Source organism: Aulonocara sp. 'chitande type north' Nkhata Bay, linkage group LG14 (assembly GCF_057382095.1).
Source record: "Aulonocara sp. 'chitande type north' Nkhata Bay isolate Kocher_YH1m ecotype deep benthic linkage group LG14, A_spYH_male_GT1.1, whole genome shotgun sequence".
Classification (NCBI taxonomy): Eukaryota; Metazoa; Chordata; class Actinopteri; order Cichliformes; family Cichlidae; genus Aulonocara; species Aulonocara sp. 'chitande type north' Nkhata Bay.
Genome location: NC_141357.1, coordinates 21,051,985 through 21,196,163, shown reverse-complemented (window position 1 = coordinate 21,196,163; position 144,179 = coordinate 21,051,985). Strand labels below are relative to the sequence as shown.

Genomic DNA, 144,179 nt, shown 5'->3' with positions numbered 1-144,179 from the left:
TCAAAGGAAAAACCACATAAAGTGTCTCAGTAGTAAGGTGTCAGGAAACCACGTGCCACAAGAACTGCTTCAGCGCATCTTCGCATCGACTCTCTTGAATGCTACTGAAGGATGAAACTCCATCCTTCCAAAAAAAATTTTCCTTCATTTGGTTTTATTGATGATCGTGGGTGAGGTCTGTCTAAAACACTGGCCCGAAGTCTCCCAGGGGTGTTCAGTCACTTGATGATCTGGTCATTTGTCAATTTCATATTCATCAAACAATTCTGTGACCTTTGTACCCTAAAGATTGAATCCAAAAGAGATCACTCCCATCAGGGCAGAAACATATTTTATTAGAGGATACAGTCATGTGAAACTTTTCACAAGGCGCCTGTGAAAAGCTAAGTAAGCCCATGATTCATCAGCTTGTAGAACCACCTTTAGCAGCATTATCTTGAAGTAATCATTTTCTGTATGACTATCAGTCTCTCACATCATTACAGGGGAATTTGGGCCCATTCTTCTTTACAACAGTGTTACAGTTCATTGAGGTCTGTTTCAGTCAGGTTGAGGTCTGAACTTTAACTGGGTCATTGCAACACCTCGATTCTTTTTTTTTCAGCTATTCTGTTATAGATTTCCTGCTGCACTTGGGATCATTGTCCCGTCTCGTGACCCAGTTTGGGCCAAGCTTTAGCTGTCGGACACATGGCTTCACATTTCACTCTAGAATACTTTGGTATACAGAGGAGTTTACGGTTGACTCAAAGACTGCAAGGTGTCCAGGTCTTGTGGTTGTAAAACAAGGCCAAATCATCACCCCTGTACCACTGTGCTTGACAGATAGTATGAGGTGTTTGCACTGATATGCTGTGTTTGGTTTTCTCCAAATGTGTTGCTGTTTATTATGGCCAAACATCTCCCCTTTGATCTCATCTGTCCAAAGGACATTGTCCCAGGCATCTCGTGGTTTGTTCAGAGAGAGAACAAAGCCTGGCAACATGTCCAAACAAGCCATACTTGCTCAGTTTTTTTCTCATTGCACTGTCATGAAATCAAACATGCTAACTGAGGCCTGTAGAGTCTGAGATGCAGCTCTTGGGTTTGTTGCAGTTTCTCAGAGGATTGCACACTCTGGAGAAACCGACCTTTGGGTGATTTTGCTGGAACATCCATTCCTGGGAAGATTTTGACATTGTGTTAACACACACCTGCATGCTCCAGACCAGCAAACTGCCAAAACTTCTGCTTTTATAGAGATGCTCCCGCCTGCTGATGATCAGTTAATCAAGTACATTTGATTAGCAGCACCTGGTTCCTATTGAGCCTCTTAATGCCTATGGAAGCAGAGAGGGAACATGTTCTTTTTCACATGACTGTAAATGAGTTGATTCCAAACAATTTGTACTATTTGCAGTGAACCTCTAAGTTTAGAAACTGACCCAAACCAGAACAATGTCCTCGACAGCATAACAGAACTTACACCATCATGGCGTCACAGGATTTGGGGTTTTCTTGAATTTGTCTGTAAGTGTGTAATTCTTAGAACATAATCATAAGGTGTTATTGAACAGCAACCTTGTCCACTAGTTATTCTTCACTGATCAATTTTCTTAATCACTGAGGATCTCTTGAGGTCTGGACTTCTTCCAGCTGTCAGTGAACAGGCTGAACAGGCTGCCTGCCCACCAGTTATCTTAATTGAAAAGCAACATTACAGTTACACAGTTGACCTAATTACATTACATTGCGGTGAGCCGAATTAGTGAATCCATGTCAGACTAGCTCCTGGAGATTGGCTACTGCGCTGAAAAACCATAAATTCTGGACAATTTTTCCTTGTGGAAAAAGCAAAGAGAAATCGCAGCTTGTTAACCCATCAGAGAAGCTGTTACAAAGAACCATTAAGTTCATTGTCTAATTAATAGCAATGGGCTTTGCGTGACCTCTCATCAACCCTCACCAGAGTCCATGTTCAGTCTCAGCTCTTTTGGCAAAAACACCATCCAACTCAGCCCAAAGGAAGAATACCAGACATGAGCTAAAATAGACATTTAGTCTTGTGAATAAATTGAGAAAAACGAAGCTCTCATCCAGAATACACTTGTTTCCCAAACAGAGTAGTCAGCTGGGGTTTTTGGTTTGAAACCAAACATGGAACGAATACCGCCATGCAGAATGCAGGATTAGGTCAGTGTCGTCCTGATGTTTAGATTGTAATTAATGATTTACTTTAATCACAAGAGTTGAGAGCAATTTAAAACTTTCCAGGATCTTGACTGGAATAGACTGTTTTGGACTTGTTCTGTGTCTTTGATGAGTTTACCGAGGACAACACATGTTTTCATTTACTCTTGAAGTCTGACTTGATAGAGTGTATGATAGAGTGATATCCTAAGCATATATAAGTTGCCTTTTGTTATGAGAGGTGATGTGGGGAGCACTCCTTCAGGAAGATGGGCATAAATGGAAATTATTTCTAATTAGCTGAGAAATTGAAGCTGATCCATAACAGCATGACTCAACATCATAATTCAAACCAAAATATATACCTTGCCTTCATTCTGATCGAACCTGTAACAGCTGATATTGTTTGCATGCCTTACCTAACGTCAAGAAAATCAACACGAGGGAATATGAACATTAACGGGTGGCTGTCACTACTATGAAGGATACTGTGTATCTTGGAAGGCAAGACCCATTAGCATGCATGCAACAACCCAGTCTGTCAGGTTTGTGTCTGTGAGAGTAATGGCTTTGGCCGCAGCTCTCGCCAGTAAAAAAGTACCTCTGCTTAACCTCTTCCACTTAAAATCCAAAATATATGTCCCAGAGCAGAAAAAAAGAGATGCACAATGACAGCTTTGTCAGCAGTGAGGTGTTTTGTAAGTAATGGCTCGGCGTGCGGAGCCAAGATCAATCTGCGCACAGGTGTCTGGAGAGGATGTATCACGTTAGTGATCTAACAGTGGTAATGTTGTGTCTATGAAACACTCACAGTGTGACACGGTTAATGAGTGGGGAGGTAACAAAGTTTTTTTAAACTGATTTGTTGGCGTTGTATTTTTTTAAACCATGAGTAGAAAATACAGCGAGCTGTTTATCTGCTATATTTTTCCCCCAAAGTAGTTTTTGTCACCTGCGCATTCAAAGACAAATACATCACCCACGTAAAAGTAATGATTTGTAAGCAAGATTTGTTGAGCTCAGCCGTGCAGGTGTTGCTAAATATGCTTAGGCAGGACTGACTGAGAAGGATTTGGTTTGAAGAAGTGGTGAAGTGTGAAGATGGATGCTCCAAGGGTCAAGTCAGTGAGATCCTTCTATTACAAAAGTGAAAACAGGATCCTATGAAATAAATGAGATAGAACAGTTGCCTCACAGCAAGAAGGTCCAACATAACTCTTCCAAAATTATTGGACACTCAAGCAATGGCACTGGATTCACCACTGACACCAGGTGAACTCCAGGAAGCCCTGATAAGTATGCACAATAATAAGGCTCCAGGTCCAGATGGCTTTCCTGCAGAATTCTACAAAGAATTCTGGTCGATTCTAGCACCAGTTTTCTACAGAACGTTGTTGGAAATTAAAGAAAAGGGCAGACTTCCATCAAATATGAATTCTGCAAACATTAATCTCCTGCTAAAACCAGGCAAAGACCCTGTATATCCCTCAAGCTATCGTCCAATATCCCTTATAAATGTAGACCTTAAAATAATCTGCAAAGCTCTCTCAAAGAGACTGGAGAAAATAACCCCCCTCTTAATTCATCCTGACCAAACTGGTTTCATAAAAGGTAGGCACTCATCAACAAATACACGTAGATTACTTAATTTGATAGACTACTCATACAGTAAAAACCTAGAAACTACAATATTCTCTTTAGACGCAGAAAAAGCATTTGACAGAGTTAACTGGAAATTTCTATTTGCAACTTTACACAAATTTGGTTTTGGATCCTCTTTCATAAACTGGTTAAAAATATTATATAATTCCCCAACAGCTTGTGTTAGAACAAATGACCAGACATCCTCCAGCTTCTGTCTCTTGAGGGACACCAGGCAGGGATGCCCACTCTCCCCTTCACTATTTGCAATTTTTATTGAACCACTAGCAGCAGCAATTAGACAGAATTCAGTAATTAAGGGCATAAAATGCAAGAACGTGGAACATAAAATCAGCCTTTATGCGGATGATGTGTTACTCTTTCTCCAAAATTCACAAACCAATATCTCTGGGGTGATTGAATTGATAAACTCTTTTGCAAGAATATCAGATTACTCAATTAACTGGTCAAAATCTACAGTCCTACTGATTAATTGCTCCTTCCATAATTCCTCTTCTACACCACTGCAATCGGGAAATATAAAATATTTAGGTATTAATGTTTCTCCCAAGCTTGCAGATCTAACTAAATTAAACCATATCCCACTTTTAAAGAAGGTAGAAGATGATCTGGCTAGATGGAAATGTCTACCCATATCACTCATGGGAAGGGTTGCCGCTATAAAAATGATGGTCTTACCAAAAATAAATTATTTATTCTCAATGATCCCAACTAAACCGCCACAAGATTGGTTCAGATCTCTAGATTCATGTATGTCCAAATTCCTTTGGAAAAATAAACCCCCACGTATAAGCTTAAAAACACTACAAAAGACCAAGGATAAAGGAGGACTAGAACTGCCTAACTTTCAGCACTACTTCTTAGCCAACAGGCTTCAGTTTATCTCAGGATGGCTAAAACACACCCTCTTAGATGAACCTTGGCTAGATGTAGAGCAAGCACTCTGCAATAATCTAGAGATCTCAGACCTACCATTTATCAGCTCAAACATCCAACGACATGAATGCTTTAAAAGCATCAACATCAGCTCTTCTCTGACAGCATGGTGGGAGTTTCTAAAATTGACGGCGTCTTCATTAATCCCATGCAAACGTACACCTATCTGGAACAACCCTGACATATTACAAAACAATAATATGATAAACTTTTCAGATTGGAGTGATAAAGGAATCAAATATTTAGAACATATACTAGAAGGAACAGAATTTATTTCATTTGACGGACTAGTTACACAATATGGGATCAACAAGAAAAGATTTTTAGAATATCAACAAATTAAATCCATAGTAAAAAAGAAATTTAAACCGGGTCAAGTTGAACTACAAACACCACCAAGTGTGGTTCAATTTCTTACTCTTAAACCCCCCAAATTACTATCCAAAATATACAGAATGCTTTCTAAAACAGATGAATCAATATCACTTCCTATTGCAAAATGGGAAGCGGATTTATCAATCAGCTTAGACCAAAACTTCTGGTCTCAGATTTGCTTAAAAACCTTTCATCTAATTAGAAATCCCAGTCTTCAATTAATTCAATACAAAATATTACATAGAGTGCACTATACAGGTCATCGGATGTTCAAGATGGGCTTTACGTCTACCAACAACTGCTCACACTGCCAAACCAATTCACCGGACAATTATATCCACGCTCTTTGGTTCTGTCCACCAGTTCAGAAGTTTTGGCGCGAGATATGTGAAGACTTATCGAAGTGTCTGAAATGTAACATTCCAACTTCCCCCTTAGTGTGTTTGTTGGGCAGCTTAGATAATGTCACTTCAGAAAAGAATATCGCCCATATGGTTTTCACTGCCCTATGCATAGCCAAGAAAACAGTCCTCATGAACTGGAAAAATAAAAATAATCTTAATTCTAACCAATATAGAAATTATCTATTAGATTACATTAGTCTTGATACAGCCTCTGCCACCACATCAGATCAATTGCTCTGGGCTCCTTTGATCAGCTCCATCACCTACTGGGGGTGGGGGGTCATAGTTTGGGACAGGCTTACGGCGTCGGGGGGTTCCCCGGAGGCATCTTCCTTGGGGGGCTCAACCCGGGGTAGCGGTCATGTCCGGTTAGGGGCTCTGTTGGCTCTCAGGTGACTGTTTCCTCGCGGCTGCGTGCAGCGGGGCTAGGGGAGGGTCTGTGCTGACGGACGTGGGTTACTGACCTGGTAGCCTGGCTGCCCCTGGGTGGGTCCGGGATGGGCGTGAGGTTCTGGGGGCGCTCCGTCTCTGGGCTGGGACCCGGACCGGGCCTCGGGGGCTTGGGTCCTGGTTGGTGTGTTGCCGGGGTTGTGGGCGGGTGGGTGCATGGGGGCCCAGCCCTGGAGCAGGGTGCCGCCGGTGCGTCGAGCCACCTGGGGGGCTCTTCAACTGGTGGGGGAGATTGTCACATCTTGCAGGAGCTTTCCTCTCCTCAGGAGCTGCCTCTGCAGGAGGGGGAGATACAGGAGAGGTGGAGGAAGATCTCAGCCTGGGTGTTTATTGTCTTATGTAGTCTGGAAGATGAGTGGATGGTGGGGTGGGTGCAGTTTTCTCTGTGGTGGGGTTGGGTGGACTGTCCCGGGCTCTGTGGGGCCGGGCGGCGCTGCTGCACTGGGCCCGGTCTGGATGGGCCTGGGCCCCCTTTCCCTGGCGGGTCGCGGAGTATGGGGGTGCCTACTGGGGTCAGCGGGGGAGCTGGCCCCAGGGAGGGGTCACTTGCCCCTCCCTTCCTTCCCTCCCCATCTCCAGCTGCCTCCCTCTTCCCGCTCCACCACAACCACCCACACATGCAGGGCCTTGGAGTAGGGGTATGTCACCAGGGTGCAGAGGAGGCTACCCCCCCCCCCCCCCCTCTGTCCCCTTCTGGCTGCCTCTGCCTCAATTTTATCTCACAACTTAGACATTCACATTACTCACACTCTCATTACACATACATATAGGATCTTGGGGGTGGGCACGATACACGGAGTCCAAAGTACCATCAGGGTGTACACCCCACCCCTGGCATCGTTGCCCACCTCTCAATTTTAAATACACGTAGACATTGAGGGCTAGCAGGAGGGACCATGCGCTTACCTGCTGCTCTCTGGCAGGTAGCTCCATGCCCTCCTGGGTTTTAAATGCACCTTAGAACACACATGCATCAACATTACAATGAGCGGGTGGAGGGAGGTTCGGAGTCTTCTCTCACCCCCGTTCTCTGCGACCTGCTGGAGCAGGGGGGCTAGGACTAGGAGGAGGAGTTGGCCGTCCGACTGCGGTCTGGAGTGTGGAGCCTTCCTGCTGCTGCGGAGTCGGGGCGGTCTGCCTCCCCCCACCGCAGGGAAAAGGGAAACACCACCTGGGTCTGGGTGCAGTTCCCCCCTCCAGGGGCGGGGGCACCTAGACCCGGTTTGTAGAGTACGCTTGGGGAGTGTGATCGTGTGTACAACGTCTCTTTATGTCTGTCTCCACGTTGGTTGAGTGTGGAGTAAGTGCATATGAGAGCATGAGGGTGGGAATGGATGTTTGTATCTGTGTGTGCCTGTATGTCTGTGTCTATATGTCAGGTTGGGTGTCAGGCGCCACCTCTCTGGGGACATCTCAGGCCCTCCAAGGTTTGGAGGCCTATCTCCCCCTACCACCACTTCCCCTGCCAGTGGCGGACCCCCTCAGACATCGGTGCGTTGGTGGTTCTTTGTGTCCGGGGATGGGCGTCCAGGTACACACCGGCTCACTCCTTGGCGGCCGCTTATCGGGGCCTAGAGCCTGGGGCTCGCTCGGGCCACTTCGGAGGCGGGGTGCCCCCGGCCTCTCGGCCTGGGGCTCGGTCACTCAGGCGCAGCTGGCTGCCGGCGGAGCTCACGGGCGCGTCACTGCAACTCCCCCTGGCTTCTGCTCCGCGGCTGCTGAGTGAGCCCTCATCTGGGACTCTCCTCAGCTCTTTCCGGGACAGTGGCGCGGCTGCCCCTCTGTTGGTCTTCCTTGGTCTCTTGTGTTCTGGGGGCCTCTGGATGTCTGGAGTTTTGATCTCCTCCACACCTGCTTCACGCCCTGGAGGACGGGGCTGTGGCCCCCCCACACCCTCTAGCAGATTATTACATGAAGGAACCTTTTAAAAAAACAAAAAACAAGCGCGTCCATGCTCACAGGTGTACACACGGGTGATCACACCCACAAACTACACCCTTTTTGGCTCCTACCTCAAAGCACACTGTGTTCTGTTGATCTTATGTGCTGCACAATAATGTTTAACATTTAGTATTTACTGTCATATTCCCATATATCATTGTGATGTTGTTTATTCTATTACTCTTGTTCTCTTCTGCTTGCTTGCTTTTTTCTTTCTCAGCAGGTGATCCAGGTGATTGATATATGCATTTTTTTTTCTCTGCCCGTTCTGTTGGTTTTTGTTTTTTGCCCTTCTCCCCCGTCCCTCTTCTCAGCTGTTTCTCTTTCCCTCTTTCTTTCTCCCCTTCTTTCCCCCAGTCAAGTCTGTCCCGTATTCAGTAAGTGAAAATAAAATAAACAATAAAAGGTGAATCAAATGGACCATTACGGCAAGGCTGGGATGGTCAGTTTGGTAAAGTAAATCCGTTGGGCATCTTTCTTTGCCTTTAGACAACAATTCTGATGGCAAAAGAGCCAAACGGGACAGGCCAAAAAAAAAAAAAAAAAAAAAAAAAAAAAAGAAGGTCCTGAGTTCAAGTCCACCATCTGCCCGGGGTCTTTCTGTGTGGAGCTTGCATGTTCTCTCCGTGTTTGCCTGGGTTCTCTCCAGGTACTTCGGCTTCCTGTCACTGTCCAAAGACATGCAGTTAGTGGGGTTAGGTTAATTGGTAACTCTAAATTGCCCGTAGGTGTGAATGTGAGTGGAAATGGTTGTCTGTCTCTATGTGTTAACCCTACGACAGACTGGCGACCTGTCCAGGGTGTACCCTGCCTCTCGCCCTAAGACAGCTGAGATAGGCTTTCACAGGTGGTTTTAAACTTCTTCTTAAATGTATTAACAGTGTAAATCAACCAATGTTAGTTCTACAACACCTTGGAGCCACAACCTCAAAAGCACCATTTCTCAGCCTGGACTGAGGACACTTTGGTCAGTAGACCTCAAAGTCTGGCAAGTTACATAAGGATTATAAAGCTCACTGACACAGAACATTGACTGTGAAGAGTACAGAGAGTCCATCTATCAATCCATTTTCTTCTACTTATCCAATTCAGGGTCACAGGGAGACTGGAGCCTGTCCCCACTGCCATAGGGCGAGAGGCAGGGTGCACCCTGGAGAGGCCATCAGTTGGTCATGGGGCTAAAACAGAGAATCAAATAACCACTCACATCTATGAGCAATTTAGAATCACCAGTTAACCTAACAACACTAACTGCATGTTTTTGAACTATGTGAGAAAGGTTAGTACACAGGGAGAACCCACACAAACATGGGGAAAACATGCAAACTCCTCACAGAAAAGCGCTGGTCACATGGTGGATTCAAACCCAGAACCTTTTTGCTGTGAGAGAACAGTGCTAACCACGGTGCCACCATGCTGAGTTCAGGAAGTGATCACCAAAATCTTGAACTAAGCCTTAAACTTTGTCACATGAGCTAATAAGAAGCCTTGTAGCAGCCTTCTGGACCTTTTGTAGAGTGTAGGGTGATCCTTTTCCTTTTTCACAAAAGATCAAGTTAGTGTTGGATTGGGTGACCCTGTATCCTCCCTTAGTTACACTGCAATAGGCCTAGGCTGCTGGTGGCTTCTCATGATGCACTGAACATTTCTTCTTCTCCTTTTTCTTTTTCTATGCGTTTACACACCACTTTGCAGTTAATCATTAGTTATTATTTATCTCGGGCTCTCTTCCAAAGTGTGTCTTTTCTCCTGTCTTCCCCCCATCCTCTCTAACCAACAGGTGGATCCCCTTTCCTGAGAGTTTCTTCCAGTTAAAAGGGAGTTTTTCCTTCCCACTCTCGCCATTTGCTTGCTCAAATGAAATGGCGAGAGTGGCGAGACAGTCATTGTATGTCTATATAGATCAAACCAAACTGAACTGAATTTGATCCAGGGATGGTTTGCTCAGGCAATAAAATGTTTAAAAATAGGATCGTAGAAGACAACCAACTTATTTAGGTTGAACAGCTGATCAAATGTAAACCGACCAAAGTTATCAGGGGCACAAATAAAAACTTCACTATTTAAGGAGCACAATTACATCAACCCGGAAGCCTGACATTGACTGAGGTCCTCATGAACTTTCTGAGACATCGATTAGCTCCTAAGAAACATCATCCTTGACTTCTTCACACGGTGTCATCTTTGAGTGACGATTCCTGCCTTTTGCATCGCGGGTTGCCGGGCACAGCATGTTTCAGTTTCCCCAGCTGTTTTTTGAACCAGGGACGTTTTTAATATGTGGCTCTTATATTTGGTGGAAAGATGCTGACTCTTGCTGTGTTTCTTTTCACCCTCTATCCTCAGGTTTTTGTGATTGCTTGGTTAAAAGAGTTGCAAGATCGTGGCACTGCAAGTGTTGAAAAGCAACAAGCTGAAAATTAAAGCCACAAAGCGCAGGTAATTATCTGGGTTTGTTGTTTGCTCTTCCTCAGTCTGTAACAAATAAGTATGCTCTGTATCCGTGCAAATGCTTGGCAGTCAATTCAATTCCTTCTGGATGGGGTCTTTCTTGCTCCCTCTCCCTCTCTGTATCTGCCTGTATGTCTCTCGCTCTCTCTCTCTCTCCCTCTCCTTGCTGGCAGGAGCGTCTGTGCTGCTGGCAGGAGTGACCAGAATAAAAACAGCAACACCAGACATAGACGAGGAAATAAAGCAAAGTGATCCACTGAACCAGAGTGTTTGCCCTCTCATAATTACGTTGAGCTTTTCCCTTTTTTCACCCTCCCCCTGCTTCTTTTTTTTTCATCACTCTTTGAGACTTCGGGGCTAGTGGTAATTAGCCAGAAGAGAATAAAACCAGCTGATCGGGAGAGGGGTGGTGCATTTTGGAGCGAGATGGCTAACAGAAACATTCTGTTGCTCTTCTGTGGACTCTTCCTCTTAGCACTGATTCAACCCTCTCTTCAAGGAGGTAAGTGCATAACCGCAGGTGAATGGAGTCATAATTATTGCTGCATCAATCAAAGGTTTAGAACAGGTGCAAAAAAGTTTTGTTCCTAAACTTAAAATCCTCAGTCATCAAAATGTCTGCTGATGCTTATTAGCCACAAGGCAGCAAGAAGTACATATAAAGGCTTTATATAATAACTAAAATTGATATTGTTTGCATCGGATGTTAAACTTTTGCAAAATAAAAATGTTAATTTAAAAAGAGCTCTGCATTATATTGCTTAGTATGCTTGGTTTGCTAATTTATTGATGACTGCTGCTCATTTGATTTTTATTAATTCCCACAATACAATCTATATAGAAAAGAGTTCTTATTTTATGTTTCATGTTCGCAAAAAGTGTGCACGTACATGCTGTCTATGACTTCACACTTCTGTCCCATGCATTTAAATATTAAGTTTTAAATGCCACATATTTATCTTAATGATTGCACTCCCCTATTGCATCATTATTATTGTGCAATCTAAAAGTAAACCATAACAAGACGCCCCTCAAGTCTCCGAACTCGCTTCACATGCATGTGTTTTAGTGCATTTCAAACACTTGAACTGGCTCCTGTGTGCACACCTATCCACATGCGTGCTTATGTTTATATGGCTGCAGATCCAATCCAAAAAATGTAAGAGGAGGCTCCAGCTGGCTCTTCTTTCTACTCAGGAAAAAACACATACTTCTGATTCACTCCTGATGAACTCCTGCGTTGGACAGAGTGAATGTGAGAGTGACTCTAAAAGCTTTCTGCAGCTCTTGTAGCATGTGTGTACAGAACCGAGGAGCTAGTTTCAAGTGCAGTTTGTCGTTGAGACTTATCAGTTTCAGACTGAAAGGGAGAGAGTTTGCCTCCCACTATCATTCAGCTAGTGAGTTTGCTTTCTCTCCTCTGCCTGCATTGCTTTGATTGCTTCTTAGTCTGGGATTTGGCTGAGATTCTGAGTTATTCAGTCCCCAACTGGAAAACATGTCAAGCATCTGGGACTGGGTATGCTGTAGTCCATTTGTTGTTGTATTTATTTGCTTAAAAGTTACAGCTGTTTATATTCCTTATCTCCCAGTGTCCAAGTGTACTTTTAGGTGCATTATGGCTATGCTGCTAGAGTCCTAAAATAAATATTTTGTCCATGTAAAGTCTCACTTTTTCTAGCTGTCTTCATCTGATTGTAGAATTTCTTTATCCGTTCTGCCTCATGGCACATCCATCATGTCTTTTCGGTGCCAGGCGCATTTCTATGGAGATTTTGAGATACTTTCATGAAAAATATATAGCAGGTAAAGGAGCCAGCAAATATCAATATTGGCTTAGCAGCGCAACTTTGATCTCAAGATGAGTGTTGAATCTATCCATTTCAAACATTTCTGTGGTGCTCAAACTAGTTCCATCTGTGTCTGTGCACTCTAACCTGAAAAAACCTTCTGGGCACAGTCCAAGGGTAAATTATCTGTGAGTAACACGAACCTCATTAACACCCAATCCACCCATTTAACGGTTCTGCCCAGAAAATGCCTCTTGTGCCTGACAAATTCACGCTTTGAATTATGGTGGACTGACAACCCTCTCTGAATAACTTCAGTCAACAAATGTAAATGAGAAATGGTACTGGAGGAAACATACAGTTACTATAGTTTGTTTGTTTGGATCTCCCTCATGTGATGAAAGAGGCGGACCAACTTGAAGCTTTTTAAACAATGCGTCCTATAGAACACTAGCTATGGTTTTAAGTATCTCAAGTACCTCAGTCCATATGTTGCATTCACACAGACCATAAAACAATTTAACTGGCCTGTGCCACGTTTTGAGCTTGGCTTCAAGGACAAACAAGGACAGAGTTAATGGCACAACTCTGATTGGCAGGACTTGGCTCTGAGCTCTGATAAAAAGGGGGGGGGGAAGTAGTTTTCTTCCTTCAAAGTGTCCAAAGAATTCAGGAGTTTGGGATTTTTTTTTTTCTTTAGTGCTGCTGGAAGCCAGTTCCACTCATTTGGCATTAGTCATGATCAGCCTCGAGGAATATAATACATTAATCGGTGCCAGTCGCCTGGCTCTAGGTGAACTTAAATGCATTGCAGAGTGGACTGCCATGCAAAAGCCAAAACACCAGTGTTGACATGCAGCAGTACCTGAGAGTTACTGGTGGGTACCTAAACTCGATGCACTACTTTATTGGTAGCATGTGCTGTGAACACTTCTTTGGCTTTAATCCCTCCTCTGGTGGGGCGGGTTGCCAACCACAGTATACTGGATTAATGTGACATATAGGTGCTCCCAGCGCTCAACAGCTCTACTCTGCAATTACTGAAGCAGTCTATTTGAAGTACCGTCTGAACAAGATGCAGATTTTTTGGTGGCGGGGGGGAGATTTTTCCAACAAGGTTCTTCTTCTGCTTCTCTCTAGCTGGAGCCACACAAGCATTTTAATTTGTTGACGTTGAGCGGTTTGGTGTAATTTCCAGCAAGGTGACTTCATTCAGTACACATTTGGATAGAAGCTGTTTAGTTACAAGCACTGATTGATTTGTTATTGTGAAAGAACTTTTATTCCATGTATACATGTCCCACTCTGGCGCATTTCCTGAGAAAGTGTTAGGGAATTGTACAATTCCATCCATGTTTTACATCAAAGAGGTTTTGCAAAGTCACTCTCTGCATCAAAGCACAAAGCAAGGAGCGATTACTAACATGTTGGCTTTCCTATCGCTCTTTCTTTTTTTTCTTTTATCATAACTACTGTTAAGAAGGTTACACAAATCGGAGCAGAGGTTAGGGATGGATGAGTTGTTTTAATACGCATTATGTAATTTGAAGAATAATGCACTGCTAATATCCAGGGAACAACCTCTTAGTTCTTGCACTTCTTTTTTTTCACTACCAGTCTTGACTTTATAAACCCAGCACACAGTTTAATGGAAACCAATTCTTTCTCTGACTCACTGCTTTGCAAACCCAATGTGTTACGATTTAAATGCCTACAGATTTTGGATAGTAGTCACTTCTCACCACTGTTACAAAAACATATCAATAATTTGTTTAGCTCTTACTCTTTGTGTGTAAATGTCAGTCTGAGCATCTTCCAGTCAGATGTTTGGTCTGCAATCGAGGAGTGCCAAGTGTTCAACAAAGAGGCACATTATCTCCGATGATTCATTCCAGCCACTATGCAAGCAGCCCTCACCAGGCTGCGAGCTGGTAGGTGCAATCTTACCGGGCCAGCAATCTGAAGTGGCTCCAGTCAGGAATTTTTTCATCTTCGGCCGCCACAGCTGATGTCCAACTTCTTCTTTTAGGTTTACAACAACCTTCTTTTAGGTTTACAACAAACACCACAGCAGCACTATTTTTTATTTAAAAAGACACAAAAGAGGATGAGCTGATGAGGAAAAAATGGAAATAAACTATAATTTTAATCAAATGCATCACATGAGGTTAATCAAAATCATCAAAGTCCTCTGCGGTGAAACAATGTATCCTGTGTTGTGATTGATTTTTTTTTTTTTTTTTTTTGGGGGGGGTAAATGTCAGCATGTCTATAAAAGCAGAAGTTTTTTCAGTTTGCTGGTCTGAAGCATTCAGGTGTGTGTGTTAACACAATGCCATCTTCCAGCATTGTGATCAGTTCCAGCAAGTTAACACCAAGGACAGCCTGTGCAATCCTCAGAGAGACTGCAACAAACCCAAGAGCAACATCTCAGACTGTACATGCCTCAGTTAGTACATTCAATGTTAAAGTTTCAGACCTGAACAGCTTAGGTTTACAGGTCTGCAAACCATAATGCATGGCGCCACGTTTGGTAAAACCCAAACACAGCTATCAGCACAAAAATCACAGTCCTGGTGGAAAGATGATGATTTTAGCTTGTGTTGCAACTACTGAGCCTGGGCACCTTGCAGTCACTGAGTCGACCATGAACTCCTCTGTACAACAAAATATTCTAGAGTCAAATGTCAGGCCGTCTGTCCGACAGCTAAAACCCATTATTTCACTAGCTGGACCCACGTCCTGATTTTAAGTTTGACAGCATTTTAGTATGTAAAGGTGAATGCTTGGACATGAATTGAGCTGCAATTTGGGGAAAGTCTCGAAGGGGACTGGCTGCTGCTCCTGGGCCTGGCAGATCCCCATGTACTAAATAGAAGTGAAGAAGTTAAAGAATTGAAAAGGTAAGGGAGGGTGGGGCACATAAACGAGAATGAACAGCTTGTAGAACTGGGAGAACCTATATAGATGAGAACTGGAAGGAGCATGTTTGGAGGCGTGGTCCCGCTCCTGAAATTCCGATACCTAATCTCCAATTGACCATGCAACAGGACAGTGATCCCAAGCACAAAAGAATGGAAACAAAAGTGTTGCAATGAGCCAAAGTCTATGCCTAAATATGACTGAAATGCTGCGGTGGGTCCTGTGAAAACCCTCCTTTTCATTACTTTATAGGGGATTTCTTTGCAAAGCACAACACATTTTGAGAAACAAAACTTTTTCATATCTTAAACTACATTTTATAATAATAATAATAATGGATTGGATTCCTATAGCGCTTTTCAAGGCACCCAAAGCGCTTTACAATGCCACTATTCATTCACTCTCACATTCACACACTGGTGGAGGCAGCTACAGTTGTAGCTACAGCTGCCCAGTTAGTTGGTACACTTCACAGTGGTGTTATGTTCAGGTGTCCCATCAGTTAACTTGGTTTTTACCAAGTCAAAAGAAATGCAGGGGACACATTTTGGAACATTGCAAACAGTGGATAATGATTTTAGTCATTTATGGTCCTTTTAACATTTCATTTGTAACTCTGTATCAACCAGTGGAACCAACAATCACATAAATCAGATTTTGGAGGGGAGTCACAACATGAACAACTTGTTCCATTAGCTTGTAGTGATTTCACATGGTTGATGGTTATCTCCAACCACGGCCCAGTTTCCTCCGTAATGCTCACGCTTGCAATCCTCACACAGGAGAGCCCACAGCAGCTGCTCCAAACCCATGTTTGGTTTCAAAGGCATGACTTTCCTAATCTTGTAATGATACCCTGTCAGCTTCCAGTAGAAAGCTACACTAGAGCCACCAGAAGGTGAACCCTGACAGGACTGAAATCTGGTCTTGTGAGTTGTTAAAATTCTGCTCACCACATGCTTATGTTTCGCTTCAATCACTGAAACAAGATGGGAAACCGTAGAAAGGGAAGTTGAAATCATTTGGGGGTGAGACTAACATAGATTTTATCTTTGAAAATTTTCATTTTCTGAACTGCTTCTCACATTTTTCCAACATGCTTTGGAAAATAGTGCAAAAATAGTGGAATGACTGACTGATTGGCCAGCTGTCATGTGTCTGATAACAGGAGATGTAAGAGTGCCAGGAACCGCAGTGTTTGCTTCACTGCAGTGCTCCTTGGGTTGCGCTACGAGAGCTTTCCATAAAGAGAGAACCAAACCTCCTCTTCTGGGACAGCGGTTTTGGATACATGATGTGAATACAGCAAACAGCTGCTAGTTTGCCAAAACATTTTGAAATTTTATCTAAAGCGATAGAAATACAGGCGCAGAATCGTGTAAATGTGATGTAAACACTGTCCAGATCTGCCAATACTTCACAAACTATGCACTGTGAACACAATGGTAATGGCTCTGTAAGCCTTTTACAAAGGGAATGCCTTCATTAACTGTTTACGAGGTCACGTGTGTGTGTGTGTGTGTGTGTGTGTGTGTGTGTGTGTGTGTGTGTGTGTGTACTCACACACGTAAGCGTGTTTTTCATGCACAAGTCAGGCAAATTGCTCAATCAACTCCAAAGACCAATTATTAAACAGCCACAGCACAGGGTCAGGGAAATGTCACATTACTCACCCAGCTTGTTGTAAATGAAGTAAGACTAAGATCTTTCAAAGAGCAATTGTAAAAACTGCCATTAACTTGGGTGGTACTATGGAAAAAACTGTCATTGGCTTTGGTTTGATTTAGTAACAAAACAAGATCTGACTTACAATTTCCTACCTTCACTACGAGCCAGTCATTATTTTTGGGCCCAGTAACCCATATCCTCATAAAAATCAAGTGTGTAAGCCAGTGTACATTTTCCACTTAGGCTATAATATGTGATAAATTCATGAATTACAATGGAAGGCTTTGCTGCCAGTTTTGATGCTCAGGCAATACATCAAATAAATTATCTTGCCAGCTGAACAGCTGATAAACATGTCACTTTTTAATTTCCAGGCTGACACTCAAAACATGACATTAGGCAAAGCTAAACATATCTGGATGTGGGCCTTTCCACTTGTTAGCTTGTGTCTAGTGAACTACGTCATTTTAATGAAACTCAAAACAAGGGAATTAGGCAAACCCAAAACACTACGTCCACATATGTGGACGCGTGTGAAAATGATTTCTATCTAAGCCTTCAGGCTTTTCACAAATTGTCCTCTTTGTTCTCCGTAAATGCAAATGCAAATTCCCTGGAAACGAAATAATCAACTCTCGTCAGAGTTTGAATGTCAAGTGTTGACAAGATTTTCACGCTTGAAGCAACCCTCATTGCTGATACACAAATTTAGAAAGTATTATTTTCCTTGCATAATGTAAAAATATAAATAATGTGAGGTTGAGCTCTTCCACACAGCTGCAACTTGGCTGTGATTTATATAAGACTGGAAGCAAACATTTAAAATAAGTGGTGCGCCTTGAGCTACCGATAAGAAACTGTCTTATAAAACAGTGGCTATTTTAAAAAGTAATAAAAATCAGAATCAGAATCAGAATACTTTATTGATCCCTGGGGGAAATTATTTTTTGTTACAGTGCTCCATTTTAAACCAACATTAAGACAAGACAGACAATACGCTAACTAAGAATAGTACAATATATACATATATATACATACATACATACATAAGTCACTTATAAATAAATATTTGGAAAAGAAACATGTGTAGCTGTAGCAGCAAACAGTGTGTTAAGTGGATGCGTTGTACAGGGAGATGGCCACAGGCAGGAATGATTTCCTGTGTCGTTCAGTGGTGCTTTTCGGTAATCTCAGTCTCTCACTGAACGTGCTCCTGTGACTGACCAGCATGTCATGGAGTGGGTGGGAGGTGTTATCCAACATTGTCTTTATCTTGGACAGCATCCGCCTCTCCGACACCACCTTGAGGGAGTCCAGCTCCATCCCCACAACATTGCTGGCCTTACGGATCAGTTTATTAAGTCTGTTGGCATCTGCGACCCTCAGCCTGCTCCCCCAGCATGCAACAGCATAGAGGATCGCACTGGCCACCACAGACTCATCTCAAAAATCTGACTAATGACACTTCTGACACCTTTGTAAGAAACGTGTCCCTCTCTTAGGGAGTCTAGGAAATGTTGCCAATCACTAAAATAACAGAATACATGACAGGGTGAGGAACACTACATGTTGTAATGGGATACATAAATGCACCAACACAGTCTAGAACTGTGTGTTAAGCTACTCACAGGGGTCCCTGTAGCTGAAGTGAATAATGTTGAGCATTTTGCTGCAGTACAATGATCTGCTGGGGAATCTTAGGTCCTTGCATTGACCTGGCCTCCAAACTTCCAAATCCCTTTCCAATTGAGCATCTGTGAGAAACATCAGAAAAAGCTGGACCCAGAAAGGCCCCACACCACAATCTATATCCCAGTGTCAGGGAGCGCAGGATAGCCCTATGGATCCCCTGTCTCCCCTGTCTATGATGCTGACTGGGAGTTGTTTTGGCAGCAAGAGGGACCACTCCACAATTTGATTATCCAAAAACTTTTTTTATTAGCTGTTTTTCCCTTAGCTAGGAGTGATGAGTTAGCTGTAGCCTATTCATGCTGTCATAGGTCCAGAGGCTAGGTAACCTCAGATCAGGTCCTTTATTTGACACAGGCCTAACACAAAGACACACGCTCACTCTGACATCAACACCTACAGTACGGCCAATGTAGAATCAGCAATTAACCTAGTGAGCATTTTGTTAGACTGGCAGAGCTGCAGAGAACTCCACTCATTCATACAAGCACTTTTTTTTTTACATCTACTTGTTTTTCTAAGCTCTGGTGGATGCATCGGCGAGCAACATGAGGTTCAGTATCTTCCACAGGGATACGTTGACATGCAAACTGGAGGTCACTGCAGCCATTGTTTTTTTTCTGTGGTGAATTTTTAGATCTTTGAAGCTTTTTCCCAGTTCTCTTGTCGCTCTTTTCCCTGTTCTGGCCCCAGTGTTAGCCGAACAGCAATCAGCAGAAGCATACTCCTCCAGCGATGCACAGAGAAGCTCTTGGAGGATTGCACAGGAGTGTATGTGGGTTTGGTGAAAAATCCTCTTTTCCCCATTAGGAAAGTGACAATCCCCACTAGGGTATAAATACCTGGGACTATCCACCATTTGGTTTTAGAACTGAAGAAGCCTCTTAGCTGAGAGGTATGGAAGCCCATTTCCGCCACTAAAAAAAAAAGTATCCATAACTAGGGATGGGTATTGATAAGATTTTCACGATTCCGATTCCATTTTTGATTCTGTTTAACGATTCGATTCTTTATTGATTCTTTTTAAAAAAGGAGAACACTAAGGTCGATTAGCTTAGAACTTTGTTTTATATCTTCTCTTTGAACAAGATAGAAATTTAGGAGTAACATGGCCTTACAAACCCAACAGTGAGATCTTAAGAGATCCAGCCTACGGCTCTTCAATGGGGTGTCACAGGGTCCCCAGGAAAAAAATTGTAAATGTAAAATAATAAAATAAACATTCTTCTGTAGCAATAACAAAGTATAACATAAATTGTTCTGTGGCAATTACACAAGAATATCCAGTAATGTCCCTGCCTACAATTAAACACATTCACTTACCGAAAATCGGGGGCATCTGCTGTGGCAAATGGGTGCAAGGCTTTTACCACAAACTTAGTCACTGCTCGGTGACATTTGTCTATCCTGGCCTGCAAGGAGACGCTACCGGTAGACTGCAGCGAGAGCTGCCAGCATCTGAGCCAGCCAGACTCTGTCTCTCTCATCATGGTCACCTAAATGCACAGTAATGGCAGGTTTTGTAATAAGGCAGATCGCGCTAACATAATATGCACTGTTAGTTGATTATTTACCTGCCGCATTAACGGGAGAGGACGTGCAAACGTTACCGCTGCTGCTGGGTTGAGATTCATGAGTCCGGAGCAGAATTAAAAACACGACATTTATTTAAGGTCATCGCGTGTTTTGTGAGCAAATGCTTTTGCATATTCGTAGTGTTTCCTCCCTTAAATGAAAATATCTACTTTGCAAGTATTGCAAGTTGCCCTGTTGTCATCTGTTCTCGTAAAGTATAACCAAACTTTTGAGCGTTTGAGCCGCCATGTTTCCTGCCAGGTAAATGACGCTCCGCAACGTGGTGACATTATTCGGGGCGACTGGAATCGATAAGGGAATCGTTTGCAAAAATGGCAAACAATTCCAAGGAATTGAAACAGTGGGAACCAGTTCTCAACAAGAACCGGGTTTCGATACCCATCCCGATCCATAACTCGAAATTTCAACTTATCAACTTGAAATTTTGAGAAAATTAACTTGAAATTTCGAGTAAGCTCTGCCCATCAGTAAGCTACGTGGAATGCGCACTCGAAGCCGGATCGAGAGTACGTTTGCTGATAGTAACACCATGTGATTCAGCTAATAACACAAGGAATTTGTCATTTGTGAAGCCACACTTTGTGCATTCATGACTGGCTGTAATACTTGTACCTTAGCTGTAGCATTTGTAGCTGAGGGCTTCAGCTTCCGGGTAACAAAGAAATTACGTAATTCATGTAGATTACTGAATTTCGATTTAATAACTCGAAATTTCGAATTATTAAATCAAAATTTTGAGAAAAGTAAGTCAACATTTCAAGGTACTTTTCCAAAATTTTGAGTTAGTAAGACAAACTTTCGAGTTAATAAGTCGAAATTTCGAGTTAAGTCTATTTCTCAAAATTTCGAGTTATGGATCCTTTTTTTTCTTTGTGGTGGAAACAGGCTTCCATAAAGATGTGAAACATCATCACGAAAATTAATTAACATCCAGTCACTTTCTTTCTAAACTCCATAGACTACTATGACTTGAATGACTAAGAACCTACACAGACAGACTAAACTATGCTTGAGGTCTATCTCACACAGTAGTCCCGCTTGCGCTTTTGTTAATCAGAGGCAGCCAATCAGAAGAATGTTTGCTTAAAGTGCTAAAAAAAAAAAAACCCAGCTTATTTCAGACAGTGGATAAGCTGTGTGCACCAAAACCTCAGGATAGGAATTATTGTGTAAATGATGAAAAAAATCCTCTCGTACAGTCCAAGAATCAAATGATGGAGGTGAAAATAAGGATAATAGGCTGTGTTTTATGTTATGACTGATCAGTCTGTGTAGATTTGGATGTGAGGTTTGGATGTTTGCAATTATCCTGAGGGTTACAGACAGTACAAAAGTGACTTCTTTTCCTTCTCTGTCTTTATTTTTTGCAAAGTTAACTACTGAAGTGTAGCTCAGAGTCGCCTAGTTTACTGGCTACACCACATCAAAAACTTTCTTGACATCTCTTGACAGGTTTCATTGCTTGTCTTCAGTCCCCCTGCCTCCAAAATGTGGCGTAAGGGTGATTCATATCTGGCAGGCCCTTAGACACCATGTTAGGTGAAAGTGGCGAATTATTATGTCTTTGCCTTTGTGGTGGGTGGAGTGATTGCTCTAAATGTTGCTCCTTTATGTTTCACTCAAAAGTGATGCAGCAATAGCTATTCCTGCTGGCAGGCTTAATTATTTAATGTGGTGAACCACACTGAGGCAAGCTCCATCTTCCATTATGAAGAGAAAACTAGAATTTTGTGCTTTAATCTTAACATCGTCTTCTGTGATTAGCATGCAAAATACCACAGGAAGTCTCAGGATCTCGTCCCCAGATAATGAACTTTGTACTTTGTTGATGACTAGCTTACTGACAAACCATTGACTAAGAGTCCCACAGCTGGACCACATTCAAGTCCAAAGTGAAACTGGTGACAAGTCAAAATTGCTGCCAGGGTTCCTGTGAGTGCATGTACATCATCACCCTCTTAATATGCACAGAGCACCCTACAGAAAAAAATACAGTCTGTGCACCCTATTTAGGTTGTAACAGTCACTAACATTTAACTGATACCAAGAAAGCTTATTTCTCCCTACACAGCAGCCAGTAATTTATTAATATTTTCTTTTCCCCTTCTTATTTATCCGAAGTTGTCACAACTTCTTCTGTTCCAGTGGAGATAACCTGTACCAAGAAGGTTTCTACACATAAAATTATATTTGTTATGATTACCTTTTAGCTTTTACTCTTAAAAAAAAAGGGGGAGAGGGGCTTTTGCGGGGCCACCAGTCTTCTTTTCTCAACACCATGCACGTCACAAACACCCAGAAAACTTGACTGTGCAGTCTAAATCCTGCTTGCTCTCCGAGTCAGTCTTGTCCTCCACACACATTCCAACACATTCCCATGACCTGGCTGAGTTCATGAGGAACATAAGCACATGATGATGGTGATGATTAAGAAAATCATGAAGAAATCTTCAAATTTATTGACGTAGGTCAGGGCACTTGGCAGAGGTCAGTTTGTGCCTTATTTGGATGCACGGTCTTGGTGAACCCGGTGCACTCTGTGGATGTGGTACAGTAGCACGACTGGATTCTAAGCAGGAGGAAAACTGGAGCAGACCCGCAGTCCGTCCTGCCTCACTTACAATGCCAGCACAGGAAATCCTCCTTTTGATTGCTAAATGAAGGCGCAAGATTGAGAACAATAACTGTGCGTCCACTGTGTAGTGCCTTGCACTTGAGCTCTATGCCATGGAGCCACGGGCATGGGCAAACTAATGGAGACTGACAAACATGTGCACTGCATTTCAAATTACTACAAAGCACTTTTTTGTTTCAGTCTGTAAGGCCAAACCTCAAGAAATGTGATCAGTCCAGCACTCTGATCCTTCCAGCGAGGATAAGTTAAGAGAGACCCTATCATTTGTCCTACACTGCAGACAACCACAGGGGTTATAAGACCTTTCTTGACGCATTACTTTTTGCCCAACACAACATTTTATCTCTTCATCATAAAAAATCGTGTTTATCCCTTAACTATCAGCACAGTTGCAAAGTATCCGAATGAGTGTGACACTATTGTCCATAGCTTCACTGCAAACCACTTACAGCTGCATCAGTACATTTAAATTAAAGATTTTCATACATAATTTGCTTGTAATTTAATAATCCAGCTGTGTGTTAAAAAATATCTTCTTCTTCCAGTCCAGGTGGTTCCTGCATCATCCTCTAGGACTGTGCACTTCACTAGTTCCCCCCACTGATTAGCACTGCTTTATTAGCCTCAGCTGCAAAACTGATAATAGTTGCACAAATCAAAAATATGTCACAGGTTGTTAGCGTTTTCTTCAATCTGGCGTACTCGATAAAATGCATGGGCTGGGTTTTTTGGTTTTGGTTTTGGTTTTGTTTTTTTGTGCCATGTGTGATGAACTTCGATTCATCCAGCTTGGACAGCAATACCTTGTAATGTTCCTCTTCTAATGGCCTCACCCAGTGGACGGAACCGAAAGCCCAGTTTTCAAAGTGTATTCTCTAATAAACACATGAACGCCTTTGACATGTGTTTTAAATTAAATTGCCTTCCAACACATATAAGAGCCATTAAACATAGTGGTCTTACAGCCACATTCTCTCATTTACATTGTGTTTTTGTGATATAAACCAGGTTTTCCCCTCAAAAAATATTACTTGTAATTTTGGCTTTAGCTCACCGGTCCCGTTGGATTTAGCTGTTAGTCCTCCCAGAACAACTGCAGTCATTTTTTTTAAGTCTCCATTTCTTTTTATTTCTCTTGTTGTTCCTTGCACACATGAGGCCACCATGTCTGGGATCCAGAACGACCATCTCAGGAGTTACTCACAGTTGCAGCCAAAAATCAGCCGAAAAATAAGGCTAGGGGATGCAGGTGGGGGTTGTGGGTATCCAGAGTGGTGCAGTAGGATTCAGAAAGAAAGTTTCCAACTGCAGTACCTCATCAGTATGAAAACGATTTGAATTTTCTCCTCATCAAAGTTATAGTTTCCCTTTCACTGTGGATTCGGCTGCAGCGGCTGTGTGCACGTTTCATTTAATTTCTGCAACCTGGGGCGGATGTGTATACCAAGGACGGATTCCATTTTTGCTTTATAATAATAATAATAATAATAATAATAATACATTTTATTTAAATAGCGCCTTTCAAAGCACCCAAGGACACTGTACAACAGATAAAAACTGGAAATATACACAATGATAAAAATAGAAGATAAAAGTTAAAACATACAGAAATTTAAGAATAGGCAATTTTAAACAGATGAGTTTTGAGGGTGGACTTAAAATGGGTCACAGATGATGGAAGTGTTTAAGAGTGTTTGTCCAATAAATGAGCTATTTGTTTAGAAATGCTATTAGAAGCAATGTGCTTTTTTAAAAAAAAAATGGCTGCATGCCCATATTTCTAGTTAGTGTCACATGTGTTTGTGATAGAAGATAACTTCTTGCTTTTTCTGATCTGTGCTCCAGGTGTGTATCTACCACCTGGTGCTGGGTTAGGACCAGGAGGCGGTGGAACAGGAACTGGATTCTTTCCAGGTAAAAGAGCATCCACCCAGTGTCTGCACAATTTAAAAACAAAAAAACATCCAGAACGCAGCCACTATAAACAAAGTCACTGTTTCTGTCAAAAGCATAAACTGGAAAGTCTGAAACTGAGTAAATATTTAACCCAAAAAGTCTTTCAAGGGTGAAAATGTGCATGTTTGTGACATGTAATCATCCTTTTCTCTTGTTGTATGTACTCAAAAATATACACTCATATGAAAAAGAAAGTTTTCACATGACTTCATGCAGTCCTGTCAAAGCACACTCTTACTGCCTCCAGAAGAATTAATAAGGTAAGGAGGAGCCAGGTGCTGCTAATCAAATGCGTATAATTAATCATGAGGAAGTGTGACCATTTCCAAAGGTTGCCTGAAGAAAGCGTCTTTTCTCTAAAATAAACATGACAGCATGGCTTAGGCTTGCAAAGCTGCATTTGAACAAACCACAAGATTTCAGGAACAATTTCCTTCGAGCCAAAGTAGAAATGCTTGGCCCTAACGCACAGCAGTGTCTGCTGAAAACCAAACACAGCATATCAAACACATCATACCACCGTGGTGCAGGGGGGATGATTTCGGTTTATTTTGTAGCCACAGGACTTGGGCACCTTGAAGTCACAGAGTCGACCCTGAACTCCTCTGTCTCAAAGTATTCTAGAGTCAGATGTGGGGCCATCTGTCAAACAGTTAAAGCTTAGCTCAAACTGGGTCATGCAACAGGACAGTGATCCCAAAAAATTTACAACAGAATGGTTGAAGCAGAAAAAAATTAAGGTGCTGCAATGACCCAGTCAAAATCCAGACCTCAACCTGACTGAAATGCTGTGGTGGAACCTTAATAGAGCCGCGCATAAACAAATGCCTGCAAACCTCAGTGAACTGAAGCAACCTTGTACAGGAGAGTGAGCCAAAATTCCTCTGCAACGATGTGAGGGGCTGATAAAGTCACACTGAAAATGATTACTTCAAGTTATTGCTGCTAAAGTTGGGTCTATAAGCTATCGAATCATGGGGCATACTCGATTTTTCACCAGACTGCAAAAACTTGACTGCATACAATCAATGTATAAGCACATGCATTCAGTGATTTATAACATATACCTTAATGTATGCATGTGCAGCATTGTCATTTCTGGAAAAGGAACACAGATTTTGAGCCTCACAAGCGGACTTATGTGACCGTGCTTCATCATGATATAAAAACTTATATGCAAGTATGTAGTAACCCTCAGAAGATGCCACAAGACACTCCTGGTGTCCTGAGAGAACTTATGACACAAGTCAGCTGGCATGATGATAAACTGTGATTTACCTTACTACATGTAGGCAAACCATAAATCAATAGTTGTATGACTGTTATTTTACTAGGGGCTGCTGGAGGGTTCCCTGCGGGCTATAAACCAGCTAAAGCTGCAGGTGAGTAGAAGAGATTTTTTGATTTATGACTTTTCCCCCCCAAAAAATAAAAATAACTTCTCAAGAATTGCATCTGGTTTATCATGAACCGGAGCATTCATGTCTCTGTCTGTGATGTGGACAAATTAAACAAAATTATATCATAAAAGTCTTCTTCAAATATGTATATTGGAAGAATTGTTTTTTAGCCTCATGGAGCTGTGCATGGATCAAGGCGATTTTATGATGAATTCAACTTGGTTTAACTCATTGTCTTCCAGCTACTGATTAATATTTATACATTTTTAATAAGCTTCAGCATCATCTAGGCCGCTCTTTGAAGAGAGTCTTTCATTCGGCTCAGCCTAAATCAGCGATATTTTCCATGTAAGTTTCTATAAATCGAGAAAGTAGTGTCATTGCAGGCACAGGTATTCAGTCTGATGATTATCATTTCACACATCAGCAGCAGATACTCACACACACAATTTTAGCAGCAGCTTTACACACCCTGTGTAGTGCCCTGGCAGGGCTTCAGCTCCCATTTGCTGAACAAGTTTGACCTTGTGCACCTTTTTCATTTTTTTTGCTATATTTTATGCTAATGCTATTTGAGGGCTATGCGCACGTTAAGTTTACAACATTAAGCATGCAACAGTGTAACATTAGTTCCATAAGAAACAGACTGCAGTCCTTGAGACAAATTTCCCTGTCAACGCTCGGATTTGGTTCGGCCGGATCAAGGGGAAACAACTGGTGAGACTTCCTTATCACGCCACCACAAGCTAAGATTAATTAAATCCAAGGGATATTGCTGAGGCAGTAAAACAATGTGTTTGAGGGCTGACCGCTTTTAATAAGCCTGTTTGCTGGAAGGCATTATGAGTTTTCTCTTATATGGTCATTAACAATGATTACCGTGATAATTAACAGCCATCTCCAAATGGTAACGATGAAGACAAAATGACGACATGACACGAGATCGTTACAGAAACAAACACAGCAGTGCGACCGTGATCAGCCTATCATTAATGTTGTCATCACTTTTGTCATCATCTGCTGTTTCTGTCAGGAGGTTATGCAGGAGGAGGTGGAGGCCGAGGCCTATTCGTGCCAGGGGCAGGTGGCCAGGTCATTGCAGGATTGCCAGCAGGTATGAAGCAACTGCGCTTAATTGATTTAGCTGTCGACCAGCAATGCACCTGCCTTTAGGAGCCGCTGTCATTACACATAATCAGGCAAAGCATTTCGGCATCTTAAGTCATAGCTGTCCGTTTGTGTTAAAACAGTTTAACAAATTATGTCACAATCAGATAATCACACAGTCCCCGCATATTATGTTTGCTTTGACTTCAACAGGACAAGGTGGAAAAGCCCCTAAACCAGGTAAGCTGGAACATTTTTTTAGTGTTATTGTGGTTTTTATTCTATCGTTTTACTGATATTAAAACAGACTCTGATTTTTACATGGAGCTAACACTAATCTACACTTTCACAAAATATTTTGAACCCACTATTTTTGCTCTGTTTCCACATGATGCAGTATTGCAATAACAAGGAGATTTTACACCATGTTGGACGGTCTTGAAAGGAAGGAACTCTAGTCACTCTATGGTCTGCATTACCTTTACCCACCCAGTCCTTAAAGAGACAGTCTATTGATCGGGTGTCAGCAGGTTGTCCTTATCAGCCCTGGGGTTTTTTGTGGTGGTGGGGTTGGCATCTCTCTGGGGAATCCTGACTGGGTGGGATCATACATACAGATTTCTCTACCTCTGCTGCATGAAAAGGATTAAGGAGTGATGATTGGCAGAGTGCAAACAGCTATCAACGCCTGCCAAGCAGTGGTGCCAGAGCACTGATTAATGTTATTGTAAAGCTGGACCCTCACAATATCTGGAAACCTCCGTGTTGAAATTTACCACAGCCCTTCTCTCCGATACTGTACAATAAATATTTTCCTTTGCTGTATTTTAGTCTGCACCGCATTGGTGCTCTAGTAAATTTAGCCATCATTTAATTTCCCCCAAGCACCGCTGATACAATCGCAGCCTACCTCTCTGTGTTTAGAAAGATAAGGGACCAAGCAATGGTTCTATAGTCCTGATAACACATGGAGCGGGGTCCCTCTGGAGTGCCACACCCTCACCCTCCAACCAGAGAAGCTGGAAAGCACTTTTGTGAAAATGACCTAATATCCAGCATTTGGTGGAAGTTGACTTTGGCCGGGCGCAGCAGAGCATTACTGGAGAAATATTGCGCTTTTGTGTGCATTTAAGACCCCTCTCTTCCTCACCGTGTACACGGCAGGAATTAAATTGGTGAGAAAAAGGGAAGTGAGAAATGTTTTAAAAAGCTCCTTTCGTGTTTGTTTTAGATCAGTGCTCCGCTCTGAATCCATACTAATCTTTGTTGTATGGAAAATACTCACAGTGCATTACTGGGGTTTAGCTAAGATGCTTTTTTTAAATGGAAAAGAAGACTTAAAGCCTCAGGGGAGCAGTAATATGTTCCGCTTCATGGCTGTTCACAAAGCTTTGAATGTTGGTTTCCATCAGAGCTGCTTTCCTTTCCATCAGAGGAATATTGCCTGAAGCCTTACAAGCATGAAGCCTCCATTAATACACAAATGTATATCTACAGTTCACCTGTAAGTAAGACTCACACAGCGGCAGGTAGAATCCATCCCATTGGTCAGTGTCTGCAGGCTTGTGCTGCAGAGAGAACATGCAACTATCACGTGAAAATTCACTGACATGTTTTTAGTTTTTCATTAATCTTCAATATTAAGAGCAGGATTGTCTTTCTAAGGACACACAAATGCAAACACTGGTCAGCTAATCTCAGATGCATGCTCACATAACAAGAGCTGCCATTCATTCTTCTGATGAAGTCAAGCAGTGACATTGCATTCCTCAGATATGCACCTTGCCTTTGCAGTAATGGAGAACAGCAGCTGGCTATGTGAGTAGCGTGACTGCAGTGAATTGCAGCGTAACTCATGCAAGACCTTGTAAATGTTACACTAATTGTGAAGTCTGTCAGCATCCAGCTCTGACAATACAATGAAAGGTGGAAGGAGGAACTTTCTCCTTATGAACAGCTGTTGGAGCCCTTTTCTTGTGCTGCCTCAAGCGAAGGTGGAATCAATACTCATAGCGTTATTGCTGAAACTTGGCTCTCGCCGACCAGCCTCTTGTCACTTTCAGGCAACGTGAACGCAGTTAACGAGAAACGTAGAGGTTACTGTTTTTGCTGTTGGTGTAATTTCTTTGTACGATTACAATGGTCTGTTTTAGCTTGAGAAAAGATGTGTCTGTGTGGGAGAGCTGCAATGTGTTTACACTCAGCCTACCAGTGGACTCTCCAAGATTAATAAACACTGAAGATCATAGACAACATGTTGTCTGTCTTCATTTTCTAACGCTGTCAGAAGCTGACAAAAGCGAGCCTCGGCCTTTGAGCAATGAAAACGTATATGAGCCATTGGGATCTGTAAGCAATTTAACAGACTATAGATCTCATACAGCAGATGGATGAAATACTGCTCGTGTATAGCTTGTCTGTCGAAAGCATCAGTGGCAGTCGGGCTTTTATTAGTTTCTAGGCTCATAATGTTATAAAATAGGTATGTGTGAGCAAATAGCAACGACTAAAGGAAAAAACTAATGGCTGGCTGGCAGCAAGTCGCAAATCTGAAGAAATTAACATCTCAGGAGAAGACAAGTAGGCATCAGGTGTCACTTCTCTGTAAGAAAGTCCAACACTAGCTTTTAGGAAAGCTGTTGCTGAACAGTCTCTGTGCTATTCAGGACAGCTGAGTACACTGAGTTTCTGAGTAAGCTCTGCCAACTGCCATCCAACCACAAAGAAAGACGGAAATTGATATTGTGAGCCTGTTAATGTAAGCCCACTGCTCGGCTTAACCTTGTGATGCAACTGCAGTGTAGTACAACTCAGCATTACAACATGAAGTCTCCAAAAAGTCTTTGCGAAGGCGCAGCGGGATTTGTTGCGGAGCCGTTTATGAATAGATAAGCGTACTGGAAAAAACTGGCAGCTGAGTGTAAAGAGTCTCGCCTTTTCTGTGGCTCTTCCACTGAAACATGATGATGAAAAGTATTGGAAAATGTAGTCAAAAATCCTCCTCGGAAAATTTGAGATACATGTAACATTTTGGTCCACACAGAAACATGTCTCTGAGTTGTTTTGGCAGTCATATGGACCTGCGTGGCAGCAGGCCAGCAGAGAGTTGTGGCTGCTGATTGCAGAAAATACATGCTGGTGGTGGGCTTGAGTGTTCGCACCACTTTAGACTGTTTGTGAAAATCTGAAATAAATGAAGATATTCACTTTAATACCATCACTGGGGGAAAAAAAGCCCCTGTAATTCATAAGAAAACAGTTATTTCAACACACGCACTTCTTTTTTTTTTCACCTAAAAACTCAGAATTTCTTTTTTCAGTTAATCTTTCTAGGATTTAAAAAGCAGAAGTACACCTGCTTTTCTTTTCCTGCTCATCTTCTGGTTCATATCGCGGCCATTGTTTGAAGACGCACCAAGTGAACTTGTCTTCTTCAAAAGCAGGAAAGGCAGAGAAATTGAAGCGTGCAGTGGACACGGGGAGGACAGACGAGAGACAGGCTAAAGCAAGGAGAACGGAAAGGACCGATAACTCATGCGGACATGCCGTATATATGTCATACGCGTACACCACCTCTCACTGCCGCGCAGAGAATTATATGCGCATTCATTCGCATTGCACACATACCGAGAGAGCTCTGTGAGAGAAAGGAGACTGATAGATTGAGGTGAGGATTAAAGTGTTTAGCCAAAAGAAGATGAGCTCTGAAGAGGTTTAGTCTTCTGGAGCACATGTGGCTTTCATTACCGCAGCTCAGACCTGTCCTCTGAGCTGTCAGAGACTGGAAGCATCTGCATGTGAATATGCATGACTATGATTGTATGTAAATATGTTTATCATCTTCATATGTGCGCAATTACGAGAGCGACCGCATGTGTGCGCGCCGACACAAACACACACAAATAGCGAATATGTATTCTGACATCGGTTTGGAGGCATTCGGCATCCCTTTCAGCACATAATAGACACACTTGTTTATGCAGGAAAAATGTGAATTATGGACTTTTCTCTATTCTTACTCAACTATCTTTCCTCTTAGTCCATTTAATCTGCCCTCCACCGGCTCTCTGCGTCAAGCGTTCAAGATCTTGGAAAATAAACTGTCTGCAACGGAAACTTTCTGATATCACCCCCACACTGGACTCAGCCCACCCAATATGCACACAGCCAACACGGCTTATTTGTTCGCATTGCAAATGCCTGTTGTCTCCCAGACAATTTTTCTTGGATTACGTCACCAATTGTTGATGTCCTCCCGAATTCATCTCAAGAATTACATTTATATTGGATTAAAGCTTGATAAGAAGCTCTTTATTAGTTTTCATTGGTGCCTAATCAGTCAGGCGTTCCACACATCACTGTTTCTAACTGTGGTATTTCCCCACATGCAATTATAAAGTACTTTCTCTCTGCTTTAGGAATATCTCCTCAGGCCCTCACTGGCCAGTTTTGTATTTTGTTTGCACGGTTATTTTCCTGGGAACGTTACTACCGATGTATCTTGTCCGTCTCCGCTTTGTTGGTTGAGCAACTGTCCCATGACGATACTTCTCACAACCTCTTCTGACGCTCCCTTTGCCAGCAGGTCGGCAACATGCAACTGTACTTGTCCATCTGGCTGCACAGCCAAAGCGTTATTTATGTAGTGATAGAGAAATTTCTTTCTGTTGTTTTAGTAAGAGCTTATGAAGACAGGGTGAAGTCTGTGAGAGCCGAGGGCCTGTTTAGTAGATTTGTTTAAGAGTAAGCATTTACAGCGCTGTTGCTGTGAGTTGGGTTTGAAGAATTTAAAGGGCCATTAAGAGGAGATTATTTGTTTGGAAAGTTTACTGTATGCATTCCAGTCTTGGTGGGTATAAAGGATCATGCATCACACGGCATCATCAAAAGAGTGGCGGGTGATTGATACATACACAGCTCACGTCTATGCTCAGGTCTGATGCAGGGCCTTAAAAATGTTGTGACTCCACATGTGTCATTTTAAAAAAAGTCACTGCAAAAGTGTTCTGGTGCTGATGTCTTGTCCTCCCAGTGCAGGTTTGCTCATTCATTAAAGTGCTCCTAATTTCAAATAATGGGAGTCGCAGAAATTATCTCACCCCTGTGAAATGTCACTCTTGGATTTCTCAATCAGGCCCAGTGCCGGGCTTGAGTAACCTGGGATGATAAATGGGTTCTGAATGACTTCAGCTTTGGCCCTTGAGGCTTCGTAGGTATCCTAACGCATTAGTTCATGCAGCAATGCCTCTGCATATTTGTAACGTGCTATTTAGTAAACAGCTTTCCCACCGTCAGTGACAGTTTATCTTCCTTTGCTTGCTTTCCTTTGTAGAGTATCCCATACAGTTTGTCATAATGAAATGCCTCTCGTGGCTGAGCGGTGATAGCAGCCTTTTTCATAACGACAGAGGAACTTGGAAAATGCTTTTAAGGCTGACTCGAGGAATCCATCGTCAATGTTTTAATTTGCATGTTATGAGCCGAGCCGACCTGTTGAGCACTAGCCTCCCCTCTCGGCCCTCTGTTGTCAGAAAAGCATTCAGTGGAATGGCAGTTAGATGCATATGTGGACCATCTGGGAGAGGAAACGCACTTGGCCAACTTTACATACCATGGCCACAGGCTGCATTTGTTGACTGATTTTCTTACACCATGCATAATTTGCACAATTGAACCTCCCTGCACATGGAACCCACTGATCACAAATGAGCTTTTTTTTTTTCCCCCTAAAACTTCATCCTCTCCGAGCACATGTACTCCGTGCTTTGCTGCTCGATCTAATGCCTGTGGTTTGTTTCTGCCTTGTCTGCATGTCTTTACAGTACATTCTGGGAGTGTGTGTGTGTGTGCCAAGCTACAAAATGAGCAATGGTATGAGCTCTGAGTTAGAGATACTCTTCAGACACATTCAGGGGCTTAGTGTTGGCAGAGCAACTGTGACATTCCTTTAGAAGTGGATAAAAAGGAGAAGAGCAGAGCCTCTCCACTCACACACAAACAAGGAAGCAGGAGACATGTCAGGTCAACTTGAAAGCCTATAGCATAGCGTGTTCTGCTCTATATGACTCTAGTATAAACAATTACATCAGAGGCTCAGTGGATATTGTGTAATGCGTGGAGTCGAAAATTAACATGGTGTAAATTAAGACATGGGAATAATGGTCTTTTGGACAGATGTGCTTGAAATAATGCGTGTTTGCAGAGGTGAGAGGCTTGAAAAGACTCGTGCTGGTGGGTTCAGACTGCCGCAGACGTCAGTGGGCATGGCAGCCTGGTTTGGCACAGCGATGCTGCTTTAAATCCAAAGAAAGTGTAATGGTGACTTTTACAGTTGCCCTTAATTTGAAGCCGTTCGCAAGAGTTGCTCAGCGCCCAAGTGTGTGGGTTTGTGAGGCTCTCCAAAGATACCCAAAGTTTTTCTTGCACTGTAGGTGCCCACCGCCAAATATCCCCTTTTAATTTTTTAGTATGATGCAAAGCTCCCTTATAAAAGTGAATAATTGCCACTCGTACCAACTTACTGACACGTAACACTGATCTCAACCTGGATGGTGTGAGAGTGTGCTTGCACACGGTAACAGCAAGCACAGATGTCAGAGAACAAGACAATAACAAGACTTTTTCCCTGTTTGTCTGTAGGATTTTTGACAGTTTTGCACTTGGGGTCATTTGGCAGAGAGGCAGGATCAGGCTTTGGGACCTCTCATTGATCGTGTCAATGACTCCATGGAAAAGGAAAAGCAAAAACAATATAAGGCTTCCCGCCAAAGTCGGCAAGCTCACATCAGCCAGCGAGGGAAAGACTTTGTGTGTAGCGGTGTGACTGTGTGAATACTTAATTAGTCCAACATGTGACTCGTCCTGCCTCTCACAGCACCGCATGTCCGTGACTGACAGCACAACCAAATCTTGAGGTGACCAAGAGCAGGGGAGGTCAAAATTGAGGGAGGGGGGAAGAAGAGGAAGCAAAGGGGGAGCTTCAGTGTGTCCACATGTCTCACGCGATCTGGAATCACCATCGCACGTCACGTGACTCTTGCTTCCATTCAGCTTGTCCTGCGTCACCTTGTAAGAATGCAACTTATCCACCAACTTGGAAGCAAAACTGTGTGATAATTTGATACTGATAAAAATCTGCTGTCATGACAGTGAAGGACAAAATGATGGGCTTAACTTTCAAAGTGAAAATTTATATGGGACCACAGCTGAACAGCAGAATCTGCCTGTCAGTCACAGTAAAGCACTGAGTCCCCTGGGCTCTTGAAGAGGAAGTTTATCTTCATAAAGATTTTCCATCACATTACAGAAAATTACAGCATTTGTATTATGCTGTAGCACGTCTTTGTGCTTCTTGCAGCTACTCTACTCTTCACATGTTTGTTTGATTAGCCATTTTTTGCATACCAGCACTGGCTTCCAAGTCAGATAACAGTATTAAAGATGTGTATGAGTTACAGTACAATAACCTCCCCTTGTGAATTAACCACTTGTTCTTATGAAGCTTCCCTGATTAAATATGACCTGAAACCAAGAATACAATGAGAAACAAGTCCCAAAAATTTCCTGGACATTCCAGTGCTCCAGCTCCGAAGTCTGCTCTCCTCGCGTCTGCCGTCAGTTACAGTGGATCTCTGCCATGGAATTCTTTGCTCTCTTAAATTAAACCCTTCACCAGACCCAGCTGGTTCACAAAGCAGAGAGCGAGAGAGAATGAGAGGGGAGAAAGGGGGAGGAAAATGGAGGGGATGGAAAGGAGCGAGCAAATATTTCTCTCGCTTCTCATGTTTGGCTTTCTCCATTTGCTGCTATTAACACCTCATGTCTGGTCTGCACAAGCCCTTAGACACCAACTGGAGAGGAAAGAGTGAGAGGAAAGAGACAAGGATGGTTAAACCGACAGAGGAACGGTAACAGAAAAAGACTGTGCGCCGAAAATATTGTTTTGATTAATGTCTCTTGTATTCCTCTGGTCCCGAAACAGAGAATTACCTTACCTAACCCCAACGGAGAATGAGCAAGACGTTTCAGTGCAGAGATTGAAACCAGATATTTCTGTTCACACTGGCTCACATCCATCACTTGTTCTGGACTTGTGTTTGAGAACATGACTGGTGACTGAAAGTACTAGCCACACTGTCTGGCCAGTTTTAATCCAGCGTAAGTCTTCGGTTTAAATAGCTATCTGCAGGAGGCATGGCTGCCTGTCCTTCGTCACGTTTTCATTCCATTGAAAAACAAGATTCCCTCTTCTTTGCCGGAGAAGCTTTAAACTCATGTACCCACAGTGAAATCATTTTTAAACAAGCGACGGCAAATTAATCACCCACCATTGCTAGGCAATGCTCAATTATTCATAACCGCAGCACAGCAAATTTCACCTCAACAACCTGTTTGTGCACTTGCCACTTCACAGCTCAGAGCCAGGGGTCTTTTCTCAATGGAAACTGGCTGGCAAACAGTGTTTCTGTCACATTTCTTTTTTTCAAGGTATCTAAATGGAGGAAACTTTGATGCACTGCTGCGCCGCATCACTTACCTTCCAGTTTACTTGGCCCCCAGTCCTCCCTCCTGTGTTGTATTGGGTTTCTGTGCCGTTTAGAGCACAGGCCTTCTTTGGGTTCTTTTGTCTAAGGTCCAAATGCAATTGGGGTTTCAAGTAGTCTCTCGAGCTTTTTATTACGACTCGAGAGTCACTGAGAAAATTCAGAGCTGTATTAATGTACAGAAGTCCTTCAGCTTGACAGTAATCAGCCAAATATTTGGAGCGGCACCAAAGAAAAATGATGATTTGATATCAGGGTAACGGTGCAGGCTTTCCAAGTGTGCAGACCATGACAGCAAACAGCAATGGTGTGGACTCCCGCTAATGCGTGAGCTAAGTCGTGTCTATTTGTGTGAGCTGACGTGCTGTAATAGTAGTAGTCCAACAAAAGCCTGCTTGTTTGGACTCACAAGATGGTGTAAATATAGCTAAACAGAGGGCTTTTGTACAAAACTCAACCCTCCATCTCCCAAAGACACAATCAGTGGATGAATGCCAAACTGCCAAAAGTCCAGATTTTGTTAGCGTGTCCTCTCTCTTTGAGCTCAAACATACACAACCTCCAGGGTAGCTTTTTTAAAACTGTAAAGCATTGTATTTTCCTACGCTCCAGTGATGTCAGAATTACAGAAAACGAAGCGTTTCTTCTTTTCTTTCTTCTCTAAACTTTGCCTCTGCCCAAGGCCTGCACTCATACCCTCTCGCTCACACACACACACACACACACACACACACACACACACACACACACACACACACACTCAGAAGTATTCTGTGTGTCTGGATTGTGTCTCATGATCTCAATCAGACAGTTGAGCTCAACCTGGCAGATGCTGGACAACCTTTAAAACCGCTGCCAGGTTGGGCTGTGCATGTGCGAGCACAGGTGGGCCAGATGATGGATGAATAAGCTAAAAACCTCCAGGGTCCTACCTGTCTTCACTCTTTTCAAGTCTTTGGTCCCCACTAACATGCGAAAGCCTCCTCTTGCTGTAATCTCACACCTACAAACATGCCTCAGATTGGCCAGTGAGACAGTCCAGTGCTCTTAGTGTAAAGGAACACATCAAACCAGACCTTTAACGCTTCCATTTTTATGCCAGTTCTTTAACATTTCTGGTGTGCATTGCTTACTGATAAGCTCAAGACAAATAATTCCTCGTGTCAGCCGAAGACACATTGGGAAAAGGAAAGCCCAGGATCAGAGAGATTTATATAAGAATTGATTACTTCGAGGTGTGGCTGGGGATGGTTGAGCAATCGAGGGGAATCAAGCTGAAAGCGTTGAAGGAGATGAATTATCACAAGGACGCTCAGCTTAGCCTTTGGACTCATATTGCATGCTAAGTCTAGTTGCCAAACCCTTTGCAAGGCCGATGCCCACATTTGTTTTGACTCAGTCATGAAACTTTACTCTCCATCTTCCCCTCTGTCTCTCGCTGCACATTTCCCACCCTTTGTCAGTATCATTACCTGCACCCCGCGGCTTGCTGAACCGACACCAGACCTCCCGCCCTCCACTCCGAATCTCGCCTTCTCTCCCCCCTCACTCAGCTCATTTCCCATGCTTACTCGTTCTCACCCCGAGATTATTTTTTGGCATACAAGCGTTGATGAAAATTAATTCCTTGGTCGACTAGCCCATTGGCAGCATCCAAATTTCTTCTGGTTTCGAAAACAGTCATTACTCCGACCTGTTTGTCTCTGATAAAAGAATTTGGTTAACTCACAGCTTCTTTTAATTCAACTCTGTGAAATACAGCTCTGACATTAATGTTCCTAACATGTTTTAAAACATCCATTCCCATATGTTAACGCCAAGTAATAGGCATTTATCACTTTGGCAGTTGTCTGGAGATACTTAAGTTCAACATAATGCATCTAGATGTGAATAAAATTACACCATCTTGAGGGGGTTTTTTTCTTCTTCTTCTTTCTGTTTAAATTATAGCATGTTTTGTATCTTAAGAAATCTAACATATAAAGTTAAGCAGGGATTTTATAATCTATTAAATTACCTTTTTTCCCAATGATTTAAAGCCACTAAATTCAAGCAATCTAAACCTTTGTCTGACTGTACTTTCCAGTGTTGAATTTTCTAAATATGCTTTCTTAAGAGTCAGAGCTAAGGCAAAGCAGAATCTGTTTTCTGGAGCTTTTTTAATACTAATCTAGTCTCTTATGATCAATAGGCAGGTGGCGAGCATTTTTTCTTTTGCTCTTTCCCCACGTTCTTCTCACATTGTTTGTTCCTGTCTGCTCGCAGGGATGTGGCTTTATTCATGTGTCAAGTGAAGCCAAAAAGATTAGTTTGGGTATTTAGGGGCTCAAAAAGTGCAGACTGCTCCATCCAGTGTTTAGAATTAAACATAACCAGATAGGGAACCAATTTTTTTTATGGTATTTCTCTCATGCGTTTTAGCCAGTTGGGGTCAGCTTTATCCCATGTACCCAAAGTAAAGTCCTTGGCTCTAAAAACATACACACAAGTGTTTTCAATCAGATTTAATTGGGCACACATGACATTATATCTTATGCCATGACATTTATTTTTTTTACTGTATGGTGCGCTGTACTCACAGGTCTTGGAAAATGTTTGAGTGATGGCTTATTTTTCTTTAGGAGTAACTACTGCTGGGTAAACCACATCTAACTCATTATAGCCACACTGAAAGAAAACTGTGTGCTTTTCTTTAATTTGTTATCATCTACACACTTCAGTCCGTTTGTGAACTGTCACTTTTTTATCATCCAGGATATGGAAATCTAGGAGGTGGCGGCCTGGGGCCTGGAGGCTATGGAGGAGGTGAGCTGAAACTAGAACAGCTATGTGTATGTTAAACACAGGGGCAAAAACTCACTAACCTTTAACCTCTTGTGTCGCTTAGGTGGCTATGGGGGCTACTATCCGGGAGCTGGATCAAAGGCTGCTAAAAGCGGTAAAATGCAGGGCAGAAAATGTCTTGGTAGAAATGTAACATCGGCGGCTAATAAAAGAGTGACGGCATCAGCGAACAATTTTTCCTTGATTTCTCATTAAGTGCAGTGGAAACTGGAGGTTCATCAGATATGATGGATATTGGGATATTGGCTGTTGGAACGAGACACCGTTTATGTTTCAATTACTTGTTTTGATTACTGAAGCGATATTCTGCTTCTTTTGAAATTCAGTCCTGATATCTGAGGTCTAAAAATGCCTCAGGACTTTAAGGTCTGAAGTAACTTCCAGGATTACAGTGAGACATTCCTGCAGAGGTGGAATGAGCTTGTCTGCCATGTGAAAGCTTGTTGTTAAACAGAAACATTGCCTCCCTCTTATGTTAAATCTGTTTTGGTTTGGATAATTGTAAACTGACATTACCGATGTCACTGTAATCTGTTAGGTTCTGTCCACTAAACAAAAAAACAACACGCATTCACAGATGAGGCTCCTGCATGGATCTGAAGTGCATCTGAAGTTCTGGTTGTCCTGCTCACAGGTGCAGGAGGCAAACTCATGTTTTGGCCCGTTGACAGACTACTGTACAGACCAGACTGACACTGACTGAAGCGTTTTGAACTCTGAAAGATCTGCATGCTCAAATGTTAGGAGAAAGCCAAAGTGAATGTTTCACATTAATGGTAACTCGGCATGGAAACACAGTTTGGCAAACATGCGTACATTTTTAGCATGTACTTGCAAACCTTAGACAGTGTGAACCTCAGCAGAGCCTGGCCTGACCTGAAAGTCTGTGCTGTATTCAGACACATGAAGTCAAGAGGGCTCAATCATGGCCAAGACTTGACTATGGCACAGAGCCTACCGTTAAGTATTGATTGGCAATGGCAAGAATCAGTCTGTATTGTTTTCATGACACTGAAAATAACAGGTCCTTCCTCTGAAAGAGCACAGATAAAACAAAACATTCCCTTGCCAGAGTTTGCCTCACCAGTTCCCCCAGAACGCATACTTACAGGCAGTGCGCAATGTCTGTCCAATAAAGTGTGTGGACTTTAAGATAAAAAAAAAATTAACCAAATAAACCATTGTGTTTTATCCAGCTGCCAAGCTCCCTTGAAAGTGAAGCTGACAGCTCATTTCCTGCAGGAGGGGTTAGCCAGCGAAATGAGGCATTTGATGAAGTGAGGAAAATGCCATGCATGCTGGCTGCCGTTTCTGATTAAAGCAAAAGTCAAAAGCCATGTTGCTTTTGGTCACGGGGGTGATGATAAACTGCAAGGCCCAGATTAGCTGCTCTCATTACCGCTGACCAGCAAGCGGACCTGCCACAAGCCACAAAGCGACTCATTGCTCATCTTTAGTGGCACAGGGCCCTCTAGTGGTGTTGGGATGTACAACTGTACAGTGGTACAAAGCATCTTATTGGTGTCAAAGACTAACACTGAACTGAACGTGACTTCAAATGTATGTTTATGTCTGCATATGAACAGGGGTTGGAGGAGGAGGAGGTCCTGGAGTCACTGGAACTGGACCTGGACTGCCTGGTGGAGGCAAGGCACACACCTAATATCATTTTCCACCTTTTCTAATTTTTTTTCATTTTATTTTAGCTCTGATTTCTCGAGTAAAATTGAAAGCCAGTCTTACTTTTGTTAGGTACTCACTAGAATAGATTGTATATAATACATTTTCTAATATATAATAGTAAGAAAGAAAGGAGTCATCTGTGTGAAGGGGCAGAAATCCCAGTTTGGCCAGGATGTGTGTGTTCTGGACACTGTGTCTTTTTCACACTCCTTTCTTTAAGCAAAATAATATTATGGCTTCTTTTCTTTATTTTTTTTCAGCACCTGTTATTCCTCAGACCGGCCTTCCTGGAGGTGGTGGCGCAGGAAAAAAAGCTGCCAAAGTGCCAGGTTTTGTAGACTCAACAATAAACTCAGAGTGAAGACAGACAGGATGCAGCCCACCAGGCAGTGCAGCCACATCAAAAATATTTACCAACAAAACATATAAATCTGCAAAAAAAAACCCAGAAAAGCTTATATAGACAGTAGTGTGCAAAAGTCTTGCGTTACCACTCGTTTCTTTATATTTTGCTAATAAAATGTGAAACATGCGCAGTAATTTATTAAAACATGTCCAAACATACATGAAAATACAGGATATAGCGTAAAAACACAGAGATCTTGAAAGTCAGTTGTGGTATGTCCAGCTTTATACTTTGGCACAGCCTGAACTCTTAGTCAAAATTTCTTGTAATTTCTTGTAATTTAAAAGTAACCTTCAGAAATAGTTCTGAAGGACATTCAGAGCTCTCCTCTGGATGTTGGCTCGCTTTTGTTCCATTCTCTGTCAAGATGATTAATGTTAAATAATGTTGAGGTTTGGGCTCTGAGAAGCCAATCCATGACTGATAATACTTCATTATTTGTTTTTCTATTCACATATGCTTCTCCTGCCTTAGCAGTAATTTGGGGATCACTGTCATGAAGCCAAATGAAGCCATTCCCAGTCAGACATTTTCCAGATGGTATTGCACAGTGGATCAAAATCAGACTCTTCTGCTTTGATAATTTCATAAGGTTTAACAAGATTCCCAACCCCACTGGCTGAAAAGCAGTTCCAAACCTGTGTTCTCCTGACCTGAACCAAAAATGTCTTATTTTGAATTATTACTCCATATAAGACCAGCCCAGTTCTTGTGTAGTTTAGCATACGTCAGTCTTTTCTCAGTAAACATCATATCTCAAAAGACGTCACCAGACATGACTTCCAGTTGCTGTTCATCTGCTGTAGATAAAGTTTTAGGTCTGCTGGTTCTTTTTTTGTCTTCTTTGTCTTTGTCTTCCACTTGTCCAGTTTCCTCACTGTTTAAGGACACACTGCACACCATGCTGACACATGCCAAGTTTTCAGTTAGTAGCTCTTTGAGAATCACTTAGTTGCTGTAAAAATACAAGTTGTGTTGTCTTTAGAAATTTGTTTTTACAAATTCAGCTAAAGAAATGGGAATGTATTGAGTGTTTCTGTGACGGGTGATAGTAACAAAGTCCCTAAAGATACATTTTAAAATTGATTGTTTGCTACACACTGCACTGATTCATTCATTGAATTAAGGACTTCTTTCTGCTTGGGCAGTTCATAGGTGATTAGGTGCTTTAAAAAACAAAAAACATTCCTCTGAAAACAGTCAGGTGCAAGACGTGAACTGAAAATGAAAGATGAAGAAGTATTCCCTGCTTTAAAAACATAACAAGAAAGTGCCTTAGAAGCAAAATATCGTATAAAGACCTGATGGGAGGCTCAAGACTTTTGCACAGTGTTGTACATAAAAGCAAAGGATTATACTGAGTCTTGTCAAATGTCGCCTTAGAAAACAGCAAATCAACATTCTTTCAAAAGAGAATTCCCCTGATAATATATTAAATGTAAAGGCATTTTTACATTGCTGAAATAAATTTCGATGAAGGTGAGCTATCAGTGTATACAGTATAATTCATTTAGTTATAGAGGTGAATTCAATTTGTATCAACCAGGCAAAGGCTCAATGTGTAAGCATTTTCCGCTTCCCATTTGGCTTATTTTTCTTTTTGTGGTTTTCGGACATCTAAATGTTCACCGTCAACACTGCTGTTGATCCCTCACATATATTTAAACATGGGTGTCTTCTCATTGGCTGTGGCAGGTGTGGGTGTACCTGGCCTTTATCAAGGTGGACTGGTGCCTGGACAAGGTTTGACTCTTTCATATATTAATCTGGGGAACTTTTACTCCTTTGTTAGTTTCACCATGCAGACTGTCAGTCATTTAAAGACAACTGCAGGAATGTCTGGTTTCTTCTGTCATCTTCAGGGTTTGGTGGACGTGGAGTTCTGCCTGGAGTGCCCACTGGGTCTCAACTCAATCCCAAATCAAGTAAGTTCAAGTTTTTACTGATGGGTGTCAGCTGATTTATTTTCAGTTTTATTTCATTGCCAGTGAATCCCAAAAATGGTAAATACCAGCTCTAAAAAGGCTTACACTACTGACAATCCTTCACAGACAATATTTGTAGAGTTCCCAGTGTAAGACATACTAAACAAATGTACATGAATAAGTAAAAGTGCTGGTGTGGGTCCAGAGAGTAATGCCGTAGCACTGTGATGCATGGTTCCAGTGTGCTTTGCTTCGTCACTGCAAAAATCTTCATGTGTCTCACTGGAATATCTCATTTTTCTTATGTAGTTGCAGGAGGAGTAGGAGGAGGACAGCAAGGTAACTTTATCAATGATTGTTTGTTATTGTACAAGTAAATATTTCTGGGGGGGGGTATCCACTCTGTCTGCTATTATCTAACCCAGATTTAAATGTTTTTCTTCTTCACAGGTGTCCGTGGGTATGGGGGACCAATGCAGCCAGGAGTGTTCCATGGATACCCCCTCAAATCACCCAAAGTGCAAGGTGTGACATGAAATTATTCAGTGTTTGCATTAATTCTTCTACAGGCATGTGGCATAATATATAATTTTGTGGTTTAATCCCTGCTAATGTTAAATAACTTTAACATCAGCAGGATTATTATTATCATTTTGCAGACTACAGTCTTACTTATCTTATACTTAACTGTACTCTAAGATTTTTCTGTGGCAGGTTTAGCACTGTGTTATTCTAATGAGAGAAGAGTGTATTTGGGGTCTCAGACACATTGCTTTTGTTTTGTTCGTCTTTCTGAAACCGAACCTTTGTGTTCAGGAGCTCAAAAAAGTTGTTTCTGTTCATCTGGACGTAGCGTTTTCAGTTTGAGAAAGGCACTGGATGAGTGAAGAAACATTTCTCCCACTGAAAACACTACGATCAGGAGAAACAGAATCAACCTTTTGTGTTGATTGTGTTCACCTGAACGTAGCGTTTGCATATGATGATGTGTGCACATATAAAATAATTCCAGCCTCTGTTTTTCACTCTCTCTCTCTTTAGGTGCCTATGGAGCAAAAACTGCAGGTGGAAAACTTACATATGGTAAAAATAAGTTTATTCTTTGAAGTTAACATCTTTGAAGTTTGGTTTCAGTGGAAATTCACCATTTAGTGATCGGCGTTGTATCCATGCATCAGGTTATGGCGGCTTTAATGTTGCACCTGGACTGCCAGGAGTGCAAGGTGGCCCTGGGTCGAAGCCAGGATATCCTGTTGGAACTGGTATAAGTTTTCACAATTTGTTTCCCTACGAGATGTGGAGTAGAGATATAGAATTCACTTTTTTCCTTTTTTTGCAGGAGTGGGACTTGGGGTCATTTCACCTGGTCAGGGTAAAGTTGTTCAGTGTAGTAGTTTACCATACTGATTGAAGTAAATGCTTCCTGTAAAATCAGTATGTCTGCATGTAACTGGACTTTCTGCATTCTGCTCCATGTTTAGGTGGTACTGGAGGCTTTGGAGCTGGTGGTGGTGGCTTTGGTGGCACTGGTGGACTGTATCCAGGCCAGGTGTCAGGAGGTACGATATCTAGCACTTGGCAAGAAAGAAAATTGCACACCAGCACACATGCTGAAAAAAGTCACACAGCTGTCAAATGAACTGTAAGATGATGGGAAAAGTAAAGATTTATTTGCAGGCCAATGAATGGAAAAAATAATATTCGTGGGTTAGCTCCATATGATCATCTTTAACACTTTCATGCATGAATTATGACAACCTCAATCAGGGTTTTCTCTTAAATATTTGTATTCATCTTTAGGCATGAAAAAAAGATTTTTGAACTTAATTTTTTTAAAACATGTACTTTTCAAAGAGTTTGTTACATGTCGACTTAGGTGGACAACAGACATTTTGACTTATGAATTTGACACACGAATAAATAATACACACTGTGTAAAAACTATAAAAATAAAATTTTTTTATAAAAAGATGAAAAAAAAAATATATATATATATACGTATATATATATATATATATATATATATATATATATATATATATATATATATATATATATATATACACACACACAAATACAAGAAAACAGCCTTTGAATAGCTGTCCACTATAGTGACCACTATGCATGAAAGGGTTAACTAACTAGCACAAATATTTCACACCATACCTTACACCTTGTTTTATTTTGTGCTTTTTAAAATAAATAAATAAATGTTCTTCATTTACTCAACTTTTATCATATGACTCACTATCGTTATGTTGACGACAGGGTATGGAGCTGCTAAGGCTGCCAAATATGGTGAGAATGTTTGTTTTTCCTTATCTGGGAAAAAAAATACTTTTAATCATTTTTCATACTTTTTTCATGCATTTTTTCAGTAGAGTGAGAAAAATATAACTTAACTAATATAAAATTATGTTACATTACATGGAAAATTTATTTACATGGACAAATTACACATATGCTTTTGTCAGGAGTACCAGGAGGTGTACCTGGGGGAGTACCAGGAGGTGTACCTGGGGGAGTGCCAGGAGGTGTACCTGGGGGAGTACCAGGAGGTGTACCTGGGGGAGTACCAGGAGGTGCACCGATTGGAAGAATTCCAGCGGTTGGTGGATATTCACCAGCAGCAAAAGCTGCTAAATATGGTACGCTTTATTATTTGTGGAACTGTTACAAAGAAAACTAACTAACTAATGACACTTTCAGTGGAATAACAGAAAAATTCTTCAAAAAAATTTCTGTCTCACCGACTTCTAAGACCATGATTTTCAATCTACAGGCAACATTTATCACCAAATTGAAGGAAAAAATGATGGCAAAATATTTGTGGGGTGGGACCTGGCTCAAGTAGAAACATGGAGACAAATAGGGACAAATGGAGGGGGGGTGGGAGAAAATAGATCAATGGAAAAATAGAAATAAGGGGACAAGCACAAATAGGAGAATACTATCCTTTTAGCAAAGCTGAAAGCTGCTAAATGTCGTATGCTTTATTAATTGAATTTTACTATTTATTTTGTGAACTTTTTAAACATTATATCAAACTGTAACCTGTAAATGTACTTTTTTTAAAAAGTGCATAATTTTTTTTTCTATTCAAATTAGGCACAGGAGGGCAACTAGGCACAGGAGGGCAACTAGGAACAGGACAACTAGGAACAGGGCAACTTGGAACAGGAGGGCAACTAGGCACAGGAGGAGGATATTATCCTGCAAGCAAAGCTGCCAAATACGGTATTATTAATAATTGTTTTAATTTTTATTGTGAATTTTCTGACATCATGCCAAAAAATTTAACTTCTAAAGGTATTAAAAATGTGTCTTTTTTCAATTTAACTGCATGTGGGACAGGAGGGCAACTTGGAACAGGAGGGCAACTTGGAACAGGAGGGCAACTTGGAACAGGCCAACTAGGAACAGGCCGACTAGGAACAGGACAACTAGGAACAGGACAACTTGGAACAGGGCAACTAGGAACTGGAGGAGGATATTATCCTGCAAGCAAAGCTGCTAAATACGGTATTATTAATAATTGTGTTAATTTTTATTGTTAATTTTTTAACATCATGCCAAAAAATGTAACTTCTAAAGGTATTAAAAATGTGTCTTTTTTCAATTTAACTGCATGTGGGACAGGAGGGCAACTTGGAACAGGAGGGCAACTTGGAACAGGAGGGCAACTTGGAACAGGCCAACTAGGAACAGGCCAACTAGGAACAGGACAACTAGGAACAGGACAACTAGGAACAGGAGGGCAACTTGGAACAGGGGGAGGATATTATCCTGCAAGCAAAGCTGCCAAATACGGTATTCTTAATAATTGTGTTAATTTTTATTGTGAACACTTTTAACATCATGCCAAAGCTGTAACTTCTAAAGGTATTTTATAATGTGTTTTTTTTTTTTAATTTAACTGCATGTGGGACAGGGGGACAACTTGGAACAGGGGGACAACTTGGAACAGGAGGGCAACTTGGAACAGGAGGGCAACTTGGAACAGGGGGACAACTTGGAACAGGAGGGCAACTTGGAACAGGAGGGCAACTTGGAACAGGAGGAGCATATTATGCTGCAAGCAAAGCTGCCAAATACGGTATGCTCTTAACTGTATTATTGTCTGCATGCTTTTAGCCCATCGGGTCGAAGGATTCCCATCGAGTTCTAGCAACAATGATTTTGCCGTTTCATGCACAGTTTTCTAGTGTCACACAAATCACTGGTCCTCCTAGAGTATTGGTCAACGAAACAAGTTTGAATTGACTGTTTCTGAGCCTCCTTACTTCTCACTGGATTTTAATTCTCTTTGGTTTGTGCAGTATAGCCAACCAATGATAACAAAACTGACATCTTGGTTTAACATTATCTCAAGCAGTATTTTAAAAAAAGTTACTTATGTCTTCAAAAGTAAATATTTTGTCTCTATTTAACCCCTTGGGCAACAACTCCATCAAATATTGCCAATTTAACTTCAATCTGAACAAAAAGGCAAATAAGAAAGCAAATAACAGCTATAAAATAACGAGTGACTGACAGAGATGTTACTGAACCACCTTTAAAAGTTCTCAAATACAACTCAGAAAATTCATGATTTACGATATTAAGTGAGAAAAAAATGTTAGTGACCAAGAGGCTGCGGTTGGAGGGAGTTTACCATTTAAGCCACTTTAAAAGTATTTTCCAGCTTCTGATGGCTGTTTGGAAGCCTCAGACTCCACCACAGTCTGTTCCAAGTGATACATTTGGATTTGGGATTTTTTTTAACCTCTTTGAAACTGAGACTTTTTTTTCATTTTGGGAAAAGTTTCTTTAATTAATAATTAATTTTATATTTTTTAATTTAACAATGTTTATTTATCTTTAACAATACAGTTTTATTCCACAACAAAAACATGTATTAGTAAGACTCTTTTCCGCTGGGAAGTGACATGGCGGTCCTGCCATTTCCTTCGGATCTTCTCCTCTCTCCGTTCACGTTTGACCTCATCTAGCATCTGCTCCTCTTCCTAGAAAAAAGACAGAAAGAAAAACACCTCCCTCGCCCAGCCTTGATTATTAATATGATCTAACAATTTGTCGTGGAAGTTTCCATTTAATAAAGCCTGCAGAGAAACAGTGAGCGGTGCCTGAAACCTTTAATCAAAAAAGAACAGAAATCCAGGCTTGGGGAGAGAAGCCATCCTCGCTGACGGTTGGCAGAGTCTCTCCCTGAAGCCAGCAGGGCCCTGAGTTTAAATACCATCATATCATTTAAATAAATGAAAAAAAGAAAAACAATTCCAGACTAAATAATTATATTTTTCCTTAAAGGTCAAGGTGGTGGAGGGTTTATTCCAGGTGTTCGTGGAGGTGGTGGAGGAGGATTTTTACCAGGATATGGATGTAAGCATGCCACGTGGACATAATATTTTTAGATATTTCAAGGATTCAATTATATTTTTCAATCTTATTCACGTTGTCCTGATAATCTTACCTTTTGTCCTTACTTTGGTGCAGCTTTGGCAGCCAAACCTCCTAAATATGGTGAGACTTTGATATTCACAGTTTGGTACCTCATAATATTTGCCAAACGTATTCCACCTGTACAAGTCTATCAACATATTAATACATAAATCCAGTGATACAGTTTTTGTTAAAGGTTGTGCCTTTAATGCAATATTGGATTTAATTTGGTTTGTTAAAGCTGTGCTGACACATTTTATAGGAGTGCCAGGAGCAGGCCTAGGAGGAGGGGTTGTCCCAGGAAGAGGAGGGGTTTTCCCAGGGGGAACAGGACAGGTAGTCCCTGGTGGTGGATTGGGTGGTAAGTCGCTAAAGGTTTGGGGTTTTTTAAAAGAACTTCTTCTCTGTCGTTTGTGATAATTCAGCAGCAAACTTTGTTTGGTTTCTTACAGGTTTTGGAGGTGGTGCTGGAGTCAAACCACCAAAGTATGGTAAGGCTTTTGTTTTGATTACACTCTAGAATAATATGATGAAAATAACACCAATGCAATATGGAGAGAAATACTAAACTGTATTAGCAGCAGTACGTGGATCACACTCCCCTGCTGCAAAAACTTCTAAATTAGGAGGCAGAAATAAGTATAAAACTGCATAAATCCTGCACGTTGAGAAATATTTCCTCGGGCATGAATGTATTCTCACTCATTAATCTAACTTCACTTTAGATTTTAATACTTGAACTAATTGTACCACCTGCACTAATGTAGGAGTTCCTGGAGGAGCCGGAACAGGGCTAGGACCTGGAGGAGTTCCTATTGGAGGATCAGGAGTTGCAGGTGGACCGTACTCCCCCGCCGCAAAAGCTGCTAAATACGGTACAGTGAAACGACCACACAAGCATATGAGTGCTGCAAAATATTGGACACATTTCCTTGATGATTCTGAGAGAAAGAGTACAGTTTTCTGTCACTTCAAGCATTTTTCACTTAATCGTTTCTATAAATTTTTATATTGTCTTAGTTGCAAATTAATGATGCAGCTGGTTCTGGTTCTTTTGATTAGGAGTTGGAACTGGAGGTCTACCTGGAGGTACTGCATGAAAACACCAAACAGCCATTGAGTGTGATTATAGAATTCAACTAACATCAAACAATGTCATGATATGAGTATTAATGACATTGTGTTTTTACACAGGATTTCCAGTTGGAGCAAAAGCACCAAAATACGGTAAGGAGAACCTCAAAACTAATAGAAAAAGCTACATTGTTTTATAATAAAGATGCAAAGATGCAGAAGTTGGTTAAAAGATAAAATACCAAATCACAGCCAATTACAGTCAACTGGAGTAAAGCTTCATCCACCAATGACATCAGGTATCAGGGTCCATGTCATGATGGGAAACAAGTTAGGGTTCTGGCAAATTATAGACAGAATTTGGATGAATTTAAAATGTTGTATCATTGCAGTAGTTCCAGGAGTGACTCCATACACACCTGTCAGTTTTCCAAATGGCTCTGTTGTACCTGGTCAATTAGTTCCTGGAAAACCAGGTAAAGCTTAGAGAACAGCTTCTTGTTTGTTTGTTTGTTTGTTTGTTTGCACCTTTTCATAGTTGTAAATTTTAAATGATCCATTATTGCTTCCACAGCAAAGGATGTCAGTGGAACTCCTCAGCCAGGTACGGTGAAATGTCACGGCTGATTACATACTGTATGAAAGGAGGATTGTCTGCCACAGTTAGAGTATTTCTATTATACAGCAAATGTAAAAAGTTAACAGCAAACTGAAGAGATTTGTGGATTTTCATTTTTAAGTCTCAGAAGCTTATTGAGAGCTTCAGCACACTGCTTGCACGACTTTACCAATAAAACACGCACACGGCTCGACCTGCCACGCCATTTTTTTCCTTGTTTTTAACAGTTGCTCTCTACTTTGTGGTAAACGTATTTGCCCCTTCACTCCTTTTCTGCCCACACAATTTCCCAGTTTTAATAATATTGCTACAAGCCGTTGACCACCTCCAGCTTTACAGCCTCCAAGCTGTGGCAGTGCTTTGGTCCACTTCACAGCTTCTGCCTTTTCTTGTGGCTCTCACTCTGTGCCCGTGGAATTCACACTGGATCAAACTGGTACTTGTCATCTTTTTGGCAGAGCCCACTGATATTGCCACAACTGGCAAGACCCCAGAGGTCCCAGATCCCAGTAAGACTCGGTTTGCTTGAAGTCTTTGACCATAAATTAAATTATAAGGCATTTATTTGATGTTTGCAGTTGTAGTTGAGTTTTGATCTAATATATATATTTATCTATTCAGTATTTGAGAATGTGATTTAGATTTTTTGAGATGATTTGGACCCTTTTTGCTTCTGTCTTGATAATTATGTCTATTTATTTAAATCAAATTATTACATCAAGAAATTATGCCTTATGAGAGTGTTTATAATTTATACAAAGCTAAATTAAATTTTCCAGGATTTAGAGAGTTCACTTTCTCAAATACTATTTGGAAATACTATAGAAATGTCTCATGAGCATGCATTAGCTGTAGTAAGTAGCACTCCACTTCTTTTTGGGACTGTAAAGAATGGGAACCAATTACCTTTTTTACAGTATTATATATATACTCTGCTAAAGGGAAGCAGCATTATGTACTCGTGAGAGAGCTGTCTCACATATAGTGCCTGGACACTGTGCTTCACAAAGTCCTGAAAGAAAAGTCGTTTTAAAGCAGACCTATTATGCTTGCTTCAAGCTCCAGAGTTTTATTCTTGGACTATATAGAGTAGTTTTGAATCATAGCTCAAAATTATTCTTTGTTACCTTATTTAAGCATTAGTGCACCTCAGTTTTAGCTATTCTTCCTTTAAGCCAACCTTCTTCTGATTGGCTGCCCCTCACTAAAAGAAGACTTCAGCAGCAGGTGGGTGGAGCTTCTATGCAGACAGCCAGAGCTGCGTGTCTGATATGATGTCCCTCTTTGACATCATACAGATCCAAGAGTAGGAAAACTGTCTGAAACTGAGTATTTAGAGCACAATGAAGGCTTTTGGTTTAGGCTTATTTAGTTTTATAGGGATTAAGACTTCTACTATTCACATCACCAAAATAAATAAGTGAACACATAAAAATAAAAAGAACGGCAGCATAATAGGTCCACTTTAACCTGTCTTGCCTCTTCAACTTCCTGTTAGTGTTGCATAATTTGGGGCTGCTTTTTTTTTTCTTTCTCTAGCATTTACTCAACTTGTGCACTCCTTTACTTTTTACCTCACAGCTTCCTGTGCTTGATGCATTGCTTTCATTATAGCGTCATTACTGCAATTTGTGTACTATTAACTGCATTAGTCCTGCATTAGGGAACGGGTAGATTAATGGGTAGCGATCTTTTCTGTTTTAATTCCTCATATTCTCCACAGAGGTTTGTTTAGGAACATGACTACTTGTGCACATAGTTTGACAGTTTTTTGTGATATTTACACAGTTTAAGTTTGTAAAATCACTGCACTTAAAGTCCTTTATTATTAAATAAACACTGAATAAATTGAAAAGCAGCTACTTTACACTTTTTATTAGATTAGTTGTTTCGTAGTTGCATGAAATCCTAGAAGATTACGTCTTGTATTTATTTCCTTGCATTCCCAAATCCAATTAATGGAAACCATTGATTTTGTTGATATTAGTTGGGCTCATCTGAAAGGACAAAAAGTAAAAGGCACTTTTCTAACTTTTTTTCTTTCTTTCCTCTCGTGGTGGATGGGTGAACACAGGTGGTAAGTTGGAAACAAACATGCAGGTTTTTGCTTCATTTGATTCTCACGTGTGTCTCTTTGTTTTAATAAATGTTATTTCTGACTCCTCTGACAGTTTCTGGTGGAATTGTTCAGCCTAGTGGTAAGTAGTTCACATTAATCCTGTAAATCCTTGTTAACAGTGAAAGTATGCTTACTGTGCTTATCTAAACATTATTATACTTTTTCTTTTTTTTACTTTACAGCTGGCACAGGTGTTGGTAAATATGTCAAAATCCTCTCATACTGAAATATATCAAAAATACTCAGAGGTTCATGATTTGGGCTTCATTCAAACATTAAACGTGACAAAACTTTTACTTGTGTGTTTCCCGTGTGACAGTTGGAACAGGAGTTGACGCTCCCACTGGTGGTAAGAACAGTTTTTCTTTTTCCTTTCTGTACGTATTCAACATGTGCCATTAAGCAACTTATTTCAATGGATCTTTTAACAAAAGCTTGTAGCATCTGTTAATCTGTAAAGTCTATGACAGAGGTGTCAAACATAAGGCCAGGGGGCCAGAATTGGCCGAATCCGGCCAACTGGACAGCTTTAGAGGAGGGCATCAATTTTGTTCTTTTAACTGTATTTTCAGTTAAAACATTGTGGTTTATACATAAGGGACAGTTTGGACAATGAGCTACCAGAACTTTTTTGTAATCTCCTTACAGTGTCACACTGTCAGATTTATTTCATTTACTACTACAGCATTTGTTTATATTATAACAATATTTATTTCTTATCTCTGGGATTAAATATGCACTTAAACTTCTTTACACTAACAGCATGAGCTTTATGTAGCCCTTAAAGTGAAATGAGTTTGGTATACCTGCCCTATTACATTTATTATTACTGAAATTGCATTACTTGTCATTTTGACATATTTTAATGAATGTAACCGTTGCCTATGTTTCTAGTTGACACTTCACGCCAAGTTCAACCTGGTAAGTTTACGTTTTTAATCAAAATTGAGCAAAATGTACTGATTAATTTGTAATTTACAATAAGAAAGAAAAAAAAGAAAAATAAGAGTTAAGTTTCACCCTATCACGCCTCACTCACTGGCCACAAAAAGGTGTTTTAACATTCCTCAGAGATTTTCGTCCATATTTACGTGATGGCATCACACATTTGCTACAGATTTGTTGACTGTACATGGATGATGGAAATCTCTCGTTACATCACATCCCAAAAATGGTCTATTCGATTGTGTACAGACAACTCAAGAGAAAAATGACAGGAGGCCAAGCTGAAGATGTTAACTTTGGAGACAAAGTTAGAGAAGCGAGGCTGAGATGGCTTCGACAGTGAATATGCTGGACAAAGAATGTATTAAAAAAATGGAGCTGCCCAGATAGAGGAAAAGAGGAGAGCAAAAATGATTGATATAGTGAATGAAGACATGCAGAGGGTTGGTGTGAGTGTGGAGGATGCTAGGAACAGGGTGAGATGGAGGCAGATGATCCACTGGCCACACCTAAAGGGACTGCACAGATGTCCCTAATGAAGTGGCCAGTGAGTGTAATTCTACCCATTCTTGTGACTGTAATAGTTAAAGGAACTAAACACGATATGCTAAATTAAATTAAATGTATTAAAAATGTCAGAATAGTTGAGGATTTTAAATTAACTGATCAAACTGTTGTTTTCTAACTGGTTTTAATAGGTTTTCCTTTTTTTACCTTTCTTTTTTTCATCACCCATGTTGGGCAGTTTATTATTCTATCTGTTATTTTAACTGGAGTTCAACAACAAGTCAAATATTTATTATTTTATTGATTCAGGAGCGCTGTGTTGTTTTAATCACTCAGTCTCCTGGATGTTTTCTAACTTAAAGTTCATGAAAGTATGCTGGATCCATCTGGCCACATGGTGGAGACCAATACAAACATACCCGCTGTGGGGCTTTTTCTCTTTGACTGTAAAAGTAAAAGGCGCGGCTGTTTTCAGGTCCTGGTGTTGGAACAGTTGGAAAAGCACCCAAACCATTTATACCAGGTAAAGAGGAACTAGATATTTTAACTATCACTCATTTGTATGATAAAGCATAAGATGTCTCTGATTCTCTTGCATGTGATCTGTTTATGTTTTCCTCACTCCTTCGCCACAAAATACTAGATGTGCATTTAAGGAGTTCAACTGAATATTGTCTGAATTTAGTACATAATATTTTAGCCATCTGTAGCTCACACCAAGCCTAGATGTTTATATCTGGATTTATACAGTTTGTAAATGAATTTGTATTTAAACGTTTCTAATTATTAGAGTTGTGCATTATACATATGATCAGTATGGCACAGTTAAAAGACTAAATTGTGACATATCACAGATTAATTTCAGCACTACTGTCATGTTTGTTGCTGCTGCTCATTACTTACACAAACACACAGACAGCATCTTACCCTGTCATTTTAGTCTCAATCCAAATATTGATTAATTTGTTTTTATAATCACATCCACTGTCAAGCTACACATGATGCATCCTTCTTAACGTGCACTCTCTGTGCAGACAGTTAACGATTCTTCAGCCTGGATCAATGAAACCAACAAAAAGCTGCATCAGGCCAATTATACCTGCAACAGACTGAATAGTCATCAGTTTTGTGCATCTGCTCGTTTGCACTTTTAGGGCATTTTACCTATTGTGCACTTTTTTTGCAAGCTTTGATGTAATTTTTTGAATAGAATTGTAAAACTGAGAAATTTTGTTGGTAACAGGAGACTCTCCTGATAGATAATTAAAAATAAAAACAAACATTTTTTTTACTAAGATTAAAACACACAATATGACAAAAAATTAAACGTTAAAATATTATAAACTCTCAAGATAAAGTATTTGTTACCTTTACATTTTTTGGATTAATGTAAAGGATCATCAATAACACTGTGATACCCGAATACAATCTGTTATTATTTTTGTTGACTGTTGATTTTGTTTCTCACTTTTGTCTGATGCCTATCGAGTAAATCTCCGTTTTTCCCAGTATTAACATGGCAGGGATTTGAAATTGCACATTATAACATGAAGTCTTCTGTTTGACGTTTACTCGTTTGTGCACTCAGGGTAAATGTTATGCCCAAACTGTTGATTTAACTAATTACATAGAAAATTTAATAAATGTACATTTTCTGTGTAATTTTGTTACATAAGTACGTACACATTCAGTTTCTACAGAGTACATTTTATTTAATGATTAATCACTTGAATAAATAAACCTTTGATTTTTGGGGTCTTCTATTTTTACTCCCTAGGTACTGGCTATCCTTATGGAGCACCTTATGGAGGCAAGTTTCCTGTTTAAGTTTATTATGTTTTGGCTCTCATAGATTTTGTTTAAAGAGCAGTGAGGTATATTTCTACTCTTTTTGTGCTTTAGTACCTTTAGGCACTGGACCCGGAACTGGACCCGGAACTGGGCCTGGAACTGGAACACTGCCTGGAGCAAAGCCTCTGAAACCTCCAGGTACTCGAATCCATTTTTTCCTTCAAGCAACCAAACTGTTTTAGTAACTAAAACTACTTTTTAAATATACTATAAGACTAAAGCTGGTGCAAAAAACTTGCCTATAATCTTTTCTTTATCTATGAGAGACACTCTAATGTCTTATAATTATGGTGTAATCATTTTTATGCAAAACACAAAGTGGAAAGACACTGGATGAACAAAACCATTGTATGGTACGTCATACAGAACAAAATAAACAAAAAACATTTAAAAATGTAAATTCTGAATGAATGCATGTACAATATGTTTTATTTTAACACAAAGTGAGTAGTCAAAGAGTACTGAGATGTATGAAAGTTTCGACTGTCAGAATTGAAGAACTAATAATGGAATAATTAGATAAATACACAGCGTGATAACTGCTGTCATGTTCGTGTTTTTGCAGAAGCTTGTGCACATGCAGTCTCAGCATTGTTGTGTTTTGTGTTTGTAGCTGTGGGTGGTGTTGGAGAGAGACCAGGAATCCCACTGGCTGCAGGAGGTTATCAAGGTCAGTGAGCCCTAAGAAAATTTACTTGCAGGAAGCTAAATTATTATAACGTATTAGTAATTTTTAATTGGGAAATAAAAGTGCATCCTGCTTTTTAGCAGGACTTGTTGAAATCAGGGAACATCGTATTATCATTAGACCCTTTTTGTAATTCCTTCACTGAGCGTAACGCCTTCTCAAAATGTAGGAGATGAGTTATCTATTAGATGTCACCATGATTCAGGTGGATACACTCTGCTTGGACAAGGTATATATAAAAGGAGGCGAGCCTGTCAGCATTGATGCCTAATGTTTCCCTGACTTTAAAAAACAACAACAAAATCATCCAGTCCAGTGCACAAAGTGACAGTTGGTGAAGAGATGTCATCTCATGCCACTTCCTGTGCAGGAAATTGGCCAAAATGCTGATAAGTTGCTGTGCAGGGTGCAGCGTATCGGGAATGAGAAACCACTTTAAGGAAGGAAAACAACTGGGGCAATATTCAAAGAGTTTCTCATTCTTTATGTGGCTCTCAGTCCTAAGCAGGATGGCTATAGTAATAGATTAAAGGGTCATTGCATGTAAGCCAGTTTTCTCTGTGTGACAGGTGGAGTTGCGTATCCTGGAGCTGCAGCTAAAGCGCCGAAACCAGGTAATGTAACAGGCCCGGTACTGCTGCCGCACATCAAAGCACAATGTAAACATGGGAAATGTGCTGTGAATGTGTTTTCCTATAGCTTGTGGCCACTGTGTACTTTATGTTGAAAACACAGTTTCCCAGAAACAGTGTTTGGGAAAACGTCCACCTCACTTCCTCTTCAAATTAAGCCTCAAAAATTCAGTACTGGATCTTTTTAAAGTAGTTTTTGTTTTGTTAGCGAGTTGCTATCAAACCAAAATCACTAGATTTACTCAGATTACTTGTATCAAAAAGACACTTTGTAGACATTTACAGTACCATATTCTCTCTCTTTAGCAGAGTTTGTTTACCAGTGAGAAATGTGGCCTGAAATAAAGTGATTCAGCCATTTTTTTTTTTTTTTTAAATCCAGCTTCTGCAAAGGCAAGCTCCACCAAGGGCAGTAATCCCTGCAGTATTTCTGTTCCGTTAGGAGTCTGTAAATGGAGCAAGTCAACAACACATCATTTTGCCCTGGAGACCATATTACTGTGCAGAACATCACTGTGGGATTGTTTGAAGATAACACAACCCCCCTGGGGAGTCCTGCCCTGAAATAGCAAAATTCTGCCAGGGGAAATTTGGATGAGGACGTTAATGTGACGTTAGCTGAGCCACTGGCCACATGCCAGTTTAGGGCCTGAAGCAACAATGCTGGAGTAATACACACAGGAAAAAAAACTACAATCCATAGAAATATGAAACTTAGAAAGTTGTATTTGCTGTATATCAGAAGAAAAGAAACATTTGAATTGTTTCTTTATTGTCTTTTAATTTGAGCAGGCTACGGCAATATTGGAGGTGGTGGCGGATACCAACAAGGTGAGGACCACAGTGACATTTTTACCACTCAGTCCCTCTCCTTTTTATTCTTAAGCAGCTTAAGATGATGCATATTTCTGTTCAGAAGTCTACAGCCATATTTACACTTGCACAGCTTTTAGACCTGCCTCTTCTTCTCTTCCTCTGCCCACCCGTGATGGATCATTGCAATCACACAGCAGCAGCCGACAGTGCCGCCTGCTCTCACTTCCCCACAGATACTGCCCGGCTACAGCTAGTCATAAAAACTGTGTCCTAATCCATCTCCCAGTGAACACAGACACATCCGTCTGTGTTACTGCAGATGGTTTAATAGCTTTCATTTTTGCAGCACAGTTTTTCCATCAGGGAGGTTTGCCAAACTGAGAGATCCGTAATTATGAAAATCAGGTCAAGTTGTCATATTCAGCGTAATGCTGGGTTGTTTAATCATAACTTACTTGTAAAACATTTAGTGCAAATGGATTTACTGCCAACACAAATAGATTCTATACATGAATCCAATTCTTATCGTGTGACATATTTTCTATCTGTAGGCCTGTGAGGTCTCCATTAAAAAGGCTTTTTCAAATTTACAGGTGTAGTTCCTGGTTACAGAGGAGGATACCCCCAGCAGTACTACCAAGGTAAAACAACTACTTCCTTTATGCACATTTTGATTAAAGTATATTGATGAATTCACAGCACACATTATGTTACATACTACCTGCTACCTGTTGTTGGTGATAAACACTTCTGTGTAGTGACCTTTTAAGGGCGCAGGTTGTGCCATAAATCAGTGTTGACAAATGACAAAATAGAGCCATTTATCTTTAGAAGGTGGGATCAAAGGCAGAGAACAGTGGTAGGATGTTTTAAGAGTGTGTGGCTGTATCGGAGGTGGACTTTCACCCAAGAATAAGAACTCCAAAAAAAGAGGCTCTAATACTACTTTTCAGTAAAGCAGACTGAAGTATACTCATGAGCTACTTTATTAGATGTACCTTGCTAGTACCAAGTAGGACCAATTTTACCTTCAGAACGGCCTTAATTGCTTGTTGCAAAGATTCATCATTCATTCATCAGCTGTATTGTCACAGCAGACAATCTTTCCAGCCTTCTGTTGTTCAAGAAAAAAGAAAAAAAGATGCAAATCTTGGTTGTAACAAGCGGTTATTTGAGTAACTGTTGCTTTCCTGTCGAATCATGTGGTGATTCTCCTCTGACATCAGCAAGGCATTTTCAGCCAGACAACAGCAACCTGCTGGATATTTTCTCTTTTTCAGCCCATTCTCAATAAACCTGAGGCTACGTTCACACTGCAGGTCTTAATGCTCAATTCCGATTTTTTGATCAAATCCGATTTTTTTTTTGTCTGCTCGTTCACACTACAAATAAAATGCGACAGCAAACGCGCTCTAGTGTGAACGCTCAAAGCGGCCCGCATGCGCAAAAGAAGACGTCAAACACAACGCGCTCTGTTTAGACCCAGACCAAAGAATATTGTTTGACTGATGGCCCTTAACATAAAGACTTCGGACTTCACGTTTCCCAATTTTTGCTTTAAGTTATTTTGTTATTTACATAATAATGTAAATAACCTAATAATGATCCTTATTGCTGTTTTAGAGAGGAGCGGTGCTTCAAAGGATAGTTGCAGATTTCTGTCAGAATCTGCAGATTATGTAGTACAAATAAAATGTTAACGTTTCTCCAACGTTGTCTTCCCAACAGTTTCACTGGACGGCCAGGAAGCGTTCGCGATGTCTTATCGGGCGCTTCTCCGGCGCTGATAATTGGCGTCTGTCTTGTGTCAGTGACGTAAAAGACGGATTTAATGCGACATGACCGTTCAAACAGCAGACACTTTCTAAAACATCAGATATGTATCGGATTCAGTACCACATACGAAAGTGACCCAGATCGGATTTGAAAATATCGGATTTGTGCCGTTCACACTGTCATACCATGATCGTATATGGGTCGCATAGGGTCCAAAAAATCTGATTTGATGCGCTTTCACCTGCAGTGTGAACGTAGCCTTAGACATGGTTGTTGGGGACAATCCCAGTAGCTCAGCAGTTTCTGAAATACTCTGACCAGCCAGTCTCACAACAAAGTCACTTAAATCAAATCGTCTTCTTTCATCATTCTGATAAGCAGTTTGAAATTCAGCATGCCGTCTTGACCCTTGGCTGATTAGATATTTGCATCAACAAGCAATTGAACTGGTGTACCTAATGAAAAACTGTAATTCACAGTACATTCATAGCACTGATAACTGCATTGCTAAAATAAACCTGCCTCCACCGAGCGGAGGATTTGGCGCACAGATGATTGTTTAACTGTTTGTCCTTGTTTCTGGATCAGGGGCCGGATTAATGCTGCCTCCACTTTAGAGCTTAAAGAAAAGGAGAGGGGAGCAACAGAAGGTTTTCTTTTCTTGCAACAATATTCACATGCCGAAAATGATTCGGAAACCACATTAGGAAAAATATTACCTGATTACCTCATCGGTATTTATTCTTCCCTCTCCTTTCCTTAATGTCGGCCACTTTCGCAGCTTCAGCTTTTGCACAGTTTCCATGTCATGCTTATTATGACCTCTTACTCGTTAATCTACAGTAGAGATATCTACTGTATCCTCTTATCCAACTAAAAAAAAAACATATTAAACTTTAAATATCTGGAATGTTTTAGTTTAATTTGAATTTGATTAATTATTCATAAATATTTTTGACTATCCTAAACACTGAAGGTTTTTTTTTTTTAGACCAAAAGGATTTGTGAACTTTTCCATTTTAAGTTAAAAATAATTAAACAGGTCAACCCACATTTTACTGACATTTCTTCAGTTTAAGCAGACAAACCTTATGCACCTCTATCCACAAGATTAAATGTCGGTATTATAAATACAAAACACAGACAGGAGAAGACTACTGTCTGCATAAAATCTGGTCACTTGTCTGCACTGAAAATGTGTCTGGAACAAACAGCTCAGCTCTACGTTTAAGTGCCTCCTGTGCGATCCTCTATAATGTCAACAGTTTAATTCTAACCACATCCTGGCTGAGAGAAATGAATCCACCTGTGTGACAGACCCAAAGTGGTTTCATCCTATCATTGCTCTGCTGACACCTACTCTTGTATTTGTCTTTCCTGTTGTGTAGGATATGTGCCAGCCCCGCTGACTCCTCAACAAGGTACCAAAACTCCACGTCCTCTCATTACATTACTTCACACATGCAAAAAGAAAACTTTATTTTTTTGCACATTATAAAGGCATTGTTTCAGTGAGCGACTGTTCCCTGAAGCTCTGCTCATTTTCCAGTTTATCTCTCATTAAATCTACTTTTTGGCAGAGCACGCCAACATGCCAGATTATCGAGATGAGTTTGGAAAATGGGTGTGTGCTGGTCAGTGCAGATGGTGCAGCTCAGCCCGTATGATGAACACACCATAATCTGTATCTTCCTGAACTAAATTACTCCTGCGAGTGGGATAATTTCATAGAAAGCGCATGCTATTTTAGAGGCTATAATATCATTCGTTGGATCACTCAAAGTACCTGACATACAGCTTTCAAGGGCTTTCAAGTCTCTGAATGAAATCTGAATCAGGTTTATTGACAAAACTTTAGCCAAACCAGGATTTTTTTTTTATAGAATGCCCTGAATAAGCATGTGTTAGTGTAACATGTTACTTATAACGTGACTGGAGGATCATTAAGAAGATTAAGATATAAGAACTGTAGACGGGAAGAAAATGTTCTTGTGCCTTGAGGTGTAGGTCCTAATGTGCTGCAACCCCCTGCCAGAGGCAAGTGACTTAAAAAGCTCCTGTGGGAGAAGTGCAGATTCCAGCCAGTTGCCTTCTTAGTAGAGCAGTGGAGTGTGGAGGGGAGACAACCCTACACATGAAAGTAACTAGGAGAAGTGGATGACAAGATGCAGGTGAAGATAATCAAAGACAATTACACAGGAGAAGTACAACTAAAGTCAAGAAGCTAGAGATGGGTATCTATCAAAATAAAACAGGAAGGAAGAATTGTAACTAAATGGGGGAACACAGACATGTGAATGATCTTAACATATGGGATCAACACAGTAAGAAGAAGATAAGATAGGAAACAACTCAAACTTTAATTAAGAATAATTTCATGTTTCTATGGTGAACATAATTAAATCATGTAGCATCTGCATGAAAATCCGCAACTTAATTTGTATCATGTCATCTCAACAAGATCAATCTAGTAAGAGTGGTTCGTTGCCTGGACTCACGAAATTCACAAAATCACATTAGATGTCAAACTGCAGGAAAATCGCTGGAGTTTTAAGAGGCAGATAACTACACCCACACCAGGTGTGTGCTATCGCTATTTATTGTGGTTTAACATGTCAAGGAAAAAAACGTACAGAAAATTCTGCATCAAGCCTTGCAATCATAGTTTTCCTAGTTTTGTTAAGCCTGGCTTGACAGCTTGGTGGCACGATGGTTAGTGCTGTTGCCTCACAGCAAGAAGGGCCTGGGTTCAAATCCACAATCTGGCTGATTTGCAGTGTGTAATTAGAGTTAGGTTAATGGGTAATTCTAAATTATCCATGAATGTAAGTGCAAATGGTTGTTTGTCTCTATGAAATCATCAACCCTCATATTGGTTCATTAAGCAAGACTAGCAGTTATTAACAAAGTAGTCGTTCAAACAACAAGATTTCATTGTGTTTTCCTAAAGTTTTTAACTTGTGTAGAATGAATTAAAATAAATTTCACTTTATATACTTCAATAAATCACTTAAAGTCAATGTAAGTATACTACATTGATCCAACGTAATCTGATTACATTAAACCACCAAATGTCAAATGTGTTGGTTTGACATGGTCATAAATGGGTTATTGTACTTGGTTAAATCACATGGAAAAAGGTGCCATGATTAAATTGTATTCATCCAACAACAGAATTTTTTGAGTGCAGGCAGACTCATCCCCACCTTTGATTAGCCCGATCGAGGTAGCGTCATCTGCTAATTTCATAAGGTTGACTGACTGGAGGTGGAGCTGTTGGTATGCAGGAATAAAATGAGGGGAGAAAGTATGTAGCCTGTAGGGGAACTGGTGCTGGTGGTCTGAGACATGCATGCATTTTCATGTCATGCCATTACATGACCAGTGAGGGTTTTCACATCCTTCCTTGGGCTGGTGGATAGTGGAGCAGTCCCACAATGATGGGACAAAATGATCTTTGCTAAAGTACTTGTAAAATCAGTGTGCCTTTTAGCAGCCATCCTAAAAAGTATTTCACAGTCACCAGGACTCAAAAACTTTATATGTAGAAGTTTATTATAAATATCATTCATCTCATCTTGGTGGTGTTGATTAGATTAAGATAAAGTTCTTGTCCAGTATATCAGCAGCTGTCTGTCATATATCACCTACCTTATTAATATAACTTGCTGAGCCGGTCTGCAGTGCAAACTTCACTAGTAAATCCATCTACAGTTTAATTTCCAGCACCCGTGTTTGGAGGCAAGTGTCTCCTGCCTTAAACGGCATCCTTACAGGGAAACGTGAACTTATCAAATGTGAACTTTGATAAGACATGCCGAGAAAAAGACAAGTTCTTAAACATTTATGCACTAGAAGAACATTTTGTTGAAAGCAAATGAATCATATTGGGGGGTTTTTTGTTTTTTGAAAGTACCAAATTTTACACAGAGAAAGTTTTTCTTGTAGAAATAGAAACAAAAACCCACAAAAAAGCCAAGAGAACAGTTGGATATTCAAATATATGCGTGGAAAATAGAGGGACAGATCTGCCCAGTGTCCAGTCGGATAATCTTCTGGCAAACATTAAGGCCAGTACCCTCAGATTGGAAACATAATAACCAATATTGTTTTGTTGTTTTGCAGCCAAAGCAGCAAAGTACGGTGCTCTGCAGGGCTTCCTTGGTGGCGCAGGTGGAGGAGGAGGCGGAGGATTCTATAGAGGTAAAAGACCTGTGCACATTGTTGAAGAAGCATCCTGAAAAACAGAAGTTGCTGCAAAGGCTAAAATGTTGCCGGTGTTTGCTGTAGGTGGCGTTGCAGGATGCCAGGGCAAATACTGTGGGAGGAGGAAGTAGAGGATCTCTCGAGATCCAGTGACCTCAAGAAACCATGGTGCTACTGCATGATCGAGAATGTACATTTTATATGCAAAGCCCCATTAGACAACCTGTAAAGATGTTTGTTTTTACTTACTTGACTTCAGTGTCTGTTTTTACACAAACCCACCGACCCAGAATTTTGTACATGTGACGTATGTTATTGACAGTGCCTTTTAATCATTAACGTGTTCAAGTTAACCAAGTTAATTCTGTACCGCACCGGCCCACCATGTGTCGCTGCGTCCGTGCACACACGCCTGCACGTGTGTGTATTGTTTGTTTGAAACTCTGTCTGTACCATCGGCTGTCAATGTCACCCACAAGTGATTTCCCTTTCTGCTTTAATCCTAAACTAAATCAAGGTGATCCGTCTCACTGGGCAGCACAGGGCTCGTCTGCTCCTCTCTGACCTGTCACAGGGGTGGGGTTGGTCATAGCTAGGCCGAAATCTGATGATATCCATCCAATGTCAGTGCGGTTCCTGGCTCCCCATTTTCTCTGCTGCCATTTTTAGGCCTGCTGGGTATAAAGCGGTGGTAACTGGGGCTCCAGCCAACCCATCTGCTCTCACCAACTTTGCTGATTCTTGTTGCTGTGCAGTTCAGTGTTCTCAGCTTTTTTGTGTTAAATGTTGCCAAACACTTTCTGCTGAAGACAGTCAAAAAGCAGTGGGTTTAAATATCAATCAGACACTGCTTTGGTATGTACGCGACGTGTATGTGCGTGTGTTTCATTATGTGTCGTGTTTAAGTCTGCTTCAAATGTTTAGTCTCATTTACATTTATGTAACTGGTCATTATTCAAGATTTGCGGCACCATGATTTGACTCATAGCTTTTTTGTTATCAGGAATGTGTGAGCATTAAAAAAAACAATCCTTTGCTTTTGCATTTATTCACTGTTATTAACTGTAATACAGATTAATACTTTGTTTTAATGGGAATGCCGCTGTGTTTATGTGAGGCACAAAATCCCTGTTCTTTATTTACTTGAGCTGCTTTAAAAAAAACAAAACCAAAGGCTTTACTGACCAAAGGTTCATGAGCGCTGTTGCCAAGTGACCCCCATCTCTTCCCGTAACTGTGTACTGTATTTTGTACTAATTTGATGGCTTCAGTTCCTTCACTCGGTGCTGTGTAAGAACTGTCTTTGAGCCTCGCTGGGTCAGACCTTGTCTTATGTGGCGTGGGATACTCTTCATCTTTATTTAAAACTGTTTTTATAAGGAGGAACAGTGTGGTTTTGCACTTTTTATGTTTCCACGGCACACATGTGACTTGTTCCCGGACATCCCGGCATTTTATTTGCTTTAACAAATAACAAAATAAAATGTGTTTAAAGAACACGCGTCTTCTTATTCATTACTTCTTCCTGTCCGTCCTGAGGGCTGATCAAAATCACCCGGTGGGGAGTGTCGAATCAGTCCAACGCTGGAACAATAACCTGGGTTCAAGTCCTGCCTGTTTTAGAGCTTTTTTTTCATATGAGTTCTGTTATTGTTCCACTAGGAAAAATGAATCACTTATCAGATTTATTGTATGTGAAGGATTTCTTCTCTATAATGAAAACAAACCTCAGGTTAGGTGCGAACACTTTGCCAGAGTATGGCGACTATGAGCTGTGTTCTTATTGTGCCAGCTGGAAGTAATGAACTCATACTGCTGTTCCCTGAAGATCTCCTGGGAGAGCCACTGACCCGTGATCCACATCCTGTAAAAGTAGCTTACACTGTTGTTCCAGGAGCAGAGGCTTTACTGCAGACATAAAACAATGTCACTGTGAAACTCTAGTCGAATTCTGTTTTTCTACAGCTGGCAATTACACATTTCTGTAAATCTATTTGCTTGATTTTCCTAGTGTTAGTTAGCTTGCTTAATTTCTAACAGGAAATAATGTGTTTGTGTTACTTTAGGCAACATGTAATCGGTGTAGGCAAACCCTTTGTACATACGTGTACTAAATCAGTTACCTGGCGACCTGCCGCTGGGACAAACAGATCAAACCTCTGGCCCTGGCTTAGCTATCCCACTCCCATCTCCCCATACCAACACTCCTGACGCTGAACCAGCGACACTGATTCTTGAAGAAAAAAAATAAGTTTTTTTTAATATCAAAAAATGTGTCTAATTGCAGGAAGCCCCTTGGGAAATAAATATATTTAATAATAATAATAATGATAGCCCACATAAACTGAGAATTTTTGTTAAAGCGTGCATTGCTCTGTGTATATTTTGCACACTGCCGGCTGCAGGTAGCTTTAAGAAGCGTTAAGTTCATCATGTCTAAGCAATGAGGAGTTTTAAGCAAAAATATTTCAACTTGGTGTCCACTAATGCTATACTCACACATGAGAAAACAGTGTTTGGAGACTGCAGTATAAGCAAGATTACTGTGATTTGTGTGCTTTGAAGACGGAGACCGGGTATGCAACCACCCGCAGTGAGCTGCCGTCCTCGTTACCATTTTATTGCTGTCTTTAGTGCGATAAGACTGAATCAGTCTGCTATGAATCTGCTGGCAATTACATGTTAATACTACAAACCTAATTATACAAACCTGTTGCCGTCTACATTTACATAAGTCATCCAGTGGAAGTGAGTCCCTTACTGCAAAGAGACGTGTTACAGAGGTGTTGAGGTCATCCAGACTCACTCAGAGTTACAAAAAAAAAAAGGGGGGGGGGGGGGGGATCCATCGTCGTCCATCGTGGAGCAGGTGCAGAGCCGAAAATATGTAAACATAGAAAAGAATTAACACACACTGCAGAGCTCCAGCTTCCTTATTTATTGCATCTAGTAGTGTGTGACGTTTCGACTACGTCTGCTTTTCTTCAGATAATGACACGTACGGCACCATCTTAAATCGTCTGTGATAGATCACATGACCATGACCAATGGCAATAATATCCAATCAGAACCATGTCTTATAGGTCTCACTCAGATTTATTCCAATAGGTTGATAGTCTGTCTGCATTTGAATTTGAGTTTGCCATTTTATGTCCACTCTAGTGTCACATGGTAGACCTGCACCTCAACTCGCCTCCGTATTTGTTGTGTGAAATTGGCACTAATTTCTGTGCGTTTCAGAATTGCTGTGAGACGGTGGCTGATTGGGTTCTTTTAACTGAAGCTAGTTATATTTGATTGTTCTTACACTCTGGTCCTTTGATATTTCACACTACAAACGCTGCTGTTTCACTTGTGGCCCTTTGTGCAGGTATGTTAAAAATTCCAGACTGAAGAAGGTTTGAATTAAAAATATTTTTTATGTTTGCATTCTGCTGTGGTTCTGTGCTTTGTACAATTGAAATTCAGAGATGATTCGGTGATATAATCATGCTGTACACACAGAATCCGTGTGTTACACTGAACCATAAAGGAAAATGGACGTGTTGACTGCGTTGCATTTAAGCAATGACTAAAATCAGTAATTACCATTTTGTAATTTCTGAATTGTGCGCTCAGGCTTCCGTTTCGTGCCTGCTTTACACTTCTTCGCAGAGCTAACTGATTTTATGGCTCCTAAATTAAGCCCCAGTTAATCTCTTGAACAGCAAATTTCACGATTTAGACATCTAATAAAACCTCAGTTTTTATACTCCTGACTACACTGCAGCTGCTTTTAGATTTGCCTTCATGGGTTTAAAACCAGCCAACCACTTCATTTTATTTCCCTTCGTTACAGCTTCTTTTTATGTTGCACCCTTTGCTTACACTTTGTTTGCACTTCTATGAGACACTTAGCAGCTACTTCCAGCACCTCCACCTATCCCATATCTCAACCCCTTTCGCCACTATCACGCATCAACGCGTTAATATTTTACCTGCCTTTCTACAAGAGCGCACTCTGTCTACTTGTAGTTACCTTGTAGTTACTATGGTGGCGTTTCTGCGCCGTCTCCCCCCACCTACCCCTCTCCCCTCCGTCCCTCCTCCACCAGACTTTATTAAGCAGGGCGTGTTTGTGGTTGGCCAGCCCCCTGTTTCCTCCGCACTGCTCGGCAGCTTCATTGGTCAGCGCCTCTCTTGAATGAAGCGCCGCAGAAACGTGCAGGCAGCGGGCAGAAGGAAGCTGTGTGGGCCGCCGCAGGGAGCGACCGACGCGCAGCGACACGACCCCCGGGCGCGTTGCGGTGTGTGTCGGTGAACACCGTTTATCCGTCGAGCAGAGGCAGTTGGCTCTCTCCCGGAGCTCCGCGTGTGAATGAGGTTGATGCTGCTCTGTTGCACCTGGAAGGACGAACGCATGGGAGAGGAGGAAGGTAAGGACCTGCGTGCTGGTTACGCGCTTCGGCTTTTGGGGCGGGCGATGCGGAGACCACGGCGCACTCCCTGCTCCTCGAAACGCAGAAGATGCTCCAACAGAAAAAAAAGCTGCACACTGCACCGTTTCTGTGTTTACTGTACAGAAATAGGTTCGTGTGCAGGGAGCGCCAGGCTGTGCCGCAGATGAAGCCATTCTTCGAGTGGATGCGGCCAGCATGTTTGTATGCAACGTTCACCCTCAGGCCACCACCACACTCTTCATCTGCCGCCAGCCTTCTCCAATAATCCAGCATGCAGTGCTTATAAACAGGTTGTTACGTGAGAAGTAACTGTCCTTTAAGAGCTTCCTTCATGCTGTGTGAAAACACACAGATGGCAGAGTTTCCTGTTGTGCCTGCACCAAACTAAGACTCCCACAGACTCCATGATTAACTTAGGTGTGTGACCGGTGTAGATTTAATCGTTTAAAGCAGCCAGATAACCTTCTGATCTCATTATTAATGAAGCTGTTTTAATTGTATGTTTTTTTAATTCATTGTTTTCTGGATAGTGATTCAGGAAGCTATGGCTCGAACAGCTGGTAAACCACATTGTTGATCTATGTGTGTGTATTTTGGCATGTGGTGTGAGATAACTGTGCACACCGAGCTGTCAGTCAGCTTCACTGAGGTGAACAATGGGCGTCCTATGTAAGGTTTCACTTTGCATTGCAGTGTGGTTAGCTAATCTGGAAGTGTCTGCTTTAGGTCAGAGCGGGCGGGGCGTACGCACCTGTACCTGCACAGGTTTTACAGTTTGTGCCAGAATGTAGGTGTGTTTCTGTTTGCCTTGGCAGCCCTGTCTGAAGTCAACAGGAGGAAAGAGATCATGCAGAGAAATGCTCCACAATAAAAAATGCTATAAAAAAATAAAATAAAAAAGATGGTAAAAAAGTGTTTAAAGAGAGAAGGCTGGAGGAGTGAAGAAGAAAAGCATTAGCACCAGACATCAGCACCCAAAGCTCTGCCAAAATGGCTTTCAGTTCACAGGATGGATGAATAATTGAAGCTGTTGTGCAGAGTTAAGTTTTATCAAGACTCTTCCACCAGTATCCAGATTTCATATTGTGGCACTTTTGAACTTAACCTTGGTCAAAATTGGGCCTCTTTATAGCTGCTTTGTATGTGGAGAAGTACTCTTGTTACTTCTTGTTGAAATGCCATGATGAAGAGGTGCTACGCTCGGCTGTTACTCTGAGGTGACAGTCGTGATGTTACTCTTGGGTGTACCGCAAGTTCAGGAGCTCAGCAGTGAGAGTAATGCGGGGGAACCTGAAGCAGTAGCATCTGTGCAGTTTTATTCTTTACAAATCAAAACAGCATCCCCACGGATGGAATGCTTTCAACTGGCTGCCATGTTTGTGTTTGCTGTTACTCACTGAGTCTTGCCGTGTGACTTTTTTTAGGCAAATTAACTCAGGCAACAAATGCATCTAACACAGCATAACGTTGGCCGCCGCCTCGCCCTTTGCACCAGATGAACCCTTACTGCAGGATAAATCATCCCAACTCTGCCAAATTGCTTTTTTCCTGAAACTCTAATCATAATGAAGATTTTCCTAAGAGGTGGAATCTTTGATCTGCAGCTAATAAGATTCCTCTCATGGAAACGACTCTTATCAGGAAAGAAGTAGAAGAAAGCCGATGTCTGGTTTAAATTGTAAGGAAAATATAAAATGTTATTAGCAGGCATGTTATTAGCCTGCTAATAACTATGTTATTAACTATGTTATTAGCAGTTTTGATGATAACTACATTATTTTAAAAGCGTACATCTACCTGCCATCATTTTATGCATCATCTCAGTTTCTCTTTAGTTTCTTTGCGTCGTTTCCTGCTTTTACAACACGCACCCACGCCTCCATACTCATGGTGCGTTAAATTTGAATTTGAAAGTAGGAATTTCTGAGTTTCCAGTTGGGAATTTTCATCTGGAATGGCCCCCCTTAATCTGAAGTTCCGAGGCAAATACAATGCAGCATCATCATCACCCTGATTTCTACACTCGATTAGTTTTGGACTTGTTAGCCAAGCTTGCTTAATAGAATAGCTCATTTCAGCTGCTCCCTTATTCACAAAGGGGTCGCCACAGCAGGGAGCTCCACATGTTTGACGTGGCAGATTCTCACACTAGATGTGACACCCAAGTGAGTCTGTCTCTCCTCTGGGACTGAACCAGGTATCTTTTGCGTGATAGAGATATGTGTAAACCATTACACTATAGAGCAGCTGTAGAGCTGCCAAAACAGTGTTTCCACCGTTTCCTCATACCCTTTCGAGCAAGGTTATGGTAGAACATCGTTAATACTTGTGCTGTGGCTCATTCTGTGGCCTTTTGTACAGGTAAATTGTGGGGGAAAAAACCCAAAACAACAAAAAAAAATGGAAAGTTTATGACTAGAAAAAAGGGATAAAACATCCAATTAGAGGTAGGTTTGGAAAAGTAAAATAAAAGCCTTTTATTACTGAGCATAACTACCTTTGGAAACCTGGATGTTTTATGCCTTTTGGTCATAATATTTCAATTTTTCTCATTGCCAAAGTTTGAATATTATCCTATAATTCTAGGCAAAAAATTGTGTTTCTTTAAATGTTATGATTTTTTTTAATAAACAAGAGTTTTTCTATTAAACAGGGCAATGCAGCAAATTAGTGGTTTTGCCCCTGCTGAGCCGTATGCTCATTAAAAATGCCCCTTCAGATGGTACATCGTTTCTGCTCTGGTGGTAACGGTGGAGGAGACGCTGTGTGGTGTGTTTGTTTGAGTTGTGTGTTTTTAGAGCTGGGTTATAAACCAGCAGTGATAATTTGCATAGCCAGATAAGCGGTGGAGAAGGCATACAGACAGAGACACAAACACACATCTCTTTGTGCGAACTGTTTATAACTTTATGTTTAATGAGCTTTAATATGGTGATATCAGCACGTCGGTCTCCTGTCATTACAGCTGGAGGAAGTTTGCCCGTGTGCGCGGGATGCAAACAGAGGATCTACGATGAGCAGTACCTCCAGGCCCTTAACAATGACTGGCATACCGTCTGCTTCAGGTACTTTCAGCACAAACAGCAAACCAGACTCAACATATAAACCCAGACTTTGAGTGCACACACGTCTTTAAGTCTCACTGAGTTTTTGGCCACTTGGGAACAACACTGAAATATCACAGTGCATCTTGCTTATTTATCCATCCTACAAGTCCATCCAGCTAGAGCAAATACAGGTCAAAAGTTCACTGGCGTTTAGCGCTGTTCATAGAGTCGACCTGAAGGGGAATTCTGCCTATCAATTAGCTGCTAAATGTTCCACTGTGTTCAACAGCCGGTTACCAAGTGTCTGCTGAATGGTATATTACTGTGATTAATATATCACTCATTATTACTGCTTTAAAGGACAGCGAAGGAGTGAGTGAAGTGAGTTAATGGTTGCACATATAAGGCATAAAAGTACCCTAGAAAATAAAATAAAAATACCAAATATTTGCTGTTTTCAGTGTTTAAAAGTCCTGTGAGTCCACAGTCCAGTGAAAACCCTTTCTTTCTTAAAATACTGGTTCCACAGGAAAATAAAGGCTAAGCAGTAGCTGGATGTTGCTAATCATATCCACTGTCTGTCTGATCATCAGTTTACAGGGCTGAAGCATTCAGTGTAGGTTAAAGAGCCCGACAGCATGGCTTAGGCTTGAAAGGTTTCATCTGAACAAACCACAAGGCTTCTGGAATAATGTCCTTTGGGCATGTTTGGCTGTAATGTACAAACACCTCATAGCAGCAAACAGGCACGGTGGTGGAGGGTGATTATTTAGGCTTGTTTTCCAAGCATAGAACGTGGGCACCTATTAGTTATTAAGCTGATGATTAACTTCTCTGTATATCAAAGTATTCTAGAGTCAAATATGAGGCCATCCATCTGACAGCTAAATACTGACGCAAACTGCGTCGTGCAACTGGTCAGTGATTCCAAACACAGCAGCAAAGTCCAGACCGAACTGAAATGTTGTGGCGGGACCTTAAGAGAGCTGTGCAAAAAAAATGCTTGCAAACTTCAATGAACGGATGTAATGTTGTAAAGAAGTGTGGGTCAAAATTCCTCCACAGAGATGTGAGAGACTGATAAAGTTATTCCTACTAAAGGTGGTTTAATGAGCTAGTTAATCATGCGAAATATTTATTTTTCACAGGACTGCAGAGAGTCCCGTGAGAAACTTTATCTTTCACATGACTGTGCGATTAAAAAAAGATCAGGTTTCAGGATGTTAGATAAACCAGTTTATTCATATCACCTTGGGAAACTGTAATAAAAATATTAAATGGGAGAAATAGCTGGCAAGTTGTGTAACAAGTTTAGTTTTTTGTGGTTTCAATGTAGGCTTTGTACTGCAGCATTTCCTGGAATTGCTACTGTTACAGACTCGTTCCCAGGCATGTCTGTGCCTGCTTGTGTTTTCTTTCATTTCGAGGAGCTAAACGTTTTCGTGTTATTGCCCATAATCACATCTTGTTCCTTGTTTAATCTTTCTTCACTGTAATGCTAACACAAGTATCCTCCTCCCACCACCTTTTCTAAGAAAATCTCCTTAAATCTGATCTGTATTTTTCTCACAAGTGTTTCCTTTTTGTGGGTAAAGGTAAAGGTAAAGTTTCAGATTTTGCTGTGTTTTCTTGTACTTTTAGTTTTTGATGAATTCTGTAACAGACATAACCTAAAGTAGTCCTGGCTGCAGACCTGCGTCAGACAAGTGCTAATGTCGAAACCTTCACATGATGCAGTAATGAAACTTTACAGGTGCGTAGCTGAGATCAAAATGAAAATTTGGTGTTTAAAGATGGGTGTGATCTAATTCACAAACACTGAGCAAAGACAGACATTGGCATTGTGGCTGTTGAGACATCTTCTCTAGTTTTGACCTGTAAAATTACAATGTCATGACACCTTCACAGTAAAGAAATTGCAAAAGATGCAGATACACATAGACACAAAGTCACTAGCGGTTTAAACAAGTCCTGACTGGCTTACAGTCAAATGTGTGCTTCTGAAAAATGACATTTAACAATCTGAGAGCTGAGTCAACTCCAACCCTAAGCCATTACATTTTGTAATTTGCCTCACTTATAAGTGTCTCCTTTAACATTTTGCTCACAAAATATGCATACTCGATTATTTTTATGAAACTATTTTACCCATCGTGTATGAGAAAAGTGGAGATGGGTAATAATTCAGGTCCGTTTCCACTTCTCTTGTCTATGGTGTGCCACAAGGTTCTGTTTTGGGACCTTTATTGTTTCTTTTATATTTGTTCCCTCTTCAGTACTTTTCGAGCACTTTTAAAAACTTTTCCTATCATTGCTGTGCAGATAACATTCAGTTGTATCTCTCTTTTAAGCCACACAATATTTTTAAGCTTCAGGCGCCATTGAAAGTTAGACGGTAGACCTTTTTCTCCAACTTAATGAAGAGAATATAGAAGTGCTTGTTTGTGCTCCTGACAGATTTAATGAAAACTAGGTCCTCTGGCTACATTTGCTACATTTTTTGTCAGGAACCTTGGGATGACCTTTGACTCTCCTTTCACTCTGGATGGTTACGTGAAATCTCTGGTTTGCGCCTGTTTTTTATCACTTAAGAAATACCCCCAAGCTGAGTTCCATTGCGACATGCTCTGACCTCATCACATCTGGATTTCATCATGGCTGCAAGACTTTTAACTATTTTTCTAAGTACTCACGTGTCGCACTGTTGTTAATTCAGTTCCATTAGCTTCAGAGTCCACTGGTTTTTGCTTTTGGAGCTCTGCGTGGACAAGCACCAGCAAACATCAGACAACTTTTACATCCATATGTCCCCAGTAGGCTTCTGAGGTCATGTGATCAAGACTTGCCATAACAGCTTTCTAATAAGCTGGTACTTTACCACATTACCTAAGCAGTTTCTGACGCGTGCTCCACAGCTGTGCGCTCAAAATACTCACAAGTCCAAACTTTGCCTTCGCCTCTTCATGCAATTCTTGTCCCAGTTGACTATCAGTTATGCAGCCTAACCTTACATTGTTAACTGTTGCATTTTTGACCTGAACGATTTAACCCCTTCCCCTTAAATCCCCTTAAATGCAGTAACCCAGCAGGTAACTGCCCCATAGTGTGCAAAAGACCAATAACAACAAAAACAGCATGTATAAATAAAACTTTATTTAATTCCTAAAAACATACAATACTTATAAAAAAATTTATATTGTCTTCAAGTTTGCCATATGAGTGCTGTTCTCTGTACTTTGACTTCATTACAGATAGTTACAGAAACGTTCAGACTTGACCTGTCTGAAAACCTGTTACGCAATTTTATTTACACAAACCAGAGCAACTCATAGAGGCACTCGCATACCTGAAGTTGCTCAAGACTTTTTCTCCTAATCAACCAAAAGGAGTCGTTCTTACTCCGATGAAGCATACGTTGGTTGAACTCTTGCGTCAAACCTAAAGCCACCCCCATATGAACATTTCTACAGTCCGTGGATTTGGAGAAATGAACAAGCAGGTTTTAGTTTCTGACTCAGATTCTGGTAACTTGCACTACACCATGTTGTGTGTGGGCAGAGAGACTGTGTGTGTCTCTGTGTGAAAGAAATCTATTAACATTTTTGAATTTTAATTGATTTTCATGAGCAGAACTGATCCTATCCTGGTAGACAAAACACAGAAGTTTTTAACATTTCTGCAACTGAATATCAAATGTTGGAGCTTGCATTAGAGTCCAGATCCATCCATTCATTAAATAGATTTAATATTTAATAGGTCAGTCTTCTTCTGTATAAACAAGCTTCCAGCTATCACAAAAGACTTTATGGTCTGAAAGGAAAGCAAAGAGTGTTGTTCGTCTCCTGTTACTTTTCATCCTCTCTGTTAAATATCTTTCATTAGGAGCTCTTATGTTAAGACTGCTGCATGCTGTCCTAAGTTTAAAAGAAAGTTAAAGTGCAGGCGTCACTTAACATTCAGTCAATGCAGCCGCCTTGGGTCATGTGACACGAAGCTCGGAGCAGACAAATTAAGACGTAGTCGCAGATGTTTCAGATGCACTAATGGTGATCGATTCCTTCAGCAAGGCAGAGCCAAGGAAAAATGTGTTTTTATGAAATACCAGAAATAATCAGGTAGATTTCTGGGAGGAATTTCCCTGTAGTAAACATATTAATTCTGTAGATTTCCTCCATCATTTCGCTACTCCTTTTAGTGGTCGCCACAGCAGCTCATCTGCCTCTATCTCACCCTATGCCTAAAATCCTCTGTCACACCAACCCTCTGTGTGTACTCCGTCGCTACATCCATTTAGCTTCTCTGTGGTCTTCCTCTTTTCTTCCTGCTCAGCAGCTCCATATTCAGCATCCATTGTTTAATATTTTCCTAATTAAACTAAACTGGATATAAACAGTCCAGGACTGTCACTTAGTTTCGCGAGTGGAGATTATTAACTTTAAAAGTGGGCTTATTTTTAAATGACTGTTTAGTTTTTTTGATTAACAGGACACAAACGCTGTCGCTGCTTTTCTTACTGATGATCTTATGTAACGTTTCCTTCTCTTTCTCTCGTCTCTACTCATCTCACATCCTTCATGGAGATAACCTTGTTTGTGAGAAGCAGGAGAACAGACAGCCACTCGCTGAGGAGTCCTCCTGCTGTTTAAGCACTCAAAGCTTCACAAGTCAGCCTCCGTGCCTCTGATCACTATTACTTTATCTTGTTTTTTTTTTTAATTTCATAATTAATTAAGAAAATAAAAAATAATCTGAGACTGAAAAGATGATTTCTGAGTGGGTTCTGACCAAGATAGAAAACAGCTCAGGCAGAATAGTGCATATAAACACATGCACACAATGGTTTACACATAGAAGTAAATTAAATGCATAAATAATGAAGTGTACTGACGTGAGGATTAAAAATGTCTTAACTAAAGCCAAAATAAGCACTGTAGGTCAAACAGGGTCAATGATGGTCACGTATAACAGATGTGACTACCAGATGTGACTTCCTCCAAATGTACTATAATTCATCCTCAGCAGTTTGAAAACCAGCTTTTCAAACTGTTGTATAAACAGAGGTTTTTTTTAGTGTGTTTTAGGGTTTTTTTTGTTCCACACTTTGTTATCCCCTTTCCCAACCACACTGCCTACATTACCCTGAATGCAACTCAGACACCGATGTATATTCACAGATTTGGGTGCGCTATCATGAAAAAGTACAGACATGAAAACTACAATTCATCCAGTGCCCACTTGAGGCTGGCTGCAAGTGAGTCAATTCAAACAGACTCCCGTGGTCAGTTTTTACATCAATTTGTAATGTTTGTGTATTCTGAAGACAGATAATACGGCCTGCTGTTAGGAACAGGGCACCCTGAGATCTCTGCCCCATTTTTAGAAGTGAAAGTGAGGTACTTGGTAGTTCATCCACCTTTACTGTTTATGGATGCAGCATGCTAACCAACTTTGCTGTGATTGTGTCCGTGCTGTAAGACTTTTTCCCAGTCTGTTGTAGCATACTCCTCAGACATTATACAAATGTGCTGGGCCACTGAAAGATTATATATACAGCAGCTGCTTGGCCATGGGAAACACATGCAATGAAACTCCCGGCACGCAGACCGTTGGTGAGGTGCATTGTACCCTTTACGTACTGTGTAACGTTATGCACTCTGCCACTTCATGATGGAGTTCCTAAAAGCTTACACTTTGCAGTAATACAAGTTAGAGTTGATCGCTCCATCTAGGATGGAAGGACTTTCACAAAATGACTTGCAGAGGTGACGTCCATTTAAGCAGTGCTTAATTTAAGGAGCTCTTTAGAACAAACAGTTCTTTCACAAATTTTTGTAAAGGCAGACCCCATGGCTACATGCTTCATTTTATACACCTGTGGCCGATAGCTGCCCACACACAGGTAGAAACTGTGTTTAATATGGGGACTGGTAGACAAAGACAAAAACTTACTAATTCACCCATTCTTAGTATTTGAAATAAAGTTTGAGGGTCAATATAGCAAAAGGTCATTGGAGATATCCTGGAAAACCTAAAGTAATGGCAGGCATGGAGGTCCTGGTGGTTATGTCTTTCTTATAATGTCAGTCTGTGGATAATGCAGAGTCACCTGTCTTCGAACAGAGATGAGGAGCAGTTGAAAAGGTCACATTCTTCTAATACCACATTGTTTTTCCTTCATTTAAATTTTGATCAGTAAATTACTCAGATGATATCACCACATGTGTAGACATAAATTCTTTAAAAAGAGAATTTTAAAGGTTGAAGAATCTTCGGGGTTATACAGAAACAAATACTAATACAGAGCTGGTGCTGCTGCCTAAATCTGTTGGCCGAACGGTGTAGCTGTCATCAGTTGGATCGGCTTACATTCAAACACACTCGCAGTGCCTCCACTGGTCACAGGTGGCACAGTGCAGCTGTATCTCATCTACAGTGCAAAGAATTTGCATGGAGACCTCTTCTTGGTCATTGTTAACGGGCATCACATGTAATCAAAAAGCCACATTTCACTGATAGTAGCTTTTAATAGTTGCACTGACTCAGCTTTATTGTCTATTGATTTTGACCGGCTGTAAAGGTAGTAAATGTCCAGCTGCGTTTTCGAGTCTTGCCTGTTTTCGTCAGTTCATCCGAGCTGGTCAGTGGGTTGGCTTGAAACTCAGCTCTGAGTGGGTCATTAATGATTTCCTCCTGGCCAGATATCTGAATGGGAAATCTGAGGAGGGCATCCTGGCGAAGGGTTGAGTCCACAATGGTTTGTGGTATCTATATGCACGGTGAGCACAGATAGGGAGTTACAAATGACTGAGAAGGGCTGCTGCAGGTTTCTGTGCATGCTTTTTCCACCCTGACTTTTAAAGTAAAAGCACTTTTACTTGTGTTATCTGCTGTCAAGAGCCTCGTGTAGCTGATTCAGACGTGAGCTCTGTGTCAGCTCCATCACACTTGTTTGAGGTGTCAGATATCAGCTTGTAGCTTTCAGCCCTTCTGCTCCTCCACCATGTAGTGATGCTACACACACCGGAACTGTTGAATTAATAACAGGAGAGAAGCTGTGTGTGTGATGGAGGTCTGTAAAAAGAGAGTTTTCCCCCTCGAGAGCACAAATGGATAGAAATTAGAACAGGATCTTCAGAGAGAAACAGATTTCCATGGTAAATGAAGGTTGAACATTGGTGGGAAAGTGAGGAGTGGGACAGGGACTTTCTGGAGCTTAAATCCTAACCCAAAAAAGAAGTTTTCCTCTGAAAACAGCAGGAGCTAGGCTTCATGGGAAATCGCAGTCAGGCTCTCAGTATGAACTGTTTTTTTTTTTTCATTTACATCAAAGCTGAACTGCAAAACAACATTAATGCATCCACAATATTTATTCATCTATACTGATCTGAAACTTCCATTATGTTGATTTATTCAAACATGTTGGTTGTAATTTGTTACTCAGAGATGTGTGTTACAGGCTTTCTTTCTTAAATATGATCCACATGTTTGACTTTACGTCTGATGCCCATCCTGAAGCTAGCCTTCTCATTTATCTGGGCCTGTGGCCCCCTTGATCACCGTAAACAGACTGGCCATGACCTTTGACCTCACTTGCTGTACTTTCACGTTTTTCTGGCCTTTTTCAGCTTTATTTGATAGATACAGTGAAGAAAGGACAGGAAAGCAGGGTCAGATAAAGTCAAAGGGCTGCGGAGTCACATGTTGGGCCGGTCGCTTTCTTCCGTATGGCGTGTGGTCGCCTGATTAACGCACTGAGCTAAACCAGCACCCAATAAACAGTACTTTGATGAATAATAAAAACATTTATGGCGTTTTTAATGGCTTGTAGTTAATTTCTTGCTGCCCAGGCACTGAATAACCTTCACTAACGTTTCTCATTTTATCTTGTGGTGAGTTCACTAGTCCGACTAAAACATGCTGAACGTCTCAGTGCTTCATGATTTTTAATTATTCATTTATTCATTATATCTTAAAAGGACCATAACGAGTCAGAAGGCAGCGAGAGTCCCTTTGTAAATTTAATTGATTTGAAAACCTTAAATTTAGGAATTGAACAACTCCATGGAAAAATTGTGTGGATCAGGATCACTATGAAAGGAGTGCACCTCAAACTGCTGTGGCCTCTCTGATTTAGGGGATAGGTTGGTTTCTGCTCTTCGTCTGACACGGCCATGTGTTTGTCTTGTAGTCTGATTCACCAGCTTACAGTAAAGCTAAATAATGACTTTTCTAATTTAGAATAAAAAATAAAACTGCTGTAAAATGAGTTCATTAAATCAGATAAAGCTGAACTGAAAATCAATATTTATTTTTCCCTCTGAACACTCGACTGCTGCTGCACTTTCTCTCCAGTGCGCTGCAGCCCCTTGCTGCTCGCAATAAAACCATTTCTGCTTGACAATCAATAAGCTTCTGCTTATTTAGCACTTTAGATAAAATCCATTTCATTCATCCACCACATCTACACATGTGCACGTCTGATCACCTGCAGTGGGTTTTTTTCCCTGATGCTGATAGTGCACAAATGCTTATGTGTTTCCACACTGTGTTATCAACAAACATGGAGCTTTTTATGATGGTTTAAGGAAGGATGAGTATACTTTAAGTCTGCTGCTCTGCCTGCTCACACATTTACGTCTCCATCTGTCCTGTACGCTTACTCACATCTGCAGGACAAACATTACAGCCCTCGACGAATTTTAAAAAGCGCTTGAGATCGTTTATTGGTGGCAGCGCTCTGCGATACTCATTGTGTCAGTGACAGAAAGCATGAAGAGGCTGCAGTGACTCAGCTGCTTTCACCTGCAGATGAACTCTGCCTGGTAACAGAAGCTCCAGAATGTGACGGAGACTCGACGTCAAGTAGTGGCAGGCTGAAAGGACAGAAAACTGCCTCAGGAAAACAAAGTCGTTTTAAATAAAGGTTTGTTAAAGATTAAACAAGGATTTGACTAACAGAAAATACCGTACATCCTTTCATATACAGGGCTTTGCAGAAATCTTGAACGGTCCCTCATTTTTTAATGTTTTTGCTTGCAAGTTAGACTTTCTTGTAATTTTTTAAAAGTGGTCTTGAGCAGTAGTTCTGCAGGCTTTCCAAAGGTCTTTCAGAGTTTTTCCATTGGAAATTGTCTGCTTTTTCACTCATGTAAGTCCTGTCCTTGTACCTGAGCATTTTTAGAGGAATTTCCTTTTTGTTAAGCAACTTAACACTGATCATTCAAGCTTATAAAAGGCACCTCACTCAAGAATTAAGCAGTGTTGTGTCCACACATAACAGACAACGTGGCAAAGAAGCTATTTTAAACTGTATCTTTAGACACGTTGATACTGGCAGCCTGTGACAAAAACACAAGTTTGTTTCCATTCTTTTCTATTGAATCAGGTCATCTTGACCATGTCTCCAGACCTAAAAGCATTTAGTTGCTGCCATGTGACTGGGTGACTAAACATTTGTGTTAATGTCTTGATGCATGATCAATCATCTGGGTAAGGAAATCCCAGAAAACTGATTCTGTTCATCTAGACGTTGCGTTCTTAGTGGGAGTACAAAACCAATTGTACCTAATAAAGTGAGTGCTGAGTGTATACTCACACAGAAATCTGATAAGGAATAAGACACAGGAAACGAGACAGGGCTGAACACAATCAATGAAGTGAAGACACAGAGGAAGCAAAAATGAAACAGGCCATCACAGAGAGCAAACTACAAAGTAAGACAAAGGATGCTAATCCTAGCCCAACCCGCTATAACAAGAAAACGTGTAATAGACACGCCGGTCCCCTGTGTCCATTATACGAGAATGCAGAATTTGCAGTAAGCTACAGTAACAGCAGTGGGAGCTATTTTATTTCACGCCAACATGAAAATAATCACAAGTGGGTGTTTGAACAGACATTATTAAGACATTTACACTTATACACATATTAGCCCCCTAGCTTAATCGTTTCCGGCCCTAGAATTTACTTAAACCGTTTTTTGCTCACTACAGACTTTGTATCTCCCCCTGCTGGTAATGCAGTTTTTGCCTAGCCTCAGTACAAAGTATGGGCAAGGAAGCACCCAGGGATAAAGGGGGGAGGAGGGCAATGACAACAATCTTAAAATACTAGACACCTGAGGCCTGTAACTATGAAGCAATATTTAATGAAGTTACCCAGGTAACTAGAATTAATCCTCGGTTTTGATCATGTTAATGTGGGTCGTTTCTCACTGTGGTATTTTGCCATGGTAACTCATGCTGCTGTAGAGCATTTCTGAAAGATCCCTGAGACTTTGGTGCATGGTGAGTAGGGAGAGTTTACATTTTTTTAGTACTATTCAAAGTTTTTGTGTTTCCCCTGAATCTTCTTATATGTAACCATTTCATTTTTGAAATTAATTTTTTGAAAGCAAAAATATGATGATCCCAAAACAGAGCGGCTATCAGTACTTATTGATCCCATATCAACTTCACACATAGTCGAAGCCTTTGTTTGATTTTTTTTCCTTACACCACCGAGGCTGCGGTTTAAAGAATAAAAACTGAAATAGTCTTTTAAAGCCTAATTTAAAGAAACACTTGATGATAATCCATCGGATTATCTCATGTGTTAATGATAGAGTTGTTGGACTGACAGTCAGCGTTTTTGCCCGCTATCTTTCCTGGCTTCAGATAAGCTAAACTGTCTTAATGTAGCCGCTTTTTGACAGCCTCATTGGACAAAGCACTTAAAGTGCACACATGTTCATTCAGTGCTTTAAATATATGGTGCTCTTTCTTTCATGTTGCTGCTTTCGGTCAACCTGTTTAACCTATTAATATTGGAATAATAGTTTCATTTTCCTTTGTGAAATCAGCTGCTCTGCTGGCATCACCCCCGCTTCCATGTGAACATGCAGGGGACACCCTGGGTTAACATACAGAGCAGATAACCGATTACTGGATTGCTAATCTTAGGGTGAGTGACTCCAGATAACAGAAATATACCCCAGGTATGCTGAACTCACAGACCTCAGAAAACACAATGACAACCAACCCCCAGAAAAATCTCATTAAAATACTAATACTATAAAATATTGAGGAGATTAGAGCAGTAATCCTAATCCTAAATAACAAAAAAGAAAACTTAAACAGAAACTGAAACTTGAATAATTCTCTAAGTGTTCAAAACCACAACAAATCACACAAAAGCTCTTTTACTGGAATCAATAAAAAACTGAGAAAATGAAACCAAACAGAAAACACTTCCCAAAATAACACTGAACTCCAAAAATCCCAAACATGCACAATAATTCTGTCAAACAAATGAAATGTGTGGAAAAATATAGCAGCAGAAAAGTAAAACTTGAAGCGCGAGTGTTGCGAACTTCTTTTGTAAGTAAATTACTTCACTAAATCTTTACCATGTAAGCTTATTAGCTGCCTCTAAAGTGCTGATGGAGCTCTAACTTATGGGGGCTTGTTTACGCTGCTGAATATATATACTTTTTTTTAAACTATTTTACTATTTTTATATTTTTTCCTCAAAATTTGGGGTTATGTCAAAATTCTGACTTACTCAGAGGGTTGAATCAAAATTATTATTAGACATAATAAAAACATATGACTTATGGATGCGGTGGGGGGGGGGGGGTCTGTGGCAGACACAAGCTTCATTCATCAGGGCTTCCACAATGAGGGGCTGACCAGTGAGCAAGCGGTAACTAAACTTTCAAAATAAGAGCATGGCAATTGTTTCCTTGAAAACAAATGAATAAAAAAAATGCTAACCTGTTTCTGTTTCCTGCAGGAACAGTAATTTGTTAACATGATTATGTGCTGAAGGTAATTTGATGTGTGGACTAACTGTGACTGATTCTATTTCTGAACTATCTCAAACATATGTTGATTGGCTGATATCAGCTTATCACTAAAGACTCTGCTGTCTGACTGGTTTGAATGTGGTTACTGTGGAAGCTTGTCTCCACCGCTCAGCCAGCGTAAGTCAAAACTTTAGGTTATTATCTCAAATTTGGAGTTAGTTACCTCAAACATTTGGACTCCAAACTTATGGGAAAATATCTCCAAATAAAGAAATAAAATTGAAATTTTAAGTTACTAAATGAGACGATGACCTGAAATTTTGAATTGGGTGGCATTTTTTCCCTCCTTTTTCTGGGTTAGAAACTAGCTTCAACGGGTTGCTGATTTCTCTGTGAGTAAGGTTACACCTTGCTCAGGAGCTGCTTCCTCTCTTCACCTCACCCCATCCTTCATAAAACGAAGCTCTCTGGTGCTCCTGTGAAGAGGTTGGTAAATCTAATAGTTTGAGAGGCCGTGGAAGGGTTTAATAGATGATGGATAAGAGGAAAATTTCATTTGCTCCGCCACAGCCTTTAAATGTATTGACGAGTGCAGGAAATTTGCCTCATGAAGTTTCAACAGAAGAAATGAGCTGCTGCGAGGAAGGCAGGGCCACTGTGGGCAAAGCCTCTGCTGTCACAGGGTCGAGTCTCCCAGAGGACGAGAACAGGAAGTGGCTGATAAAGAAGTGTGACCCTCTCTATACACAGCTGCACTCAGAGAGGAAGCAGAGGAAGGGAGAGACACTGACGCTTGTGACAGCGAGGCCGTGAAGCCGGGCGAGCTTAGTGAGTCAAACATCAGAGCTGCTGACATGAGTCTGTCTTCGGACTGTCTAAACAACGCCTTTGCTCCCTCGGGTGACATGTCAGCAAAGAAGCAACACAGCAGGCAGCCCAGAGTGTGAGTGCACCCATCAGTCTATGTTTATAGATGATAACAATGATGTTTGAGCTGCTGAGAGCGAAACAGAACTTTAGCTTGGATGTAAGTCGTGCTCCGAGCTTATTCGAAAACTCTTGTTTAGTCCAAAGTACTAAACAAGTGTAGAACTTTTTGTGGACTTTTTGTTCTGGCTGTCTTTTTGTTGGTCTTATTTGACAGTGTTGCAGTTTTCAAAACTTTATTTAACCCTATTGACCTTGACAAACCATTATTTTCCAAGCTGATGAAGTGTTTAAAGTATAAAATATATAAAAACTGTTTAAAGGAGGATGTTTCTGTTGGACTAACTGTTCAAAAGTGTACGCGACCATCGTCAAAACTAGAAATCTTCATTTTCGCATTATAAATCATTTAAAAAATAATTAAATGATTAGACTAATTAACAGGAACAGATTAATGAAAAATGTATTTGCTTAATTCTGTCAAAAAAGTTGGACTAAGAATTGAGTTTATGGCTAAATTTGTCCTAAAAAGTAACTTGTAACTAGTGGTTATTTTCACTATGGATTTATTTACTGGTAATATATTAGTGACTTATTAATATTCTCATCTTTATATATATTTTTTTCTTGGTGCAGCTCAAAACCCAATTAATTATTAGACAAAAAAAGGCAGTAAACTAACCCCAAAGAGAAAGTGTGGTGGTTGGTTAGGAGTGTCTTTCACTTTCTCTGTGCTGGCATGAAAAGCAGCACTAAGTGTATTCTGATATGCATGAACTATGTTCCTTGTATATATTCTGACCAACAGTCTTTAGGAATGCACTTGAGGGTGATGCAGTAACTGAAATTAACTCATTTCTCTTAAATGATCTCTCACTTCTCCAAAGTGCCGGCACACGTCAGTCCTCGGTGTCGTTCACACTTCCGTCTCTCTGGATGCAAAAGCCCCTGAACTTCCTGACTTCCCTCTTTTAAAAGTGCCACCATGAATCAAACGCTGCTGTCCCACATGTGACTGACACCGCGGGCTCAACGTCGTTGTTTTTTTTTATCGGATAGACGTGCTTACGTCACCACCCTCGAGCAAAGTCGTGTGTTTTTTGTGAGTCACGTACTAGATGAGAATGCACTTTCTGGGCTTAGCACATTTATTTATTTTTTGGCTGTTTGTGTCTTAGAAGATAATGTAAGCATTATCCAGAACAACCAGGCACTCTGAGGGGACACTCAGTCCTCTCATTAACAACAGAGATGACGGTGGGATGAGCCCTAAAACGCTGGTCAAACTGGGAAAATAAAGTCAGTTTCGATGGTTGTATATTTAATTTTATGATTAGTTTTTCTCTGTGAAAGAATTAACTATTATACTTACTCCGATGCTCTGTTCTGTTAAGTCTGTTTTCATATTTTTTTCACCGTGTTTGCTTCTCTAACAAAGACGTTTGGTGATGCAACTTATTTTTTGTCAAGTTTTTCTTCCAATATTTACTCAAATTGTATTGACTTCCTCTTTTGAGGAAATAGAAAGTCATTACTTGTTTCCTCTTTTACGAACTTGAGACTATCACAGGAAGTTCTTAGGTGTTAATGTGGTAGTTCTGCAGGATATTGGACAACATTTAACATTTCCTGTGTTGTTTAATGGTCGCAATTGTAGCTTTTGAAAATCTAGAAAAACATCATATGAGTCTCCTTCCTCTGCCTGCACCTCGTCAAATTCATATCTGGAGTTCATGCCGGCTGATAATATTTGCAGCGGGGAGGAAAAAGTCGTCCTGTGTGACGGGTGTATTTTTATTAATCGCCTTTTTCCCAGCTCTAACCTTTGGCACTCGCTCCTGTGCTTTAATCACACTTTAAAAATTCAATTTTGTTCTGTTTGGAGGAGATGGAGTCCAGACTTAAACCCTGAATGGGATTAAAAAAGATGAAGAATATTAAAGTCCACATTTTGTCACTGTTGAAAGAGTCCTGCCAGTTTCATATCTGACCTTCATCATTTTACAGGGACAAAAAATAAGCTAAGCTAAGCTCACAAGAATAACGATGTTCTAGTTTTGCAGCATGATTGTGTTGAGAACAGCCCATTAATAGTTCAGCATGTAGATTAGTTTGAAAGCCAAAAAACTTCACATCCTACACTTCAAATATTTTAGCAGTTGTTAACAGGAGTGTAAAAAACAATAGGGCCCAAACTAAAGTTTACCTAAATGTCCGGGCAGTAGCAGCATTGTTTTGTTTTTTCCTCCTAACAAAAATCATTTTCTTTCAACTTTCAACTCTCACCCGCCTGTCCACACCCACCTGTGATGCCTTACCCACACTACCGTCTGTTGGGGGGAAAATAAAACTGCCATGTGACGCAGTAGAGGACTCTCTGACACCAAACCAGAAACAACGACACGATTATGTGATTAATGAGTCCACAAACAAAAACACAACTGTAACAATAAAGTCACATACATCATAGACAAAGACGAGACAAACAAGTAAATCCTTTTAAATGAAGTGTGCATGTGCTGGTAACTGTATGTTTACTCTGCTTGAGTCTCATAATGTATGATTAGAAGGGGGAGCCAAGAAGGGCACACTTCAGGTTCAGTAAAGTGGAGCAGCATCAGTAACTGGGTTGATTCTGTCTCAGTTTATCAAGTTTAAAATATTCCAGGGGAAAGATACACCTTCTATAAGGAATTATGCAAAATTTCAGGTCCCTATTGTCCTAATATAGCTTTCTAAATTATACATTGAGTTGGTTTATCAGTATTATTATTATTATTATTAATATTAATATAGTTATATGTTCTTTAAAATTGTCTAAATCAGGTGAATTGCTTCACAGACAGTTTGAAACCAGAAAAACACATTTAACTTCAGTGTGATACTTTCCTGGTATGACACCATGTACCAAATCTAAATCTGCTTATGTTTAAGGCTGGTTAAACGAGAGAGAATGTCATCACTATGTGCTTTTGTTTATGAGAAGCTGTAAACAAAACATTAGTCGCCTACCTGCAAATTTGTGGTTTCTGCAGGCCTCCAAATCTGCAAACATTCAAATATGTTCCATGCAACAAGCCTGAGAATCCACATTCACAGAGCCATGGTACCAGATATTTGCCCTAAAAGATTAGCAGTGGAGAACTAGCTAATGATTTTTTCTACATGTGCAAAGTCCTCCAAATTTTAAAGTGGCATCTCAGTTAAACCCATGCTAGAAAAATGCATTTTGAGAACAAAATTGATAAGAATTTTGCATAAATCCTATTAAAAGTCTTTGTGTTTTTTTTTTAATAGTGGTCCATGCAGTTGTTGATAATTCAGCAAAATAGTCTGGTGTGTGACTCACCTGTCCAACCACATAACCTCATACTTTGAGCTCATAGCATTGGTTCTCATGATTAATGCTAACAGTAAGTGTCCGGATAAAGCTTTTGTAGTGAGGTACTGTTATAACCACTGAACAATTCACTGGTTTCATTTCATGTGTTAGTGTTTAAGCTTGGAGTTGGTCTGTAAAAGAAACCTGCTACTGAATGAGACCTACTAAACAGCTCTCCCAAAGCTCCCAGATACCTTTTATCATCTTCCTCGATGGAACAAGTGAGACGGCCAGCGAGCCGACTGCACTGACAATCGGTCAGTCTACATGGCTTAGCAGTCACAAAGGAAACTGCTGCCGTGCACTCCATTCACTCACAGTCTGCCAGAGCTCCTGTTTACCAGCTGAATAGACCGCCGGGCCTGGAATAAAGAGTCTCTCCCACGGGCTGAAACACTTGTTCAGCAGAGTTGAGCCTCAGGAGGATGTCATTATATTTACTGTTTAAAATGCACAGCCCGCTCTCCTTGGCTGGTTCTCAATTCCTTAAGAGTAGCAGAAAACATGAGGGGTCAGCGTGAGTGTGGATGCTGCTGAGTCTGCCAAGGTCAGGGGAGCGGGGTGAAGCCTGATTGGCTGCGCTGATTTCCGGGTACCACCCAATAGAGTGAGACTGAAGGTGAGCAGAAGGTGATGAGGTAATGCCTGGTTTTTTATGAGAGAGGGTGACATCATCGTTGTGGCATTTTGCGTTGCCGTGGAGAAGGAGGAAGGGGGAACCAGGCAGGGGGAGGGCGCGTGGGAATGGGCCTGATGAATGTGTCTGTGCTGTGTGTTAATGTGTAAAGGCTGACTGAATCAAAGAGTCCAGCTCAGACAGAAAAAAGTCCTCATAGTCAGAGTTTTAACACACATGATCCTTTTATGTCACTGACATGTTGGACATCCTCCTTTCCTTCCTGGGAAAATATCAGGAGTGGAAATTTGGCTCCAGACCAGCAATCTAATCTATTTATGTCTCCTTTGAGGGGCGTCCCCCAGACAGTCGTTTCCTCAGCTTGACTTTCCCCCCTGTGTGTGCATGTATGTGTGTGTGAGACCACCCCTCCGTCTCAGTGCTCCTTTCTCTTTTGCCTGAGGTTGATTTGAGCCTATCCTCCACACACAGTAACAACAGCTGAGTGCTCACTCTGGGGTTTTTGCACAGTAGGCAAATTTGTTTCTATCACCGTCAAATATCATACACGTTTGATGTCCGTTGTCTAATTCTTCTAGATTTTTCTGGGCAGACGGGCAGACCTGTTTATTGGCTTATTGATCATAGGTACTCTCAGCATTTCATCTGTCTTTGCTGATAGAAGGAAGATGGATGTCCTGAGCTTGACTCGGATGATGGAAGATTTAATAATTGATGAAGAGATGCTTGTGTGTGCTGGTACGCGCGTGCATGTTTGGGAGGTGCAGCAGTCCTATACACACATACTGTTTCCTTTTGAGCCCTCCCGTTTCCTGTAGCCACCTCAGCCTTCACCTCATTCAATGACCTGTGGTTATATGTACACACCCACACACAAAGACACATCACAAAATGCTGACCAGGACCGGGTGGGCGGCGGTGTTTGTGTGGGAGACTTGTTTGCTTTTACTTCACTGCGAGGCGTTCGAGTCATCAGAGAATAAAATCTAAGACATGTTTTCACGTACTAGCAAGTTAGCTCAAACTGAGGCGATAGTACTTGCATATATTTAGAATATGTAATATGGGAATTTATTGGTGTATATTTTAGTCAAGAAAAACTACAGGCAACATATCCAAAACTGTGCCGTTCCAGCTTCACAAATGCAGCCCTTTCTTTCTTATCTCACGTTGTATTCAGTGATGGTGAGCTGAGCAGACTGGTTCAGTATGTCAGGCTAGTCTATGGGCAGTTAAATGGCATTTTATAAACTTATTTAAATTAAGCCTTTAAAAAAATCTTGAGGTTACTTACTACTTTAAACTTGATGTCTACTTTGATTACATGTGGGAGAAAATAATTGTAATCTTGCTTCCTTTTGTATTTGCTACAGTGCAGATTTATATTTACGAGCACAAAGCTCTGCATGTCAGTTCAGCCTCGCCATGACAGCTGAAATAATGTGGACATTTATCCCCAATAAATTATTCATTGTCTGTCTGCGCGTCTGCTGTGTATTCCTGATTGACGCAAACCTGTAGAAGTGCAGGAAATTCTTCTCGCTGTTGAATTATCCTGTCTTTTTGAGATTTATTTCTTCCTTTAGTATGAGAAGTGTTAAAATTTTCCAGAGCCCAAGTGAATGTGTTTAAGTGTCCTGCTAAGCAGTCCAGAACCCAAAGATACTCCTTTTTTAAATTTTGCTGTGAGATGAACAATGTATTCTCACAACCTGCAAACACGAAATATTTTTTCAATAGTGCACTTTCCTTGACAAGCAACTTAAACAACAGATCAATCTAAATATTTGTGGATCAATTTCCCTGCAAATTGGCTAATTGACAAGAAAACTAATTTAAATAAACTAATTTAAATAATTTACTAACTAATCATTGCAAATCTGATAAAAAGGACTGTTCAAAAACTCCCAATATAGACACAGACTTAATTTAATCCAACGCTGGGTAGATTCACTTCACCGCACAAGAAAAAAATCCAAAAATCCAATGATTGGTCTGTTTTTAGTTTAATCACTGCTAATTAAAAAAGCAACTTTAATTGGTTTATCCTTTCAAATTTCATGTAACATTGATATTTTCATTTTAATATAACGGAAAATATGATGATTAATGAAGTTTGATCAACTTAATTATTCTAATTTTACTTCAAAGCCACATAAATAAATACAATGTGGTCTGTTTACATGTTGAAATGTACTGTGTGTTATTTCAGATGAGATGTGTTCGGTCACATCTGTGTCGTCTTGTCTCATTCATTGTGTTTACATTTCCAATTGAGTCAGTCAGAAGATACATGTCTCTCCATTCATTCATTCATTCATTCATTCATACCAGCTGGACAAGCTAATCACGTTAGGTATCGACCCGGGTCAGGCTGTCATTGTGACGAACAGATGAAGAGTCATTCACAAACATATTACATCATAGAGCTGTCCAATGAGATCATCTGATCCATCACTGATAGCGTTTCAGCACATTTAGCAGCATGTTAGTCCTACATGCACATTTATGGATATGTCATGTATCAGAATGGAAACATTTTATATAAATGCACTGATTCAAGCTTCTTTTTTTATCTAGCCAATTTGGCCATTATAATGAAAAATGCAAAAGAAAGAGTCTTCTCAAATCCAATGTTGTAGTTTTGTTTTCTTGGATATTTCATAATAACCATAAAACATATTTGCAGTGTGCATCAGAAAGAACAGAATGAACTGAAATAACCTCAGAAGTTTGATTTTGAAGTTTCGCACATTTTGTCAACAACTTCATTCCTTTTTTTTCTTGTTTAACCAAACCAGCCCATTTTTCTATTAATATAGCTCAATACTGCAATCTTAAACAATGTTTCCACACAGTTATAAGAGATATTTGTCAATCCAGTGAAGATTCATGTTTGTTGAGCTTGACTAAAACCTTAAAAAACTTACAAAATACAGAATTCAAAAAACTAATTTATTCTAACATTTCAATATTAAGACTGTTCTCTGACCAGAAAGAAGTGGTCAGGGTTAACCTGTCATAGACCTGGACATACCGGTAGCTTACAGATCTTAAAAAAACGAGACTTAAGCCTGCATTCTTCATAATGGGCAGCAGGGGGCGAGTCATCTCTCTGTCTGCCCATATTCACTCACTGGCCACATTAGGTACACCTTGCTAGTACTGATCTAGACTCCTTTTTTCCTTCAGAGCTTCCTTAATTATTAATGGCAACAAGGTGTTGGAAACATTCTCCTGAGATTTTTGTCTGTACTGACAAATCTGCAGCACAAATGTGCTCTATTGGATTGAGATCTGATGACTGTGGAGGTCATTTGAGTACAGTGGCCTCATTGTCATGTTCAAGAAATAAGTTTGAGATGATTTGAGCTTTAAGACATGGCGTGTTATCATGCTGGAAGCAGCCATCAGAAGATCCTTGCACTGTGATCATACAGTCTGGACATGGTAGGCTGTAGCATTTAAATGATGCTCATTTGGTACCAAGAGACCCAAAGTGTGCCAAGAATATATCCTCCACATCGTCACACTGTCACCACCATCCTGAATCATTTATACAAGTCAGGATGGATCCATGGTTTCATGCTGTTTACACCAAATGCTGACCTTACCATCTGAATGTAGCAGCAGAAACCGAGACTCATCAGACCAGGCAAAGCTTTCAATCTGTAGTGGCTGCTATTCGGCTGCTATAGTCTATGTTGTGTAAAACTTAAAGATAGAAGATTTTGTCTGAGCACAAATGCCTCAACAGACACTGAGTAACACGTGATGGCACTTGGATAGAGAGCAGATGTTTGTGGAGGAAGGTGAGGTGAGAGGCAGGGTAAAAAAAACTGCCTCCTTTTGACCTGGAAAAGGAATGTATTCCTCTTTCAGATACTTTCAGCTAATTCCACCAGGGATCCGAGCAGGAGAGGGGGAACAGTTGCAGATTTACTCACTCCCCTCCTTTAATCTCAGCTCTTCTGTCATTGGTTGTTTCCTCCCCTCTGAGATCCAGCTGGCATTCATTGTGTCTAAAATCTGCTCTGCCCCCTCTCATTGGTCTGTGGGAGTTAGTTATGTCTGTGCAGCCTGCATGTGCATTTCTTTACCCCTGCCCCTTTTCTAGTGTTTGTCAGGTCATTGTAACTTAGATTAAGTGAACCATCAGCACTGCTTGTATTACAGTAAAATATATATTGTTTTATTTTAATTTTTCCCCTACAGTGAGGAGTTGTCAGAGCTCAGCAGGGTATGAGAAACTGTTAAGCTCTCTACTAGTTAGATTTTTGGAGCATCATAGCAGAACGGGCAGAGGCTCTAACTGAGTCTTTCACACTGATAATCCTCTTACACGTCAATGCCACCACACCCCCAAACACAATCACACAAAAACACCAAAAGAGAGCCAACAAATACACATTAACACACTATTTTTTTTATTGTGGTGGGGCTTTTTTTCCCCTCCACGGGAGTCTTGGGTTGTAATTCAGCTTTGCTGCATGTCTGCTTTACCTCAGAGATAAGATTTTTGTGCTGAAGGCAGAAATTTTGCAATCTCCTCCTGGGAGGCACTAATGTATTCACTCATATCTTTAATACGCTGCTACCCCTCAGGACTACATGGAGACAAATTTCAGAAAGTAGCAGACCCACTGAGCTTTACAATGACTCCTAGAATTGCATGCGTCCCACCCAGGTATGACTTTGCCTCAGCAGGACCTCTCAGGATGTGTACGTGTGAAGTGATAGACAGTTATTGAGGGGCAGAGAGCCAAGACAGCCGAGTAGCTCCTGGCTCGGCACTGCGGACGTCTTCCGAAAGCCTTGACCCACTTCAAAGTCTCCTCCTCCCCCCTGCTCACCCAGACGCGCTGCATACTGAAGCAGCTCTGCCACAATCTGCTGAGCTGCAGTGAAGCTCTGCATGCGGACACTGGGGAGACTGAGTGTGTCTGTCTAATAAATAAATTGCATGTGTGTCAGTATGTGCTGCAAGGTCATGTGTTTGTACACAGTGTGTGGCTCACACAAGGTGAAAGGCCTCGGGCAAAGTCACAGAAAGTTGCTGCTTCTGCTGAATATATTAATGAGTCTCTCAGTTTTTACTCTAGCAAACATGGACAGGTATTCAGCAAAGTGAGTAAGAATCCTTAAAGTGCAGCAAAGAGAAAAAAAGGGAGGGGATGCAGAGGCTGCACCACATTTCAGCCCTCTGCAGAAAATCCTAGGAGCTTTAATTTTTTGGGAGGGGGATAAATGATCAAAACAATTTCCTTTTTTTTATTGTGTTTTGCAAACTAGAATTCAAACCCCTAGATAGTTCATTTAAAAAAGAAATTAACAAGTCTGCATAAATAAAAAAAAGACAACCAGGAAATTGGAGACATCCTTTTCCCCAACCACCGCTCAATCCACATGTCCACCACACAAGTCCTACAGTACTTCCTGCAGCTGTTGTGTAGCTCTTTTGCATGGCATAAGGTCCAGCAACAAAGTGCTCACCCAGCCTTAGTAACCCTGTCCCAGTCAGAGTAAGTAGTCCTTGTTTCTTCCTTCTTTCGTAGTAGTTGCTCTTACTCTGACCCCTCACCTAGAATCAACTTGTATTATTCTGGCTCAGGGATAAAGTCAATTATGCTCCAGCTTCTGAATCCATAATATGTTTAGAGCAAGCAGCCCTTGTTTTAAGCTGCCCTGAGCAGAGATGAGCCCAGACGGCCAGCTGATGGGAGGCAAGCTCCACTGGGAAGGACCAGAGATGCTCACTTAGTCATGGATGCTAGACGCACTGATTTAGACAGATTACAAACAAGCACTCACAGTCTGTAAGCACGTCAGCAGTGTACTACCTCACCAATGCATTATCACATGCATGGGGGATTAGCACACATTTTGATTTATGGACACATGCAGAGCTATTGTGCCTACAACTTTCACAAAGTCATGCAGTGTGGAGAAAAAAAGCAATTGTTTTCTGATCGGCTGGAAAATCAGGAGGACTCAGCCTGTTTTTTTATGGACATTTCTTTCCCAGTTGTGTGTTCAACAAAAGTCTGACCCATAAGAGATTAACACACTATTCCCATAGAATTACTTTTCTTATCTGCCATCAGTTACCAGGAAAACACCTGGACTTATTTTGAATGTCACACTCACATGTGTATCAGTCTGTACTATCTGCATTGTAGGTGAACTTGGAAGTTGTGTGTCTCGTATCTGTCTCATTGTCTATCACCATACGAACAGCCTTTTGTCTGTTGCCGTCTCAGCTGCCTTCTGTCTGTCATCATCTGATGTCTATCAGGGTGACTGACTGGTTTTGCGATTAAACTCTGGTGATATACTAGCTCTAGAGATAAGGATGTTTTTTGGGCTCGCTATCAGACCGTCTTCTTAGTAACTGGTGTAGACTCAGGCTCAGAAACCATACCACAACACTGGCTTATTTTCAGACACTCAAACGGGAGCAGCCTGATGACGGAGTGTTTTGTTGTGTGTATGTCTGTGTGTGAGTGTGTTTGTGTGTTTTAAATTCATGTTAATAAAATAAATACATTTAAAGTTATGTAGGGTAATGAAAATTTGCATGTTGTCTGGTTGAAGCATGTATTCTTGTGAAATCTGTATATACAGTGATGGTTCCTTTCCAGGTGTACAAGCTGCATGTTGCACAGGGACTAAAACACCCTTGCACCATCAGAGACACAAGCTTTTCAACTGAGTGCTGATAACAAGCTGGATGGTCCTGCTTCTGGATCACGTTCTTTTTTGCATCATAGAACTTTAATCTGCAATTGCTGATTGTACGTGAAATGTACTCACAGACGATGACTTCTGGAAATCTTCCTGAGTCCATCCAGTGATTTCCATGCCACTTGAGTATCCCAAGATCCGTCATGTTTCCAGTATTGGTTTTTGGCCTTGCACCATGCACTGGGGATTTCTCGATTACTCTGAATCTGTTGAGGATATTATGTGCTGTAGATGATGAGATATTTGTTCTTTGCAGTTTTACATTGAGGAACATTATTTTGAAATTGCTCCACAATTTGTAGACTCAATTTGTTATTTTTTATTTATTTATGAGAAACTCTGTCTCTCAAAGGTGCTCTTTTTATATCCAATAATGTTACCAATCTGTTGCCAGGTAACCTAATTGATTGTGAAGTGTCCCTCCAGCAGTTTCTTCTTAGTCCACACCGCTTACTTTTTCACCCTTTTGTTACCCCATCACAGCTTATTTTTAACACCTTACTGCCATCAAATTCAAAATGAGCTGTTTTTTCTCTCCCTAAAATGGTAAAATGTCTCAGTTTAAAAAAAAGTTTTCTATAATCTGTTGTGAATAAAATGTTTATAAAATTTGCATTCCTTTTTGTTGACATTTTACACAGCGTCCAAACTTTGTTGATATTGGGGTTGTGAATTAATCAAAATACGATAAAGATAACATAAGATACACTTTATTTATCCTATTTATTCTAGGTTTATGCTAGCTTACTAGGCTAACTTAGCCTAGCTTACTAGGCTACGTCGGTTGACGTAGTGTTTGCTCTGTTTATCGTTCATGTTTTCTATTTGCTATGACTCTGTTTTGTTTTTCCAGTCATAAGCTGTGGGTTAATGTATTATCATTTGCCTATTGCGTGGTGTGTGACGGGGCCACGAAGGAACTTGTTATCGCTATGAAAACTATAATTTGGAGCTCTGCAAGGCGTCATTAGGAGGGTTAAAGTATGGTTTACAGAGAGCAGTACAATATTATGTTCTGTCAGCACAATAACAAGTCAATCTGCTGTGCACCACTTAACTTTCCTGGAGGTCTGACCTGCAGGTTGACTGAACTACTCAGGGTGCTGAAAATAACAGCTGATGAATCTGTTTATAATATTGATCAGCAGTAAATGATTTTACATGTAATTGTTTAATTCATCTGTTTTGTCTGCCCATTTTAAATATGAAAGCAAGGTTAGTTTATTTTATTTCTTTTTTTTTTTATTAGAATATCGTAAATTGGAAAAACTTTTGGTTTGGTTTGTTGCAATTCAAATATTTCATTCTGGTTGTTGTATGTTTTTAATTTCTGTGTTGTCAAAAAGTTTAATTTACTTTTCCTCTTTTACGACTGCAAAGGGACTTGATCATCTTCATTATGTTTGGATTATTCATGTTTAAGGGAGCAGTGGTATTACTTTGTCTTTAATCTTCTGTTAAATTAATTGTTCTTGTGTCCGTTTCTGTCTCCTCTCCTGTTAGGTGTTGTGAGTGCAGCGCCTCGCTGTCCCACTGGTATTATGAAAAAGATGGCCGGCTCTTCTGCAAGAAGGACTACTGGGCCAAATTTGGGGAGCTGTGCCATGGCTGCAACGACCCGATCACCACTGGCCTCATTATGGTAAGAGGATCTGCCACTTAACTCATCACTTAGCACCCCCACGGTTCTTGGTTTGCCGATAAACCTTGAGTTCAGGCCGTGACAGACCCATACACACATCTGAGCCTGTACGTTTACAGCCTCACTGGCTGCTGTGCGCCAACAAGCGTAGATTTTAATAGGACATGTGCCAGACCTATAACTGACCCTGATGCCTTTGGCAGCTTAAAGAGATATTCTTACAGACCTCCAGTGAAAGTCCGAGCTCTTGTTGTGACACAGGAGAGGTTTGAGTGCACAATAGATGTGGCCACAGTGCTGGAAAGCAGATAAACTTGGCTTCTGCTGATAAGTGCTGCTGCATTATAGAAAAGACAAGATACCAGCACCAAAAGAGACTTGTGTCTATTTGTTGATTAGTGATGGAATCACACACATTCAAAGCCTGGAGAGACTGATTAATATTGTATGTTGGTGTAATAAAATATGTTGTCTTTATATATCTGAGGGCCCAGTTTCCCTGCCAGTGCAATGCCAGCAGTAGCAGAAATGCAAATGGATGGCGGGTTTTTTTCTGATGTTGTTTTGTGCCTGTTTGCAAATCTCCTGGCGTGTTAACTCGTCGTTGCTGAGGTGGTTGGAGAGATGCAGCCAAGATGATATTTGGATGGTTCACACTGTAATTTCAGCTGCAAAAAACAGTCTTCCTATGCTGCTAAGATCACCTCTTAGCACAAACATTAGGCCATTTCCAGGAGATTCCCTTACAAAGCAAGTTCAACACACCAAGGCTATGTTTTCTGTATCTGAATCTATATTTCTTACTTGACTATTATTCCTGGCTACAATCAACATCCCAACTAGCAGAGATATTCCAGGAGTGATTATGTGATTTTCCATAGAATGATCGTCACCCTGAGGTGGTTTTGTATATGTTGTTCTCTTATCTCTTATCTTGCTCCTGAGCAGAATAGGCCTGCAACAAGTTCCCATGGCAGTGTAGCCCTGTGAGAAGTGAACCGGCTTTGTGATACCAAATACTCACCATTAACACTGATGTTACCTGGATAAGCCCAAATATAGCTACTTATCTGATCTTTTGTTCTTGTTATTTTAGAAAAGTGAAAGAGCAGTTGCTGCATGCCTGACCTTAAATGTCTTATTGAAGTAACAAACTTGTAAATTTACATAGAAATGTGGTCAGTGTGTACAGTTTGTTCATGAAGCAAAGCTCATTCATTATTAAAGTAAACAGCTGTTTTGGTTTTTGGTATGTCGTGTTCACGATACCCATTAGAGCAAACGTTATTGTTGCAGGTGTTGCAACCAACAACTTTTACTTCGAAAGTGAACATTTGTGCCATACTGTTCACACCTGTTAGCAGTGAAGAGTCTGTGTCTTCCATGCAAGCTATGAGCGACCAGGTTTGCTGCAGCTGTCTAGAGGTGCAACATTTTACCATAGTAAAATGTGGTAGTCGCAGTAAGATTTGTCTAGTGGCTCTTTGAAGTAATAGTGTGCAGTTATTGCCACCCACACGCTGGTGGTCCTTTGATGCGGGGAAGCTGAGTTCATTCTTTGCATATCGAGTATCTGGTTTTCCACATTTTCCTCCTGGTCAGAAGCAGAAGCTAGCAGAATGCAATGTTTGGGTCCATGTGTGTATTTTATCATTCCTCTGCCTCCAGACAGCTTGCCCTTTGCTGTGCAATCTCAGTAATGATACAGAGGAGACTGTAAAGTGAATTAGGTGGAGTGATTGCTACCTCTTTCTCCTTCTCTTTCTTGTTTATTGCTTCTCTTACAGTGCAGAGTCACTGATTGACTGTCTCTGCAGCTGCACTTTAGCAAATTTAAGATTGGTGAGCCAGTCCAATTGTATCACTGTGCACACATGTAGACCAAGGTCAGCTCCCTACATCTGTGCCACACCCCATAAAGAAGGAGAAGCCTACTCCCATCCTGCACAGTCACTCTGACGCCTATGCAGATTAGTAGGAAAGCACAATCCTATTTTTAAAAATCACTGAGGCCACTGCACCTTAAAAAGCTGCTGTCACAGTCGGTGAAACCATTTTGAGCTCCATCATGCAGTGATGAGTCAGAGTCTGCAGACAAACATGGAAGAGCTGTTTTTGTGTTTCACAGGATTTCATCTCTCCTGCTACAGTAATGTCCACAAGCAACGCCTAGATTTGTTTTTTCTTTGTGTGTTTACTATGTGCAGTTTATTGACATACAACAATAACACAGCATCATCAGTGCTTCATTCATGATGCATCCATAAAAATGCTTGTCCGTAAATCAAATCACAAAGCTATGGATTGTATGAAATGCCCTCATGCTCTTGCTTTTAAATGTTTGGGGTGTATCAGATCATTTCAGTAATTTTCCCAAACTAACAGTGCAACAAGAGTGCCAGCTTTGTGCAGCAACTTAGTGTGTGGACATAAGAAGGTAGGCAAAAGCTCACTTTCGCACTTTCCAGAGACAGTTATTGCTTGAGTAAACAATATGAATGCCTTTGAGACAAAGGTGCAAAAGTCTGAAAGTTTTTCCATTCACAGATTAGAGAAGCTTGGAGGAGTTAATAAGCTATTTGCATCAAGCTGGTATATCAGAACGCTTGTGTCCTGTACATTTTAGTTCATTTTCACATCTCAACTATCTAATACAAGCAAATTTTGACACTTTTTTTTTTTAAATTCACGATTACACTGACAGTGTCAAAGTAGAAAATGAATTAGAACTAGGGGTGCACTAATTGACCAGGCAGGGATTGGAATTGACTGGTCATCCTCACACATGTCCAGTTGCGAGCTGGTCTGTTTCATGCATGTGGAACAAATGCACAACAGTGTAGATAGGCAAATAGTCATGTGCACAGTCACACACAACATGATAGAATTAAAGTAAACTGTAGGGGAAACACCATGAAAGCAATTGTGACAACAAATCACATCAGACTCTTTATTCACCTTCACCCAGCTGAACATGGACATTTAAGGAGGCTAACAAATTCTTAACATGCCTGTAATATAATTCTAAGTACCTGACATTTGTTTTGTTAAATATGTTGTATGAGCTTCTGTTTGGTAAAGAAAAAGATCTCTTTGAATTTGGGGGTTCAGCAACTCATTTTCAGTTAATTATTTACACCTGCTTCCAGAGTAAAGCGCTATATTTTTAGCTGTCTATAGAAGATCCTGTCACTCACTGCAGCTTGGGGGGATTATAAAGAAATTGTGAAGTTTAATAATGTCTTTTATAATGAAAATTCAATTTTGCATTGAAGAAAGTTGACTTTTACTTGCACATGCTGTCATTTTTAGAGAGGAAGTCAGAATCTAAAAAAAATGGTATCTGTAGGTCACACTTGGAGAAAATCCAAAAATGGGATAGCCCAAAAAATTGAAGTTGATCCTTCTCTAATCAAAACAGGACAAAAACACAAAGTCTGTGCAGTTAAGTGATTAAATTATTTCTTCAGTGTAATAAAACATCGATTCCAGATGTTACACGGTTACTCTTCAGAAAGACTGAGTTTGACTGGTTCTTTTTTCCTTTAGGCACTTTAGGACTTTCTTGTAGTGGCTCCACAGTGCAGTAGTTTACACCTTTGCAGATCCTTGGTTTGATCCTGGGAGAAGACAAATCCCTTGAGGAATGTGTAAGAAAGTGCATCCTGCCAAATCAAATATGCGGAACTCCTTCCTATATTGATCCCTTGTAAATAAGGGGAGCAGCTTTTCTTTTAGGACTTTCTTGTACATGTCAGGGTAATATTTTTTATGGTTGAAAATCCCAGAAGAAGAGTCTCTCGGTGGAGACAAGTGGAGATTATTTTGGCTACTACAGTTTCCAGGATCAAGAATGAAATATTAAGCTTGAAATGCTTTGGTGGTTTCAGTCTCCCTTTGAATTTCCTGATTGCTCCATGTGTCTCTGTTATTGTTTTGGACCGTAACCACTGCTACCCTGTGGATGGGGCTATTAAACCAAATAAATCTAACAGTATGTCTTAGGCTGTTATATTTTATTGAAGGGGCTGTTGGTGTGTAAACAAGTGTGTGTCTACAACCTCTGCTGCTCTCAGCACCTTAAGCTGGAAGTTGACAGAAGTTAATTCAGGTAGAGAATAACTCTTAGTTATTTACTACCTACCTGTACTTGCACTGATTTATGCAATGAACAGATGGAATTGAATTCCCTCTCCTCTCATCACTCTTTCCCTCCATTACTCCTCCTCCTGACAAATGAATCTGCAGTAATCCCAGCTGTGCCCCCATTCAGTTTAGAGTCAGTCAGCCTTTCTGCAAACAAATCAGGGCCAAGATCCATCCAATGGAAACTGTGCCAGACATCGACCCGAGCCTGGTAATTATCCAAAGGTTGAGAGTGGATTGTTTTGACTGTTTCTCACTCTTACTTTGTTATCTTTGCCACAGCGCTTTGCTGTCAGTCGGCCCTGCATGCCAGCAGGAACTTTTGTTGTTGTTGACTGTGATGGCTGTGGTGCAGTCTGAGCTCTGATTCTGGACAAAGTGCAAATACAAAGTGCTGTAAATAGAAAAAATGAATAACACTTTTGGAATACTGAGTTTTTTTCTAAGTTGGGTTTACTTTACACAAGTCGAAATTACATTCTTGTTTATTGCATGGCTTAAAAAAGCAGCAGTTCACAGATTTCTGTTAGACTCTACCTTAACTCTTTGAACTTGTCACAGTTCATTTTTGGATTCAGTCCTCTTTGGTCCCTGACCATCTCCACTATGCTTAGGGATGTAGAAGCTCCATTCATATTGTTGCTATGATAGTTGTTTAGGGCTCTGATAGTATGTTTGGGCTAGTTGTCATGCTACAGAGGGAATTTCAAACACCTCCCTGATGGTAGTGCATGATAGATATGAGTCAAAAATGAGTAAAACTGCTTCACATTGCTGCATATTTGAGACATACATTAGTTTTGAAGAAGTAGGAGAGCAGAAGTAGAAGGAACAAAGTAGAAGAGGAAAAGAGCAGAACAGTTCAAGATTGAGAAATGTGGAAATGTTTTAAGAGACTCTAAGTTGGGTTGTGTAGCACTAAATACAGGTACACTGTAAATATGCTGTATAAAGTCTGCAATACTTGGCAAGCGGCCGCCTGCATAGTAAATCTGATGTGATTTTCAGCTCAGGTTGCATATATAGTTGTATATGGTTTGTCTAACTGAGCCAAAATGAAGTTAAAATGGAAAATCAAAAGAAAAAAGGGAAGACAAAAACATCTACAAAGTAAGTCAAATATATGAATGTGTCTGACATTAGCGCTGCTGCCTGTACTGCCACTTCTGCTCCTACAGAATCATACAGTTACTAAGGCAAAGCTCTTTCCACAAAAGACAAACCAAATCAGAGGACTAGTTAATAAACATGTTGTATAAAAGTGTAAAGTTGATGGGGAAATAAAATGCGCTGAGGAGTCTCACAGGAAGCACTGCACTTGGTTGTTCATGAGAAAGTAAACTTTTTATATTAATTGAAATTATTACTAAACAAAACGATTGTATGGCCTGAGTTTATATGCAGCGTGTCCATCAGGTCCCAAACCCTTTCCAGGTTTGCTGTTTGTTAGTTTTCATTGCGTTGTGTTACTGACAGCTTTGGAGAGATGACGGTTATTCTGGCCTGACAGGCCTTAAACAATAAATCTCAGGGACTTTTCCCTTGCTGTGTCTTAGAATACAAGATGTACTGAAACAGTTGGAGGTAAAATCCGAGGCGTTTCCCTGAAATCACAAGTGTTTGTGAGTCTTTGGAATTTTCTTTTCTTTTCTTTGGTATCATGTGTTCCTTTATGAGAATTTCAAAACCCTGTTACAACATGTGCTGTACTTCTGTTGTGTTCTTGACACGTTACTGTTGTTTTCAGTTTCACTCAGTCAGATGTATCTGAAACTTTGTGCGGTGTTAATTATTACATAGATTAGCTTATTATATTAAAATAAGTTAAATGATGAAATATAGGCATTTGTGTACATAGTTTTTCATTTGAACTGTTCAGCAGATTTAGGTTGAGTGAGGGTATACAAATGTTGCTTTTCATTTTTAGTTAATATTAAGTAATACTTGTGTCTGGGTTGGCTGTAAAACCAGTGGAAAGTCCCAGATCTACACTGAACTTTACCAACTCCCACTGGTCTGATGTGTCTTGTGTGTACATGGGAGTCTGCCAGTTGTTTCTGTAACTGCCTGATGATTCTTTTGCCACTAAGTGAGGACAGATACATCTAATGTGTTGCCAAAACATATGTTTAAGATGCTGCAGTTCAGATTGTGGTACTGCTTTTTCGAGAGCAGCCGTTGATCTCATCAGTAACTAACTGGTTTAAAGCTCTCTTTCAGCATGTTGTAATCTCTTTAATTTGCATCGTATTTTGAAGTCTGAATATGAACTCCCTCTCAGAGGCCAGGTTCTCACACTGTGCCCTGTTTGATGGCAGGAAATAGATTATGTTACGATCACTTCCCTGTTTTAAATATTTTAATCAGACATAGTAATCTGCAAATGGCCTTCAGTAAAATGTGTTAAGACACTTGTTTATCATTTCCTCTTCCCGGTGTGGAAACACTGATGAGAACAGCCACCTCTGTGGGCTGAATTCCCCCCCGTAGGGTAGCTGTGGGCTGTTGGGTTTCACTTCTGAGTTCTGTGCCTGCAGCTTGGACTGAACTTAACTTTTGCTTTCTGCAAAGAGGCCAGTTTAGTGTCACACACTATACAGGTTACTGATGCAGTTTTTCACTCCTGTTGCTAATTCTTTCTAGTTGAATACCTCACGGATTGTATTTAGTTCTTTGTTTTACAGCAGTTTGTATGTAGATTTATCTAAAGTTGATTAAAGTCCCGAACCTTGCTTTGCTTACAGCTGGAAATATATTACAGAATATTTCAGACTTCCCAGCGTTCATCTGGTAATTGGGTTAATATCTCTGCATCGTTTCCACAGAGTGTAATAATTTAAGGAAGTTTGTTTTATTACTCATGAAATCAGCTTCTTAAAGAATATAACACAATCCTAATTAAAAGGATATTTACTTCATAACATACTTGTTGTATCCTATTCTAGTGACATTTCTGAGAAAATACTCAGTTCATAATTTTCTAGTGACATCATAGCATTATAAAAATAACCACCTGGTGAACAGAGGGTGAATTTCCTCCAGTGCATGACAGTAACTTTATCAGATGGGAAATTAAATACTTAATGACTGCTCACTGAGCTTGCTGAGTATGAGTAGAGTACGCTCCTGCATGCAGACAAATTAAGCACAGTAGCAATCCCTCCCTTTTTCTCAATTTGTAAGCAGTGACAGTTAAGCTGAAGTTTTCATTGGATTTCTATAGTGAAATTTGATCATAATGTTAAACCTGGTCACAACTGCGCAAGTAACCATGAAGCTAACATTTGATGAATCAGCATTACTTATATATAATTATATATATAAGTTAATATATATAATTAACTAAGTAGTATTCTGCATACTAAGACAGTCAAGAATGTTTTTGTTTGTTTATTTTTGTTTGTTTTTCTCTGCCTTGGATCATGAATAACAGAAATATTTGCCTATTCAGATAGACACTATAGTGTATTATAATGCTTCTTTTGGAGGATCAGGTTTCTTAGTGATTCTGGTCCACGTTTCCGTGACAGTGCCACGCAGATTTGTTGGCTGAACATTCATAATGCAACTCACCTGTTCTGCGACATCACAAAGATGCTGTATTAATTTGAGATTTGAAAATAAGACCTCACTTTCCAGTTCTAAGTTGACAGGAGTGGCACAAAGTGTGGTTTTTCTTTCAGCGAGTTCTGAAATACAAAACTAGCCCATGTGGAATCAACAACCACGGCACATTCAAAGTCACTTAAATCACCTTTCTTCCTGATCATGAAGCTCACTTTGAACTTCAGAGGTCATCTTGACCGTGTACATGCCTAAATGCATGCTGTATGCATCCTGGCATGTGACTGGCTAATTAGACATTTAACAACAGCTTAAATAGGTATATATAAAAAATGTCCAGTGAGTGTAACTAACCATACTTTTGTACACTTTACATCCTGGCTACAGTGTCACAAGTGAGATTGTTAAGTGGGTATAAAGATTAAAATTAAAGAATCCCAGGAGCTCTGTCTCTGACTTAGCATTAACATATATCTGTGAGAACTGTGTATGCCTTGTTATATAATTTGTTTGCATTTCTGTGTGAAAACCTTTACTGATTATTTTCCTAGAGCTTCAGTCTCTCCTACCAACAAAAACCCTGCTTGGTTAATGCTGACTTGGCCTAGGACCTTTTGCAAGAGACATTCTTTATATTGAATCTTGACTCCCATGTACTGTGTATTGCTATTAGATTAGCAAAGTTTGGAATCATTATAAAAGCTTTTTGTCACTAGACCTTCCAATAATCACATTATTAAGATAATATGAATCCATATGAATGCCCCCCTGTGATTTTACCTGCATCCTGCGATTTGATTTTTAGTTATTTCAACAGCAAACTGAAGAAAAGCCTTGACTCCGTTGCTCCACTCACCACCAAAAAGATTAACGTAAAACATGCATCACCTTGGAGAAACGAAGAAGTCAAAAAACTCAAAAGAAATTGCAGGGCAGCAGAAAGGAGATGGAGGAAAACTAAAAATAATATCAACCATCAAATATTTTGCGAGCAACTTAAAGTGTACAATAATACATTAAGGAAGTCAAGAAATTCATACTTCGCCAAAATAATCAGTATTAACAAAAATAATCCCAAGGTCCTCTTTTCCACCATAGATCACTTATTTAACCCTGATTTTAACAGCTCCCAAAGAACCCCCACAGACTCGCTCTGTGAGCAGTTTGCAGACCACTTCAGGGGAAAGATCAGCGCCATCAGATCTGATATTTTATCTAATCGTGATATGATTTTAAATACATCTGAGGGCTCGATTGTACCTGAGGAGACACTGGACAGCTTTGTCCTGGTTAATGCTGAGAACTTTCAGAAGGTTTTCTCCACAGTGAGACCCACCACATGTCTTTTAGATCCAATCCCTTCTTCACTCTTTAAAACACTTTATGGATTTTTTGAGGCTGAGCTTTTATGCATGATGAATTGCTCTCTTCAGTTGGGTGTCTTCCCTGCTGCCTTTAAAACGGCGGTGGTGAGGCCCCTTCTGAAGAAGAGCAATTTGGATTGTAATGATTTTAATAACTACAGACCTGTATCCAACTTACCATTTTTAAGTAAAGTCTTAGAAAAACTTGTTTTTACTCAGATTACTGATTTTCTCAATGATAGACAGATCCTGGAGATATTCCAGTCTGGATTTAGGGTGAACCACAGCACAGAGACGGCTCTCCTAAAGGTTTTAAATGATCTTAGATGTAACTGGGACTCCCAAAAGCTCTCAGTCCTGGTGCTACTGGATCTAAGCGCAGCCTTTGATACAGTAGACCACGCTATTCTTTTAAACAGACTGAAACACATGGTGGGCCTCTCTGGTGCTGTACACAGCTGGTTCACTTCCTATCTCTCTGACAGAACTTTTATGGTGAGTATGGATACATGCTCCTCTAAGATCCATAAAATGACATGTGGTGTGCCTCAAGGGTCGGTTCTAGGCCCTGTACTTTTTAATTTGTATATGCTCCCTCTCGGCGGTGTCATCAGGAGGCATGGAGTGAACTTCCACAGTTACGCTGATGACACGCAGCTGTACATCTCCGTGTCTCCTGATGACACCAGACAAATGGATGCCCTCTTTAACTGTATCTTGGATATAAGATCTTGGATGGCAGAAAACTTTTTACAACTTAACCAGGACAAAACTGAAGTTTTAATTGTCGGTCCTGAGGCTCAGAGAGAGAAACTCTTGTCTAAATTAGAGGCATTTTCACTATGTCCTTCGCTACAAGTGAAAAACCTGGGTGTTATTTTTGACTCTGAGCTTGGTTTTATCCCACATATTAAACATGTAACTAAAATTGGATTTTATCATCTAAAAAATATAGCCAGAGTCCGCCCTATTCTCTCTCGGGCCAACACGGAGATGCTGATGCATGCTTTTATTACCAGTCGCATTGATTACTGTAATGCCCTGCTCTCTGGTCTTCCTAAGAAGAATATTTCAACTTTACAACTCTTGCAAAACTCGGCAGCTCGTGTGCTGACGAAGACCAGAGGGCGGGCCCACATTACACCGGTTTTAGAATCGCTGCACTGGCTCCCCGTGTGTTTCAGGATCGATTTTAAAGTTCTTTTATTGGTTTTTAAATGTCTTAATGGTCTTGGGCCTTCCTATCTCTCAGATCTGCTTTTACCATACGAACCCTCGCGGACCCTGAGGTCCTCTGGTACTGGCCTTTTGATTGTCCCTAAAGTCAGGACACATACTCACGGAGAGGCAGCGTTTCAGTGGTATGGTCCTCGTCTGTGGAACAGCCTGCCGGAGGAGCTCAGGGCCGCAGAGAACGTACATGTTTTCAAGAACAGGCTCAAGACCCACCTTTTTAATTTAGCTTTTACTTAACGTTTATTTATTTTATGCTGATTTATTCTATCCTGTTATTCTATTATTAATTTAGGATTTACCTAATATTTGTTTGATTTTATTCTTATTAATTTTTTAATCTTCTTATTCTATTTATATTTATATTGTATCCTGTTCTTATTTATTTTATCATTTTACCCTATATATATTGTATTGCGTCATATCTCCAGTGTTTCCTCGGAGGGCGCTCTCTGCACCGGGGCTGTTATTGACCGTGGCTGCTGGGTCTCTGGGGTCCTCTCAGCCTGGCTGGGGGGCTCCTTTGCCTCCCTCCTGCTGTGTGCCCAGCCTGGAGGCTGCGGTCTGTGACCGGCTCCCGGTGCAGACGGCTCTCTGTTATAATGTTTCCTCACTTGGCTCATGCGAGCCCAGCCCAATTTTTACTCTTTAAGTGTGCGCGTGTGTGTATGTGTGTGTGGGTGGGGGGATATATGTGTATTGAGAGTGTGGGGAGTGAGTTGGAGGGTGGGGTGGGCTGCTTTTAACTATGTAAAGCACTTTGTGCTACATTTTCTCTGTATGAAAAGTGCTTTATAAATAAAGATTGATTGATTGATTGATTGATATCATATGCTTGCCTGGCAGCTGTCTCTCACTGCAGTCTGTCTCCACCACTTTAGCGTGAATGGGTCTGAATGTCTATTAATATCTGCACAGTGCACACTCAGATGGTCCTCCAGCACCGGTCTAAAGTGAGGGCAGAGACTTGGACTTCTTGGCATGCACGACATGTTTGTGCCGAACTGTTCTGTACAAGCTAAGACGGGAAAAGCGCAATAGGACACACCTATTTTACAGTATATGTAACAAAGAGCTGTCTCTGAACTTTTTTTCAACTTTATGTGGTGAAATCCTGCCTGTTGTAATCTGACATTAGCATAGGACAAGACTTAAAAAGTATTTACTATTTAGTTATGCATTTCCATCGATCTGCAGGATGTTGAATGAAGCTTTAGTTGGTCAGAAAAAACACTTAAAATAAAATATAAATTATTATATTAAACAGTTTTTAAAGGTTTAACTTCTAAAATGTTTGCTGCTATTACGTTATTATTTTTAGGCTGTATTATTTTTACGTGGGTTTTACTAGTTTTGTTGATTTGGTTGAATAGTAAGCTTGTGGCTTGCTTTCACTGTGGTTTGCTTTACTATTAATATTTGAGATTTGAAAAGAATCAGTAATTGCAATTTTAGTTTTTTTGTTTAAAGGAAGAAAATAACAAGCCCAGTGTATTCACTTTACCTAGTTCAGCACAACACTAAATTAAACATGCAACACAAACAAATTAGTCCAACCTAAAAAAACAAAAAACAACTTTCCATAGCATAACATTCAATAAGTCAGGCCTGTGACTGTTGCCGCTTTCAAAATGTGATTACAGGAATAGGGGGAGAGGGAAGGAATTCTCTGAAGACACCGTGGGGGGTTGGGCGGAGGGGGTGCGAAGCAGCCGGCAAGCTGACAGCGTGTACAAGAGTGGGCTGGGCCAAACAGGAAACGATGATGTCATAGCAAAAGTGAGCGAGAGAGAAGGGGAAGGCAGAGTGGTTGGGGGGGAGAGGCACTGATTCAGAGATGAGCTCAGCTGCATAGGCGTGGGCTGCTCGCTCTCTCCTCCCCCTCTCAGTGCTCTCTTGCTGCCTGCTTTGGCTGCTGCCAGTGTTTTGTTATGACAGCGGGGGAAATCGCCTGCCTCAGTAGAATGAACTAGAACAGCGAAGAGGAGAGACGCCGGCTCCCGTTGACATGGTGGGAGATTTATTTTTCTGGAGCTTCTGCTGTCTCAGGCTGTGGAAAAGGGATAAGAAGGTGAGCCTATTCGCTGCTGCTGATGCTGATGCTGACACTCTGGGTGTCTTCTGATTGATTTATAGTATTCATGAGCCGGCGGGGAGGCAGCGAAGCAGGTCTCTAAGCTGGTTCAGATAGTTTGCCGGTTGCTTCTGCACAGTCTTGTTCCAGCATGCCTCTTTAATGTTAAAGCCAGAGCATGAAATATGGTGTGTTTTGTGTGTCCCTTTAAACTGGGTCAGTGTATTGCTTTTTCTAATTACAGATATGCGTCTTTTTTTCTGCTCCAGTGTCATGAAAATGTGATGAGCCATGGCACACATGCTATTTTTAGGATGCGTTCTTCTTCACATAAAAGTGCTAGCACATTCAAAAAGATTATTTTTAAAAATCACTGTCAGGACATTTTCATTTATTTATTTATTTTTAATGAAAGTGGATTTGAGACTTGCAGAAAGAGAGGGAGGGGGGCCGACAGGCTGAATAGCAGCTTTCCAAAGCGGAGGCCAGGGTATGCTGTGGCACTGTACGGTTTGTGACGGAAGGGGGTTTCCATTCAGACAGCATCAGTGTGACCCACTGTCTTCCCTGTCAGCCTTTCAGTCTAATTATGTTTGCTTAAATGATGTGTACTGTAGCTTCATCTTCTTTTTACTTGATTTCTGTTTAGCCAGCTTTGATTGCAGTTTTGTGCAGCATCTTGATCATACTCTGTGTTAAAGCTTTAGGAAATCCCTTTGACAGATTTTAGTATTTGACCCAGTTGTAGCTCAATCTCAGTGCAGCAAATCAGGTATCAGATACACATGCTCTTCTGACTATTCCCCCACATGATGTCATTTTTTTTAAACACAGCTATTAAAATTTTGTTTTGCTTTCAGTGAACTCAGTCACATATGGACTGCGTATTTCTGTTTAGCTCATGTAGGATGCCTCAGAGGAAAGTTCATTACATCAAGGACGGGTTTAAGCAAAGCCAGATCTCCTATAATCCTGTGAGTCCATTCAGAGTCACCCTTTGCGTTGTTGATATGAGGTCATTCTTTCACGTTTTGCAAGAGTGTTGTTAAGTCAGAGGATCCAACCGGTGCTTCTAGCTGCAGGGGTTCTGTTTCAGAATGGGTGCACCTTTATTCATGTTTGGTGTGTATGCCTAGGAAATTTGTACAAATAGTCAATGGTTTGGATATGCAGACCTGCAAGCGTCTGGTGACGTTATCCTTTGACTGTGTTCCTGTGGTGTCCCAGAGGCATCAGATTTCCACTAATGTATTCCTTAAATAGATAAGTTAAAAAACAATATATTCAAATATATTCAAGTTTTTTCTCATTAAACATCTCACATTTACTTTGCTGTTAATATAGTTTCATAAAAATCATTATGTCTTCACTTAAGACGTGAGATCAGTGTGTCAACTTCCCAGTGCTTTGGCCCTGCTGTTTTCTAGAAAGTTCTTCACGTCTGCGATCAGACATGTGGCATCTGTTTGTGGTCCTTTGTATTCATTGCTGTATAAGGCTTTGTATAAGGCTTTCATTAGTAAAGATAATCAGTGAGGAAAATGTGAAATGATGTGATGGAAATGGAAAAATGTCACGAAGAAGATATGAAAGATCTTGAAGCAAAACCGGAGCAAAACAAGAACTAAATGATTTGGGTTGGAACATGACGTATGAAATAGAAATGAGAGACTGTTAACTGTAAAAACGTGTCTTTGAAATTTTATATAAGGAACTGCCGCCACTGGTCTGCCTTAGTTTTTTCAACCCATGTGTTTGTAACATAATCTACATGCTAATTATAACTGTATTTACTCAGGCCTCAGTGTTGTTGTTTTATCTGTCACTGAGAGTATTACACTGTTGTAAATTCCTAAAAAACAACCTCCAAGGGTCACTTCACATTCCACAGCCACTCTAAGGTTGCACTTATAAATCATTAAAAAACAAACAAAGTTTGAAGGCTACATTAACCTAAAAGTGTCTGTGGGTGACGGTCACACGTTGGTGGTAATGAGGTAACACTCGAAACTACTTAGAATTTTTTCTTCCCCATCACCTCATCAGTACTTCTTCACCAGAAAAACCCCGCAGACTGCAACCACTTAATAATGTGGTGATGATGTATGCTAAACTGTTTAAGGAGTGAGCTCTTTAAACTTGAGGGATCCTCAGTGTTTGGAGAAAATTCAGATAATAGAATTTAAAAAACAAAACAAAAACTTAAGTACTGATGTGTCAGACAGTAGATACTTTTATCTACATATAGTGTGATATAGTAAAAACAAGATGATGAGGTCATTGTGAAGAAACTTTCCAGCAATGACTTTCACAATTTAACATGAAGACTCTCCTTGATTCTGTTTCACACGCTGATGATGAAATTCTGCTACTAAATTAAAGGCTTCTCTCCAAACATGACTTTTGTTAGATTCACTTGTATGAGCTCTTCTAACATTTAGCCTGTGTGTTGTAAGATTTACCCAGCTTGGTTAAAACTTGTTTAAAACTTGTTTCAAGTGCCCAGTTCCCCAGACATGGATTAGCCAGAACACAAAAACTTTTTTTTTCTTTCTTTTTTTTTTTTTTTTTACCTGGGATTAGGGCTGCCACGATTAGTCGACTAGTCACGATTACGTCGACTATCAAAATCGTCGACGACTGATTTAATAGTCGACGCGTCATTTGAAGCTTTGTAAGATCCCAAAAGCAGGAATAAGTAGCAGGATTTAAGAGTGTAATAACGGACTGAAACAGAAGATGGCAGCACTGCATGTACAAGGATGCCAGCTGCCGTTAAACCCCGAAGAAGAAGAAACTGTGTCCCAGAATTCATAGCGCGGCCCAGCGCAGTTGTCAACAATGGCGGCAGCTAGTTAGTTTTAATATTACTCTTATTATTCTTTCTGGGTCACAAAATAAACGTCTAACATATTTTCAGGCGAGAATGTAGCTGTGTAAACCTCAAATATCTGCTCAGTTTATCAAGACACCACATATTTACAAAAGCGCTCCGACGTTTTCGGAGGCGTCTGTTACCCACTAGCTCAATAGCTAGCCGGGGGCCATGAGAGCACCGGACTCCCGGCAGATTGTTTTCAAACCCACCGCCCTACTCAGGTTAAACATATACAAGTCACTTAGATAACTTAAAAATGTTATTGTTTGGCTTTTTTCAGTATTTTATTTGTTCCTGAGTAAATCGGCTGAGTTTATTAAACTCCACCGAAACAATCTGCACATTTAATTAGAATTCAATTAACTATCATCTTGTCTTTATTTTTAGTTAGCACAGACCTTAAACACTTAAAGCTGTAAGCTAATGATAGTTATATAAGAGCAGATGCTGCTGGTGCAATAAGCTGTACTTTTACGTTCAATGGATGATGATCTGATTAGTCGACTAATCGCAAAAATAATCGGTGACTAGTCGACTATCAAAATAATCGTTTGTGGCAGCCCTACCTGGGATTAGGCTTAATCCACATCTTGGAAAGAAGCTAAAAAATAGTTTTGATGTAGAGATGAGTCATTCAATTCAATTCAAGTCATTTCAATTAAATTCTGTGTTACTTATATGCCACTTAATCACAACAACAGCGGCCTCAAGGTGCTTTATAATATCTACAGTAATAGAGAGAAAACGTCAACAATCGAACAACCCCTATGAGCAAACACCTGGTGACGGTGTAAAGCAAAAACTCTGTTTTAACAGGAAGAAAACCAGGTTAAGGGAAAGAGAAGCCATCTGCCGTGATCGGACACGGCAAGGCAGACTGTAGAAGAGAACCAGCGTTTAATAACTCTTATGATTAGACTTAGTAACAAATAATGTACCAACTATTTGGCAAGTGTAGCTGTTGTGTAGCTAACTTCTATCAGTTTGCTGAATATTAAACTAATTGAGAAGATTAAATAAACTAATTTCAAGTTACAGTGCACTAGGCTGTTAATGACACCAAACAAACCAACTTCCTTCATGAATGTTATATATAGAATTACATATATACATGTAGAAGAAATTAGCATTAAAACTGCACTTTTAGTAAACTCCACACTCTTTAAAAACATCATTAGTATAAACATTTGAGCACAGAAGCTGCAAAGACCTCAACTGTTCTTTAGCTTCATTTCTCTCTGTCATCCCATGAACATGGCGCACGTGGCAGCAGAGTAACGGCAGCTTGACCCGGTTACTCCTGGACCCCGTGGACCCACTTCCTCTCCCCCCCAGGCAGACATGTGTTCTCTGTTTGGTTTGTGTTCACTCGAAGAGGACACGAGGCTAGCGCACACCATCGCACACACTCTTGAGCATGACTATGAGCTAATGCAGACTCGACACACGCCCACAGACCTTATGTCAGGATAGGATGTGGAAACAGTGGTGTATTAATGCATTTGGTGTTTCTCAAACCTTTTTTTCTTTTTCTTTTTTCCATTGAGTGATTTCGTATTTCATCTTTTGTCCTTTATTTTTAATCACTCAATCCACACTTTAGAGGGAGACCACGTCCTAAGTGTGAGGGGAGCAGCTGTCGCCTGTCACATGCGGGTTTAAAGAGGGTGTGTGTGTCTGTTGTGTCTGCATAGCAAGCAAATGGCCGCCACAGAGTCAGGGTGTGCAGAGCCACACGTCCGTTTCATCTCCGTCCAGCTGTCCTCTCTTCCTGTCTTCTTAATTTATTTGCAGGGCTGCACCTAAGAGAAATCTACACCTTAGAGAAAATGTGGCGCTAAAAATAATCGGGCAGCTTTTGTGTTTAACTTTACAATGATCTCCCATTCTCACAGCACTTGCTGCTTTAGGTTGTGTTTACATGTCCTTTCGAAGTCACGGTGTAATTTTTATGGCTCCTCTTTTTGTGACTGCTTAGTTGACGAATAAAGATGTTAAGCTGGTCAATTAACCTCGCAGCTGCCTCGTTCCCTGTGTCCATTACAGAGCCTATTTTCTATTTTCTCCTCTTTTGTTCTTAGGATACAAGTCGACTCTTATTCTCCTGTTAGTGGCAGACTCTAACTTTTGTTGTTTTTAACTTCAAAAGCAGAAACTGAAATATTTAACATACAAATAAGTCAGGATGGGGGCATATTTTATTGCTGTGTAGCTGGAAGGAGCTGAATTACTTTAAAAAGCCATAAATTAATTGCGGGGTCTCCCTTGCTGCAGCTCAAGGCCTCGACATGTGTTTACGTGTTTGTGTGTCTTCACTGCTGTTTTCCCAGGAGGGAGGAGTAGTCGACATATGGCTGTAGACGGAGGTTTTCATTGATTCTTTGATCTTCACTTTTCCCCTCTCTGTTTTTAGGTTTACTACCATTTAAAAGTAGTTCTGCTTAGAGGCTGATTCAGGTTTGCAGCCATGAGTCCTTTTTATAATGACCTGAATCATATGCAGTATTGCAGGGGCACAGTCAACGTTAATATTTCATCAGGTATTCTGGTGATTATTTCTCCACTAGTTTATCAGAAAGTTAAATAACGGAACAGCTGAATGAGTAAATTCTGTTTGCATGTGATTGATTATTCTTTGTCCAGCTCTCCTCCACGCGGTGCCCCTTCTTAGTCCTCCTGTATCTCATTAGCATTGTAAATCAGTGCAGTTGAGGAGTGCTGTCAAGGGGTCCACTCCCTCCAAAAATTTCTGCCACTAAAAGCAAAAAATGGACTAACAAGCACAGCCTCTGGGGAGCAAATGGCTCTCGTGGGCTTGACCTTAGGTACTTAATTTCATGTCTCATGTTTAATCATTAAGCCTTTGAGTGGGTGGGTCGTTTGCACGGACAGGCGCCACATTACCTGAAGGAGTCGATAATAATACATCGAAGGCTACTTAATCGATTATTTTAGTCGATGAGTGTCGCAACAAGCAAGGACAGGGAGCGGCATTAAAAGTGGGGGTGTTGATGCTTGATTTTTCTGGTCATGTTAGTGGTCTCTGGTCTGAGGAACACCCAGAGCTTCACCCTCAGAGCTGCCAGTATGAATTATCGGCTGGTCTGTTTTCTTTATTGGCCATAACTCAATTCTCTCTCTTGTTTGCAAAACTGCCCCGAGCTCTGGAGGGCATCTGGCAGCAGCAAACTCGATGTTTGTGCATGAGACTAATGATTACCCTCAATCACCAGATCTCGCCCTTCTTTCCAGAGGCAGCCTCGTGTTGCTTGTTGCTCAAAAACCCTGAAATATTGCTACATTTTTCGTCTTTAGATAGGAGAAAAATCTATTTAACATCGGACTCCACCACTCTGTTTACATGTTCATTTATGTGTTTGCATGTATGTGTGTTTTTTAACAGGTCGCAGGGGAACAGAAATATCACCCAGAATGCTTCACATGTCTGAACTGCCGATCGTTCATCGGTGATGGAGACACATACGCTCTGGTGGAGAGATCTAAACTGTACTGGTGAGCATCCGTCACTGTAAAGTTTAAACAAAAAAGCTGAGGCGCTTGCTTTATGTGTCACATCCATCATAGCCTGTGAAACTAGTACTCATGATCTTTCTCCAGTTTCATCCTCTGCCATAAGCTAATCCGCTCAGAATCTGTAGGAAAGCTCGAAAGTGTGCCATAAGCTGCTGTTGATTGACAAAATCTCAAATTTATTTCACTTATTTCTGGCTTCAAAGGGCTTTTTGTTAACATTATGACAAACTGGTGACAACTGGCAGAAGACATGCTCATATCTGAGTGTGGTTTAAGCATGAAACAAGTCATAAAACCATTAAACTGGGAGAAGAATGCTTTTATTATCATATAAACAGTAGCTGCAGTTTGAACATCATATTGTTAGTTGCCAGCTTCCAATAGCTCCAGGGTTGCTTTAATGTTCTTGTCACAAGTTTCAGACTGTATCTATCAAAGAATATCACGAGAGAGGCGGCTAATTGTATTCTGCAGCAACATAATGACATCGCAGTGTCCATAAAGACTTAGATTCAACAAGAACAGTGAGTCTGGGGTTACATGAGAGACAGAAGACACTGAGACAGCCTAAATCTACAGAACTATGGCACCTCCCCCACAATACCTTTGAATTACTCACCTTGAGAGCTGGTGTTTTCTCAGATCATTACATTCAATGAGAGAGTCGCATGTTGCTGACTGACATGACACAGAAAGGATATCAGCAACAGCTTTACAGTTGGGGGGGGGGGGGGGGGGGGGCATCACCTCATAGGTTATTAGTCACTTCATAACATTCTGACTTATCAAAGGTCAACCTGACTCAAAACAATGAGTGTACAGTGTTGTCTTGGCTGAGCCGAAGCAACATGTGACACTGTGAAAATTATTGTAATGAGAAGTTGATTTTTCATACAAACCTCACGAGGATTCCTATTATCTGTTTTATTACTGCTGTTCTCATTTTTAGAAAAATAAATAAAATAAAAATAAATTCTATTTTTAATCTCTACTTCTCTTCCTCTCTGGCTCCAGTGGTCACTGCTACTACCAGACCATCGTGACCCCGGTGTCGCTACCGGACTCGCCATGCTCACGGATCCCTCACACGGTCACACTGGTGTCCATCCCGGCCTCCGCTGATGGCAACAATGGACGCAAAGGGCGCGGTTTCTCCGTGGCAATTGACCAGCCGCTAAGCCCGACCAACGGCTACAGTCCCGAACATGGACACACCGTCAGAGTCTCCCAGTGAGCCACGTTTGTGTTTTGTGGATAAAATGAATATCGTGTTTCAGTTTGTGGAATGTAGAGCAAGTGGAAAATGAAGAGGAAAGGCGGAATGTGTTCAGAAGGGTTAAAGAAATCTGAGCTGGCAGCAATCACTTCAGAGTGTCGGGTCAGGACACTTGCAAATGTTCAGATGTGAGAGGAACAAACAGGCAGAGTCCAGGAATAAAGTTGTCATTCTTTGTATTTTCAATTGAGAATGTGCCCGCAGCTGGGCGAAATAGAGTGTGTGTGTGTATGTGTGGTTTCTGCAGACAAAGCATAATAATACAATCAATTAGGAATCAGATTACATAATAAACATAAAGATACAACTGAGGTGTACTCAAGTACAGTATATAGCTAAATAAGCTGACATTATACTTCAGCCTGGTTACATAAACTTAAAGTCAGACATTATGCATTAACACACCGCATACAACTATGCACTGAAGGCAACTTTACATCGGTTTATCATCTGTTACACAGAGCACAGAATCAACAACACGATAACAACGAATCTCTCTGCTAGAAGCTAATTAGCAAACAAATCTGTTATGCTAGCGAACTGCCACTTGTACATAACGTCACTTAAACAAGCAGAAACTGCTGGTAAGTCATCAAATACACTCATGGCTGAACACCAACATAACTGAGTGAAGTAAAACATTAACTTACGGTCTTATGAACGCACACACTGTCCGTTGTTTGGCTGCCGTTTGTCTCTGAACTAAAGTTGCGGACATGCACCCCGATGGTGCATTCAGGGGGCATAGGAAATCCCATACACAACCCTAACCCTTTTGTACAGAATGAGTTAAGAGATGCAGCATTAGGGAAGGTTAATGGTGGAGGACAAAGGATAAAGGAGGGGGATTTATAAATGGAGGCCAGAGTGATAGATGAGATTTATTTAAAATGTATAATAGAGTGGAAGGATAGTCACTGTTATTCAAATGAGCTCAGACTTATCTGCTCTCTGGACAATACTAAAAGAAAAATGTCCCCTGTGTGTACAAAGGTGTTTAAGGAGATTTCTTTTTGTTTCCAGGGTGGATGCCGACTGCATCAGCCCAGATGTGAAAAATTCCATTCACGTTGGAGACCGGATCTTAGAAATTAATGGGACGCCCATTCACAACGTTCCTCTGGATGAGGTATTCATCACTATTTTTATGTGTTTGCTGCTAAAAGATGATGCTTTAGTTTCACTCAGGCGGTTCTCTGTGTTCCTATTGTTTTGGAGGAAAATGGGATGATATCCATCTTCAGCTTTTGAGGATTTCCAGTGGCAAGATGAGACTTAATAATATAACCAGCTGTTTAAATAAATAAATGTTTCAGTAAATTCATAAGGGAAGTTACTGAAACATGAGTGCTTCATCTAACCCTGAACTTATAAGCAAATCCAACCAGAGCACTTCAATGAGCCGATATATCCTTTTAAGTTTTGAAATGCATTAGTGCCGTTCACTTTTTGATCTGACCATCCTGTCTGATCTGTCTCTTCTTCTCCAGATTGACCTGCTGATCCAGGAAACGAGCCGGCTGCTGCAGCTCACCATCGAACACGACCCTCACAGCCAGTCGGGACAGGAGGGAGGCTCCTCGGAGGCTGAGGACCAGGTGGACGGTCCGTTGTCCACCCCACTGTCAGAAGGGCCCAGCCCCATCCTACCCATCACCCAGCCCCCCAATCCAGACATCAGCAACCTGAAATCCCGCATCATCACGTAAGACATCAATGCAGCAGCTAATATACTTTTATCACAGTTTGCTACAAAGAGTTAAATGTATGTTCTCATCTTCCCATTAATAAAGTGTGAACACCTTCCTTCATGAAAAGGTTGATTTCTTTGTTTTCCTCTCTTTTAGGCGAAGTTACAGCACTGATAAGTCGCCTGGATCCAGCAATGCCGCGTCACCAATCTCCCAGAGGAAGGACATCAATCGGTCTGAGTCACTTCGGGTCGTCTCAAACCGGACTCACCGTATCTTCCGCCCATCTGACCTCATCCACGGAGAAGTGCTGGGGAAGGGATGCTTTGGACAAGCCATAAAGGTAGATTTGAGTTGGCAGAGACTCCTTAGACTCATTAGTTGCATGCTACATTGTAAATGTAGCATGCAACGAGTCATACTGAAAAAAATCCAGAAGGGGGAAGCATTGAGATGAAAGAAGTGTATAGTGGAAGGCGGATGGAATGACTGGGGATTTATCACATCAGGGAATTTTTCTTTTTTAAGTTTTGTCTCTTAACATTGCTTCAGTCAGTGTTGCTTAACTTGATTTGTGCATTGTGTCTTGTTAAAGGTGACACACAGAGAGACGGGTGAGGTGATGGTGATGAAAGAGCTGATCCGCTTTGATGACGAGACTCAAAAAACATTCCTCAAAGAGGTGAGTGGAGACAGACAATCTCAGAGACTTCAGACTGTGAATGAAACATAACACAGAGCAGCTTGTGCACCAAAGTTATTGTTGTTTTTTCTTCTATAAGCCAAAACTAAAGATTGTAGTTAAAGTGAGACATTCCTGAATGTAGGAAAGGGGTAAATGAAAAAGGCAGACGTCTCACACCTGAAGAGAAAATGAAATTAAAAAGGCATAAACTCCCCTTTGAAATAATATCAGTTCACTATGCTCACATAGTCCTGTCTCCCAAAAATGATGGCTGGGCAGATTTTATTTTACCGCCCACATTAAACTTTATCTCTCTGCCGACCTCCCTAAAGAGAGCCGATAGCAGAGGATGACTCAGGTTCAGATTTCTGTGAGGCTTTTTGGGGTTTGAAGATCTGAATCACTCCTCGTGTTCCTGTTTGGCGCTAGATTAGCCTCATTCATCCAGTTAACTGCCTCCTAAATGGGATGTTTGAAGCTCAGAAAAATGGTTCCACTTTAGTTGTGGATTATGAGTGGGTATTTAGCTTTATTATTGGGTTGAAACAGTGAGGAGTCTTGTAATTAGAAAAGTGAGTAAAGAGATTCGCTGTAAAATGAGCCCCAGTCACAGCTAAGCAATGATTATTACTCGTGCTGGCTGCTTGTTTGTAGGTGGCCCAAGTCTTAAATTACTGAGTCTCGTGTAATCCTCATCGGTGAAGATTAGAAAAGAAGGAGGCAAACATTTCAGATGTCATGTGTAACAGTGGCGTGCTGCCTCCTCCATGTGACTTTAGTTTTACCAGTAGTGTAGTCACATTTGTAAAGTAGCAGAAGTAATTGCAAAAATATTAACACTGACTGTCATAATTTGTTCAGGTGATAGTTTTGTACTGTGAATATTTAAGATCCCTTACAGCTGCTGTGGACTTTTCCCAGAGATGTGTGAAAATAAATAATTATTTGTGTCTTTAAGGTGAAAGTCATGCGATGCCTGGATCACCCCAATGTGCTCAAGTTCATCGGAGTCCTCTACAAAGACAAGAGACTCAACTTCATCGCAGAGTACATCAAAGGAGGCACTTTGCGGGAAATCATCAAGAAAATGGTAAACAAATGGGGGGGTGTTTGTTTCCTATATGGAATTCCAATGCACAGACTAGCATGGTTATTATTAATAAGGATAATAATAAAAATAAAGAAGAAGGGATTCATCACTTTATACCAGTATGTTACATTAAGTTGTGTGTTTTGGTTTTTCCTATAGGACTCAAACTATCCCTGGAACCAGCGGGTCAGTTTTGCTAAGGACATCGCTGCTGGGATGGTGAGTGTATATACTGTTAATACACTCTGGAAAACAAACCAAGGTTTTTCTGCATGGAGAAAGTGGTTTAGATCATTATTATTGTTTTGCCACTGCATACACAAAAACACAGAACACGACACTGCCAGACTCTAAAACATACAGAGGGAAGTGAAGATGGTGCGGTTGTATTGTCAATAACAAAACATAACCAAGATCATAACCTTATAAATAAAAATCAAATCCTGTTGAGCCAAGAGAAAAGTAGAGATCAGTGGTTGTGAGAGATAACCACCGCTTCCTGTTAGATGCACTCTGAATATCTGCTGTACACATACTTTTTGCTTTAGTCTTGCTGTTGTCTCCCTCTAGTGGTCATGTTTGTGAGCTACAACACTTGTGAGGTACTTTTCTTACTATAAAGGTTAAATCGGAGCATAAATTCCTGCAGGATAAGAACACAGGTTCTCTGGATTCCCCCCCAGATAGCTGTACAGTGATGCATATCAAGCATGACTGTGTTATTGTATATTCAGCAAGAGCTTTTTGAAATAAACCCAGACAGTATTGTTCGACTTGGCAGTGTTCTACTTACAGATTATCAAAAGACTGTTTATTTATTTTTATTCTTCCTGCCTTTCCTTCCTCTCCTATCTGTCTGTCATTCAGGCATATCTGCACTCCATGAACATTATTCACCGGGACCTGAACTCTCACAACTGTCTAGTCCGAGAGGTAAGAACTTGTCTTCCTGTACACTTTTGTGTTTGTGCCGACATACCTCTGCACATACAGCATGTTTTCTTTAAGGATTTAGGACGGCGCACCTGCCATTCGCTCATACAAAAACAAAAAAGGCCTTTGTTCGCAGTTGCTATGGGAGACTAAGACGACTTAAAAAACACTCCACACAAGAAGCTTAAAGCAGAAACATTCAGCTTGCCGGACCTAAACAAGGGGAGTGCTGAACACGTGTCACATGACAACAAAATGTTTGCCTGACAGCCTGGAGATTAATTTTAAGCTCACTAGCGAAGCTTAAAGCTGATTCACCACAGATATATCCCTGAACACTATGTCTGTCTTTTTTTCAGAAGTGATGATGTTGATAGTGAAAAGAGTGAATCCAGAACTAGTAACTAGCAGGTTGACGCTTTTTTCAGACAGTGTTTCCCTCAAGCTGTAAAGCGAATGAACTAAATATGCCCATTTCCTTTATGAAAAATGAACAAGTCATTAAACCTGTCAGCCTGTGGTCTCACACACAAGCTGTCCCCTGCTCCCAGCAAGTGATTTCATTGCATCTGACATCATTTTATACTGTGAATGTCGTTAATGTGAATACTTTGTGTAGTAAAAATCACATTTAGTGACTTTTGGTGAGTATGCTTGTTGCATAAAAATAAAATGTTTTGGCATATTTCACTTTAAAGAACAACACAGTGGTGGTGGCAGACTTCGGGCTGGCTCGACTCATGGTGGACGACAAGAACGGGGAAAAGCTGACGCAGGGAAAGCTGTCTGGCATCAAGAGGCCCGACCGCCGGAAGAGATACACGGTGGTGGGAAACCCCTACTGGATGGCTCCAGAGATGATCCATGGTATGAACTACAGGAAGTGATCCATGTCCTTGCTTACCTGTGCTAATCACAAATATTTTATTGAGTATGAGATCACCAAAAATATTTTGTCTTTTTTCATCGCAGGGAAGAGCTACGATGAGAGAGTAGACATCTTTTCCTTTGGTATCATGCTCTGCGAGGTAAGCTATCCATCAGCTGCTCTGGATATTTTGAATTCCTGAAGTTATATTTTTTTCATGAATAAACCCGGAGATCTCAAATGTCTTCAGGGCCTCCAGATGATAAAACCAGTCTAAGGTGTTATTCTGTAATTAGAGGAAAAAGTTAACACTGTCAAACCTTGAATTTAGCCTCATATGAAACACACCATTACATTTTATGAGGGGAACAGTCTTCCTTCTCCCAAACTCCACATTTCTTAGAGGGGGAAAACTGCTTTCCGACTGAGCATCCAGCGCCACAGTGATGAAGGCTTGCAGCCTGGCCACACACCATCCACATAATTTGGGCCCAACAGTGTAGGAGCTCCAGTATGAGTTCTCCAGATGAACGTTATTATCCAGAGAACATTACAGGGATTAGAGGGCAGGAAAGCAAAGAAGTCTTCATGTGGCTGCTGACGGGCACACAAATGATAGTTGTGGTCTGCTGGCACCATGAGCTTCTGTTTGGGGGGTTTGCTGGTTTTCAGCTGGAGGGCTGACCAAGACTGGGGGAGACTTCTGACACTTTGATCTTTAACTCTTTTTGCTCTTTCTTGCTCTTTCCAGGTCATTGGCAGGGTGAATGCTGACCCCGACTACCTCCCCAGAGCGACGGACTTTGGACTGAACATCTCGGGTTTCCTGGAGCACTACTGTCCCACCAACTGTCCCCGCGCCTTCTTCCCCATGGCTGCTGTGTGCTGTGACCTCGATGCAGACAAACGGTCAGACACCGGATTCATTTTGACATGTAACCTAAAGGGACAGTTCACCAAGAGTTGGATTATCACAGGAGCCAGCTTTTTATTTAAAGAGGTTTCAAATCCTTTGAAACTGGCCTAAACTTCCAATTCTAACAACTTTGGTTAATTCAGCACATTAAAAGGATTAAACAAGCATAACTCCTTCACTGTGTTGTATGACTAACTCAAGTAAATGCCCGTCAGGTACCTGGATTTTTCAATTCTGAGCAAAAAAATCAAGTTTTATTGTGTTTTGAGGTGAACTGTCCCTTTAATTTATAACAAAAGAACTTGATAAATACAAATAAATTGGAGAGGTTTACAAACTGTGGTGTCCGTCTGCTTTCTTAATACACAGGCCTGCTTTCTCGAAACTGGAGGAGTGGCTGGAGAACCTAAAGATGCACTTGGACATCGGTCTGCCCCTGATGTCCGAAGTGGATCAGCTGCACAAGGCCTTCTGGGAGCACCACAGCATAACACGTCCTGAGAACGGCCTGCACACCCACCCCGAGCAGCCAGAGTAGACCCGAGCAAAACAGGGACAAGTGGGACGTTATCAGTAACCCCCACAGGGGTGGCGACCACCTTGCCTGGATTGGCGCAGCGGGCGGAGGAGTCATGTAAATACCCCTCCGTGTTTGCGGGAGCAGACTGGCTCAGGCTCAGTAAATAGACTCAGGGGGAAAAATGTCAAACTGAGAAAGCCACCTGCGCACACATATTGACTTTCAAAGTAAAATCAAGAGACATTAATTAGAATTGCTTGATTCTGCTGCACCTGAAGCTACAATGGAGCACATCATATGCAATCAGACCCGACTTTCAAATCACAAATCAGCTCTCGAATCATGTAGATTTAACTTTAGAGGTCATACCAGGTCAAGAATACTTGCTGTACTATTGTAGTGTGTATGTTCATGTGGAAATATAATCCCCCCGCCCCCACCCCTAAAAACAATGCATACAGCAGACCTTCACTTTAGGCATCTACAGAATATATTGTGCAGTAGGTGTTTGCAGGTTTGGTTTTGCTTTCTGTTTGGACGTCAAAGACGAGGGAGTGTGAGTGTGTGTGTATGTCTGTGTGTGTCGTTTAGAGGTTTAGATCGACTCATGAAGCAAACCCTTTCAAGCTTTAAATAGTTCACAGAAGAGCGCATGACTGTAAATAATGCTGTCAGGGCAAATCCTGGTTCTTCGTGTCCCTCTGACCTCATTTGGTCACAAACCACTAATCTACTTGTGTTGCTGCCCCTCTCCCCTATTTCTTGTGTAGCACTGACTTTCACATGGAGGTACACGCACCCCTTTTTGGCCTAGATTTGGTACGTTGTCTCTCAGTTTTAAGAGCCGTTGGCATATCTCATCCGCACCGACATTTAAAGACTTAGCAGTGTACATAACCTATGACAATGTAAATGTTTTAAATATAGTAAATGTACAGACATATTTTATATACGTACGTGACATTGCCATATTTTTATTGGCCGACCAGAAATGGAGAGTAGAGGTTTGACTGCAGTTAAAAAGGCACAGCCGAAAGGTTTTTTTCTTCCCCCCCTCTTCTCTTTCTACATTTCCACCACTGTGGCAGGTTTGGGGCTTTTACTGTTCGACGTATGTGCAATCTTAATCCCTAAAACGTTATTTTAAACCCCGTAAATGTTACATTTTCGTCTTTTCTCTCTATCCGAAAAAGCAGCAGTCAACCTGCGAGCTTTTGTGTCGCCACAGATGTCCGCTGGAATAAACGTTAAAATAATACTGGATCAATCTAATCGCATCAAATGGCTTTAAACTAGCTGAAACTCTAAGACTACTACAATTATATGTGGTTTTGAGAGCAATCAAGCAGTTCTTAAGGGTTCCCTCTTCTCTCGTGTACTGTACAGTAGTTAAGGTACTGCCTCATTACGTCAGCTGTCTGTCTCACACCTCTGTCTCTGGTTTACATGTAAACGCTGGCTGTAAATATCACTGTATTCCTTCCATTGTCTGTGTGCATCCTCAGAAATAATCTCCTTTGCACCTTCTAACATGAGACATTTATATCTGTTTGTTTGTTTGTTTGTTTTTTTAATCCTGCTGATGTTTTCACAAGCTGCATGATATTCTTGCTAGGTCTGCTCAGCTTCTGAACAGAGTTATTTTTGTCTTTATTTGAGATTTTAAAAAAAAAAATTATAAAAGAAAGACAAAAAGTGTAAACAGAGTAAGCCGGGGTTTTAAAAAAAGGAAAAAACAAAACACAGCATCCCTCTCTCTCTTTTTGTTTTTAATAGCTATATACCCACTGAAATCTTTTTGTACACATTTGAGTACTTTGATTTGCACTATATAACCAAGTGGCTATTTAAAGCCACGTTTGTTAATTTTTCTCTCTTGGGCTACTTGTGATAAGGAAATAATGTCAGTTCAGGTTGAAATATGAATGCAAGACACTGATAGAGCCTTTTAACTATAAAAAATGGGATCCGGGAAATTCATCCTCTCGATAGCAAACTGTACCGTGTTTGGAGCGTGCTTCTGATTTATTATGAAGATGCATTTACACGGTTAAACTTTAAATACTGTCTTTTGGCAGCAGATTCGTCAACCCCTCCTCTCATATATCTGAGGTAATATTGCTAATAGTTTCGTTTCAGCACCACTTTTTCTACCTAAATAAAGCTAAAGTTTCCAAGCTTTTGCTACCGTGAGGATGAGATGTCCCGGCTCTGCCTGCTGCCTACAGACCAGTCCTTTGCGAATGATGTTCTGTGTTGTTTCTGACTGCTTGTTCCATGTATGACGCCCACAGAGGATGCAACCACTGCTGGTCTTTCTGACAATAGAACACTTCCTCACCTTTTCATTGTACTCTTTTTGGCTCAGGGCCGTAATATTCTGGAGCTTTTTCTTGATTCAGTTAATCCAGCAGCTTTGCAGAAAACCGCTCCTCAGCACCGACACTGAGAAAACATGTAAACTATGTCAGTATGTACGCTCGTAACACAAATACGCTTCTGTAAAGTGAGCTCCTCCCAGTTTATGTGTTCGTCCGTGGGCAAATTTTCTTTCTCCATCCCTGTCTGAGCCATGTTGAGCATGTTAGGCGTGTCTGTGAGGAAGTGTTGATGATCGCCGAGAATGTCGCCGCAGCACTTCTTTGCAAAGGATCGTTACCTCTGAACAATGCTGTGCCTTTGTTGTAAGCTAGCCTTGCCAACGATTTGAAAACATGAACTGATTTCCCTTTTTTTAATGTATCATAAGTGCAAGCCTGATTCAAGTGGGTTGATTATCGTTGCTGAAACCACGTTGTATGAGATTTCATCTTGTTCTGTAACGTATTTATATTTTCCAGATCTCCATTGTTAGTTTTGATATTTTGATATTTCTTTTTTGTCTTATTTAATTTCTTTCTTTCTTTCTTTTTTTTTTTTACACAAGCTGTGAAAACAATTCTGCACTTTAATCCTGAACGTTTAGACTCTGAGGAGGCAACTTTTTTTTTTTCCATTTTGTCACAGCTACAAATAAAACTGTTGCTCCTTAAAATAAACCAGGTGTCTGTTCTTCTTACACAATACTATGCAACAGTCTGGAGGCAGCCTTTGTTTCTTTATATGGTGCGAGGAAAATGGGAAATGTTTGCAGCAGTTTAATGAAATATGCAGACATGCATAGAAATACTGTATATAAGGCAACAACAGAGATCCAAGCTTGAAAGTCAATATTTGTCTTGACCACTTTTATTCTCCAACACGGCATGAACAAGCAGCTTTCTTGTCATTTGTTTAAGCAGTCTTCAGGAATAGTTCTGGTTCCTCTGAAGTGATGTATATAAAAAATGATGTGTCACTTAAGGCTTTTGTGCAGTATTATATCTATATTCACTCTGCGATTAACCTCCTTCCACTACTGAAGCACCAGTGAGCTCTAAATATGGTTGTTCCGATGACATGCGCTTATCTCGGAGACCAGTATCAGCACTAGCTGCAGAGAAACTGTGTGGGCAACATTAAAGTGATAAAAATAGTGCTTGTTTCAACTTGGGATGATGAGGGGAATGAGTATTTTAAAAAAGTGTTTACAAAGCAACCACCAGATGTCACCATGTGTCTCTTATTATATCCACTCATCATTTAGATTCATTTACAGTTAGCAGTATACACCTGTCACTACTACTGTTAAAAACAATAAACAAACACAGCACGAGTGGAAGACATGTTTACAGCTTTTTCTTAAATTAAAGCGCACAGTTTAAAGATAATTGTATTAAATCAGAAACAGTCCAGCTAAAAGCAAATCTACTCTTGTAGTACTGCTGAAGTCTTATTATTTAAGCATGAATTTCAGTGTTGAGTTGTGGAGGTGCAGTTTTCAGATTCTAAAATGAGAGTATGTAAGTAAGAAATTAGTGAGAAATGCAGTTATCACAGCTTCAACGAGGTGTCACCCTCAAGTGTGTTGCTTTGTCACATCAACACTTTTCACAGATCTTCAGCTGACTCCAATCTGAGACGATACAAACTGCAGATCTTCATGTCTGAGAACCATGAAAGAGTTGAAGTTGTATCCTGCTTTATTCCCTTACTTGGAGTCACGGTTTTCATTTTTAATTATAAAGAGAAGATTCACAGTCAGATTCTTAAGTGGTCTAACGGGCTGATTAGTGTACATCAAACAGTTGCAAGGGTTGGATGTGCAGAACAAAGTTTAAAAACAGCTTTACTCCAGCAGCCATCACTCAGATGAACAAATTGTAGCCTTTTTACTTTGTGGGTTACTGAATGCTCAAAATGATTTAGTTCTTTTTTCAATCTTTTTGTACTATGCTTATGTTGTCTGCTGTGTGTTGAAACTGTGCATGTGAGGATTGATGACTCAGGATTACAGAACAAATCTACCTATGGATACAAATAAAGTAACCTGAACCTGTTTATACATCAAAATCAATTAATTATAGATTGGCACTAACTAATAAATACACATGTAAAAGCTCAAATTTTAGGCTGGTTAGACGAATGTTTCAGCCTAAGCTGGCAAAGCATCTTATGGGTGGAAACAGCATCTAGCTACTGAAAATAATAATATTTAAAATAAGTAAATTTCCCCCCAAAATTTAAGTGCAATATTTTGGTGAACATCTTGAATCAAAGCCGGATGTCTACACTTCAATCACATCATGTCAAATATTTTGCGAAACTGAACCGCGTCACCGTCATATGTTTACAATACTTTTGTTCGATTGTAGAATTTTGATAGACGGAAATGACCCCCAACTAATCACCGCCTCCTCCCTCAAAAAGAAATACTAAATAAAGTAAAAACTAAATAAAAAAAACGGAGTTTAGCTTTGTCGTTATTTGTGACGCTCCAACGTTCACACACACCTGTGTTTACCTGTCCTCCTCCGATGCTAACAGCTTCCCCGGAGTGCTGCAGTTTATTCCTCTGAGACGCACGTGACCGTTCTTCCCGACGCGCATCCACGTGCGATTGTTTTCATTCCGACGATGCTGCGGCAACCGCGGCTGCTCTCTGACGTCACCGAGCTGGCAGTCAGGAGGCGGCTCGACAGTTTGAACCGCGAACGGAGAGAGAGTGTGTGTGAGAGAGAGAGAGAGCGAGCGAGAGAGAGTGTGTGTGTATGTATGTGTAGACACGGGTTTGTCCGGTTACGGCACGCAGGCGAGTGTTTTACAGTCACGGTTCAGATTCGGAGAGAAAATTAAGGAAAATACCGACGAAGAAGAGGAGGGGGGGAAAGAGAAGAAGAAGGTCGCGGCCTTTGGCGCTCAGTGAAACTTTAAGATGGAAAATTCATCCAGCAACAGCCGGTTTCGGTCCGCAATGTTCAACCACGGTGAGTCCTCACATCCGACACTGAATGCGGAGATGCTCGTCTACTTTCTGAATAGGACCTACCTAAGAAAAAATAAATAAATAATCACATGTCCTTCCTTTTAAACTGTATTATTGTTATAATTTAATCAGTTAAACACACAAATCGTCACAATCTTCATCATCTCAGGTCTGTTTGGCTACAGCTCCGGGTTGTAAGCCGGTGATATAAGTGCAGGTTTTATTTTTATGGGTCTACTCAGACAGACAGACAGGACAGGATTGAGGGTACACTTCGTCCCGCTGAATGAAAAATCCTTGGAAAGCCTGGCAGCAGCCTGAGCTCCACACGGGACGACAGCACTATAATTCTGCAGCTAAAGACTCACCACACCGAACTATTTCTGGACTACGCAGATCTGCAGTCAGCTCCATAAATATTTGGACAGTGACACTGTGTTTTTTTTTGCTTTTTTGTTGTTTTTTGTTGTTTTGTTTTTTTAATCTCTGTAATCTGCTGTGTTTAGCATCAAAGGATTGAAATGAGCCTTTACGAGGTGATTAAAATGGAGACATTTGGCTTTAATTCAAGAGGTTTAACAAAACTCTGGAAGGGGGGCTATAGACATCAAGTGCAGAGTTTCCTCCCCATCCAGCTGCCTTCACTTGGCTGGTAATTAGTGTAGCTATGTGCCCTGAAAGGGTTAATGCAGATAAGGACCACAGCTTCATTGTGTCATTATAAAACCAGTGTGGTGAAGTACAGAGGCAAAATGACTGTACTGGGGAGATGGATGGAGAGCTTGGAGTGTATATTACACCATCACCATAAAACAAAAAGTTCTGGTTCAGTTTGTTGCCTCAGATCGCTTTTCACTGACACCTTTATGTTTTTCTTTCTCCTTTGGATGTTGTGGAACGGCATTCGACAGCCCAAAACCAAACATTGGGCTCCACTGTTGGGTTTTTCTAAGCCAAGATATTTGTAAAGTTTGTCTTTTTCAGTGGTATTTTAGAAATTTGTGGACACATTGTGTTCTCTTGACATCAAATAGATTTGGTTCCCTGTTGTAAACAGTTTGAATCTCACCTGTATCTTATCGTGTCGGTGTGGGTACAGAGAGTAGTTTATTGGGCACAGTGATCTTGTGATGTGAAGTACCGGAGGCTGCAGTTGAGCTGAAACATTCCCCTCATTGAAACAGCTGCCCTGTGGTGTACTGTATGCACAGAAGGGTTGTGTAATGGATACAAACATGGCGAAAAGAAAGTGGGAGGTGATGAGTGCTCTTGTGCTGAGCGTTCATATGATATTCTTTTCGTGTGTTGCTCATGTCATATGTTGCACCCAGATGATTAGAAATATGCAGTGAACCTTTTACTTTGTCAGGTCTGTGCTCAGTGTCTCTGCTCTAAGTAGTAGTAAGGTTATACTACTATGCCGATTTAAGCAATAAAACAGCCCTTTAATATACAATAAGACCCAAATCCCTGTTGCAGGAAATGAGACTGTCCAGAGACAGATCTTCTGCATCCCTGATAAATAATTTTTGTGGAGTCTTTAGATTTCACAGCATAGTTCTAAGTTCAAATGTTAGAGCAAGCAGCAGGACATGGAAACACTTTCTTAGGTGTCATTTTTTTTCAGAACTGCTGGCATGTAATAAAATAGAACAATTAGTTTATTGTAAACATATGTAACTGGGTTTAATTAACAAATATACCAGATGTACTGTATGCGCTAAATACACTTTTTCACTCTGTTTGAAAGAAGGATAAATATTTTGGGAAGAAGTCAGAGTGATGTGGGTCTAAAATTATCCAAAGTGAACCCAGAGCTGTTTCTATTTGATTTGTATCCATAATAAAATGCCCAAGCTTTAATAGAGCTCAGTCTGTTAAATGCCAAAGATATATTACTCCTAAACCAAATGTTACACAATAGATAAGACAGGATGCATACTAGAAGACAAATAAGGTTTGAGGGCAATTTTAAACTCTTTTAAACATTTGGATCCCTCAGAGTTAATCATGCAGTGTTTGGTTTGTTATACATCGTAGAGGTATTGGGCCAAACCCCTTAATCTTTGAATTCCAGTGTTTCGTTTAGTCCCATTGTTGCTGGTGTATAAAATCCAGCACTTAGCTTCTTCCCTCCTAAATATTCCACAGTTAGCTGTAAGTGGTATTATTGCAAGGTGGAAGCATTTAGGAAGCACTGCATCTCCACCTGGCCTCAGCAACTGCAGAGCTTCCAGCCTCCTTTGGCATTAACATCAGCATGAAAACTGTGTGCTGGGAGCTTCTTAGCATGGGTTCCATGGCTGACAGTGGGTGTTTGGGACAGGTGGCACAGTGTTCCTCAGGGAAAGCCTTGTCCTCCTGCTTTGGCTGTGCTGACAGCCTCGCTGGTGGAGGATCTCAGCATGTAGGTCAAGAGAGAGAAAATTAGGAAGTGAACCAAGTAGCTTTTACACTACTGTAGTTCTGTGAGTCCATAATTAGATGTTTTCATTCCAAAATTTGCAGATATTTTTGGAGAGCTGTGAGTGTGAATGTTAAAGTTATCCGTTTGTTGTTAACCGTGCCATCATGTCACAGTAATTTGGTGCTTCTGGAATCAACACATGCTGCTCAGTTTGGTTTTAAAGAGCAGCAGCAGTAATATGCAGCTCATACATTATATATTGTCCATATGCAGGACTGACTAAACCACCTCCTGTTGCTGCTCTTATTGAAGTGGTTGTAAATGGTGGCAGAGGCTATAATGATCTTTCAGCTCCGTGACCTGTGTCTCAGTTTGCTCTGCACGCTCACAGGCAGAGATGGTCCTGAGTTTAAAGCAGTGAATCAATATTTGTTATCGTGCCAGGAAGCCTTCCAGGATGGGCAGCTTGGAGTAAAGAAATTTGTTTTGCCTCTTAAGACTTGAAGGAATCGGTAAATGGCAAACCTCATGAATAATTTGGATCGTCGCCTGCTCATGACTAATTACTGTGGCCAAATGTTTCAAAAGTGCTAGACTTTGAGATTGGTGCCAGTTTGATGCTATTTTTATCTGAACCTTTCACCAGTACAAGACTTCTGTGTGGAAGTTGGTTTTCAAATGTTATTTTCCTTGCTTTCTGTCAAACTAAACTCCTGGCTAGCCCACTCCAACTCTGTAAACCCACCAGGAGCCTCTGCCCCAAATTATTTACATAACACAAATGTGCCGACACTGATGACTAAATTCCATCCTTTAAGCATGCGGGCTTGTAGCATCCTCACTTGAGCTTTACCACAAGCCACATGATAATGTTGTTGCTTTTCAAACACCCACCCATCCATCCATCCATTTATCTAAGTTCAAAGTTGGAGAGGTAGGGTACAACCTGCACAGGCTTAAACAGCCAACAGGATCAAAATTTTATTCATTATCCCTTGTGTGTATTTCAGTAAAAGTTGACCCATGTCACTGAAACCTTTTTAAATATCTTGGCACCAGAAAGAAAGAGACAAAGATGTGTTTTTGTTGTTGTGGTTAAATTGTGGGAATATGATTGAATCTAAAAATGTGTCAATTATTTTCGATCTTCAAAAGAATGCTTTACAAATATATATTGGTGTTCCATGTATTTTTGCTTACTTGTTTGTTATTTTATTTATTTATTTTTTGTCGTTGAGAGTGTTGTTTAAAATTGTTTGAATTACTTGATTGAATATTGAGACTGTTTTGGAGCATTTTGTGTTTTCTGGTAACACTTCTTAGATAATCAGCATTTTCTTTGCATTTAAATATTCTCCTAAGTTTCAGGGTTGCTCATGATTTGTCTGTATGACTAAACATTTTGGTATTTATGTGTTTCTTCTCCTCCCCTATGTGTCCGACCTGTGTTGGATGTCATCTTCCTCCGACCAGATGATGAGGTAAGAAATCCTTTTTTGCTTAAATCCTACAACCACAGACAAAGTAGGGCGCTGATGAGGCTAGGCTTGACCTTGATTATCTCACCAAAATGAGGATGAGTTTGTGGATGTCAGGGCATTTTATCCCTGCTAGTCGGAGTTGTTGTTCAGTTTCAGATCAGAAGTCACTTTTCTTTTCACAAATTGCTCTCCCTCATCTTGTGTTTGTTTTTGGTTTTGTTTTTTTTGCTGTGAATACTTTGAGTGTGAAATGGTCTGGGCTTTTCACCTGGCTTCATGTGAATGGGTGTGTTCACAGAGCCCAGATTTTCTTGTTCCACATGTTCTGCAGAGTGACAGCTGAGAATCTACTACATGTTCCAGCTTTCTTTTTTTTCTTTTGTCTGTTGGATGATGAAAGGGCGACTGTAGACACTCAAATATGTAAAGTGAAACTTGGAGTCAGCAGCTCTCCTGAACCTGTGCTGCAGTTTGAGTGACTGCAGTCAAGTGTGATCAGCTTTCCAGCAACCAGATGACTGTCACCTTAGTGTCAAAACCCACCAATGCTTTTGCTTTACTCCTTTGATGTCACTGCCCAAAACCCCACAGCTGTGTTTGGCCCCACTGACTGGGGATGAAAGAGGAGGAGGACGACGGGGTGTTTGTTTTCCAGCCCGAGCAGTTCACAGATGAGTGGAGAGGGGTTGGATTTGCGTGGGTGTGACAAACCCCGGTTTCTTTCTCAGCTGCATTCCTGGCCTGTGTGACAGAGCTGCAGGGTGTGTTGACAGAGGGAACAACACCTAGGGAGGAAACTTCTAGCATCTGTCCAAGACCGAGAAGTGGCGGCTGCTGCTGCTGTAGCTCCTGGCTGGATGACAGCATTCGCTCGTTACTCTCCTGACGGTTTGGCACATCTTTCGTTGGGTATGTGATTAAATAAGCAGATGGTCCGAGTCTGCATAATCTTAATTCTCGCTCTTCAAACCACACCCATTGTTGCTATTCTCATTAAACACAGTCTACTGTATCTACACATCTGAAAGCCATCATTAGGTCCAGATTGACATAAATAAAGCACCCTTCCCCTGCACCCACACCCAGTGGCTGTAAAACCACGCAGGACTGTGGGGTGTGGTGGTTCAAGAGGGTGGCTGTGGCTTCCTTTTGTTACCCTAAAAATGCCACATGCACACACGCACACAGACACAGAGACGTCAGATGGGCAGTACCAGCTGTGGAAAGCATGTAGAAAAGGACGGTTGCTTCTCTTGAGAGAACTTCTCCACACACACATCAGCATGGTGCATTCCTCTGTGGCTTTTACTCAACTAGCCATTAGCTTTCTGAGGCTTCAGCTGCTGCTTGCCACTGCAGCCAACATGCAGGCGCTCTATAGTTGGAGTTTATTAGCCCATTAGCTCGCTAGCGACTGCAGCGGATGCCGGTTTCCCTCTCTCCTCTGATTCTCCTTTGGCTGCGTCTGTTTTTCTCATCTGCTGTTGCTGCAACTGTGCACGCTCTCTTTGGGTTAACTTAGAAACTGGAAATGCAGAATGTCTAGTTTATGCTGCACCACGCCTGTTTGTCAATTAACAGCCATTTCTTTGTTAAAGACACACTTGCACTACTTGTTGTCATTGTGAAGTAAAAATAGCAAGCAATTAAGCTCAGGGAATGTTGAATGATTACATTCTGTTTGTCTTGTTTTTCCAGTGGGGTGTTAAATAAGTACAAATGAAAATTGAATCAAGCCTTACCATTACTTAAATGTCTTAAAAACTTCTCTCTCTTTAGCAAGCAAAACTTTAACATAGATAGTTCCATAGCTGTCTTCTTACTATAATGATCATAGCATATTTATGTATATATGTCTGTATGTAACCCATTTCCACCTTAATGGGTTGATCAATCTGAATGAGACTTCGCACGGACTTCGTCACACATACAGCGGTTATTAACAGCTTTATGTTTTTGAAAAAGATTTCTTATGAATCCCTTTTTTTCTTTTTTTCTTTTTTTTTTTAAATTTCCTAATATATTATGTCCATTTCATCATCCAATCATCATTGGCGCTGTGATGGAAATTTGCTTGAGTCGCCACAAATTAGAGAGTGAAGAGTTTGAAAATTGCACCAAGGGCCTGGTGCTGTGTGAATATTGTAAAACGACATCAGTAGGCGTTAAGAAAGTCCAATTGAAAACAAGCAAGTAAATCAAATAAATGAATGGTAACTGTTTTGTGACAGTGGGAAGGAAGAACTCCCTTTTAACAGGAAGAAACCTCCAATAGAATCTTGCTCGGGGAGTGTCAGCCGGTGTGTCCGGTTGTGCTGAGAAAATGTTGCTTTTCTGACTTAAACACGCTAAAACCGCAGATTATGTTACAGGTTTGATATTTAGCATGTGTATGACACATATAAAGTATCTTTATTTCCCCACTGTCCTCTCTGATCTAGTAATTATCAGAACTGTTAACTTATTTCAGCTGTGGTTTCTTGAGTTTCCACAAGATGCATCCATAGAGAATTAACTGTGAGGCCTGCATGTACTATTCCCCTTAAAGTCATTATTCTTCCCTGTGCAAAACTTAAATGATTATAATTAAGGCAAAAACGAATAAAGTGTATAAAACCACAAATTTATAATGAGGACCAAACAACAGATGAGTAGTTTTTCAGTCTTCATTGCTGCTTTACTCACTCAGTATTTGAGAAAGGGAAACGGGAGATAAAAAATTTTGCACACCTGGTTTACTTTACATGATGTGTGTTATCGTATGAATCTCAGCTAACATACAGTGTCAAATATGAACATTATATTCTCTCCTCAGTTACATTTTCTCAATGAATCCCTTGGCAGTAGCACATCTCTCTTCTGTAAGCTGTTTTATTGAGACTATGATGTACGACTCATCAGTGAAAGCTGACCCATCGTTCTGTGTATCTGTGCAAAGTGTGTGGGCTTCATTCTCTGAGCGTGTAGTGAGATTCCCTGTGTAATGCAGACACTGTTTTTGCCCGTGGGTGTGGCTTTGACAGGCAGCCTGCTGGGCTTTTTTCAGCTTCATTCGATGGCAAACAGTCGTGTTAGGGAGCAGGCACGCAACACTTCACTGAACACAAGGCTGCGGTAACGCGGCAGTAAAAGGGTGGTGAAAGAGAAGAGATAATGGAGGGATTTTTTTGTCAGCATTAGACGCCATCTTTTATTTAATATTGATGTTGAAGTTTTTCCACTGAAAGACAGGCTACAAATATGCTTTTCTGCCATTATGAAAGTGAAATATAAGAATATAATATAAGGGGGATACACAGGCATTTAAATTTGACTATGAACTTATACAAAATGCTGCAGGATATTTAAAAAATGCTTTATTGATTATAAAATAGAATATATCGGATTCATGTCGGTATCGGCAGATATCCAAATTTATGATATCGGTATCGGACATAAAAAAGTGGTATCGTGTGATCTATACTGTACAGCTTTTTTTTTTTTAAATTTTATTATTAAAAAGAAAAAACACTAAAACTCTTCTGTTACACTTGTATGCAAAAAAATACTCTGCACCCCAATCTTTTAATTTAAACTTTTAGCAGAACTTTAAATCTAAGTATTTAAAGTAAGATTCCAAAAGTAATTTAAAATGCCATTTTTTGCAGATTTCAAAAACTCTGGTTCTGGAAAAAGTGCAATATCAGCACAAAATAATGTTTATATTCAACAACGAAAAAACAACAACAAATGGACCCATTTGTACTTAAAGCTATTTATGTTGATAAATAGACATCCAGAGTGGAAAGAAGTGCAAATAAATGCAAACACGGCTTCATGACACTCATCTTTTATCATGATTGAAGTCAGTGTAAGCTGTTTTGTATCACATTTAACCTGAGACTGAATTTTGTGTCAATTCTATACGAAACTTAACACAGGTATGAAAAAAAAAAAAGGTGTTTTTTATAGTTTGTTTGTTTTTTCGAACCACGGAACTATTTAGCCTGCAACACAGTCAGTTTTGTTTAGGCTTTTTTTAAGTAAAACTTGAGTCTATCCATTGCACGGTCAATGACAATGCACAGACATCCGTGTCCCATATATCGGTTGTTAAGCTAAACGTAGGAATGCTTTACAAACATTCAGAGATGAACTTACACACTTGCTTTACTTAACTGGAATAGCTTGCTTGGAGATGAAAAGCCGATTTGGCAGCACGTAGCGAGGTTCCAGATGCTTTCAGTGTGAAGTAACTCAAGACCGCCGACAGGTCTCGGACGCAACAGCCGCTCTTTCATGTGACTCATACTGCTCCAACGTGCTAAGGTCATTTCCTGGGCTACGCCATGTCGCAAGTTTTGTGAGTTGCTTTTGTGATATTTAATAGATCAAATTTAAAAAAAAAATTTTTTTTTATTTCTCCCTGATATCCGATCCAGTAATTTAAGTAAGGATCGGACCAATACTGTATATCGGTCCATCCCTAGAACAGTATAAAATAATGCAGTCCAGTAGGCCTTATCCTTTTTCTCTGGACTTTTTTATCTTTATTCGTGCAGTAAAGTTAGAAAATAAAAAGTGAAGGACTGACACAGTAAATAGTGTGGAGCAGTGACTCTGCAGCTGCTGAGAGCTTTTTAACCCTTTTGGTATGGACCACAAGCCTTTGGCCATCAGGTTTCCAGGAAAATGTTCATTTAGCTGCTTCAGCTTAGGTCTTGTCAAAGTTTGCTGGGACACTGGAATAAGATAGAACTACTGTTAATGTTGATGTTTATCCAACAGCTGTACTCTACCTCCAGCAACAGCCTGAAATTTAGCACTAAGATGATTCTTCATGCTGATATGACTTCCTGTCTAAGTTACTTCATGATTTTAGGCTTATCTATTGCCTCTTTATGTATGCATTCCTTTGCTAATCTTTCTGGAGTAGCTGCTTGAAGACTAATGTTGGAAATGCCTTTGTGAATCACCCTGTTCATTCCTACTTTGAAATCCCAACTTCCTGCGCTCACTGCTTCCTTCCTATCCCTGCTGGGCTTGCTCACCCAGCCCTCAAGCTAACCGGCTTCATATCTGCAGATGTCCCACGTCAGCCTGAGCTTGCTTTCCAACCTCCACTCTGAGCACTCTGCAGAAGTTTTGGTCAGAGGGCGACCTTAAACATTCCTCTAAAGCCTCACTGAAGTGGCCCCTGCCAATCCTCCCACTTGCTATAAATAATCTCAGCCCAGTTCCCATGGCCCCCACTAAGGTCCCAGCACTCAGCTAACAATGCGTGATATGCTTAAACCAATGAGATTACCAGCTTTTCTGACTGAGATTATCTTTCAGGGAGAACCTGAGGCAGGCGATGAGACAGTGGCAGGTGTTGCCAGTATGGTCAGGCCACTGTGGTTTAAGGGGAATAAAAAGACCATTTCATATAAACATATTCTGTGCCGTGCTCCAGCTGTTTCTTGTTTAGGAGACTTGGAATTGTTCGTTTAAGAACCATCTTCAGAAAATATGCCACATTTTTTTCCACTATGCTCAGACTGGTTTGTAATCAAACTGAAATTTACATCTGCAGAGTGGCTCTCATTTTTTGGCATACACAGATTCCATGTTCTCATTGCACAGTTATAGTATTTAAAGCATCCAGTCCTAACCTCTAACCCCTGTGGGACAGCTCTCATATTCTTCTAGCTTTTCACCCTGTGGTTTGGAGTGCAGTCATCTCCAATTCATCTGGAGTCAGCCCAGTGAAAATACATTTTGCTTATGTTTCAGCATGTGTGCATATAGTTCATACTGTCATTAAAATACAAAACAGTATTCATCTGGAGTGAATAAATACCATAGAAGGAAAAGTCACCCACACATACTGTAGCTCATGCAAAACATTCAAACAAATGTTAGCATTTTTGGGTCTTCAAGCATTGTTTCGTGATTTATTTCATTTGTTCATAGAGGGAGAAAAAGCATATTTCCTTTGCAGCTACTGTGGAGCTAAATAAAGGAAGGGCTCTGTACACAACAGAGCTTTTGTCTATTTACCAACAATTATCCCCCCCAGCAGCATCCCCAAGACCTGGGCCTGATTTCAGTGTGGTTGCTCTGCACTGTAGCTTCTTCTCTTCCCTGTGGTAGTTGCATTACAAAGGAACCTGCAGAGGAATTTCATGCAGCACAAGCAGCATATCAACCAGCGTGATGTTTGTAAGGATGGGCAGCTGTCTGGGCTGAGAGTCAAAATGCCTTGATCTAATCTCTGTACATCTGGGAGTAAAGTCAGGGAGTTTACTCTAAGTGGATGCGCGACTAAAGCAGATAACAATTAAGGCTATCTTTTAAATGTCATTATCAGACCTCACAGTAGGAGGGGGAAACGTCTGATGTGATGAGAAATATGCAGAAAAGGCTCTGGAGTGACCACTGCCAACATGTGGGAATTTTTATTTATTTATTTTGCTGTGGAGCGATTGCAGGATGGAGGCTCAGTAGGTAAATTTTTCCCCCCTTCTAGAGAAGGTTTCAATCCCAGGCAGGGTCCCTCTGGTATCCATGTTTTCATGCCATCAAGAAGACATCAGATTAATGCTGCCTGTGTCTTTCCAGGACACACAAAACCGCTTCACTCCAAGGTTAAATAAAGGTTAAAAAATAAATAAATGATCCCTTACAGGTTATGTCTTGAACACTTAAGAGCATTATTTCTTCATTTGTCAACAATGGCATTGGCACCCCGGTGAATGCTGACAACGGTCTTTGCTTTTTCGCTGTTTAGGATTACATTTTATACGTCTGACATTTGTTAGACATTGAAATCTGCTTATTGTTGCATGAGAATATGCGACTGTGCACTAATGCATAGAAATAAGACCAGCATGGGCCTCAGCTGCAGCACCCTTTGCTCGCCTTAAGCAAACACTTCCAGATGCTCCCACCATGCTGCTGGACAGCGAGAGGAAATTCCAGGCAAGCCAAAAGGAAGAGCAGGAGAGATGGTAGAGATGTTGAGGGCAGGGGATTCAGTAAAGGATGGCCCCTTATGTCCCTGGTGTGTGTGTGTGTGTGTGTGTGTGTGTGTGTGTGTGTGTGTGTGTGTGTGTGTGTGTGTGTGTGTGTGTGTGTGTGTGTGTGTCTTGATCTGATTTGTAGGAAAATAAGTATTGTGTAGTAAAAGTATGAAAAAGGAATAGATATCAGATGAATTTCATGTAACGTGGGAAAATGTGCTGGTTAGAACAACAGGTAAATTATAAGAAATGACTACAAAGGGGATGATGTGAGTCATGAGGAAAACACACCAAGTTTGCTAGACGCCTGTACAGTGGGGCAAAAAAGTATTTAGTCAGCCACCGATTGTGCAAGTTCCCCCACCTAAAATGATGACAGAGGTCAGTAATTTGCACCAGAGGTACACTTCAACTGTGAGAGACAGAATGTGAAAAAAAATCCATGAATCCACTTGGTAGGATTTGTAAAGAATTTATTCGTAAATCAGGGTGGAAAATAAGTATTTGGTCAATAACAAAAATACAACTCAATACTTTGTAACATACCCTTTGTTGGCAATAACAGAGGTCAAACGTTTACTATAGGTCTTTACCAGGTTTGCACACACAGTAGCTGGTATTTTGGCCCATTCCTCCATGCAGATCTTCTCGAGAGCAGTGATGTTTTGGGGCTGTTGCCGAGCAACACGGACTTTCAACTCCCGCCACAGATTTTCTATGGGGTTGAGGTCTGGAGACTGGCTAGGCCACTCCAGGACTTTCAAATGCTTCTTACGGAGCCACTCCTTTGTTGCCCGGGCGGTGTGTTTTGGATCATTGTCATGTTGGAAGACCCAGCCTCGTTTCATCTTCAAAGTTCTCACTGATGGAAGGAGGTTTTGGCTCAAAATCTCACGATACATGGCCCCATTCATTCTGTCCTTAACACGGATCAGTCGTCCTGTCCCCTTGGCAGAAAAACAGCCCCATAGCATGATGTTTCCACCCCCATGCTTCACAGTAGGTATGGTGTTCTTGGGATGCAACTCAGTATTCTTCTTCCTCCAAACACGACGAGTTGAGTTTATACCAAAAAGTTCTACTTTGGGTTCATCTGACCACATGACATTCTCCCAATCCTCTGCTGTATCATCCATGTGCTCTCTGGCAAACTTCAGACGGGCCTGGACATGCGCTGGCTTCAGCAGCGGAACACGTCTGGCACTGCGGGATTTGATTCCCTGCCGTTGTAGTGTGTTACTGATGGTGACCTTTGTTACTTTGGTCCCAGCTCTCTGCAGGTCATTCACCAGGTCCCCCCGTGTGGTTCTGGGATCTTTGCTCACCGTTCTCATGATCATTTTGACCCCACGGGATGAGATCTTGCGTGGAGCCCCAGATCGAGGGAGATTATCAGTGGTCTTGTATGTCTTCCATTTTCTGATGATTGCTCCCACAGTTGATTTTTTTCACACCAAGCTGCTTGCCTATTGTAGATTCACTCTTCCCAGTCTGGTGCAGGTCTACAATACTTTTCCTGGTGTCCTTCGAAAGCTCTTTGGTCTTGGCCATGGCGGAGTTTGGAGTCTGACTGTTTGAGGCTGTGGACAGGTGTCTTTTATACAGATGATGAGTTCAAACAGGTGCCATTCATACAGGTAACGAGTGGGGGACAGAAAAGCTTCTTACAGAAGACGTTACAGGTCTGTGAGAGCCAGAGATTTCCCTTGTTTGAGGTGACCAAATACTTATTTTCCACCCTAATTTACGAATAAATTCTTTACAAATCCTACCATGTGAATTCATGGATTTTTTTTTCACATTCTGTCTCTCACAGTTGAAGTGTACCTCTGGTGCAAATTACTGACCTCTGTCATCATTTTAAGTGGGGGAACTTGCACAATCGGTGGCTGACTAAATACTTTTTTGCCCCACTGTAAATGATAAGGAAAGTTACAGAAGGCTCATAGGGTTGCAGTCATGGATGGGATGTTATCAGATGTTAGTTTGCAGGAGGAGCTGCTGCTCATGAATCCAGACGATAAAGAAACCAGGTGGATTTACTGTATTTCTTTGCCTCGCACCATCAGCATCAGACACACAGACAAAACAGATACTTAGGCAGATGCAGGTATCAGATTTAAGCACATAATGTTTCAGCATGTTGAAACATGATGATAGACGGATAAGCGTGGAGAGGATGGAAGTTTAAAACATCGCCACAATGCAGTTTGGTGGATATAAGTGTAACTGGAATTTAGGACGTGGTTTAGTGGAAGAGAGAAGGCCTTTAGATGCCAGGCTCAAAAACTTTAAAATATTTTCTGTACTACAGGGTGGGCCATTTATATGGATACACCGCAATAACATGGGAATGGTTGGTGATATTAAAGTCCTGTTTGTGTCACATTAGTATATGTGAGGGGGAAAACTCCTCAAGATGGGTGGTGACCATGGTGGCCATTTAGAAGTCGGCCATCTTGGATACAATGTTTGTTTTTTCAATAGGAAGAGGGCCATGTGACACATCAAGGCAAGTTTATTTGTATAGCACAATTCAAAAACAAGGTGATTCAAACTTATTGGTAATGTCACAAGAAAAACAATGGTGTGCTTGGTTTCAACGTAACTTTATTCTTGGATTATTATATTATTTTATTATATATAATATGGCCCAGCCCTAACTGAAACTATAACCACGGCACTGGCACCCTACTGTTCAGTAAAGTCTTAGAGTAGTTTATGAGAACAGTGTCTGGAGTTCAACAGGTCAAACCTGATTCACATTTTATGCTCTCCTATCAGATTAAGTATGTTTTATTCACTGGTGTTTGAGCCGAGAGCATCATGATGAGGATCTGTGGGGGGTGGACCTGTGATTTGATCCGTTTCATCCACGTTATTACATGTGATAAAATCTTTTTCATCTTTCTTGGAATGACTGTGTACGTTAACATCCTTTTTTTCTTATGACTTTTTAAAAACACTGTTGCTGTTGCTACCCCTGCAGTTTGTTTGACGCCCCTGAGGCTCAGGATGCGTCTTTTTATATTTGGGTTGCTCTTTGTGGCCTGATGTGATTCGATTCTTAGTGTTTTTGTCTGACTAACACTTTGCAACATTGTTTTTGAAAGGTGCTAAACAAAAACATATCATTGTAACTAGGGCTGCTCGATTATGGCAAAAATGATAATCACGATTATTTTCACTGAAATTGAGATCACGATTATTTGACGATATTTATTTAACCCTTTAAGACCTACCATAGAACCAAGTCCGCCAGAGCTTATATTATTTTTTTTTTACATGCTGTAGTGCCATTTGTGGGAGCATTTCAAGTTGCTATACATCAATACAACTGTTATAGCCCATATTTTAATAATATGTATGCATTAAGTCCATAGTAACTACATTAATTGCAAACAAGTGCAATGAACTACAAAAAAATTGAAAATCGTTTTTGTTTTGTTTACATATATTTCTACTTGGAGAAATTTAAGAGGTTTATCCCTCAAAACTTTAAATACAAAAAAGTTGCAAAAAATAGTTTACAACAACAGGAAATTTATTTTGAGTGTCTTCATAGTTTTATTTTGGAGATACAGCAATTTTTATATACTGCAGGAAAAACAAAAAAAACAATCCTATGATGCAAATTTGCAAAGAAAACAGCACGTGCATCAAAATAAACTATTTCCAGCTGTGCAATTCGAGTTCTAAGCATCCCAGCAACTATTCAGAAAAGTATAGAGTCAAACATGACTTATAAAAACACTAGTATAAGTATAGTATAGTATAGTTTTTTACTTAAGGCCTACAAGTAAAAAACTACATTTTCCGCAAAAATGACATCACTTCCGGTTTCGGGCAGGAAATGCGATAGTTCAGTTGACGTCTTTTTCAAAGTGGGAAGTGTTAGGAACAGCTGATGGATCGGCAAAGCGTGTTTCTGGAATATTATGTTTTTGTTCCTGCAAGCGCTTTTTATGCAATTTTTGCAAAGCTTTATGTGGAAGGAAACCGTGACCGAGGACAAGCTGATGGCATAAGATGTAAGTACAACTCCTCCGGTTTCATATGCAAAACAAATTATTGCGCTAGCTTAGCGGTTCAGGTTCTACAGGGATTTAAAAATAGTTACGCAAAACGGAGTGTGCTGCTCTGACCGGCTTTAAAGGGTTAACAATAACAATGTATTGAATAATGACTTTAAAAAATAATATAAAATAGTGTGCAAATACTGATAACAGTGCAAATGTTTGCAATATAAGAAATAAATGAAAAATGTAAACATCTATGTTTAGTCAACTTTGCAGTGTTGCTCTGTGGTGCAGCTACTACATTGTAGCAAAGTTTACACACTGTCTACTTGATCCACGTCTAACTCCGCCAACCCATAATGTTTCCACACCACTGAAGTTTTTTTTTTTTTACCTCTTTTCAACCAACGGCAGTCACTCTCCTCTCCAAATAACTTCTGCTTAGCTTTCCGAGCTTCCCTCGGGTCCTCTTAATTGTTGTGACGCGTGTTCGAAATGGAGAGCGGTGCGCTTGACTTACCACACGGAGCAGCGCGAGAGTAAAGCATGAGGGAGGGTCTAATAATCGGCTCAGTCATTTTTAATGATCGTTGAAAGCCCAGATCGTAATCGTGATTAAAATTCGATTAATTGAGCAGCCCTAATTGTAACTGTAATTTGGAGTTGGTTGTATTTTATGTGTTCTGTGTAGTGTATTTGGGGGTCAGTTGAGAGCAGTAGTGATGTGAGCTCAGGGATTTTGGGGCTGAAGTGTCTGCTTCTGTGTGAACTGGGTAAACGCCACAACATGTGTGTCTCATTGAGGGATCAAAGTGTTGACACGTGGCCCTCTCTTGAGCCTGCGCCCCTCTTTTTTTTTTTTCCCCCATTTTACCCCTTTTCTATCCTCCCTTCATTTCAGAGTTTCTGCTCTCTATCTTCTGGTGAAAGAAGGATCTCCAGCATCCAAAATAGCCCCTCTCACTTAAAGGACTCACTCCCTTGGGCTTTAGACTTTCTCTATTTAACCTTTACATAAACATACTTGCATAACTGCGGCATGTTGACCTCCCTGCTATTCAAGAACTCCAACCACACCAGGATCTCTCTCCATGTGTCTCCACCATCGGGGCCAAGAAGGTTTCTGAACCTGGGATTTTAGAAATGAGCATCTTTTGGTCATCAGTCATGATGACTGTAGTTCTGACACTAAATTATCATTCAGGTTTATATAGGCGTAGTAGGGTCTAACTATACTTTAACAAAAGCATGTGTAATAAATGTTATATCTTAATTTAAGAGGCCTCGCATTGATTTACAGACGCTGCCTGAGTTTTAACTGTAACAAATAAAATACAGTGTTT

The 144,179-nt window shown here is 40.7% G+C and overlaps 2 protein-coding genes across 3 annotated transcripts; both read left to right on the top strand.

The window, feature by feature from the left end:
• Nucleotides 1-10,612: 10,612 nt before the first annotated feature.
• Nucleotides 10,613-50,216, top strand: elna (elastin a). Its single transcript, XM_086260391.1, has 33 exons — nt 10,613-10,890; nt 24,534-24,602; nt 25,979-26,026; nt 27,078-27,158; nt 27,365-27,391; nt 38,449-38,499; nt 38,582-38,632; nt 40,125-40,184; nt 40,482-40,550; nt 42,323-42,370; nt 42,490-42,552; nt 42,862-42,891; nt 43,003-43,077; nt 43,594-43,635; nt 43,731-43,814; nt 43,892-43,924; nt 44,034-44,111; nt 44,821-44,850; nt 45,027-45,200; nt 45,661-45,789; nt 45,907-46,074; nt 46,192-46,362; nt 46,484-46,648; nt 47,863-47,934; nt 48,049-48,075; nt 48,257-48,355; nt 48,447-48,485; nt 48,762-48,869; nt 49,057-49,083; nt 49,189-49,221; nt 49,461-49,544; nt 49,643-49,672; nt 50,146-50,216. The coding sequence occupies exons 1-33, from the start codon at nt 10,815-10,817 to the stop codon at nt 50,214-50,216; spliced, it is 2,412 nt and encodes an 803-aa protein (XP_086116517.1). The 5' UTR covers nt 10,613-10,814.
• Nucleotides 50,217-67,407: 17,191 nt separating this feature from the next.
• limk1a (LIM domain kinase 1a) lies at nt 67,408-125,856 on the top strand. 2 transcript variants are annotated; one of them, XM_086261491.1, is made up of 16 exons: nt 67,408-67,642; nt 70,632-70,731; nt 95,692-95,830; nt 114,493-114,602; nt 115,638-115,853; nt 116,923-117,028; nt 117,390-117,604; nt 117,747-117,933; nt 118,186-118,272; nt 119,234-119,365; nt 119,525-119,584; nt 120,233-120,298; nt 120,997-121,165; nt 121,271-121,326; nt 121,918-122,075; nt 122,452-125,856. In XM_086261491.1, the coding sequence occupies exons 1-16, from the start codon at nt 67,585-67,587 to the stop codon at nt 122,618-122,620; spliced, it is 2,028 nt and encodes a 675-aa protein (XP_086117617.1). In that variant the 5' UTR covers nt 67,408-67,584; the 3' UTR covers nt 122,621-125,856. The 2 variants fall into 2 exon arrangements, with proteins under 2 accessions (XP_086117617.1, XP_086117618.1); XM_086261492.1 differs by lacking the exons at nt 67,408-67,642; nt 70,632-70,731; nt 95,692-95,830 and adding an exon at nt 107,988-108,208 and having other exon boundaries at nt 122,452-125,853.
• The last annotated feature ends 18,323 nt before the right edge of the window (nt 125,857-144,179 follow it).

What these genes read in the sequence shown, in the direction of transcription:
- elna (XM_086260391.1), top strand. Translation starts at nt 10,815, where the DNA reads ATGGCTAACAGAAACATTCTGTTGCTCTTCTGTGGACTCTTCCTCTTA. An exon ending in TGCTAAGGCTGCCAAATATG is followed by an intron (nt 44,851 to 45,026) that starts GTGAGAATGTTT and finishes TGCTTTTGTCAG; the next exon opens with GAGTACCAGGAGGTGTACCT. An exon ending in CGCAAAAGCTGCTAAATACG is followed by an intron (nt 48,870 to 49,056) that starts GTACAGTGAAAC and finishes TCTTTTGATTAG; the next exon opens with GAGTTGGAACTGGAGGTCTA.
- limk1a (XM_086261491.1), top strand. Translation starts at nt 67,585, where the DNA reads ATGAGGTTGATGCTGCTCTGTTGCACCTGGAAGGACGAACGCATGGGA. An exon ending in TCACCACTGGCCTCATTATG is followed by an intron (nt 95,831 to 114,492) that starts GTAAGAGGATCT and finishes GTTTTTTAACAG; the next exon opens with GTCGCAGGGGAACAGAAATA. An exon ending in TTGGTATCATGCTCTGCGAG is followed by an intron (nt 121,327 to 121,917) that starts GTAAGCTATCCA and finishes TGCTCTTTCCAG; the next exon opens with GTCATTGGCAGGGTGAATGC.